The sequence below is a fragment of the Triticum urartu genome, chromosome 4A (genome assembly GCF_056163025.1).
Source record: "Triticum urartu cultivar PI428250 chromosome 4A, HENAU_Tu73, whole genome shotgun sequence".
NCBI lineage: Eukaryota > Viridiplantae > Streptophyta > Magnoliopsida > Poales > Poaceae > Triticum > Triticum urartu.
Genome location: NC_141876.1, coordinates 8,674,633 through 8,818,451, shown reverse-complemented (window position 1 = coordinate 8,818,451; position 143,819 = coordinate 8,674,633). Strand labels below are relative to the sequence as shown.

Sequence of the window (143,819 nt, the reverse complement as noted above, 5' to 3'; positions counted from 1 at the left end):
ACATCACAACATACAACAGAATAAAGTCACAAGCAATCAACCAACTAGGTATAGGGTTTACACATGGCCTGCAGGTAGGCGGCACTCCATCCATGACACACAAGTTTATGGACTTGACAAACATACATCGACATCACAACAAGTTCCATTCACAGGGTTTCACACGCAGCCTCTTGTGCTAGACAACCTTTGAACACTGCCGCGTCTTCGGAGACACATACACCCCATAATGCAAGGGATCGCATGGGGCCATGATCTTTCCCCTTTACTTGCTGCTACTTAGGAGGCTGCGATCTGCTCCTTTAGCTGGATCCGAAGATGAATAATAGGTCAATGATTAAAACAAGTACCTTCCAAAAATTATTACGGCAATTCTATTGCACACAATGGTGCTAAAGTCACATATTGTCACTAATCAGCCATAATACAAATCGGTCTATTTCTTATTTGGGTATTTGTCAAAGATTAATTTAAGCTTGGAAATAAACAAGTTCCATTAGTTTTTTAGAGCTACCCCATACATCTATCAAATGCGATGACAAAATTACAACATAAATATTTAACAGATATATGAGACTTTTCGATATCTCAAGCTAAGCGCTCCAAAACTAAACATCAAAACAATAAGGTTAAAGATTTAAGGTTGTTCTTTTCCCCCAATTTAAACAATATATGGACAATCTATGGATTATGAAACTAGTGAGAAATTGGTATCAATATCCAACATTAGACGCATAAGGTGCTACCAGTATCACGATCTCCAACTCATTACGCACAATACTGAACCAAGTCCTAACAACAGTCAATGACACAAGGCACCTGAAATAATACAAACATACTACATTGCCAAATTCTGAAGAGTTTAACATAATGAGTTGAAGTGGTTCGAAAATTGTAACCCACTATTTTAAAAATGAAAAAAACTCTAGCCATATCAGATTTTACTTGTGTTATAAGCCTAAGTCTAGAGCCAACAAATTACAAGAGAATCATCAAAGATTAGCATATTCAGATACTCAACCAAGTAATATCAAAAACGCAAAGCAGGTTACTTCTTAATATTGTTAGATTGGTATGAGAAGAAAATAAGGACATAAAAGACAATATGAGCTGGCAGGTTTACATTGAGACATTGAAAAACAGTGTTGCGAATGATTATCAGTGTAACATTTGTAATAAGGTATTGAGTTTTGAGTCTAGGGTTTTGGTTACCGCTCAAAATTTCGAGATTTACCATGGTTACCGCATATTTCAGTCCCCCTTAGTAAATGGGCATTTCCAGCATAAAAATTTGCTTTTTTGAATTTTTTGAATTCTAACGCTCATTGTATAGTAAAGTGTAGCAGCACCTCACAGCATGCGTGTAGACAATGTTCCACTGAGCTAGTAGCTCTTTTATGATAAATATAAGTTCAAGTGCTATCTATATCTATTTTGAAAGAATTTGAATTCAAAATTCAATTATAAATTTCATTCGAAATTCGGTCGAAATTTTCTCGAAATTACATGGTAACCACATTTACTGATCCCCCTCGGTAAAAATGCCCCATTCGGCAACCAAAACCTTGGTTCTAACCCATGTTCGCATTTTCTGGCATTGAAATGGTGGAAGTGCCTGCAGGCGAGGTTCACTTGCTGTGCACCGACACTGACACATGCAACAAAATTAAATGCGGTTCAAGAGATTAGAAACTTATCAAACTTATCATAAACTAACAAGTGAACTCAATAATATTCTCAAGGAGCAATTTCCAATCACGATTGTTAACTCAATAAATTGTGTGATGAACCAGAAAAAACACCATTGTCGTTACATGCAATAACAGATCAGTACGAGTACCATAAATATTTATAAAATGACAAAAAAATTATTGTTGGACAATAACACTGTCATGAATACCGACAATTCCATTACACGAAACACAACCAAATTTCAGTCTTATAATTTTGGCTATACGATAGCCGAATGACGTACACACCACGCGCCAGACACATCTGAATAGAAACATCATTCCAGTGGAGAAACCAAAAAATAGCCATTGGCATTACGTAGAATGGCAGATGATTAATAACCCATTCTTGTGAAACGACAAATTTTTAATTGTCAACCTATAGAATAATGACATTGCCTGAACAGCAGATGCAATAGCACAAGAAACGTTCTCAAAACGACAAAAGTTGCCCTCGCCAAGCTATACTATTACCATTGGCAGGAGTACCAAAAATTCAGCAACATAAGATATAGAACTAACCTCATGTCTTCTATCTATGGCTATATGATGGGCGCCACGAACGAGACGAACCTCGTGCGGTCGTGCCCCATGAGTTACACACCCTATGACGACACACCCGAATAAAAACAATATCGATGTCGTGGACAAATTAGAAAAACCACCGTTAGTGATACGCATATAGTAGCATATCATTAATACCAGGGATGTTTGCAAAAACGACAACTTTATATACTCAATAATGCCATTGACATTAACTGGGATGCTGGTAACTCCGTTACACCAAACAGGACTAAACTAGAACTAGATTCTTTGAAAGTGCAACTGACATTTTTTTAACAGAATCCTTTGTGCAGTACAAACTGATCTGAACCGAAGCTGCGAGCAAACAAACATACATTTAAAAATAAATAGGTGGAAAATAAAAGATTTATCATCGTCAATTCATCAGCTGAAGGTGCACTCCATGAGCTGCTGCACCAGGGCTTCCACCTCATCGAAGTGCACTGCGGGCTGCTCGCTGTGATTTCCAGAAAAGATAAGATGAGTCAGTAGTACTTGAGATCGAGAGCAGAGGGAGGGCATGGGCGAGGAACTGACATCAGGGCGCGGATGTCGTCGAGGATCTGGTAGGCATTGTTGATGAAGAAGCGGGCGACCTCAGCGGCAGCCAAAATCCATAACCATACGACTAGAGGGGAGGGGAAGGGCCTCACATCGGTGTACATGCCGGCGATATGGGCGTTGAGCTGCGCCCTCAGTGCTGCGGCTGCCATGGCAAGGCGAGGAGAGGTCCTGCGGTCCGGGGGACTGAGCGGTGGAGACGGGGGAAATCGGCTGCGGATGCGGAGTGAATGAGGACGGGAGGAGGAGCGGAGATTGTATAGCTGGGCTCACGAGGGTTTCTCACGTAGGAGTTTGGCAGCGAGTGGTGGATTAGCTGTACTGCATCGTCGGCCGGGAGCCATTAGTTAGCTTGCTTGGAGACGGCGTGTGCATGCAAAGCATGGATGGAGCCACCGGTTGTGTGTCAACGTGAACACCGAAGCGAGCGTTCGTTTCTGGTCGACTCGAGAGTCGAGACGGCCGTCCAACAAGATTGCGGTATGGGCTCTGCCATGTCCTGGGCTGCCTTCTCTCTTCAAATGCACATCCCATGAGACCTCTCCCAATGCAATGGTGCTTAGATGAGGTGCTAAGTGCATTAAATACCTTAGCAACTCAACTTCCCAATGCATAGGTGCTTAACTTGTTGTTGCTAAGCACACTTTATTTAATGAGTTAACACCTAAAGTCTTTCATGCATTGGTCAAATTGTTTCATTTAAGCGGTTTGCCTAGGTTCTCGCGCTTGTCATTGGTTCTTTCTGGGGTCACCAAAGTGCTCTCTCCCCTCTTTAAATGATGTGCCATGTCATTTTTCCGCTTATGTGGCATGCTTAGCACCTGTCAACGGTGGAGCACTGGGAAGGGCCTGACATCTCTTCAACAACGACGCCGCTCCCAAAACGGGCCGTTCTGTCATTGCACAACGAACAATTCAGCCTCCTAGCTTTTTTCACTCTGTAAACCTTCCTTTATATTTATACTACCTCCATTTCACAATGTAGTGCGCCCTTATTTTTTGACCATAAATTTAACTAACGAGACCAAGTGCGGCGGGAGCAAAAATTATACCACTAAATTGGTATCGAAATACGAATTCAGTGTAATAATTTTTGTTTCCGCCGCAATCGTTCTCGTTGGTTAAGTTTACGGTCAAATTTAGATCTCGAGATGCGTAAGCGCACTACATTATGGAACGGAGGGAGTACCAATGTTAGAGCATCTACGGCCGGACTAGGCAAATCCAAATTCAACCCCTCGGCAGACATGCCCGGGCAAGTCCGCGGATAGTGACCGGTCAGGCCCCAAATATTGGATTCTACAACCAGACACCTTAAAATAGAAACCTCAAATCCATCTAAGCGGAGCTCACCCGTGCCCATCTCCGGCGGCCGGTGGTACTCCCCAGGGTGTTGGTCCGGTCACCGGCAAGGTAGAGTATGTCATATGAAACTAGCCGGCTCACGGGACTCAAGGCGTCGCCGTCTCCCATGCCCTACTCTTCCTTGTCGCAGCCCGGAGCCCGAACAGTGCCGGTGGACGTCAGATCGATTATTGATCTGTCCTGGGATGAGCCGGTGACATTCACCACAACGCGGTTGCGGCGCCTGGACTGCTGCATCATATGGGGCACCGGAGAATGCGACTCTGTTTTGCCGACGTCCACCGCCGAAAGGGTTGCCGCCGCCTTCCTCGCCCGTTGCCTTGCACGCCGGGCATGCCACGCCATGTTTGCGTCAGGCAATGCCCATGGTGTGTCGATGGCATCGGCGCACCAATGAAGGGGTTAAGCATCCACCACCGCGTTCCGATGAAAGACGGACCACACCGCCTTCGGTGAGGCAACGAGGGCACACCTAGCGCCAGATCCATCCACCATTTTGGTGGACGGAATGGATTCCCGACAGAAGGAGTCCAAGAGCTGCCTCACACGGGTGGCCACCTCCCAGGAGCTGCGCAGCGCAAGCCGGACGGCCATCTCCTCCTCGAGGGTGTGTGCAATGAGCTCGCGGTCGACGGATCTGGAGATGAAGGATTTGGATCCGCTGCCCGCCATGTCGGAGAAGGCCAGAGATCATCGGATGAGAGATTGGATGGCGGAAGGGAGTATAGGGAAGTAGCTAGGGTTTTGTCCGGCATGCGGATGGCGAAAAATATATGTGGGTTCCTTGTTGCTAGCGTGGGTTGGGTCCGACCTGACGGATACGTCCGGGCATGCCCATATCCGCCTCATATTTGGGTTGTATATGAGGGGTGCCGGTCAGTCAGAGCGTTTGAGGCCCATTTGAGATGCCCGTCTGGGTCGAATTTTATTGTTTGGGCCATCCGCCTGGATGTTTGACGTGGGTTTGAGGCGTCCGGCTATGAATGCTCTTACATCATTTGTTCTCAAGAAGATAAATACATGAAAGTACCATCGTTACACAAACATTGTTGATATGCCAAGGACTTCTTGAGTGCCTTATTTACTGGTGGTCTACCATTTGCACGTGTGGTGGCAGAATTTTTTCCTTAGTATTCATTTTCGCAACCTTTAGATGGAGGGGGAGGAAGGATGGAGGAGGAGGATGGGGGAGGAGTGGCGGATGGAGATGGGGCGGCGGCTGGAGGAGGATAGAGGAGGGTAGCGACTAGAGGGGCGGAGGTTGGAGGGAGGTGGGGCGGTGGCTGGAGGAGGAGGAGGGAGGAGGACGGGGCGATGATAGAGGCACAATGCAACGACGGCGGTGACGAGGGAGGAGGAGGAGGAGGATGGTCGGGCGCGGGCGAAGAGTGGCACAAAGGAGAGTGACGAACGGGCGCACGGAAAATGTTTAACTTAGCAGTAGTGCGGGTCATGGACCAATGCTAGTGCTAACCACATTAGCTGTAGCGTGGGTCCTGGCCAAGCACCACTGCTAAGTGGGGACGGGTAGCTCGGCTCGGCTGGCCATAGCAGCAGCGCGGGCCAGGAGAACACGCTATTGCTAAGGAGTTTAGCAGGAGCGTGAGCCCCTGACCCGTGCTCCTACTATGGCAAGCCCGTGGGGCACAGCAACTCCTCCCTCTGGGACCACTTAGCAGTAGTGTGGGTCATCGACCAACGCTACTGCTAACTTGCTACCTGCAGTGCCGGTATGTGACACGCTACTACTAATTACCAGTAGCGCCACCCCACATACCAACGCTACTGCTAAAGTTTTATCTGTAAGTTTTTCCCTAGTAGTGTTAGCAAGTGTTGCTGATGAACGAGTTGCGGAATTACAAAATGGTTTGGTGGAAATGTAGATTCTGTGTTCCTCTTTCAAACCCCAAATAATCATGGAGATTGAATAGAGGGATTGGGAGGAATCAATATTTCATATAGGTATGGTGGAGCACCTCAAATTTAATGGAATGGGGGTACTTATACCCCCTGCTCCCTAGGCAGACCAGACCATTGCCTCACAACGGACTCCGGGGCCCAGGACTTAATAGACCGGGGACTCGAACTCACCTGAGGCAGACCCCCACATCTCGCAATAGGACATGGGGGAAGAGACCCCAAGGATCGGGGCTAACCAGATGGTTGCATGCCCACTCCGGGGACCCGGAGGTCCAAGACCCCAAGGACCTGATGCATGCAGAAGGTTAGCAACACAATGGGCAGGGGACTTTGGGACCCAAGCATCCCAGGGTATGGAGAACTGGAGTGTCCAATAGCAAAACATATGACTCTAGGGGGCAATCCCATGACTCCGGGACTGGGGGATCCCATCATTTGGTAAAAACTTCCTAGGGTTTTACCTCAATGTCGACTTGACACAGTGGCGAGGTTAAGTGTATATGTTTTGCATGATCCCCAACATTCTCAAACACCTCAACCCTCCTAATAGTGTTGCTTTCCTACGACTGAAATAATATAGAAAACCTTTGAATCTTCGGATAATAGACGCCTTCTCCTTTTTGAAATGAGGGGCTAACCATCTCCAAAGATAGTCACCGAGAGACAAGTGTCGCGAGATAAGCTTGATAAATGATATTAATCCTCCCTAACCTATTGGCATCAACATGAAAATAAGATTAGGGATATAATGCACTTTCGGTAGAAACATTTTGCAATAATGTAAAAGAGCCACAAACATACAACAAAACAAGTCACCAACAAACCAACCAAGTATAGAGTTTATGCATAGCCTGCGGGGCATCAACGACACACATGTGTATATAACTGACACAAACAAGACAACAAGTTCTGTCACAGGAGGTTTGGAAGCCTGCAGTTCTAGAGCAAGAATCATCATGTGATTCCAAATGCCCCCGCTGAAGGTCAGCACACGTTGAACATTGCCTATATATTGAAAGATACATATACCCCATTGTACCAGGGATAACATGGGGCTATGTTTTTTTATTCCGATCACTAGTACTTAGGGCCCAAGGCATCGACCTGTTCCTCCATCTACATAAGAAGAAGAAGAATACGTCAATGATTAATACATGTTTGTAATGCACGATAATGCTCAATACACATGGTTTCACCAAATCAGCTTTGTTGAAAGGTGGTCAATATCATATTACTATACTTGGCAATGGTGGGAAACAAAGAAACTCCATTGCTTAGAGCTATCACATACGTCTACGGCCGTGTGATGACAACATTAAGAACAGAAACATTTGACAACCAAATTGGATTTTCAGAGACGTCAAATTAAGTGCTCCAATGTGGTCCAGAAACCAAATGGTTCCTTCCATTATAATTTTCTATACAACAAGAATACAATCAATGTAATTTTTTAAATTATCAATAAACTACATCCAGTATATTTATTGTGATACAAGTGAGAAGTTTAGTGTAAAAAAAGAAAACATAGGGACACAAGGGACTACCTGCAGTATGGTGAGGAACATGTTGCGCACATCACAGAACTCATTCATAATAGGAGCCAATGCAATGAGGTACCTAGGATAATGCAAATATACAACACTATTAAATTCTAAGCGAACTGAACTAAAATTGTTCAGAAATTGTAAACCTCTATTTGAAGAAAAAAAATCTAGCCATCTCAGACTTAGTCATGCTATAAACGAAAGCCTGGAGCTCACAAGATACACGAAAGTAATGAAAGAGGTATATTTAGGAAATGAACCAAGATCTACCACCAGGTTGTTGCAGATGAAATGAAGACTAGCTAGCCGGTTAGTTCTGGGAATATTAGATTGGTATGAGCTAAATATAGTGCCATAAAATAGGGCGGGTTTACATATAGAATGTGAACAATAAAGAGTGTGGATAATAATTATTGTGCAACATGTATAATAAGATACTGTCTACTAACCCTTCTTTGGTTTTTGAATGATTGAACCGACGGAAGTGCATGCATGAGACGCTCAGTTTGTTAGCACCAACACTGATATATGCAAAAAAGAGCAAGATCGGGAAATTAGAAATTGACCATACTAATTAAACGATATTGGGCATGTTGATACACATAAGCATACTTGTGTTGCTATAATAATATTCTCAAGGAGGCATTCGAACTCATGGTTGTCAACACAATAGATTGTTTGGTAAACCAAAAAAATAAATGGCACTAGCATTCCATGTGATAGCGAATAAATAGTACCAAAGATATTTCAAAAAAACAAGTTTCACTTGCCGAGACACAATATTGACACGAATATTGTTAATTCACTTGCACGAAACACAACCAAATTCGACTCTTCTAATTATGCCTACACGACAGCACGAATGATACAAGCCGCATGACCATGACGTACACACCCTGTCCTAACGTATCCAAATAGAAACAACATTGAATGCAGTGCAGAAACCAGGAATTAACATTGGCTTCACGTAGAATAACATATCATTAATACAAGAAATGTTTGCAGGAAGACAAAGTTTTCCTTGATGAGCTACAGCACTCCTATTGGCAGGAATACCGAAAGTTCGTCAAGAAAACACAACTAAACTCAGCTCTTCTACTTATGCGCATATGACAGCCCCAAACAACGCCAAGACGACTATCTGATCAGAAATATGGATAAACCGAAATAACTACCATTGGCATTAGCATTACACATAGCAGCAGATCATCAATACCAGGAACGCTAGCAAGATGACAAAGTGTTCCTCGCCGAGCCATAACATTGTTCTTTCCGTTAATGAAACACAACTATGGATACATGGCAAACAAAACGAACGGCATACACTTGAATAAAACATCCGAATCGCACGACATCAACGCAACGGATAAACAAAGATACAATTAATTAAGAATGTGTGGGGAGGGAGGGTTCGTCATCATCATTATCACCTGGAGCTACACCCCTTGAGCTGCTGCACGAGGGCGTCCACCTTGTGGAAGTCCACCACTATCATTCCTGTGTATCACAGACCAGAGAACAGATAAGACCAGTCAGTACCCGAGACCAGAGAGAGAGAGAGAGAGAGACTGTAGAGAATAGTTATTGTGCAACATAGTACATAATGAGTACTGACCCTTCTTCGGTTGTTGCCTCAGGATGGAAGTACTCCACGCATGAGAGGTTGACTCTCTTAGCACCAACACTGGTATATGCCACAAAGTGGAAGATCGGAAAATTAGAAATTTATTAAATGCTACTGGGGCATGTTGATACACATAAGCATATTTGCAATGCCATAATACTATTCTCAAGGGGCCAATTCCCTTCACAGTTGTCAACACAACAAATTGTGGATAAACCAAGAAAACAAGGACTTGCGTGCGATAGCAGATAAGTAGTACCATAGATATTTAAAAACCGACAAAGTTCCACTTGTTGAGACATAAGATTGGCATGAATATCAATATTTCTCTTACACAAAACACAACTAAATTTAGCTCTTCTAATTATGGCTGTACAGCGGCGCGAATGACACGAGCCACATGCCCCCATAACGTACACACCCTGCACAAATGTATCCGAGTATTTGAATAAAAAGAACATTGCCGTTACATAAGCATGTATCGTTAATACAAGAAATGTTTGCAGAATGACAAATGTTTTCCTTGACGAGCTATAGCATCGCCATTGGCAGGAATACTGACACAACTATCCCCAGCTCTTGTAGTTATGTGTATACCACAGCCGCAAATGACACCGCACCGACACATCTGAACAGAAACAAGGACAAAAACAGAAAACTCTACCATTAACGGAATAGCATATAATTAATAGCAGGAATGCTCGCGAGACGACAAAGTAATTCCTGTCCGAGCCATAACATTGCCCTCGGAATGAATACCAGTACTTCCGTTATGCAAAACACAACTAAACTGGGCACTACTTCAACTTACGACTACACCACAGCGCAAACACCACACAGGGCATTCTGCAACATAGATGGGTATGCCCATGTGTGCCGAATCAATGCAGGATACGCGTCCAGAACGGGGATACACACCGATATGCCGAGGATACACGTATCCTGATGTGTCCCTTTTTAAATTAAGAAAAATAAAAATAAAGAGAAAACGGCTGGGATACGAAGGGGATACAACAGGGATAGTATGGGGCTGCTACCACGATCAAGTACTTGATCCGAAGCCCATCGGGAGGCTGATGTGGGCTGCCTGATATCAGTGTCTGGTCGCTGATCGTCAAAACAAACCCTACATACGAGTCCTATCGCCGTCATCTGTCAATTGCTGCAATCTGCCGATCTCTCCGCGCTGCCGGCAACAACGACATGATGCAGCATCTCGCCGTAAGCCTCCCTGTCTCCATCCATCTACATTCATCTCCATTTTGCACTCAAGCTCGATTGCTGCTAGGCTAGCTGGCTAAGCCAAGTAGCAGTGTAAAGGAACGTGCATGTTTCATCTGGTGGTGTACACCACTGTTTCATCTGGTGTACAACTTAGCAATCTTGACATCATCTTCTGCTAGACTACTATATCTCTTGCTTGGGTGGATTGCTTGTGTCTGATCAAACTATCCGTCAAGGGTCAACATGTACTGGATTAAAGTTTTTGCTCAACTGTCCGATGTTTGCTCGGTTTGGATGTGGGACTGCTGATGACACAGAGGAGAATCACTATTCTAATCCTAAGTTTCCCCTGTGGGTTCATGTTACACGATATGGAGGGGATGAAAGATTTAATTGCCACTTTAGTGGTGGGGATTTCCCTGTAAGTTATTCAAGAGTGAGAGCACATCTTTTGAAGACTACAGGTGCTAGTGTGAAGATATGCACCAAGATTGCTTATCCTGTTCTTGAGATACTTCGCAAGGAAGATCGTGAAGCTAGTGCAGCTGTAGCCAATAGTGCACCAAAAAATAAATTAATCTCCCTACCTCCTTATGAAGGTCCGAGTTTGCCATCATCAGTGAAGAAAAGAAAGGGAAAGCAGGCCAGTATCTCGGATTCTTTTTTTGAAACGAGGCAAAAGACTTGCCATTTTCATTGATTAAGAAGAAGAGAATTGTCCGGTTAATTGACGGAAAACCGGGCTAAAACCGATACAACACAACCCACATGACATGGGCACCACCGGCCAACCTGGCCACCGACATGGAATAGAAGCCACGACGGCACATGCCAACGGATGGCCACACGCGCAAGCAACCGACAACTCTGACTTTGACGACGAGCAACACAGGGGAAATATGTAGGACTTGCGCCGATCGTGCCGAAAAGAGCACCTCGAACACGCCGGGAAGAACCGACTACCGAAGACCACGCCGCGACCCAAGATCCTCTTGACGCCATCATCGTTGCCAAACAGAAACCAACGCCCCGCCTCAGCAAACCACGCGGCGAAGATGCCGCCATCGACGGCGAAGATGCCATCATCCTCCAGTCTCTCAGTCATAGCCGGCTCCGAGACGATGCCCCCAAGGAGGAGAAATATGCGAAGACGCCTCCATCGCCCGATCCAACAGATCTGAGGTTTCCCTCCAAAGCCCAAGCCGTGGGGAGAAGGAGCAACTCCACGGCGACGCTTCCAGGAAAGATCACGACACCCGCGGGCGCCGCCGTCGCCGGCTCCGGTGAAGACCGGAGCAAGGATTTCTCCCGGAGATGTGTCGACCACCTGTCACCACCGACCGCCGCCCACTGACCACCACCCCTGCCGAGGCCGACCTCACTCTGGCCACGGGATCCCATGATCCACCGTGACCAGATTCGCGCCACCTCCTGGCCGAAGCCGCCACCACCATACCCGGGGCCGCCGCCCCGGAGCCCAAGAGCCGCCACGTCATCGTCATCACCGTCGGCAGGAGCCCGGCCAGGCCGATAACATGGAGCCCACATCACAAATCTAGAGGCAAGGGAGGGCCTGGCCAGACTGCGACCTCGCCCCAAGCCTTGCCTCGGAGGGCCGGAGGACAGCCAAAGCCGCCGTCGGAAGACTACAGTCGAGCCGCACTAGATCTGAACCGCCGGAAGCCAGAGTCGCACGAGCGAGACAGAGCGGTCGCAACTACCTAGCCTCGACCCACTGCTGGACGTCGCGAGGCCGCCGCCGTTGCCGCGCCTACTCGCCACGCCGCCCAGCCGTCACGCCACCGGAGGAGCAGCCGCCTCCATGGGACCCGCAGCCTGGACCACCACCAACCCGAGCGGGGGACAAGGCACGCCGAGGCGCGCGCTGCGCACCGTCCGCCGAGTCGCCGAGCTGCCCACGCCGCCACCACCAGGCCCAGCCTCGCCGAGCCCTCGATCTGCCAGAACACGGTCGCTCATGCTGGAACCCCCTGCCGTCCGCGCCGCATCTGGTCGCCGTGAGGCCACCGCCACGCCGCCCCTACTCCCGGACCACTGGATCCGCGTCAGCCATCACCAGAGCCGTGCCCGCTCGCCCGCCGGACCCCGCCGAGCTCACACGCCAGATCCGCCCTTGGGCCACCCTGAGAGAAGCCCCGCCGCCACCCTCCCTGGAGCATGACCGGGCTTTGCCGGCGGGCTCCTCAGGCAGCGGCGAGGTGCTGGGGCAGAGGGGGGGGGAGGAAGTAGCCGGCACCGGTGGTGTTCCCCCGTGTCGCCCGAGAGAGGCGACGCGGGGGTCGGTGGTGGGGGAGGGGGGTGGAGAACAAAACAAATATCCCCTCGAAGAGAGACACATTGTTGATCTCCAAATTGCAAGGATGTTCTATATATATAGGAGCTTTGCATCTTGTTAATCTTATACCGTGTTCTATTGTACTAGTGGTGTTCACCTTGCAAGCATGCTGATTGTGGTGTGCACTTCTATTTTATACCACTTCCCATCAATTTGGAAAGAAACCCTGCCTCTTACAGTTATGTATCAAACAAAAAATTGGGAGGCAATGTGCCTCCACCATATGATGCATTTTTTCCAGATCAGTCATATGATGCATTGAGGACCACATTTCTGCAGAAGGAGAAGTTCCATGTTGAGAGGATGCTTGAGCCGATCAAGATGGCATGCACTAGTAGAAAAAAGGGGCTTTTGTCCCGGTTGGTAAGGCTCCTTTAGTCCCGGTTTTCGAACCGTGACTAAAGGGTCGGTACTAATGCCTCTCCTCTTTAGTCCCGGTTCTTACACGAACCGGGACTAAAGGGCTCATCACTGCTCAGTTTATCCTCTAATCACCCCTCATCATTCCAAATCATCTAACTTCCCGAATGGTCACCCATCCTCCCACTTCCCCAGCATGAGCACGCTTAACTTCTGGGTTCTATTCTCTCTCGTTCCAAGTCTGCACTTGTTGTTTTCCTGACAATAGTAAGATGTCAATCCTATTAACCTTCATGAATTTTGCTTGAGCATGAAGTGACACATTTCACTGTTTGAGTTTGAAACTATTTTTTTTTAAAACAATAATTATTTAGTAACACTAATATTTCTTGAATAATTAGTTTGACCAGATTTGACCAAAATTCAAAATAACTGAAATAATTATTTAGTAACACTAATATTCTAGAATAATCAGTTTGACCATTGTTTGACGACAGTTTGACCATTGTTTGACCAGATTTGACTAGTAATTTTTTCGATTTTTTCCACTCTAGATCTTAAAAGCCCCGTAACTTTTTTTCTGTTAGGTTTTTGAGGATCTGAAAAGCCCCTGTTAAATTCGGATGTAACTCTTCGAGTAGATGATTTTTCATATAAATTTTTTTTAATCCGAGTTCGTATGCAAAAGTTATGCCCATTTTACAAATTCCAAAGAGATTTTGCAAATAAAGTCGAAATTCATATTTGTAAATTTTCCCAACAAGTAGACCACATATCACATGGGAAACTTATTTTATTTTATTTTTTTTTGACATTTCCATCATTTTCTATTGTTTTTTCTAAAACTGAAAAGGCGGTCTAGGGGGGGAGGGGGGGGGAGTTTGGAAATGGGACCTTTATTACCGGTTCGTGCCATGAACCGGTACTAATGCCTCAAAACCCATTAGTACCGGTTGGTGGCACCAACCGGGACTAAAGGTCTAACCTTTAGTCCCGGTTGGTGCCACCAACCGGGACTAATGGGCATCGCACCCTTTAGTCCCGGTTCGTGCCATCGCACCCTTTAGTCCCGGTTCGTGGCACGAACCGGGACTAAAGGGCCCAGGTGAACCGGGACTAATGCCTTAGCCGCACGAATCGGGATAAATGCTCACGTTAGTCCCGGTTCTTGACTGAACCGGGACTAATGTGGAAACTGCCCCGTGACCAAAGCCCTGTTTTCTACTAGTGATGGCTCTTCAAGGGAGTGAATATGCAAGTGATGGATGGTATGATCCTCAACGGCATCCTATTTTGAACATCATAGCTATGACATATGGTGTCCCCATGTTCCTAAAAGCAATCAATACCGAAAGAGAGGTAAAGGTTATTAGACAACAATTTTTACCTTATCTTTTGCTTGTTTGTGTTGTACAATACTCGCTGTTTGTTGCTGACAATTTCTAGTTCTTTATTTTGATAGGTAAAAACCAAGGAATACATATTTGATAGGTTGAAGGAAGTAATTGAATAGGTCATATCAAAGAATGTGGTCCAGGTTATCGCCGACAATACGTCGAATTGCAAATATATTGGCTTGAGGATTGAAACGCATTACAGAAATATTTTCTGGACTCCATGTGTTGTGCAACCCCTCAAGCTTGTAATGAAGGACATATGTGATCCGAAGAACTTTGTTGGTGAAAATACTGAATTTAAATGGATAAAACAAGCTGGAGATGATGCCTTCTATATTAAAAATTGTATCTTGAATCACAACATGAGGTTGTCCATGTTCAATGTGTTCAGCAAGCAAGAATTTCTTGCGATTGCAGAGACAACATTTGCAAGTCTCATCATATTGAAGAGGTTCATGTTAATCAAGTCATGTCTTGAGAAAATGGTTCTATCTAATGAGTGGAATAATTATAAAGAGGGTGATTTAGAGAAAGGATTATCCGTGAAAAAAATGGTTCTTAATGAGGAGTGGTGCGATAATATAAGTTAATTCTTGCCTTCACTGAACCCATTTTCCTGATGATAAGGACAACCGGCACAGATAAATCATTTCTTCATCTTATCTATGAGATATGGGACACCATGATAGAGAAGGTGAAAGTTGCTATCTGTCCGGGTGAAAGAAAGGAGCACTGGGAAGCATGTTTGTACTTGTTGTAATCTAGTTCTTCCTTTTGAATTTTTTATTCCTGTTTACTTCTTTTATTTAGCTCAAAGACTTTGTATTGTTTATTTGAAAATTAATAGAAATACGTCCTTCTGTTTCATTCAAAAAAAGAAAAAAAACAATCACCATTTCATGATGTTGTTCATAAAATTTTGACAGTTCGCTGGACCAAGAGTCACACTTCCCTTCATTGTATGGAACACTCTGTGAACCCAAAGTATTAATTACAGTTCAAAATGGATTGAGGAAGTTCCTGGTCGTGTCAGCGGCCACATTGACGCTGAAATTACAGAAAACAGGAACTAAGCAGTTTTTTTCAAATCCAGATGACACGAGGAAAGTGAAAAACAATTTGCTGACCTCTCTCATTTGTGAATACCTTTGAAGATCGAGAAGCAATAGATGATAGAGCTCATTTTGATCCAAAGAAATGGTGGGGAACTTATGGTGTGCACACTCCAGAGTTAAAAGATTTAGCCTTGAAGCTTTTTTATTTTTGAAAATGAGGATTTAGGATTGAAGCTATACTTGGGCCGCCAGCATCGTCCTCTTGTTTTGAGATGAATTGGAGCGCATATTCTTTTATTCATAACACTATGAGAAATAGTTTGGTTCCTGAACGAGCTGTGGGTTTAGTTTTTATGCACGATAACTTGCGTCTACTGTCAAGTCCAAAGATTATGTGAGTGGGACAAGCAGAATGGTTTATGTTGGTGGAGATCTGGCACTTGAAAGTGTGTAGAGATGAAGGTGCTGAACTGGCACTTGATCATGAGCCCCAGTTTTTGCAAGAGATGATAGGAGATGAAGCATCTGAAGTTTGAAGCCTTGGCCTTCAACTTGGCATTTTATAATATTTATATTGGAACTTATTATTAATTTTTTTTGTAAAGCACCATTGAACTATTTTATTCATCATCTACGCATATACTCGCCTTATCCCTGTAAGTCCATTTTTAGAAAATGCCATTTCCCGTCCCCGTATCCCCTTATTACCATGTAACATAGATACCCATGACAAACACATCCGAATGTGGACATTGATGCAGCGGAGAAACAAACTTAGAGTTAAAAAAGGGCGGGGACAAAATGGAAAGGGGTATTTGTCGTCATCATCACCTGCTGCTGCTGCACCCCTCGAGCTGATCGGCGATCCCCTCCACCTTGTCGTAGTCCAACTGGGGCTGGTTCCTGCGAACATGAGAGCAGAGAAACAGACAAGATGAGTTTATACCCGAAGAGACGAGAATGACGACACCAGAGGGAGAGGGGTGCCGACAGCAAGACGGCGATTTCGGTGAGGATCTTGTCAGCGTCTTGGAGGAAGCGTTCCATGACCTCAACGACCATGCCCTTGCGTATGTTCTTGTACCTCCACATCACGTACAGCTGCAAGAAATACTGATCCACCGTACCCTAGATCCACCACGGCAGAGCAAACGTCAGTTGGCCAGCCGGCCAAAACCGATAGAAAACGGTGATGCTCAGCGATTCCAGCCCACAACCACACGGGGTGTAGATGGGACGTTGATGGGAGAGAGGGGGGGCTCACCTCGGCGAACTTGGAGGCGATAAGGCCGTTGATCTCGGCCCTGATCTGGGCGGCCGACATGGCTAGGAGGTCCGGGAGGAGGCAGGCGGACCAGGGTCGGAAGGCTCGGCGCGCTGGGGAATTCGCTGCTGTGGCGTCGGCGGAATGGACGAGGAGTGGAGGGGTGATGGAGCCCCTTGTATTGCTCAGGCTCTTGCGGAGGCGTTTGCCATTGATGAGCTCGGAAACGGGAAACTGCCGCTGGATAAGCGATGGCGTCGGGTGAAAGCCTTGACAGCTCGTCCGGGTTCGAAGACCAGCCTGGGTGGTCCCACCTCCCAACGTGGTCTGTCTATGGGCCGAGCAGCCCATGCGCCTTGCCAAATATTCACCTAAACTTTGTCAAATGCCCGCTAGAGGCGTGTGGACTTAGCGTAAGTTACATGAAGTCGTCGGCCATCTTAATCCGTGGTAACGACTGTTGGGACTAACCCCGGACCAGCTCGCCCTCCCTCCCTCTCGCTCGCTTGGTCGCGGACAGAGGTAGAAGATGGAGAGGAGGACAATGGATATTTTCAGGCGACCAACGCCATGCCGCATGTACGGCCTTTTCTATTCCCAGCTCAAACTGCTCGGTAACACACTGTATCTCACAAACTGATTACAGCCGCGTAAGTAGCAGACACACACACGCACTGCACGCCCACCTCCTCGAATGGCTCCTTCGGATGACTCGGCCAGCATCTACTACTCAACTGACACAACTACATGCACGAACTAACCTGCTAACAGACTCACGACCACGCACGAACACACCCGGAACGCATCCAGGACAAGGTTATTCCCAACAATCTATCCATAATCTCGGAGTTGTTGCAGCTCCCGTCGTTTTTGTCACCATGGCCGCCGCTACAGCGTCCTTGAAGCGAACACCGCTGCATGCCTCATCTGCGCACGAACAAGGCCATCTTTCTTCTTCGTGTCTAGCAACACAATGCCGTCTTCCTCATCTCCGGTGACGCACACCGCTTTTCTTGTCTGTTACCAATTGTTGGACCCGAGGATTGACGAACAATCACAAGAATACGAGGAGACGATTGTACCAGGCGAACAAACGCCCACGGCGACGGTCGACTCCCCTGGCGACGAACACTGGGACATTTTCCCTCTTGTTCCGGCAACACACACCGTTGATCGCGTCACGCCCAGTCACGGTGCTAGACCTGGTTTTGGTAATGCACATTAACCAAGAGAAGAACAAAAATCAGGTTGGCTTATACCTATATATTTTGCACATACTCAGTGGTTAGTTCCTAAGATGTGTTGGAAATCACACTTTGTACTTTCTTCACGGTTTTCTTATTGTGATGCTTGCAATGTAAATTGTAACGAAGGGGTTATCATTTATGAAAGTTCTGCAGGGATCTTCAAAAGTGCCTTATTTCCCTTCCAATGCCAAGTGGTATTTGGAAGCTGATGTCTGTAGAGCCGCCTCTACTGTCATAGTCTTTCCTTCAGCTGAGTATTTCTTTTCTTAAACAATACTTTACTGTACTTATGTAGAATAAAAAATTCCAGCAGTGGAGAGCTGACTATTTGGAACAGTCCGGTATATACTTCATCTTACAAGAGTTTAAGAAAATTCAGTTTGTAGTTCTTCTGTGTTTTTTCACTTCTGATCGATATAAGTTTCACTACTGGAATCTGGTTTTGTGCCAACCCACGGATTGCCGGCTTCGTCATGCCTGCATGTCGCCCAGTAAAACTATCACCTCTACTTTGCCGCTCCTCCTGTTGCCGCCCATGGCACCATCGTACTCTTATAAGAAAGTCACACTGAAGATTACAGACCAAAAAGAGATGCTTAAAATATCCAAGTATGGAGATTTGCAGCACTCTTGGTGCACTAGCCAACAACACGACTTGCTTAGAGAGAGAAGCCAACACAACATACAACAAAAGAAAGTCACTGGCAACCAACCAACCAGGATGGGGTTTACACACAGCCCGTGGGCAGGGCAGCAGCACATCCACGACACATAAGTATATAGACTTCACGAACAAACACGGACAAAGGACAACAAGTTCCGCTTACAGGGTTATGAGACCAAAGTTCCGCCGCTAAAATCCTCGTCTGGTTTCACGCACGCCCTCTAATGCCCGACACCCTTTGAACACCGCCACATCTTTAGAGACACATACACACCATAATGTAAGGGATCACATGGGATCACGATCTTTCCCCTTCACTTGTCATTACTTAGGACCACAGGCCGCGATCTGATCCTCCAGCTGCGTCAAAAGATGAATAATAGGCCAATGATTAACATATGTACCTTCCCAAAAATGATTTTGACAAGTCTATTGCACATAATGGTGCTCAAGTTCCATCATTTCACTAATCAGCCATGTTACAAATTGGTCGGTTTCTTATTTGGTATTTGCCAAAGCTTTTAAGCGGGGAAACAAAGAAGTTCTACTACTTTTTAAGAGCTACCACATATATCTACCAAATGTGGTGACAAAATTACGACATAAACATTCAGCGGCTAGATGAAATTATAAGAGACCTCAAACAAAGTACTCCAAAACCAAACATCGACAGAATAAGATTAAGTATTTAAGGTTGTTGTTTTTTCTCAATCTTAAACTATATATGACCAATCTATGGATTATGAAACTAGTGAGAAGTTGGTATCAAAATACAACATTAGGCACATAAGGTCCTACCTGCATCATGATCTCCACGTCATTGCGCACAATACAGTACAAATTCCTAACAAGATCCAATGACACAAGGCACCTGAAATAATGGAAATAGATCACACAGTCAAATTGTAAAGAGGTTAACAGAACTGACTTGAAATGGTTCTGAAATTCTAACCCTCTATTTAAGAAAGACACTGGCCATATTGAAATTTAGTTCTGTTCTAAACAGTAGACAAGGGCCAACAAATTACAAGAGAATCATATTTTTTTTGCATATTGAGATAATGAACCGAGTAATATCAACATGATTGCTGATGAAGTGAGAAAGCAAAGCAGTTACTTATATATGATGTTAGATTGGTATGAGCTGAATACAGTGACATAAAAGACAACAACAGCGGGTAGGTTTACATTGAGAAATTGAAAAATATTGTTAAGAAATAATTATTGTGGAACATATGTAAAAATAAATCAAGTTCTGACCCTTGTTTGCATTTTATTGCATAGAAAATCTCCGAAATGCATGCAGGCGAGTTTCACTTGCTGTGCACCAACACTGAAACATGCAGAACACACGCTGATCAGAAAATTAATTAGAAACTTATTAAACAGTGAGACATGTTGATACACATAAGCATATTTGTGACATCATAATTAATAGTATTCTCAAGGAACCGTTTCCTATCACGATTGTCAACTCAATATATAAACTGTTTGATGAACCAGAAAAACACCATTGTCGTTATATATGTAGAGTAGCAGTACTGCCAGCATGTATACAAAACGACAAGTTTTTCTTGCCTGACCATGACATTGTCATGAATACCGACAATTCCATTACATGAAACACAACTAAATTCAGATCTTCTAATTTTGGATATAAGACATTCAAATGACGCCCATGTCGACGTACACACCCTGCTGTTGACACACCTGAATAGAAACAACATCGTTCCAATGACGAAACAGAAAAAATGGCCATTGGCTATACATAGAATAGCAGACCATTAATACCAGCCATGCTTATAAAACGACAATTTTTACATTGTCGACCTAGAATAATGGCACTGCGCGACAAAAGCTCCCCTCGCCAAGCTATACCATTGCGATCGGCAAGAGTACCAACAATTCTGGTACATGAGATATATACGATTAAACTCAGCTCTTCTTTCTATGGCTATATATATGACGGCCGCCACAAACGACACGAACCTCGTGCGGTCGTGCCCCATGAGGTGCACACCCTGTGCCGACATACCCAAATAAAAACAACATCGGTGTCGTGGACAAACAAGAAAAACCACCATTGGGGATGCACAAGATAGAAGATCACTGATACCAGAAATATTCACAAAACGACAACACTTTATCATCGCCCTAAAATTAAGATTTACAGGAAACTTGACTAAACTCGATTCTTCTAATTACGGCCACACGACAGTGCCAAGTACAGACAGATCTGAATCGCGGGCCAACAAGCATTGTAATGAAAAAGAGGCTGGTGGAAGAGAGAGAATGTGTTGATGATGGTCATCTATCACCTGGAGGCGCACTCCATGAGCTGTTGCGTCAGGGCTTCCACCTCGTCGATGTCCACTTCCGGCTCCTCCCTGCGAATTCAAGAGCAGATAATGAAGATGAGTCAGTACCCGAGACAGAGAGCAGAGGGAGAGATGATAGAGGGCGTGAGGGCGGACATCCGGATGTCGATGTCGTGGAGGATCTCGTAGGCTTCGTTGATGAAGAGGCGGGCGAGCTCGGTGGCGGTGCCGTCCTCCCGCAGCTGCTCGAAGGTCTCCTCCTCCACCACACCCTGGATGGACATCGACCACGCACGCCAAGGCAAAGGCAAGGGCCAAGTCAGCCGGAGGCCAGCCAAGCCAAAACCCAGAACCACACGACTGAAGAGGAGGGGAGTGGGCTCACCTGGGCATACATTGTGGAGATGTGGGCGTTGAGCCGGGCTCTCAGTGCTGCGGCTGCCATGGCAAGGCGAGGAGTGGTCCGGCGGTCCGGGGGATTGAGCGGTGGAGATGGGGGGAATTCGGCTGCGGATGCGGAGTGAACGAGGACGGGATCGAGGAGGAGCGGAGGTTGTATAGCTGGGCTCGCGAGGGTCTATCACGTAGGCGTTTGGCTGGCAGCGAGTGCTGTATTAGCTGTACTGCCTCGTCGGCAGGGAGTCATTAGTTGGCTTGGAAACGGCCCGCGTGCGTACTGCGTGCGATGCATGCATGCATGGAGCCACCGGTTGTGTGTCCACGGAAGCGAGCGTCGGTTTCTGGTCGACTCGAGACGGCCGTCCAAACAAGGTTGCGGTATGGGCTCTGCACACCAAGGCCGCTCCCAAAATGGGCCAGTCCGTACATTGCACAACGAACAACTAAGTCTGCTAGCTTTCGTTTACACTGTCAAGCTTCCTTTACTAGTAGAATGCCGAAGCGTTCCTGTGGGATAGAATGCATATAAATAAATAATTAAGGCTGTCTCTAAGGTCGAAGATTATTTCTTCCTCATACGTCCAGGCGTATTTAGATATCTAACAAGTGCCCAGCGGACTCTTCAAAATTCAACCGTGATACTCCGGCATCCCCCAAATCCAACCCATATGTGGAGAAGAGATATGATAGTCCACACTATCCGCCATGTTATCTTCGACACGCGGTCCGAACACAAAAATCCCAGCCCACAGTGCACCCATCATTTTTTCCCACAGGACCCTCCCCTTCTCGCTTAGTTTCGTGCTGTAGTGGGACATTTATCGCTAGAGCCCTCTCCTTTATAACCGAATGACACCCACCTCATCTTCGCCATGGCGCCCTCTCTCCTTCACACACTACTTTGCCGCGAATTGTTAAGGAGGAGTCGCCCGACCTGCTCTCTGCCATGACCCCCTCCACCTATGTTTGTGCCGATCCGCCACTGCCATCATGGGAACGAGGTGTGTTGGCCCCCAGACAAGAAGGTGGATCCGTTGTCTCCTGAATCATTGCCACGTTGTAACATACAGCTGAGTGTCATACATTACCATGAAACAAGAATATGATGTCCATGGTTGGCCATATGCAACTGATACGCCATTGTGTTAGTTATTAAATCTTCAAGCAATCAAGCAATGCATTTATGTGGTTTTGGACATTCAGTTATGCCAATTCTAGATCAGAACTGCAGATATTTTTCATGAACGATTAAAGTAAGTCCCTATCAAACTTTGCTATTTGCGATGAAAGATCCTCCATACGCAATTCAAATGTTTGACATCACCACATTAGTGAGTGAACTGTCTTTCTCCACTGAGGTGGCACTTGTTTATGCCTAAGAACTGGATTCATGTTATTTACAAACTACAAATAGAAGAATGGTATAAACAATTTATTCCATCTACAAAAATCAAATCGCAGAAGCATCCATGCTTATCTAAATCGCCCATAGATAATTTGTCTTCTCAACCTTGTTTTCAGATGAACGACCATCACATTTCACCAATTGTTTTATGCTTCCCTGAAATATGGTCTCCCATGACACGTTTCACCAATGAGTAGGAAGATAGAGTGAGAACTCATATATCATGAAAATCATCTCTACCTGGCCAGAATTTTATGTATAATAGTAACTGGCCCAAGTATGTCCGGAGGCCACTCAATGATGATGATACCTTTTGATTCCAAATGCTACAAGCGTTTTATATACTGCAGCTATGCCCAGGTATTGCTACTATTGCACTTGATAGAGATAATCCGATGTGACTCCAATCAAACAACCTGTCCCCAGGATCAACCAGGTCTGAATCACCACTGCCAGGAGCAGTAACAACAATCTCAATGCCCTGTTCGTGATTCAGGGTTGTCTAAATAACGTTGTGGCCTAGGAGTAGTATGCTGTTCCATAATTCATAGTTAGAGCTATAATTGGTGACTTAATTAGCCCAGACTTTTCGTACCAACGCAAACATACCTAAGCCAGAGATGCTCTTCACGCCGCCCCACGAATCGACAGCTTTGTGGTCACTGGATGTGGCCCTGCAGGCTATCCCCTCTGTTCTGCCCCTCCTCCGGCTACTGCTCGTGGTGCCGCGGTACTCTTATAAGAGGTTCATGCTAAAGATTTCAGACCAAAAAGACATGCTTGACATGTCAAAATATGGTGATTGGCTACCATCTCGGTACAGCAACCAACAATAAGACTTGCTTATAGAGAAAAATGAACACAACATACAGCAAAACATAGTCACTAGAGGACCAACCAACCAGGTACAGGTTTTACACACAGCCTGTAGGCGGGCCGGCAACACATCCACGACACACTAGAATATGGACTTGATTCCTCTCAGAAAAATGAATATGGACTAGACAAACAGACATTAACACAGGACAACAATTTTAGTTCACAGGATTACAAGCCCAAAGTTCTGACGCGAGAATATTCATTTAAGTTTTACACACACACCGCTTAGTGCCAGACAACCTTTGAAAAAGCGCTATATCCTCAGAGACACATGGACACCACAATGCAAGGGATTGAATGGGGCCACGCTCTCCCCCCTTCACTTGCCGCTACTTAGGAGTTAGGACCACATGCCGCGATCTGCTCTTCGAGCTGCATCAAAAGATGAACAATAGGTCAATTATTAAGATAAGTACCTTCCGAAAAATGATTAAGATAAGTCTATGGCACATAATGGTGCTCAAGGCACATGGTTTCACTAATCAGCCATGCTACAAGTTGGGTAGTTTCTTATTTGGGCATTTGGCGAAGCTTAATTTAAACTAGGAAATAAGAAGTTCTGCCACTTTTAGAGCTACCATGTACATCTACCAAACGTGATGAAAAAATTACAGGATAATCATTCAACGGCAAAATGAGAATTTCCAGTACCTCCAACTAAGTGCTCCAAAACCAAACGTCAAAAGAATAAGATTAACGATTTAAGATTGTTCCCTTTTCTCTATCTTAATATAAAAATCTGTGGGTTATGAAACTAGTGAGAAGTTGGTATCAAATCCAACATTAGGCACATAAGGTGCTACCTCGATCATGACCTCCAACTCATGTCGCACAATAAAGAACTCATTCCTAACAAGAGCCAAGGACACGAGGCACCTGAAATAATGCAAAAAACACCACACGGTCAAATTCTGAAGAGGTTAATAGAACTGAGATGAAATGCCGTATATTTTGAAAAAGAAAAATCTCTAGCCATATAAGAGTTTAGTTGTGCTGTAAACAGAAGTCTAGAGCCAATAAATTACAAAAGAATCATCAAAGATTAGAATATTCAGATAATGAACCGAGTAATATCAACAATGTGAATGCAGATGAACTGAAAAAGCAAAGCATGGTTACTTCTTAATAATGTTAGATTGGTATGAGCTGTAAATAACGACCAAAAAGACAACATGAGTTGGCAGGTTTAAATAGAGACATTGAAAAATAATGCTGCCAATAATTATTGTGTAACATATGTAACTAGGTGATTTCCCCGCACGTTGCTGCGGGAGCTTAAAGATTAATTTTGGACACATTCTATATGAATGAAATGACTTAAATCAAAAGCTATTACTTTTGAAAGTAATTATATGTGAACAAAGGGTATGCATGTATGTTGGACTATTGGAAATGGAACAATTGAATTGACGTATGCATGTCCTACAAAATAGTTCTAGTGGATGATGACGTGGCATATTTGATGATGTGGAGGGCTGCATGTTGAAAGAATTAGACTTAGTGGGGATCAACTATTTATGTATTATAGATAAGCTATTGAGTTCTGACCCTTCTTTATATTTTATGGCATTGAAATTGCCGAAGTGCATGCAGGCGAGGTTCACTTGCTGTGCACCAACACTGAAACATGCAAAAAAAATGCGGATCAGGAAATTAGGAACTTATTATAAACTGAGACGTCAACTCAATAATATCCTCAAGGAGCCATTTCGTATCATGATTGTCAACTCAACAAATTATTTGATGAACCAGAAAAAGCACCATTGGTGTTACGTAAAATAGCAGATAGTAGTACCAGAAATGTTTACAAAATGACAAAGTCTTTCTTGCCGGACCTTAACATCGTCATGAATACCAAAAATTCTGCTACAGAAAACATAACTAAATTCACGTCTTCTAATTTTGGGTATACGACAGCCAAATAACGCCCATGACGTACACACCCGCCGTCTGACACATGTGAATAGAAACAACAACATTCAGGTGGAGAAATCGAAAAAATGGCCATTAGCGTTATATAGAATAGCAGATCATTAATACCAGCCATACTTTGTTCATTGTCGACCTAAAATAATGACATTGCCTAAACTGAAGATTCAATAGTATAAGAAACATTCGCAAAACGACAAAAGTTGCCCTCACCAAGCTATACCATTACCATTGGCAAGAGTACCAACAATTCCATTACATGAGATATATAACTAAACTCAGCTCTTCTATGTATGGCTAATACAACGGCGGCCGCAAACAACACGAACCTTATGCGGTCATGCGCCATGAGCTACACACCCCAGGCCGACGCACCCGAATAAAAACAACATCGATGTCATGGACAAACAAGAAAAACCACCGTTAGTGATATGCATAGCAGCATATCATTGATACCCGAAATGTTCACAAAAACGACATCTTTATGTTGGAAATATGAGCAATTTACTGAATGATTTTATGAACAAAAATACTAGATAAAGCATGACTAATATAGTAGAGATAAAACAAGTCATGCGTTCGGACAGAGAGAAGGTAAAGAGTATCTGCATATATGAACTTGAACTAAACACATCTAGAAGAGACACTAGATGAAGTTGCATATATGAAGTAGAACTTAACACATGTAGGGCGGAAAGTAGAGCAAAGAACTGTGTCATGACATCTAACAGAAAGACCAAGAACACGTACGGGACAGCAGCAGTGGAAGTGCTGGACTTGGGGTCGGTGTCCTCGCCTGCCATGTCGTCGAGGAGATCGTGGACGTTGGGGAAGAAGTCGTCGTCGGGGAAGTAGTCATCGGCGACCGGATCGTCCGTGATGAAGTAGCCAGTAGTCGCGCTGAGCGCTCCCCAAAAACCTTATCACCCTTCTCCCGTACAGGACTCAAAAGGTGCGGTTTCGGAGCCTACTGTCCCGACTTGCGGTGCACGCCGCAAGCCGGGATGAGGAAGACAGCAGCAACTCAGAGATTGGAACCGATGGCGAAAGGAAGGAGAAATTTTGATGCGTCACTCTGGAAGGAGCGACCTCCCTTTTATAGGCGCAAGAGAAGGAGGCGAGAGGGCAGCGACGGGAGGCGAAACGAAGAGACGGAGGCGAAGCGAACAGCCAGTAGTCGAAGGGCTGCACCGTTCGCATTCGAACTCCACTTTCGCAAAAAATCTTTTCAGCTTCCGTGTGACCTTTTGTATACCCGTAGTGCGTGACAAAAATTTAGATATCGGCTCATTCCCGCAACCCGCAGCGCGTCATGACAAGGCGAGGCGGGCGACGAAGGAGGAGCGCGCATGGATATCCCTCTTGTTCTCATGCTCGTACAAGTGGGGAAAGAACCTCCCTTATAAGGAGGTCCAACTGCCACTAAACTAGCAATGTGGGACTAAACTTTTGTGCCACCTCTTGCCTTGCACAAATGGACTAAGTGGGCCTCTAGGATTTATTAGGAATTTCTGAAACTGCTATTGAGCTAGGCCCAAAATAGATAAAATTCCAGCACTTTATACTCATCATGCTACTGACGTTAACTGGGATATAATTCAGTTACAGGAAACACGACTAAACTCGATTCTTCAAATTATGGCTACATGACAGTGCAAGCAACATTCTTTTTTGTGACAAATAGAATCCTTTGCCCAGTATAACAAACAGATCTAAATCGCACGACATCGATTTTGTGGACAAACTAGAAAAAACACCATTAGTGATACATAGAATAGCAGATCATTAATACCAGAAGAAACATCATTAATCATACACAGAATAGCAGATCATTAATAGTACCAGGAATATTCGAGAAACTGCAACAGTTTATCCTCATCATAACATTGATATTCATCGGGATACCGGAAACTCCGTTACACTGAACACAACTAAACTCGATTCTTCTAATTACACCTATGGGTCAGTGCAACCGATATATATGAATCCTTTGCCCAGTACAGTAAACAGATCTGAATCGCATGACATCAACGCAGCAGACAAACAAACATTGAGTTAAAAATAAGCGGGTGGAAGAGAGAGAAAGGATTCATGATGGTGAATTGGTCATCACCTAGAGGTGCACCGCATGAGCTGCTGCGTCAGGGCTTTCACCTCGTCGAAGTCCACTTGGGGCTGCTCCCTGCGATTTCTAGAGCAGACAAGTTGAGTCAGTACCAGAGACCAAGAGCAGAGGGAGAGATAGAGGGCGGCCGTACGGACATTAGGGTGTGGATGTCGTCGATGATCTCGTGGGCATCATTGATGAAGAGGCGGGAGACCTCGACGGCGGTGCCCTCCTCCCGCAGCTCCTCGAACATGTCTTCATCCACCACACACTTGATCGACGTCGACCACGCCAAGGCAAAGTCAAATGCCAACTCAGGCCAAAATCCACGACCACACGACTAGAAGGGCGGGGAAGGGAAGGGCCTCACTGTTGGGATTAAACCCGACGTTCTGTCCGGATACATGTATGTGTACGTCTCCGACTAGTGTAGGAATTATATATATATATATATATATATATATATATATATATATATATATATATATATATATATAGACACACACACGTGTATCCAGCCCTTGTAAACAACACCGTGAGTTAAGCAATAAAGTAAGGAACAACATGTACGATACGTATCTGTGGCAATACGCCGGTGTCTACGCGTGCGTTCGTGTGCTTCCGGCCGGCTGGCCGTTGTGTGCGTACGATAGATTGAGATACTAGTTGGTCAAAGGAATCGATCAAGCTAGTACGTGGTGTTGCTAGCTTACAACGGTGCATCTCGATGTAAAGCACTTCGTCGAGTTCGTCAGCGAGCTTCATTTGTCATCGTCATTCGTCGTCGGTCGTCGCCGTCGCTAGAAAGTACTTGGCGTATGGTCTGGGCCAACAATTAACATCAGAGCAAGGTTGATCTTCTAGTAACGGAGGATCATGGCAAACGACAAGAAGACCAAGCAGCTGGCGGAGTACTCCGGTGCAGCTAAAGTAATTGCTGCTCCGACGAGTTCGTCGTATCCACGGTTTGATCGCGAGAACTTCGGGGTCTGAAAGGCCCTCATAGAGTGTGGTCTCCGCGCCAACGAGCTATGGGACGCGGTGGATCCCGGAGGCGACACGTTCAAGAAGGAGGGAGCCGAGCACCGGAAGGATCGGCAGACGGCGTCGGCGATTTACTCGGTGATGCTGATGGATGTCCTCCAACCCCTAATCGCCAAAGCAACGACGAAGAAGGTGTGGGATACGCTAAAACTCATGTTCGAGGGACACACCCGTGTCAAGCAAGCCAATCTCCAAACTCTCCTAAGGAACTACGAGACTTTGGTCATGGGCGACAATGAGTTCGTGGATGCGTTCGCTTCACGGGTGGCTACTCTCGTCAATCGGATCCGCGCGCTTGGAGAAAACCTCATGGAGACCTCGGTTGTCCGGCGGTTCTTGCGCGTAGCCCCTCCCCGGTACCTGCAAATTGTCACAGCGATCGAGCAGTGCGTCGATCTCGCGACACTCTCCATCGACGATCTTGTTGGACGGTACAAAGCTCACGATGAGCGGATGCGGTACAGTCTTGGGGACGGGAGGAATGATGAGCTTGTGATGCTCACAAAGGCGCAGTGGACCACCCTCGAAAAGCAAGGCGGATCCACGAGCAGCAGCAAAAAAAAGGGGAAGCAGCGTTCGGCGAGAAAGAACTTCGCCGACTCGGACGACGACTCAGACGATGAGGCTGTACCATCACCGAGGAGAAAGTTTGACATCAAGAAAGTGATGTGTTATAACTGTGGCCTCCTCGGTCACTTCAAGGCTGACTGCGAGGAAGCACCGAAGCAGAAGACGCTCATGGCCCATCAAGGAGATGATGGTGACATGATGTTGATGAGCGAACTCGTGGACGAGAAGGATCCAGGTCTTCAACCGCCGGCTAAAGAAATTGTCGCGTTCGTGGAAGAAAAAGTTCACCTTCATAATCATGGTTCGGAAACTCGTATCGATGCTACTGTTGCGGGAGGTGACTCCGAAACTTGCGTCGATGCTACAGACGTAAGTGCTAACTTTGCTGGATCGGATGCAGCGAAAGCAGCGTGTGCTCGACCATGGAGAAGCAGTTTTTGTGTTGGTCAACTGGAAGAGAGGCCCATAAACAACCTCAAAACCGACACGGAAGTTTTTACTTTAGGCGAAGGCGTGGCGCCAGAAGTCCACGACACAATGCGTCTCGGCATGGTCGTACCAGCGACGAGGCATGACACGTGGCAAACTGTGCTTGGACCTGACGAGTGTGGCATGTACGTGGTGTCTGACAGTGCAAGAGGGAGTTGCACGGACATGGAGAGTCGCTGCACATCCGACATCGTGAGTCCAGGTGGTAGTGTCGCGCACGTGGCAACGAGCGGCAAGCCGGTCAGCTCACGCGAGCAGGTGCCTGAGGCAAGGTATGGCATGTTCACGGCTCCCACGGTTTTGATTCCTAGCAGTCCAGGAGATGGGCCGGTTGCCGTCTACAGCAGGCTGGCTGCAGCAAGCTTTACACCAGGATGTCCACTACCACGTGTTGACCCAGCATGGAGAGAAGTGGGGCAAGGCCCACGTGATGGGCTAGAAAATAAGCCAGCCAACGAAGGCTCGCTTGAACCAGATAATAGCAGCTCATGCGCTGCAGGCTCTTCAAGAAGCAGCAGTTTTGAAGCGTCAGAAACGTCAATAACAGAGGTTTTGGCAACTCCAAAAGATGTGGCGACGCCTTCGAAAGTACTGGAGAAAAGGACACGTCCATCTACAACCGATCATCTACAGTCGGAGTTACACCCATATTCAAAGAAATTTCTTCGGACGATTGATCCGGTAATGGTGAACGGGAGTAGGCGACGGTGTCTAGCAAACACCAAGGAACCGGTGGAATTCGAAGACGCAAATAAGCAGGAATGTTGGCGTCATGCTATGAAAGAAGAGTTGGGGTCGGTCCATGACAATAATTCATGGGAGCTTGTGGATCTTCCCAACAATGAAAATGCTATAGAGCTCAAATGGGAATTCAAGGTCAAGAACGATGTTGAAGGGTGGATGAAGCACAAAGCGAGGTTTGTGGCCAAAGAGTATGTGCAAGAGGAAGGTGTGGACTTCGAAGAAGTGTTCGTTCCCATTGCAAAGATGGATTCGGTGAGATTACTCATCGCTCTCGCGGCTCTGGAATCATGAAAAGTACATCACATGGATGTAAACTCCGTGTTTTTGAACAGCAAGATAGAAGGAGATGTGTATGTTAATCAACCACCAGGTTTCATCGAAGAGGGAGAAGAGCACAAGGTACTGAACTTACACAAAATCTTGTATGGGCTATGGCAAGGACCTCGGGAGTGGAACATCAAACTTGATCGAACGTTGATTTCTCTTGGATTTGAGAAAGCCCCATAGAGCATGCAATGTAAAAGAGAGGTGAAGGAAGGGATCGTCTACTAGTTGGCATCTACGTCGACGACCTATTAATTACTGGAGCAGATGAAGAGGTGATTGTAAAGTTCAAGCTACAGATGAAAGAGCTTTTCAAGATGGATGATCTGGGTCTTTTGAGTTACTACCCCGGGATAGAGGTACATCAAAAGACGGAGGGGATCACACTATGCCAGGAGGCATACACAAAGAAGGTACTTGAAAGCCCTGTCATAAGAGATTGCAATCCAGTTGATGCTTCAATGAAACCTTATCTTGAGCTGAGCAAGAAGAGTAAAGCACCCGCAGTTAATTGATGGAGATACGGAATAAGTGGTGCTTAATGTTGATAGCAAGTCTGAAAGTTTTCTACATTAAGATCCAGTGCGGCATGATAGGAGCAAACACATTGGTACGGTGTATCACTACATAAAGGACTGCGTAGAAGAAGGTAAGATGAAGGTCAACTATATTCGCACCGATGATCAGCTGGTGGATATGCTAACTAAGGCTTTGGATCGAGAGAAATTCTTGGAGATGCAAAGAAGGATCGATGTTGGAGCTGTAACATGACGACGTCGTGTTTAGGGGGGTGATTGTTGGGATTAAACCCGACGTTCTGTCCGGATACATGTATGTGTACGTCTCCGACTAGTGTAGGAATTAGATACCTAGTAGGACTTGTACTAGGCAGGCTAGCAGCTAATATATATATATATATATATACACACACGTGTATCCAGCCCCTGTAAACAACACCGTGAGTTAAGCAATAAAGTAAGGAACAACAGGTACGATACGTACGTGTGGCAATACGCCGGTGTCTACGCGTGCGTTCGTGTGCTTCCGGCCGGCTGGCTGTTGTGTGCGTATGATAGATTGAGATACTAGTTGGTCAAAGGAATCGATCAAGCTAGTACGTGGTGTTGCTAGCTTACAACGGTGCATCTCGACGTAAAGCACTTCGTCGAGTTCGTCAGCGAACTTCGTTTGTCATCGTCATTCGTCGTCGGTTGTCGCCGTCGTCAGAAAGTACTTGACGTCTGGTCTGAGCCAACACTCACCTCGGTGTACATGCCGGCGATATGGGCGTTGAGCTGCGCCCTCAGTGCTGCGGCTGCCATGGCAAGGCGAGGAGAGGTCCGGCGGTCCGGGGGACTGAGCAGTGGAGAAAGCGGAATTCGGCTGCGGAGTGAACAAGGACGGGAGTAGGAGAGGAGGTTGTATAGCTGGGCTCACTAGGCGTTTGGCAGCGAGTACTGTACTAGCTGTACTCCGTCGTCGGCCGGGCGCCATTAGTTAGCTTGGAAACGGCCCGCGTGCGTACTGCGTGCGATGCATGCATGCATGGAGCCACCGGTTGTGTGTCCACGTGTTCATAGAAGTGAGCGTCTGTTTCAACTTAGTCTCTTTTCCTTTCAAAAGAAAACTTTAGTCTCTTGTTTTATGTTTTTTAGACAAACTCCGAAGCTTTTTATTGCACCCTCACAATGTTTATAGGGACGAATAGAAGACCATCCATTCTCCTCTGTCTCGAGAGCATTCCATCACTTTTTGACGAATTACAATTTTAACCCGATTCACTGTCTACGTGGTCTTTATGCCTAGTCATTCGAAAGAACACTTGCCCTCCCCCCCCCTCCCCCCCCCCCCCTCTTACGGCGGCTGCTGTCACGGAGTTAGCCAGGGTTTCTTCCTCGAGTTCTGTCATGATCGCACACTTGACGTAAAAGCTTTACAAGCCGCATTGACCTTCATGGGAATCCGGGCTGTGTCTCAGTCACAGTGTAGCTGATCATCCAAAAAGACCAGCTAAGCATAATTGGCTTGGCCAGCCTTTACCTAACAAACTAACTACTACTGTGAAGGCTCATCAAACGGCGCTTTGAGCTTTCTTCAGGATTTGGTCTGAACTGGCAGATTCCCATGCGTTATGCACCTGTTTGCCACTTTCTTCTCAGCTATTCAGATTCCAGCAAACGGATGCCATTAGGTCAAAGCCGTGGTGCACGCCCTGTAGTTTTGTAGCAAGGTGAGACAACTTTAGCTATGGGGTGACCTAATCAAACATAGCCGTCAACCCCTAGGAATAAAGCATGATTCAAGAGTTTGTAAGCTTCAACATTCGAACTTCTAAATTCATGGCTAATGATACAATTAATAAAGGTAGCCTTCCGATCTATGATCTCATGTATGATTGCTCCGTAGATAGCTGCGCTCTTCTGATGTATATTTGCAATGACTACCTTGCAATTTGAAGCCACCTGAATCTTCCTCTCATAGAGATTATCAGTAAGCGTAAGGGCCTCCCTGATTGCTAAAGATTCGAGAGATGCAAGAAACGATATATGTGGGAACACAATGGCCAACACATCCGGAAAATTGCCTGCTCGATCTCTGCATATAGCTTGCACTGCGCCTCGAGTGCCGCCTGGTCCAACTGCCGCATCCACATTGACCTTCACCATATCATCCCAAGGAGCGATACATTGATTTGGCATAATCATGGGTGTCCCAGGAACTAGACTTTGAGTGCTTTGGGTAGCTCTCAGCTCAGCGAAGTTCCTCTGCACATAACCCTGAAAAGTGAAAGGGCTTTTATATATGTCCTCATGTATAGCTTTGTGCGGATCTCCCCATATCATCCGCAAAAGTGATAGTAAAAGTGATGAAATCCTCATGCGATAACACCTCATGCATGGTGAATAGACAATGTTTGGCGTCATCATTTACATTCAGACTCAATCGCTCGACAATTTGCTCGTATGATAGTGCCCACGTGCTCCTTGAAACCAAGCAATTTAGCAGGGTGTGCCTCAACGTATCCATTTTTTTTAGAAAAGGAGGATAACCCCCGGCCTCTGGCATCTGGACGATGCATACGGTCACTTTATTAATTATTCTCACAAGACCTTACAAAGTGATACAACATTAAGATTAAAGCCACCATCTAAGCAACAGACTGTCGCTACACCTATCCAGCTGATGAAGGGGCGCAAATAGCCTGGGCCTAATACCAAACAGACATCGCAGCCAAGCCTAACATCTAAGACCTGAGACCCCAACCTAGCCACTTGCCGGGTCTGGGGCACACACTGGTCCGGCATGCTCTCAGAGGCCGCCGCCGCCAACTGCCACCGCTCCATTTTTCAGAACTGTACTGATGCATCAACCTTGCTCGGTCTAGCTATCGTCAACGCCACCACGGCGCCCAACGACACCTCCTCCCTGCGCGCAAACAGCTGAGCACGTCGCGGTCGCCACTGATACACCTCAGCGCCAAGCTGCCAAGTACCACCAGCCGACACAGCTTGAAGTCCTTGGAAGATCTGTCGTGCGTAGCACCTGCCGACCAGGCATGACAAAGCGTAGCACCTGCCGGTCAAGCATGACTTGACATCTCCACCGAAGCTCCGTGCAAGACGAAGCCGCTCCACCTCCTGCCTCTGACTTCCAGCGCTTCTCCACAAACGATGCTCCCAAGAGAGAAACGACACCGCAGTGCCGCCATTGTCCGAACTGGAAAACTAGATCATAGGGTTTCCCCCGGAGCAGCACGAGTGGGTCGACAGTAGTTACAGAACGATGCCTTCGTCAAGGTAACGGCGCCGAACACCGCCATCGTCCGCCATCGGCTCGGTTTTCACCGGCAACTATGTCTCTCCGACTCATAGCCGGGATTAGATTACAGATCACGAGATCCGATCATCCAGTCTCAGGTCGACCACCTCCGACGTAGGAGATGACCACCACCGCCATAATCCTCGTGATGCGATGCAAACCCAGAGTGCTTCGTGAGCCGTCGCCGAATCCGATGAGATGCAGCAGTTTGAGGACGTAACGGCAGCCCGGGACGCACCCCGGTTGCCGCTGCCGCCATCTCATACTACTCCCGCCGGCTGCAGCCAAACCCCCCGTCGCGCCCCGGCCGCCGCTGCCCGCCATCCTCGTCGGGAGGGAGATCCAAATCAGGCCGCCGCCGCCTCAGATCTCAGGACGCCAGAGGAGGTCTGCCGCCGCCGCGCCACGGGGCCTTCGCCTAGCTACGTTGCCGGCGGCGGCGGAGGGAGGGGGGCGGGTGCACGGGGAGTCGAGGGGAGATCGGGATGTGGCCGCCCGGTGCGGCCCGGCGGCGGCCGCACGGGGTCGAGAGCCATCCTCGTCGGGAGGGAGATCCAAATCAGGCCGCCGCCGCCTTAGATCTCAGGATGCCAGAGGAGGTCCGCCGCCGCCGCACCACGGGGCGTTCGCCCAGCGACGTTGCCGGCGGCGGCGGAGGGAGGGAGTGCACGGGGAGTCGAGGGGAGATCGAGATGTGGCCGCCTGGGGTCGGCCTCAACGTATCCATGACCCGCACAAACAACAAGCACTCGTCGTCGACATGTTTCTATGATGAAGGACACTATGAGTATTGTGCGAATCTCCACAGGAACGCCTTGATTTCGAGTGGACTTTTATATGCCATAAGTCTGCCCATCCTTGACAATCAGCCTCTGAGTTTGATCGGCCGCCCTGCTTATACAGCCATGATTCTCTGATGATCTTGGTTCACTATATCATCTTGTAAGTGGAACGCACAGTGAGCATACCCCTTCTATCCTCACTCCAAGCCCAAAAATCTTATATCTGTCTCGTGCAAGGGATCTTCAATATAGTCTCGGCATCAATGGGAATAAGTATCGGTTGAATAAGCTGCTCATCCCTTGATGACGCAGTGTGATCAATGAGTTCAACGACCCTTGTTGGCGGCGGTGGTATTAATGAGGTTATCGGCCTCTTTATATGCTCTCTAGATATCTAGTTGTCGTTCCAGATATCAGTGGATTCTCCCTTTCCTATTCTACTTATCAAACCCTGAGTCATTATGTCTTTCCCATGCAAAATAGCACATCATATCTGTGATGAATCTGGTCCAAGGTTGCATCAAAAAGAGAATTATTTGGATAGTAGACAACTTTTAAGATTAATGAACTTAGAGAACTGGGATGATCCAGCAAGCGTTAGGCTTGCCTAGCAATTAGGGCTTGATTAAAGATCTCAAGGTCACAGACACCAAGGCATCCCAAATACTTCGGTCTCATCATAACATCCCATGAGACCCAGCATGGCTTCCATCTCCCCTGTTTACTTCCCTACCAAAATTGTCTGACAAGGAGGTGACACTCATGCAACGTCCTCGCGGGACACGGAAGCAGGCCATGGAATATACTGGAATTGCCAATGCCAGAGACTTTATCAAAACCTCTTTACCCGCAGTTGACAGGAGCTTTTCCATCCATCCTCTCAGCTTTTCCCAAACTCTGTCACGTAACTATTTGAATGTCTTGTTCTTGGACTGCCCGACATCAGTTGGCACATCCAATTACCTGTCACTGAGCAACTCATTTGAGACGTTCAAAGTATTTTGGACATCTTCCCTGAGAGCTTGAGGGCATCCACTACTGAAAAATATAAAGGAATTGACATGATTTATTCTTTGTCCGGATGCCAACCAATAATTCTCCAGTAGGTTTAATACTTCAACTGCCCCATCATGACTTGAGTTAAAAACTGGCGGGTTGGTCCATACATGGGTGATGTGGTTTCTTACATGTGGGACCATATGTCAGTGTTAAAACCGGTGGATCTCAGGTAGGGGGTCTCAAGCTGTGGATCTTGGATCGATGGGTAACAGGGAACGTAGAGACAACGTTTACCCAGGTTCGAGCCCTCTCAAGGAGGTAAAAGCCTATGTCTTGCTTGATTCTATTGATGTGGGTGTGTATGACAATTACATAGTTGATCTACCACGAGATCGGATGAACTAAACCCTAGGTGGGTATGGTCGTAATTGTTCCCCTAGCCCTCGCCGCCCGCTGTGAGCCACCGCCGCCCCGGCATGCTGTGCATTTTTTTATACGATGAATTGTTTTTTGTTCATATATAACGTATATGTAGATGCTTAGTGTTTATTAATCATATGTATGTATGTATGTGTATGTATATGTAAATATTGATATGATGTCATTTTTTTGTTCATATATAAAGTAGATGTATATGTATGGATGGATGGATATCGATGGATGTACGTATATAAAAAATTCATAGAAAATTAACCGTAACTAGGATGAAAATAATTTATATATGAAAATCGATCAGAAAAATATGACGAATCTGAATATGCCCTTCGTTCGTCTATCATAAGCAGCTAGCATAGCGAACTTGGAACCGTCCCCCTCCAGTTCATCAGCCCGAAATTAATGCAGACTTCGGGAAAACATTCCCGGATGTTACCCCCCTTCACCTATATCGTGTAGTGGCACGTTAGAACACCCCTAACTCTCTCGGGAATTCATCATGTCCCGATAACTTCTACATGAGGGGGGGGGGTCCGCAAGTATCCTCGACGACCATGAGAGAGGCGGCCCGCAAAATATCCTCTCTCGAAAGATAGTATGACTCATCAGACATGAGGTGGGAGTAGTCCTCGACGTTCGTCTAATACTGACGGTTATAGAACTTGTCAACTTTGCATGATGTTTGCCACTAATCCATTGCTCATATGCATATGATTCCTTGTTGTGATATGAAGTCCATGTTTGCCACTAATCCATCTCTCATGTTTGTATATTGCCATGTTGTAATATTTGCAGAAACTTTGGGTAGAGACTTAGAACAAGAAGAGTTGTTGGGGGATATAATCCGCGATGGAGTTGATCCCTTGTCATTTCTCAATGACACAGATGGTCAAGAAGGAGAGGATGAAGGCTCCGGTGATCCAACAAGGGAGGAGGAAGGAGATCATGACGGCTCAAGTGACCGAATGGCGGAGGAAGGAGATCATGATCACGGCTCCAGTGACCGAACGGAGGAGGGAGCCTTAACCGTTGCAAAGTCCGGCGAGGTATATATATGTATTAATTAAGCATGTGCTGGCTTGATGCATTAATTGTTTTGTATGTACATATATTAACACTTCCTTCTTCTTTAAGCCCTCCGGATCGAGCCAAACTTCTGTAAGGAGACGAGTCCTAAAGAAAAGGTTGCGCTAGGATGAAAGGTTCACGATCACAGAAGTGGTGAAAGATGGCCAACCGATTGCTCCCAAGTGGACCAAGGATGCATTTGTACATCAGTGCAGAGTTGTTGTAAGGGACAGCGTCCCGATCAACATCCAACAATGGAATAAGAAGAAGGACCCTGAAGTTTCTTATGTCCAGGATAGACTGAAAGATGATCTTTGGACCTCGCTGATGAAAAATTTCATCCTACCGCCAGAGGAGGATCCGAATAACCCAGTTACAGAGCGAAAGGTCAAGGTGTTGTTCTTAAGAAGATGGCAGAACTATTCAAGAACTAGAAGAAACATTTGAAAACAAAATTTTTCGAGAAAGACCAGACTCCAGAATTCATCGGTCAATATGAGAAGATAAGAGATCGCTGGCCCGTATTTGTGGCTTACAAGAAATCGGACAAGGGTAAGCAAAGGTCACTGACAAACAAGCAAAATGCTGCAAAGAAGAAGTATCACCATACCACGGGGTCAGGTGGCTACAGCAAAGCCCGGCCATTGTGGGACAAAGCTGAGTAAGACCTGCTTGCTAAAGGGGTCCAACCAGTGGCATTGCACTGGCCAGATCGGGCAAGGACTTGGTTCTTTAGGGTTGGGGGGACTTTGGACCCAGAATCAGGGAAGTGTGTTCGGACGAACGATCGACTTACAATACCCATCAAGAATCTTGAAAAAGCAATCAAGGCAGCACAGGAAGGGACGTTCATTCCCACAGAGAGAAGGACGAGCTGACAGAGGCCCTCGGGAATCCTGAACACCCTGGACGAACATGAGGCACATCAGGATCCATTCCGTGGGTGCATGGGTTTGCCGACAACGGTGGTTATAGAAGCCGAGAGAGAAAGAAGAAAGAGGAAGCAACCGAAATGCAGAAGCTTAGTGCAAGATTAGCGAAACTAGAGGAACTTGAGAGCCAGCGATCTACCGACCAACCATCTCAGCGGCACGAAGATCCTTCCTTCGATGCTGCCCCAGAAGCTACCCCACCATCTCAGCGGAGAAGCAGTGTGCCTTTCATGGATCTCGTTCAGCCTGATTTCACTGCTCCTCGCTACCCCGTGGATAGTATCACGGAGGCTGAACATTGTGTGCTAATGGCGAGATGCCAGAACCTGACCTTGAAGGCGAAGGTCGGCTCTGTTGTACCTCCTCGAGCTAAGGGAAATTTCCATTGTCGTCGGATTCCACATGGCTATGCTATTGTGACGGTGGATGAAATAATGGAGGGATTTGAGGGGCTGGAGCTTGACTACCCTACAGGTGAAGGGGATATTCTTCTCGAAAATGCTTTAAGGAGTACCTGTCTATGGAGAAAGGAGTACATCAAGCTTCCAAACTAGACGCCTTAGCAGACTCAACCGCATGAGGCCCCTCAGCAGACTCAGCCAGATGAGGCCCCTAAGTAGAGTCCTCTTCCGCCTTAGCTGTCTCTAACGCGTCACCGGACTCCGCCTCCCCCTCCTCCGCCTCCTCCGGCGCGTCAGCGCACTCCGTCTCCTCCTCCGCCTCCTCCGGCGCATCAGTAGAATCCGTCGCCTCAGCAAAGGGGAAACTAGCATATCATTCATCTCAGTTGTGACCATGCTTGGTACATTTTTTTAGTATCGTATCCATATAACTTACACCCTCAGATGTATACAGAGATTTGTAGAATTCATGGACCATGTTTTTCAACTCCTTGGATCCTCCGCCGTTACACCAAGAGAATTCTGTAAAGCTTTGGTCATATTTTTCTTCCTCAAGATGCTAGCCTGAAGATGGACAAACTTCAAGTTTTTGTCTCCCGAGGCCAACCACTTAGGTCTTGCTCGTTGTCGCCACATCACCTCATCATGATGGTACATCTCTACTAATTTTTCATTGATTTTTAGCTCGGCGTGAGTGGGAACCGTCCTGTTTGGATCAGACCAAAGATTTTCTGATTCTCCCTTTGTTTTGATCTCCTTGCATACACTGCCAAATGTATCATTGTTCCAGCGCAAGAGAGGCCTGCCAACTTCGTACTCAACTCGTTTGTTCCCAAGGTGGTACCCGATGCAGCCATGTCGTGTTAATCATATCACCCCATTGCTCATGTCCTTCCCTCATAACCTCGTAAAGAAAGGTCTTGGCCCTTGTGTTTGTTGGGAAACGTAGTAGAAAACAAAAAAAATCCCCTACGCACACCCAAGATCAATATGAAGATGCATTACGGATTGAGGTCATGATTGTTGCCGTCACCGAGTTGCAGCAGAAGAATAACATGTCAGTTTAGATCATACTTGGAGTCCCTTGAACCGTCGAGGAACGATCGCGCAAACCGCCGACGAACAGTCCCTCGAATTGAAGACTGAAAGCACAGTCTCTCTACTTGGTTGCAAGCGTACAGCCTTCATGACCTAGCAGCGCTTCGCCGTTTACTCTTGTCTACTTACATTGAGCTAAAGCAACTCTAATGGTGTTAAATCTAGCAACAAGAGTAAGAAAGATTCTTCTTCTAGTAGTAACAATAATCATGCTAAACCCAATGTTGTTGCTTCTAGTAGTTCTCTTGAGTCCACTAATGATTCTCTTAGCCAAGTTACACTTGATCAAGAAAATAGCTTATTGAAGGGAATTATAGAGAAAGGTGTTTACAAGAGCCTTGCCGGAAGTAAGCAATTTGAGGAAATTGTACGCAAGCAAGGAAGACACCGGAAGAATCAAGCAATTGGTTTTGAACGAAGGTTTAATGCCAATGGAGTTGAGTGGGAAGAAGATCAATACCCCAAGACGAAGTTTGTTCCTCAACAAAAGAAGTATGATCCTACTTCTTTCCAAAGAACACAAGCTCAAGATGATCTTCCACCACAAGACCACAAGCAAAAAGGCAAGGACAAGCTTCAAGAGGAGATTGATGCATTTGAAGGTTCTCCCAAAGCCTTGGTCAAGTGGGTTCCCAAGACTACATCAAGTTCAACTTCATCGAGTACGACTACAACTACAGGGATTCCCATCAAGATGGTGCGGATCCCGAAGAAAAAGAACTAGAGAGTTCTTGAGGGTGACTCCGCCAACACTCCACTCATATCTTTTGGCAAGGACACGTGCAAACAACTTCCATATCTTGCACTAGTTCAAGGAGTCACAAACCCTCTTGTTGATAAGACAAGGGACAAGGTAACCTAATGCTTTCGTGGACATCATCTTATGTGAACATCACTCTATGTCTATGGATATCCTTGTTTGTTCCTTGTGGGACTAACCCGTGTAGGTATTGAAAGTGCAACTCACTCTAATTGATTGCTCCAAATGATCTACATCAACATTGAGCATCTACATCTTCAACACCTACATGAAGACATCATCAACAAAACCCAAGGTTAGTTCATCCCTCTTAGGGGGGATATCACATCTAGGGGGAGCTTTACTCTAATTGAGCTAAAGCAACTCTAATGGTGTGAACACAACAATGCTTTATGTAAAAGTGGCAACCCCACTTATGCTTAAACGATGAGTATAACCTACGATCAAATGTTCTTATTTGACTCCTCAGTCAATATACTCATATATAGATGACCTAATCATCGCCAATTGCTTGATAGATGCTAGAGTGTTTGTGCATGCTCTGCCACATATTTCATTTGCCATTTTATTGTGTGAGCATGTTGGTTGCATATTTTACTCATTCGAGGACATCCACTTGTTGTTTTGATTGGTTGGAATTTTTCTCTTTTGCCAAGTGGATGAACAAGAATGCCTAAGAACCTCCTCTAGCTATCTATGTTTTTCTCGTCTCAAACTCTATTCATGCTACATCACAAAGTTTGATCAAGTCAGATTCGAACCACTCTGTGTGAGGAGCACTCAGAGTCACCGATTCGTCATAGACTTAAACTTCCAAAACCTTTTTGTGCATTTCGGTATGACCGAGTCATCCACTTCGGTCACACCGAGTTCACTAAGTTAATCTAGGTTTTCCATCTCGGTGCAACCGATTTGAACTTTTCGGTCACACCGAGTTGCAGTAACCGCTCGAGATTCTGCATCTCGGTGCCACCGACTTGTTCCACTCGGTCACACCGACAAGGTCGGGATATATATACCGACGGGTTGAATTTTGGAAATTTCTCCAAAACCCTTCACCCTGCACGTGTCCTGCTCTGCCTCCTCGGGTCTCCGAATCGTCTCCTCGCTACCAGCGACCTCCCACCGCTGGTCTCCATCGCCGTCAACGGAATTCTGCTCCGCCGTTGTCACTGTAGTGAACTCCGGCCGAACTAGGGTATGACTTCGACTCTTTGTGCTATTTCCCAACTCCAATTCATAGCACATTACTTTGCCATGATAATGACCATGTATAGAAACAATCCATCCACTAAAAACCTCCTTTAGATTAGATTGGATTTGAAAATTTAGGGTTAGGTCTCCACCGGACTCATCTCGGACCGGCCGAATTGTAGAAATCGGTCTCACCGATTTGGCTTAGGCCATAGCACATGCATTTTCGATCTGACCGAAAATTGCAAATCGGTGTGACCGAGTTCAATTCTCTGTGAAACCCTAGCAGTCTCGGTGCCACCGAACTGTGACTCGGTATGACCGAGTTCACTAGTTTAGGTTCCAAAAGCTGCTTCGGTATCACCGAGTTTATCAAATCGGTAGCTCCCAAATGCTTTTTGGGGAGAACTAAAACTAAGTTTTTAAGTCATCTATTTTGCAAAAACTCTGCACTTTGTGATGCTCATCCACTCTACCTCATCTGTATCTATTCATAGGGTTTGCTGTCAGTGATTGCCAAGATGTCTAACCAGAGTGACAGTCAGAACAAATCTGAGGAACATATGCAATTGAGTGAGGGTTCAGATCCATCAAGCACCTCAGATGATGGCAGCAGGAGCACTCCTAGTAACTTGCCAAAGGCAGCCACCAGGACAAGGAAGCAGAAAACCTCAGACTCTGAGGATGTAGACTATGTGGCTGTTGAGGATGAGGCCACCTCAAAGGGAAAAGTGTTGAAGAAGGAGTATTGCTCAGCTTCTACAACAAAGCCAGGAATGCACAAGAAGGCACCTACCAAAAGAATGACAACATTCGAGCCTAGGAAAGCAGCCTTGGAAGAAACTATGGAGTTCACTCTTGAACCCAAAGAGGCTGGAGAAGGCAAGAAGAGAAAGGAGAGGGTCAAGAAGACCACTGCCAGAGTTCTAGGGAGATCATCCATGTTCAAGGATCCCGCGGAATAAGAGGAAGAGGAAGAGGATGCTCCAGCACCCAAAGCTCAAAAGCTTATGGGAGATGCAATTAAGTCAGGGGCTGCAACATCAAAGACCAAGTCTGCTCCCAAAGCTCAAGCTAAAAAGTCAAAGCCCAAGACAAACACTAGAAGTATTCCTGCAGAAGATAAGAACAGGGCCCTAGTGCCTCAAGCTGAAGAAGAGGATGATGAGTCTCTTGTTTTGAGGAAATTGTAACCCAAGATCCCAGACCACAATGATACTCATCAAGTGACTGAAGACATGCACATCATAAAAGATGTTGGACTGAGATTGTGGAGACAGTCTGATCCCTATGCTATGAGGAGAAGGACTGCAGTTGACTACAGGTTCCACACAAAAGAATAGCAAGACTTCTATGAAACTATTTTGCTTGACAAGAAGCCCATTGTTTGTGACATGAGATGGGTTGATTGGGAATTCATCAAGGATAATGAAGATCACTTCCCAGGAGTATATGATAGCTTCAGAGCATGTGGAGTAGATGAGTTTGTTGGACAGAAGCTCACAAAATGGAATGATGAGCTGATCATGCAGTTTTACTCCACTGCTCACTTTTACCCAGATGGGAAGATCATATGGATGTCTGAAGGTACTAGGTACCAATCCACTGTTGAAGAATGGGCCAAGCTGATCAATGCCCTAGAGGAACATGAGGATGACTTGGATGTGTATGCCAAGAAGAAGAAAGACCACAACTCCATGGCAAACATGTACAAAGAGAACCCTGATAAAGCTTTGGAGACTCACAAGCTTGGATCTGTACATTACTTGCTGTCTGGTCTGCCTACCATCAACTGGATCCTAAGGCACACATTACTACCCAAGTGAGGAGCTCACAAGATGATCAGAGGACATTCCATCAACATGCTGGAAATCTTTGATGTCCCTCAGAAGTTCAAGGTCATGAGTCTGATTGTAGAGACAATCAAGAGGACTGCTACTGACCAAAAGAGAAGTTGTGGGTATGCTCCACATATTCAAGAGCTCATCAATTCTAAGATGGGCACAGGAACATAGTTGTTGGACAAGGAGCATATACCCCTTTATCATGAATTTGAAGACAACACAGTTGTGATGAATGAGGAGGAACCATCTTTAGTACAAGCACAAGAGAAGAGAGCCAAAGCTAAGGCAGAGAAAGCTGCAAGGATGCCAAGTGCAGAAGAAGCATCTCAGGTGTTCCTCAAGTCAAAACAAGATCAATTAGGCTATGTGATTCAAGCTACACTAAGGATTGAGAAGGGCTTGGCCACCCTGACTCAGAATCGGAAGAGCCTGGAGAGGATTGTTGAGATAAAATTCTATGATCTTGACCTCAAGGTAACTGAGATACAGACTGCAGTTGAGCAGCTCCAGGAGGAAGCAGAAGAGAGGAGAGGGAAGGAAACTACTGATGCTTTTCAGCGTGTGCCACGAGGTCAGAGGTCTGCTGCATTGCCAATACCAGTCTCTAGAACTACTCTGTTAGCACCAGCAGCTACAGCCTCAGTACCACCTCCTGCAGCCACTCCACCAGCTCCAACTACATCGACAGATACCATCTTCCTTGGAGTTCTCTCTACACCACCTCCCGAAGACCGAACCTGAGAGACGCATAACACTATGCATTTTCAAACTTTTTGGTAACTTGCTGCCAAAGGGGGAGAAATATGTATAGATCATAGGCTTCGAGAGAGAGAGTTGCTTTTTATCTCTCTTGTTTTCGGTTGAACCTTTTTATGCGCTTGGTTGATACACTATGTCTTTGTCTGTGTGAGATACTTGTTTGATCATGTGTTTGATCATATGCTACCTTAATGCTTGCTTGGATGATATTATCTCTTATATTCTTATATGATCATTCACTTTGCTTGGTGATGAGTGCATGCTTTTAAGTTATATCATTTTGAGCGCTCCACCAAGATGTATGTGACATGGAAGAGTAACACATGATCCTAATCGATTGTGCATTTGCATTCAAAAGAAAATTCTAAATAATGCACAAATTTAGGGGGAGCTCTTGCTTATCACATACTTCTCAAGGCGACAATGTATTTCAATCTTATAATCATTTGTCGAAGCTTTGACCTATATGTTGTCATCAATTACCAAAAAGGGGGAGATTGAAAGTGCAACTATCCCTGGGTGGTTTTGGTAATTCCTAACAACGGATAGCTCATTGAGCTAATACTATTTCAAGATAAATATTTCAGGAAAGCTCAATGATTGGCATGGCATGGATTAGAAATGTGGACCCCTCAAAATGCTAAGGACAAAAGATTGGCTCAAGCTCTAAAGCTCAAGACTCTACACCTTACCTTTTAGTGTTCCAAGATCACATTGAGTCCATAGGAAAAGCCAATACTATTAAAAGGGGATGTGTTGTTGCTTAATGGGTTACTTGCTCAAAATGCTTAGTGATATGCTCCAAAACCCTTAACCACTTTCTCATATCCACATTTCTCCCAAACCAAAAGTCAAACTCGGCCCCACCGAAACTTTCCATCCGGCGCCACCGAGTTCAGTTGACATAGCCACTGCCACAAAAACCCTAGTCTTTTCGGTCTCAACGATAGGGATCTCGGTCTCACCGAGATGGAATTGCAAACTCTCTATTTCCCTTCGTAACGTTTTGGTCTAACTGAGATGAGCGATCGGTCCCACCGAGTTCGCAATGCAAACTTTCTGTTTCCCCATCGTAACATTTCGGTCCAACCGAGATGAGCAAATCGGTCCCACCGAATTTGCCTGACCAACTCTCTGGTTAGCTTATTACCAAAATTGGTCCCACCAAGTTTGTGTAGTCGGCCTCACCGAGATTACGTTATGCCCTAACCCTAATGAAATCGGTCCCACCGAGTTGACGTGTCGGTCCCACCGAAAATCCTCACGTTCACATTTTGAAGTGAATCGGTCTGGCCGAGTTTCATGATTCGGTCTCACCGAGTTTGGTAATTTGTGTGTAATGGTTAGATTTTGTGTGCAGGCTCTATATACCCCTCCACCCACTCTTCTGTCAGGACCCCGATTCCAAGTCACATCGATCTAGCCGGTAACACCTCATATCACTTTGCGGCCTCACGCACAGTATCCCACGGGTGTCGCCTTACCATGGCCCGGGACCGTTTGCGCCTTTTGGCTCACGTATATGATAGTGTCGCTAGCATCCATATGACAGAGAACCCGGGCCGACATGGCTAGTCGTGAACCCAAAGCGGCACAGACCTATGGAGACAGGCATACATGAATCACATCGAGCATGTCGGTCATCAGCGAGTGATTCCGGGCTGTAGCACTGGCTAACAGGACTCCAGGGAACCCGGGCTATAGCAGGCTAGGCATGACTCCGGATGTCACCGCGTGACATTTCCCCGAAGGGACAGACATAGGAACGACGTGAAACACATGCCGGCCAGTCAAGTGACCTGAGCAGTAGTGCTGGGCTAGCAGGACTTCGGTGAACCGGGTTGTAGCGGACTACTATGGCTCGAGGAACACTAGACTACATTTCCCCATAAGAAAGGCTGCCAAGGATAAACAACTAGATTGTCAGATCCCACTCATACCAAGCATTTCAATCATACATACAATATGCCCGATATGAGTACATACAACATGGCATCACAACAAAACTCTACAACTCAAGTACTTTATTTAAAGGCTCCAGAGATCCATACATAACATGTTCATACAGATAGGAGTCACATGACCCGACACTCAAGTCATACAATCATACAAGCACATGCGGAAGCAACTAGTCTGAGTACAGACACTAGAATGAAAGAAGGCTTCTCGAAGCCTGTCTATCTACATAGGGCCCTCCATGGCCAGGATCACCACCTGGGTGGCTAGTCACTTGTCGACGTCAAGGTCTACGTAGAACCCATCGGAGGGGGCGGTGTTGTCGTCTGAAAATAGTAATTAAGCAAACATGAGTACAAAGGTACTCAGCAAGTCTTACAACAGAACCTACTATACATGCTCATTCTCAAGAAGGTGGTGGGGTTATTGCAGCAAGCCAGCTTTGACTCTTGGCTAAGCTATCCTACGGAATTCCATTAGTAAAATAGTTTTCGCACACGAGTCCACTACTCACCAACACAATACTCCACCGAGGATCCTCTCTCGTCATCCTACGAGAGGGCCATCCTCGGTACTCACACTTATCTTGAGTCTTTTAGTAGTATCCATTAACTTGTCTATGAACTGTATATGCAACCAAGTAGTCCTTTACCGCAGACGCGGCTATTCGAATAGATGATCTTAACCCTGCAGGGGTATACTTCTTCATACACGCTTTCACCACTTACCGCCGTTTACACGACATGTACTCGGCAACCTTCAAGCGGAAGCCCAGCGAGGGTGTCGGCCACGGCCTACCTAAACACTTAAGTCTCTAGTCCAGGTTTATCGCCTATCCAGGTTCCATCCGCAGGGAGTCCGGCTGAGGTTTCCACATACGGCCCCGAACGATGTGAACAGGGTTCCCGAGACACCAAACAGGTGACTTGGTACACCGTGCCACGGTGTATCTACCGCAACATAGCCCACCCCTAGGGTCAGCGCTACGCACAGCCGCCAACACATAACCTACAAACACCAGAAAGTATTTGCAACTCCTGGACAGAGTACTAGGGTATTTAAGAAGCCGAGAGGGTCCATTGGTTTCGGGCCCAATGTACGGTAGTAACTGCATCTTACATCACACATACAGATCTCAGTTCTTATGGACGGTCTCAATGAAACAACCCACCATGTACTCCTACATGGCCTCTCATCGATACCTTTACCAAAACATGTTCAACACATCCCTCACATTACCGACATAAACATTTCACTCTGGCCCATCACCCAGATGAACCAGACCTAACACAACTCTAAGCATAGCAGGCATAGCAAGGTAGGAATCACATACATGACTCAATCAACTCCTACACATGCTAGTGGGTTTCATCTAGTTACTGTGGCAATGACAGGTCATGCAGAGGATAAGGGTTCAACTACCGTAGCACACAGCAGTTTGAATCGCGTTGTCTTAATGCAGTAAACAAGAGCAGAAGCGAGAACATGGGTTTGTATCAGAATGATCAATGGGTTGCTTGCCTGTTGTAGTGGTAGTAGGGTACTGCCCTTCAGACGGATACTCGGGGTTATCCTCGGAGGCAGAACCTACCACGAAAATCACACCGAACATAATCAACACATGGCAATATTTAACAATATGATGCATGCTATGGCATGGCAAGATGAAAGTGTCTTGGCCTAATGCAAGCTAAGATAGAAGGGAATGAACTCATTTGAATCAAAGATTCAAATGTTAGCTCATTAAACATGGCCTTATTAGTGCATTACCTTATTCTGCTTAAACATCAAGGTTAACTTGTTTTGTCATGCATGAAACCACTACAGATGGATAGATTGAATTTTTCTGATCATTTTTCATATATAAATCTTTGCATTTGGAGCTATGGTTGATTTTCTATGATTTTTAGAAGTTTTGGATATTTTCTGGAATTTCCTATATAAGAATAATTCTAGTAATTGAATTAATGCGTCAGCATGACATAGGTGTGACGTCAACGGTCAAGTGGGTCGGCCAGGTCAAACCTGACTGGTGGGCCCTGTCTGTCAGTGTCACAACTAATTAACAGAATTATGTTAGTGCTAATTAACTGTCAATGGGGCCTGGGCCCACATGTCAGTGTCTAAAGTAATTAAAATTAGTTAAGACTAATCCTAAACTAGTTAGCAGACCGGCCCCACCTGTCATAGACTCAGGGGGGTCTACCTGGGCCCACACGGGGGTCAAACAGGGTCAACTCATCGGCGGCTTGACGCCGGCGACGACAGACGCGGCGGAGGGGCTCGGGTTTGCGTCTCCGGCGACCAAATCGACGGTGGAGAGCAGCTACGTGACGCGAGGAGCGAGCCGCGTTATTTGGTGGAAAAAGTGGAGCTCGGGGAGGCCGGGTACGACGCCGGCGACGACTTTGGCGGTCGTCGGAGTTCGGGCGAGGATGAAACCGAAGCTAAGGGGCACGGCGAGGCGCGGGGAGTGGTGCGTTAGGCTCCTGGGAACGCGTGGAAGACGAAGGCGTGCTCGGTGGCGTCCCAACGTGGCTATGGCCATGACGGCGACGTGCGGTGGCGGCGGCGAGCTTCGGCTTCGATGGCAGAGGGGGTTAGAGGACGCGGACGAGCGCGGGGAGAGGGGGAAATGGTGGCGGAGCTCACAGCGGTTGCAGGGGAGCAAACGGCGAGCTCGGGGAAGGGCTGGAGCGAGCGGGGCGGCGAAGGGGATCTCCGGTGGCCGGAGTTGAGAACGAGCTTGGTGCAGCGTCTCCGGGGCGAGCGAGCGGACGGGGCTCGGCCTACTTGATGCAGTCGACGACGGCGGAGCTTCCTGGCATGTCGGGGCAGCAAATGGACAGCGGTGGCTGCGGTGAAGCTTGTCGGCAGCGACGGCTGCGCTCGGCAGGAAGAGGGGGAGAGAGCCATAGAGGGAGAGAGGCCACGGGGAGAGTGGGAAGAAAGAGAGGGAGACGTGGGGGTCGGCGTGGCACTCATAGACGCCTCCAGGGCGTCGGCGGAAGTAGGAGGTGACCGGCGTGTGGTCGCGGGCGCCGGCCACGCGCTCCTCGTCCTCCTGGCGAGAGGAGGAGGACGACTAGCAAGGGCCAGTCGACTGGGCCAAGCCAGGTGGGCTGGTGGACTGCGCCTGGTAAGTTTCTCTCTCTCCTTTTTTTCTGTTTTTCTTATTTATTTATTATTTCTATAACTTCAGGGCTTTATTAAAAATACCAGGGCATTACCATAAATCATAAAATTAATCATGGCCACTGCTTAGAATATATCCAACAGCAAACATTTTAGTTTATGATTATTTGAGCATTTAAAATACTTTATAGCATTTAAATGCCCATATGCAAATACCATAAGGATTAATCCAATGACCTTTGATGTCCTAGAAAAATGTGCACCATTTTTGTCAAAGGTTTTAACCCAAAACAAAAAGGGTGGGCTTTTTAGAAGGGCATTTCAGGTTCATTGGAAAAGTTTTTAGTAAACCCTAGTTGTTCCAGGGGGGTGCTGGGGGTTCTGTCATCCCCATTTCAAATTTAAAAGGAATTTAAACATGATGCACACTCTAATGCTTGAACTAACTAGGGTGTGACAAGTCACCCCCACTCAAAAGTATCTCGTCCCGAGATTTAGGATCCTCCGGAAAGAAGGTGGGGTACTCGAGTCGAAGACGATCCTCCCTTTCCCAAGTGGCTTCTTTCTTGGAATGGTGTGACCATTGAACCTTGAGAAACTTGATATTATGACGTCGAGTGGTACGCTCGGCTTGATCAAGGATACGAACAGGATATTCCCGATATGAGAGGTTATCTTGTAGATCAAGCGTTTCGTGGTCCACTTCACGGATAGGATCCGCGAAGCAACGCCTGAGTTGAGAAACGTGGAAGACATCGTGAACTCTGGAAAGATGCGAAGGTAGTTCCAATTGGTAGGCAACTTCTCCTCGTTTGGCAAGAATGTGAAAGGGTCCGATGTAACGAGGAGCCAATTTGCCTTTGATACCGAAACGATGGGTTCCCTTTAACGGAGTAACCCGAAGGTAAGCCTTCTCGCTGACTTCATAAGTCATAGGCTTATGTTTACGATCATATTGACTCTTTTGACGAGATTGGGCTGTTTTCAATTTCTCACGAATAACGCGAACCTGTTCTTCTGCTTCCTGAATCATATCCGGGCCAAAGAGTTGTCTTTCCTTGGTTTCTGACCAGTTAAGAGGCGTTCGACATTTTTGTCCATAGAGAACTTCGAAAGGAGCCTTGCCCAAGCTAGCTTGATAACTATTGTTGTAAGCAAACTCCGCGAATGGAAGGCATTTCTCCCAACCCATTCCGAACGAGATGACAGAGGCTCGGAGCATATCTTCCAGAATTTGATTGACTCGTTCTACTTGACCACTTGATTGAGGGTGGAAAGCGGTGCTAAATAGAGACGAGTTCCCATAGCATTTTGGAAACTTTCCCAAAATCGAGAGGTGAAGAGACTCCCACGGTCTGAGTTAATTTCCAATGGAACAGCATGAAGAGACACTATTCGGGAGATGTATAAATCGGCTAGCTGGCTAGCGGTGATACTCTCACGAACAGGTATAAAGTGGGCTACTTTGGAAAGACGGTCGATCACGACGAAGATGGCATTATTCCCTCTTTTGGTCCCGGGAAACCCAGTGATGAAATCCATACTGATTTTATCCCATTTCCACTCGGGAATAGCCAAAGGTTGAAGGGTGCCAGCAGGCCGTTGATGCTCTGCTTTAACACGACGACAAACGTCGCAATTAGCAATGTATTGAGCGATTTCTCTCTTCATCCTAGTCCACCAAAACCTCTGGCGTAGGTCTTGATACATTTTAGTACTGCCGAGATGAATGGTGATAGGGGATTCATGAGCTTCCTTAAGGATCAGCCGCCTTAGGTTTCATGCCTTGGGAACCACTAAGCGGTTTCCAAAGTATACGACACCTTGATCATCAATGGAGAAACAATTCGCGACTCCTTTCTTAATGTTTCTCTTAATACGGGAGATTCCCGGATCTACCTTCTGTGCCTTGATGATCTGATCCGTAAGGGTAGGTTTCGCCACCAGGGTGGATAGGAATCCTCGGGGAACAATGTGAAGATTAAGCCTACGAAATTCCTCATGCAGAAGTGGTTGACTTTGTTGTAACATCAGGTTGTTACAATAGGATTTACGACTTAGTGCATCAGCCATGACATTGGCTTTGCCCGGCGTGTAAGTTATTCCTAAGTCATAATCCGAGATCAACTCGACCCAACGTCGTTGCCTGAGATTCAAATCCGGTTGGGTGAAGATATATTTCAAACTTTGGTGATCGGTGAAGATCTCGCAACGATTACCGAGAAGGTAATGTCGCCAAGTTTTGAGTGCATGGACTACGGCTGCAAGCTCCAGATCATGTGTGGGATAGTTCTCCTCATGTGGGTGTAATTGCCGTGAAGCATAGGCAATTATCTGACGATCCTGTATGAGTATGCAACCTAGTCCTTGTCGCGAGGCATCGCAATAGATAACAAAGTCCTTGGAGAAATCTGGTGGTACCAGTACGGGAGCAGATGTCAGGCGTCTTTTCAGTTCCTGAAAGTTGAACTCGCACTGTGGGGTCCACTCGAACTTTTTATCTTTCTTGGGGAGTTCGGTTAGAGGTTTAGCAACCTTGGAGAAATTCTCGACGAAGCGGCGGCAATAGCTCGCTAAGCCAAGGAAGCTCCGAACTTGCTTGACCGTCTCAGGTGGAGTCCAATCAAGGACGGCTTGAACTCACTCGGGATTGAAAACAATACCCTTACCAGAGATTACATGGCCTAGATAGGTCACTTCTGGCAACCAAAATTCACACTTGGAGAATTTGGCATAAAGGCGATGCTCTCGAAGTTTCATCAATACCAGCCTTAGATGTTCGGCATGTTCCTCTTCATTCTTGGAGTAGATGAGTATGTCATCGAGGTATACTACGACGAATTTATCCAAATACTCCATGAAGACCGAGTTCATTAACCGAGAGAAGGTAGCGGGGGCATTGGTTAAACCGAAGGACATAACGGTGTACTCGTATTGGCCATAACGAGTAACAAAGGCCGTTTAGGGAATGTCCCCATTTCTGATTTTGATTTGATGGTAGCCCAACCTCAAATCCATCTTGGAAAAGACTGAGGATCCAGCGAGCTGATCATACAGATCGTTGATCCTGGGAAGCGGATACTTGTTCTTGATGGTGACCAAGTTGACAGGTCGGTAATCTACAACCATTCGATCCGTTCCATCCTTCTTCTTGACGAAGAGGACGGGGCAAGCCCAAGGAGAGGAACTAGGACGGATGAAACCCTTTTTCAAGGACTCATCGAGTTGATTCTTAAGCTCGGCTAGTTCTAAGGGTGCCATCTTGTAGGGTCTTCTAGAAATTGGAACGGTTCCTGGAACAAGGTCTATCACAAACTCGACATCCCTGTCAGGTGGACACCTGGCAGTTCTTTTGGAAAGACATTCGGAAAGTCTCGGACTACCGGAACATCCTCAAGGTCTGGAAGGGGGTTGGCATTTAGGGAGTAAAGCTGGCGCTTGGCCACTTGAGTTAAGACATTGACTGTCTTGCCCGATGGGTGAGTAAGTTGAACGGTTCTAGTGGCACAATCAATCTTAGCATAATGAGCTGACATCCAGTCCATACCCAAAATGATGTTTATGTCCGAGGACTTGAGAGCTACTAAGGATGCAAGGAAGACAAGTCTATCGACAATAATTTCGTTCCCATGGCTTACTCTAGAAGTTTGCCATTTGGAACCCGGAGTTTGAATTACCATGGAAGTGGGCATGTCATAGAATGTCGTGTTATGCAATCGAGCATAGTTCTCGGATATGAATGAATGAGATGCTCCAGTATCGAAAAGAACAGATGCCGGATGGCAGTTAACAAGGAGCGTACCAAGGACAATGTTAGGATCCTCATGAGCCTCCTCGGCTGAAACATAGTTGACATGGCCACGTGTAGTAGTGACCGGCTTGGCGTAGAATGTCTTTCCCGCTCGCTTACCACGGCCAACGGACTTTCCAGTTTGATTGGGGTTGTTGTTCTGGGGACACTCTCGGCTATAGTGACCCGGCTCTCCACACTTGAAGCATGTCACCACATTGGGGCGTGGAGCAGCATTAGCAGCGGGGCCACCATAGGGCTTGGGCGGTGCAAACTGCTGGTTGGGACGAGGCGCCTCAAAGGATGGCCTCGGGGTGAACCTGGGTGGCAGTGCCATGCTTGGGATCCACACCCGGCGCTTCTGAGCTCCAGAGCCGGATGAAGAGCCAAAATCACGTGAGTGCTTGCGTGAAGCGTCATAATCAGTCTGGCCTGTCTCAGCACTGATGGCTTTATTGACCAACTTCTGAAAGGAGGTGCACTCGTGCAGACGAAGATCGCGGCGAAGCTCAGGGCTGAGACCCTTGCGGAACCTTGCCTGCTTCTTAGCGTCAGTAGATACCTCTTCGGGAGCATAACGTGCCAGATTCCTAAATTCACGACTATATGCATCCACAATTAGTCTTCCTTGGGTGAAATTGCAGAACTCCTCCCTCTTGCGATCCATGAGACCTTCCGGAATGTGATGCTCACGGAAAGCTTCACTGAATTCAGCCCAAGTAGTGATTTGGCCGACCGGTGCATAGCTTCAAAGTTTTCCCACCAGAGGCTAGCAGGGCCTTCGAGGTGATAGGCAGCATAAGTAACCTTGTCGGCTTTGGCTACGTTGGCAGAACGTAGCTTGTGGGTGATGCTGCAAAGTCAGTCATCCGCGTCGAGGGGCTCGACGGAATGGTTAAACTTTGGTGGGTACAGCTTGATAAAGTCATTGATTGACACCAAGTCATTTCGCTGATGGCGTGCAGTGTTCTGCTCAATCCGCTCTAGCAGGCGGTTAGTCTCACGCTTGTTTCTTTCCGCCTCCAGCATCACTTCGGCCAGAGAGGGCGGGTGAGGCAGATTTTCACCCCTAGCTGCACTGGCTTCCCCCTGCTCCGGGGCAACAGGGTTGCTGCGGGTGTTGACCATCCTAGGAGAAAACAAGACAACAGTTTAGACAAGGATGGCTCAAACTTAGCAAGGAAGTGCAGAATGTAATGGATAACACGGAATGCAGAGATGTTCATCCGTATGTCATGGTAATATAAAACTGCCATATATATACCAATGGTCATACACATCATACATAGTTTAGTACAAGCCCAGGCTACAGTACAACTATGATGAAAGACGTTACATCTCATCGGAGGCATTCCAAGCTCCTATACATTATTTGTCTACACCTCCAGAATTGATTGCACACAAAGTCATATTCCACAAGTCACGCAGGACAGTGAAGATACAACTATTACAATACTAGTGATACTACTACTAACTCAGACAGCTCCATAGTAGTCCTCATAGAAGTCACCTCCATAGCCTGGAAGTTCAACGTGATCATCCGGGAACAGACGGTCCTGAGCAGCTTGTGGACCAAAGGGGCTAGGATGAGGTCTTGGACCAACAAACGGTGGCCTGCGGGGACCACGGGGTGGGGTGATGCCTCCCACATCACGCCAATCCACCATGTCTGGCAGAGAAGATCTCATAGGATACAGATCCCTTGTATCCATACATCCAGCTTGCACCGCAGGTGCAAACCAAGTCAATGTGGCCCAATGATCAGCACGGGTATTGAAAAGCTCCAGCCTCAAGGCCCGATTCTCTTGGTCCTTATCTTCGAGCATCTCGGCAGTGGTACGAGTTAATGAGTCCTCCTGAGTGGAGTCAGCATAGATAGCCTGAAGATACCCTTGCGCTCCCGGAAGTGAAGCTGGCATGTAACGGAAGTCGGTGTTCCGAAGCAGGCCAGTCCGGACTCGCATGATGGTCATCATGGAATAGGCAGCATCCTGCACAGCCATCTCAACAGTAACCCCGAGTCCATAGGAACAGTGAAGGGGCTCGGTAGATCTAGGATAAGAAGGAAATATCCTGACGGTGCAGAAATATTGGCTTTGATTAAAGTCTCGGAATTGCTCTTCGACGGTGTATTCGGGATACCAACGGTAACCCGTCTCGATCATTACCCGGACTAACATAGCAGTATGACCGGGCACGTCGAGGCACCGGGTCGGGCGAACCACTTGGTTTTGAACATGGTTGGCCATCTGAAAGCACAACCACAATGCAAAGACATTAGCATTTCTAAGGAAAATTGGACAGCATAACAGCTGTAAATGCTCAGAAAAAGATTTGAGACATCCACAACAGTTTGCAATACCACTCAACAACATCATATCAAGGTTCTGATTCAATTAGCAACATACTAAAAATAGTAGAAACTTAACTGGGGCTTGTAACAACAATCCTATAAGCTACTACGGATTAGTAACACGTGAACCTGATAGAAGAAGAGAGCCTAGTCCTTAACCCACGTTGAATGAGAAGAGAATGACTCAGATCAAAGGACATAAGGTAAAGGAGTAAAAGAGCCTTACGTTCCCTCCCACAATCAATTCCCCTACATATAACTAAAGCATTTCTAGACTCGACATCGACCAGTTTGGCTCAACGAACCTACAGGCAGTGCGGCTCTGATGCCAACGCTGTCAGGACCCCGATTCCAAGTCACATCGATCTAGCCGGTAACACCTCATATCACTTTGCTGCCTCACGCACGGTATCCCACGGGTGTCGCCTTACCATGGCCCGGGACCGTTTGCGCCTTTTGGCTCACGTATATGATAGTGTCGCTAGCATCCATATGACAGAGAACCCGGGCCGACATGGCTAGTCGTGAACCCAAAGCGGCACAGACCTATGGAGACAGGCATACATGAATCACATTGAGCATGTCGGTCATCAGCGAGTGATTCCGGGCTGTAGCACTGGGCTAACAGGATTCCGAGGAACCCGGGCTATAGCAGGCTAGGCAGGACTCTGGATGTCACCGTGTGACATTTCCCCGAAGGGACAGACATAGGAACGACGTGAAACACATGCCGGTCAGTCAAGTGACCTGAGCAGTAGTGCTGGGCTAGCAGGACTCCGATGAACCGGGCTGTAGCGGACTACTATGGCTCGAGGAACAGTAGACTATATTTCCCCATAAGAAAGGCTGCCAAGGATAAACAACTAGATTGTCGGATCCCACTCATACCAAGCATTTCAATCATACATACAATAAGCCCGATATGAGTACATACAACATGGCATCACAACAAAACTCTACAACTCAAGTACTTTATTTAAAGGCTCCAGAGAGCCATACATAACATGTTCATACAGATAGGGGTCACATGACCCGACACTCAAGTCATACAATCATACAAGCACATGCGGAAGCAACTAGTCTGAGTACAGACACTAGAAAGAAAGAAGGCTTCTCGAAGCCTGTCTATCTACATAGGGCCCTCCATGGCCAGGATCACCACCTGGATGGCTAGTCACTTGTCGACGTCAAGGTCTACGTAGAACCCATCGGAGGGGGCGGTGTTGTCGTCTGAAAATAGTAATTAAGCAAACATGAGTACAAAGGTACTCAGCAAGTCTTACAACAGAACCTACTATACATGCTCATTCTCAAGAAGGTGGTGGGGTTATTGCAGCAAGCCAGCTTTGACTCTTGGCTAAGCTATCCTACGGAACTCCAATAGTAAAATAGTTTTCGCACACGAGTCGACTACTCACCAACACAATACTCCATCGGGGATCCTCTCTCATCATCCTATGAGAGGTCCATCCTCGGTACTCACACTTATCTTGAGTCTTTTAGTAGTATCCATTAACTTGTCTATGAACTGTATAGGCAACCAAGTAGTCCTTTACCGCGGACGCGGCTATTCGAATAGATGATGTTAACCATGCAGGGGTATACTTCTTCATACACGCTTTCACCACTTACCGCCGTTTACACGACATGTACTCGGCAACCTTCAAGCGGAAGCCCAGCGAGGGTGTCGGCCATGGCCTACCTAAACACTTAAGTCTCTAGTCCAGGTTTATCGCCTATCCAGGTTCCATCCGCAGGGAGTCCGGCCGAGGTTTCCACATAAGGCCCCGAACGATGTGAACAGGGTTCCCGAGACACCAAACGGGTGACTCGGTACACCGTGCCACGGTGTATCTACCGCAACATAGCCCACCCCTAGGGTCAGCGCTACGCACGGCCGCCAACACATAACCTACAAACACCAGAAACTATTTGCAACTCCTGGACAGAGTACTAGGGTATTTAAGAAGCCGAGAGGGTCCATTGGTTTCGGGCCCAATGTACGGTAGTAACTGCATCTTACATCACACATACAGATCTCAGTTCTTATGGACGGTCTCAATGAAACAACCCACCATGTACTCCTACATGGCCTCTCATCGATACCTTTACCAAAACATGTTCAACACATCCCTCACATTACGGACATAAACATTTCACTCTAGCCCATCACCCAGATGAACCAGACCTGACACAACTCTAAGCATAGCAGGCATAGCAAGGTAGGAATCACATACATGGCTCAATCAACTCCTACACATGCTAGTGGGTTTCATCTAGTTACTGTGGCAATGACAGGTCATGCAGAGGATAAGGGTTCAACTACCGTAGCACACAGCAGTTTGAATCGCGTTGTCTTAATGCAGTAAACAAGAGCAGAAGCGAGAAGATGGGTTTGTATCGGAATGATCAATGGGTTGCTTGCCTGTTGTAGTGGTAGTAGGGTACTGCCCTTCAGACGGATACTCGGGGTTATCCTCGGAGGCAGAACCTACCACGAAAATCACACCGAACATAATCAACACATGGCAATATGCAACAATATGATGCATGCTATGGCATGGCAATATGAAAGTGTCTTGGCCTAATGCAAGCTAAGACAGAAGGGAATGAACTCATTTGAGTCAAAGATTCAAATGTTATCTCATTAAACATGGCCTTATTAGTGCATTACCTTATTCTGCTTAAACAGCAAGGTTAACTTGTTTTGTCATGCATGAAACCATTACAGATGGATAGATTGAATTTTTCTGATCATTTTTCATATATAAATCTTTGCATTTGGAGCTATGGTTGATTTTCTATGATTTTTAGAAGTTTTGGATATTTTCTGGAATTTCCTACATAAGAATAATTCCAGTAATTGAATTAATGCGTCAGCATGACATAGGTGTGATGTCAGCGGTCAACTGGGTCGGCTAGGTCAAACCTAACTGGTGGGCCCTGTCTGTCAGTGTCACAACTAATTAACAGAATTATGTTTGTGCTAATTGACTGTCAGTGGGGCCTGGGCCCACATGTCAGTGTCTAAACTAATTAAAATTAGTTAAGACTAATCCTAAACTAGTTAGCAGACCGGCCCCACCTGTCATAGACTCAGGGGGGGTCTACCTGGGCCCACACGGGGGTCAAACAGGGTCAACTCGCCGGCGGCTTGACGCCGGCGACGACAGACGCGACGGAGGGGCTCGGGTTTGCGTCTCCGGCGACCAAATCGACGGCGGAGAGCAGCTACGTGACGCGGGGAGCGAGCCGCGTCGTTTGGTGGAGAAAGTGGAGCTCGGGGAGGCCGAGTACGACGCCAGCGACGACCTTGGCGGTCGCCGAAGTTCGGGCGAGGATGAAACCGAAGCTATGGGGCACGGCGAGGCGCGGGGAGTGGTGCGTTAGGCTCCTGGGAACGCGTGGAAGACGAAGGCATGCTCGGTGGCGTCCCAACGTGGCTATGGCCATGACGGCGACGTGCGGTGGCGGCGGCGAGCTTCGGCTTCGATGGCAGAGGGGGTTAGAGAACGCGGACGAGCGCGGGGAGAGGGAGAAACGGTGGCGGAGCTCACAGAGGTTGCAAGGGAGCGAACGGCGAGCTCGGGGAAGGGCTGGAGCGAGCGGGGCGGCGAAGGGGATCTCCGGTGGCTGGAGTTGAGAACGAGCTCGGTGCAGCATCTCCGGGGCGAGCGGGCGCATGGGGCTCGGCCTACTTGATGCAGTCGACGACGGCGGAGCTTCCTGGCATGTCGGGGCAGCAAATGGATGGCGGTGGCTGCGGTGAAGCTTGTCGGCGGCGGTGGTTGCGCTCGGCAGGAAGAGGGGGAGAGAGCCAGAGAGGGAGAGAGGCCACGGGGAGAGTGGGAAGAAAGAGAGGGAGACGTGGGGGTCGGCGTGGCACTCATAGACGCCTCCAGGGCGTCGGCGGAAGCAGGAGGTGGCCGGCGTGTGGCCGCGGGCGCCGGCCACGCGCTCCTCGTCCTCCTGGCGAGAGGAGGAGGACGAATGGCAAGGGCCAGTCGACTGGGCCGAGCCAGGTGGGCTGGTGGGCTGCGCCTGGTAAGTTTCCCTCTCTCCTTTTTTTCTGTTTTTCTTATTTATTTATTATTTCTGTAACTTCAGGGCTTTATTAAAAATACCAGGGCATTACCATAAATCATAAAATTAATCATGGCCACTGCTTAGAATATATCCAACAGCAAACATTTTAGTTTATGATTATTTGAGCATTTAAAATATTTTATAGCATTTAAATGCCCAAATGCAAATACCATAAGGATTAATCCAATGACCTTTGATGTCCTAGAAAAATGTGCACCATTTTTGTCAAAGGTTTTAACCCAAAACAAAAAGGGTGGGCTTTTTAGAAGGGCATTTCAGGTTCATTGGAAAAGTTTTTAGTAAACCCTAGTTGTTCCAGGGGGGTGCTGGGGGTTCTGTCATCCCCATTTCAAATTTAAAAGGAATTTAAACAGGATGCACACTCTAATGCTTGAACTAACTAGGGTGTGACATCTTCATTCATGGAGAGAGCCATCAGAACATGCCTACACTTCCAACATACATTTTTTAAGAGAGAACCTCCTACACTTGTGTTGAGGTCAAAATATTCCACTCCAACCACATAAATCTTGATCTCTAGCCACCTCCAAGTTGCTTTCCACTCAAATCATCTTTCCACCAAATCCAAATCAGTGAGAGAGGGTTGAGTCTTGGGGAGACTATCATTTGAAGCACAAGAGCAATGAGTTCATCATCAACACACCATCTATTACCTTTTGGAGAGTGGTATCTCCTAGATTGGTTAGGTGTCACTTGGGAGCCTCCGTCAAGATTGTGGAGTTGAACCAAGGAGTTTGTACGGGCAAGGAGATCGCCTACTTCCTGAAGATCTAACCTAGTGAGGCAAGTCCTTCGTGGGCGATGGCCATGGTGAGATAGACAAGGTTGCTTCTTCGTGGACCCTTCGTGGGTGGAGCCCTCCGTGGACTCGCGCAACCGTTACCCTTCGTGGGTCGAAGTCTCCATCAACGTGGATGTACGATAGCACCACCTACCGGAACCACGCCAAAAATCTCCGTGTCTACATTGCGTTTGCTCCCTCCAAACTCCTCCCTTTACCTTCATGTGCAATGTTTTACATTCCGCTACTATACTCTTAGACTTGCATGTGTAGGTTGTTTACTTGACTAGTGCTAAGTTGCTGAAATCTGCCAAGACATAAAATTGGGAAAAGGCTAGTTTTTTATTTGGTCAAGTAGTCTAATCACCCCCCCCTCTAGACATACTTTCGATCCTACACACTAGGATTCTACTTATGAGGATTAGAGGATCTAGGTCTAGCTCTAATTAGATCAACTAGAGCTAGAACTAAAGGAAACATGAGGAGGCTCCAAACTTGTATATATCAATAGAGAAAAAAAACCTGGTATATATAGGTTGGAAGGGAGGGAGAGGGCAGCCAAGGAGGGAAAGTCTCTCCTTGGGCCACCTCCCCCCTCCCACCCACACAAAACACACACAAGGAAGGGCCGCCACTTCCTATTGGGCCAAGTTGGCCCGATGCTCCTTCCCCAGTTTGGCCTTTTAATGACCGTTTGTTTTAAATTTATTAGAAAAGCCTTCTAATAAATATTAGACCCTTTTATATATCATTTTACAGCCGAGAAACATTTTACACCTATATGTTATTTAACGGTAATACCCGATATTAGCCGATACTCTCCGAAACCCTTTCGGTGACCCCGAAACGCTTACGGATATTTATGAAACAATTCCACAAACATATTCTCATCATTCACGTCCTACTAACACTCAGCCAATAGTAATTGCCTTAAGCTTGTGACCCCGTAGTTTCGGTAACTCATAGACATGAACGAAACCCCTTTGCTCAATGACCGATAGGAGAAACGTGGACGTCCATATCGATCCCTATGAGCACACGAATGATATTCAAGTGAATATTTGGTTATCATGTGATGTTCCCTTTGCTTCGCAATATTTCACAAAACCTAGGATACATTGGTGTCCTCCTCAGTCATTACATGCTCACGATACTGTTATCCTCGTTACCGGTTTTGTTCTTCTTTCTCATTGTCGTGTTCCGGCATCCTCGTGACGTAGTCACATGTGTCGTGCCAGACGATGATTGATACCATCACACCGAGAGGGCCCTAAGAATATCTCTCCATCTTCATAGGAGCCAATCCCACTCTCGGGCTATCTAGTCCCTTGTCAAACTTTCTGATGAACCTGTAAGTTGTCATTATGATCACCATGTTACAGGTGAAGTTTGAGCAACCCCAAAGTCCACCGTACGGTAAGAAGTGATTACGATTCTCTCATGGTCTAAGGAGAAAAATCACATGTTAACACTCGGTGTTGTTACATTTGATTACAGATGATATAAACTCAATTCGTTACACACAAATTTTGGTCGATTCAATATGATCGTTCTTCTAAAGTCATACTCTAAATGTTGTTTTAGGAGTATCGTTACACTTAGCGATATCCTAAGATCTGGAAAACATGATCACCAACAACACTTGAGCCAGTCTTAGAGGCAAGATTAGAAACCTATTCTCTACCGTTTATCATTCCACACGTGCATATGAGTTTTCCACTGAGTCGCCTATTCCAGGATCATAGCAGTTATAGCGTGAAATATAAACTCTTAATTATGAAAATGAAATTATAATAATACAATATTATTACCTCTAGGGCATATTCCCAATAGTATTATGTTGTTGCTGCCGATGCAAAGTCCACCAATATCGCGTCATGATCTGAAGTCACGACTGTCAAGTGAGTTTAATCAACAAGTGAAACCTTCGTTGCCAATCCACAGAAACCAGCACTCGGTCTAGGTGCACCATTGTGAATGTACCACATGTAACCTTCATCTCAAAGGTCGGGCTTGAGTAACCCAAATCTAGCAGCATGCAGACATCAACCTTGTCTTGAAAAGCTTGGATCTGCACACTGCTGCGTTGCCCAACTCCTTCGTGCTCATTTGTATGTAGAACTTCATTGAAATCGCCCAGGCAAAGCCATGGGAGATTGCTGGAAGTACTGATGTTTTTAATAGTATACCATGTTTGGTGCCTCAAGTGGGTTTGAGCTTCACCATACACGATTGTAACTCTCCAAGGATCAAGGCTTGGTTCAAGACTGGAGCACTCAAAATGATACACATAGTAACCAAGAATATCTATTTTTATTTCATTATTCCAGAAAATGCTAATACCGCCACTTCTTCCCTAGCTATCAATCGCATATCCATTATCATACCCTAATGTTCCTGCTAAAGATTCTACCCTCGAGCCTCTTGTTGGGTTTCTGCTATGTAGAGGATGGTAGGGGGAAATTTCCTTCTGAAATCACAAAGCTCACTGATTGTCGTGGCTCTGCCCGCACCGCAACAATTCTAGCAGAAGACACACATTGGACATGGCGGCACTCCTCTAGGGAGCCTAACAATTTTGCCATTGTGTTTTTTGTGTTGCCACCGTTCTTATGCAACTTGTTCTTATCTGCTGCAATTACTTGTCCTTGACCTGTTTTGTTCCTGCCGAGACGAGGGGCTCGATGGGATTTGAGGGGAAGGTAGCATCGGTGTTTTGCCTTGGGCCGACATAGCTGTTATGGCTAACTCATCTGCCACTAGATCAACTGTCACTGCGAGCTCTGAAGCTCATTTTTTGTTCAGTTCGGCCTTGTGCATGTAGGCATCAGGGTCCTCATACTCTGATTCCCCGCTAGCTTCCTCCTGGGTGCGCCTTGGTCCATGACCAGTCCTGCCGCCGTGGCCACGGCCTCGCCCTCTCCCTCCTCCAGGTTCTCTCCCCGCTCCCTTGAACCAGCTAGCTCACAAATTTTTGAAAACTAGGGCTAACGGTGGATGCACTCCATCCCGACATTCCTTGTACATGTGGCGCACTTAACCACAAACCACGAATGAATCTGATAGCCGCTCATATGCGACTGTGAAGACCATATGTTCATACACATTTAACATTTTTCAAATGCTTGAGTTACATTTTTTCAAATACTTGTTCAACATTTATTTTAGATACTTGTTCATCATCTTTTGAACATATGGTCAACATTTCTTCCATACTCCCGCCGTCCGGTGAAATGTCTACATATAAAAAATTTAGGACAAATAATGGAGTGGAGTAAAAAAATGCATTGGGAAGATGCAAGCCACCATCTCTTTTTTTATTACCAAAACCCCAATGAGCTAAATGTAGAATGTTATTGGTCTTGATTACCGTGATATGACAGAGAAGCATTTTTTCTACTTTCATGTGCATTGGGAGGATAGAAATACACTCTTTTGTGGACAAAATTTAAAGCCAAACGCACACCCTTCAGCGGACGGAGGGACTACACAGTTAACATTTTCCATAAGCTTGGTTAACATTTATTAAATACATGTTCAACATTTTTTTCAAATACTTGATTAAATTTGTATACATATTTAAAAAATAATCATTTTTTTCATACATGGTCAACATTTTTCTATACACATTTAACATTTTCAAATGCATAACTATTTTTAGAAAAAACTTTATGTAGAGTATATTTTTGTCATATATATCTTTAGAGTATTTGGAGGCGTAAATGAAAGTAGAAACCGGAAAAGGAATAGCAGATCATTAATACCAGGAATATTCCGAAAACGACAACAATTTATCCTCATCATTGATATTAATCGGGATACCGGTAACTCCGTTACACTAAACGCAACTAAACTCGATTCTTCTAATTACGCCTATGGGGAAGTGCAACCGACAAATAAGAATCATTCGCCCAGTATAATAAACAGATCTGAATCGCACGACATTGACGCAGCGGGCAAACAAACATAGAGTTAAAAATAAGCAGATGGAAGAGAGAGAAAGGGTTTATGATGGTCATCACCTGGAGGTGCACCGCGTGAGCTGCTGCGTCGGGGCTTGCACCTCGTCAAAGTCCACTTCGGGCTCCTCCCTGCGATTTCAGAGCAGATAATTAAGATGAGTCAGTACCAAGACAGAGAGCAGAGGGAGAGATGATAGAGGGCGTGGGGGCGGACATCAGGATGTCGATGTCGTCGATGACCTCGGAGGCGTCGTATATGAAGAGGCGGGAGACCTTGACGGCGGTGCCCTCGTCCCACAGCTCCTCGAATGTGTCCTCGTCCACGACACCCTGGATCGACGTCAACCACGGCAAGGCAAACTCATAGGCCAAGTCAGGCCAAATTCGACAACCACACGACTAGAGGGCAGGGTTGGGGCCTCACCTCGGTGTACATGTCGGCGATATGGGTGTTGAGCTAGACCCTATGGTATGATGTTCCAGCGATCATCGTTGGAGCTGTAATTGGCGACTTAACTAGCCCAGACTTTTCGTACCAATGCAAATACACCTAAGCCCAGAGATGCTCTACACGCTATCTCGCGAACCGACAGCTTTGTGATCCCTGGATGTGACCTCGCAGACCATCCGTTCTGTTTTTTCCCTCCTCTGGCTACTGCTCGTGGTGCCGTCATACTCTTATAAGAAGGCCACTCTTATAAGAAGGCCACGCTGAAATTTCAGACCGAAAGGACATGTTTAACATGCGTAAATATGGTGATTCGCTACACTCTGGGTACAACAACCAACAACAAGACTTGCTTATAGAGAAAAACAAACCGAACATACAGCAAAACAAAGTCACTAGAGGACCAACCAACCAGGTATAGGTTTTATAAACAGCCCATAGGAAGGGCGGCAACACATCCACGACACACTAAAATATGGACTTCACACGGACATCAACACACGACAAAAGTTTTCGTTCACAGGGTTACAAGCCCAAAGTTCCGACACGAGAATATTCATCTAAGTTTTACGCGCAACATTTGAAAACCGCTACATCTTCGGAGACACATGGAACGCATAATGCAAGGGATTGCATGGGGCCACACTCTTCCCCATTCACTTGCCGCTACTTAGGAGTTAGGACCGCATGCCGCGATCTGCTCTTCAAGCTGCATCAAAAGATGAATAATAGGTCAATGATTAAGATAAGTCTATGGCACATAATGATGCTCAAGTCACGTGGTTTCACTAATCAGCCATGTTACAAGTTAGCTAGTTTCTTATTTGGGCATTTGGCGAAGCTTAATTTAAGCTGGGAAACAAAGAATTTCTACCACTTCTTTTTAGCTACCATGTGCATCTACCAAGCATGATGACAAAATTACCACATAATCATTTAACGGCTAAATGAGACTTTTCGATACCTCAAACTAAGTGATCCAAATCTAAATGTCAAAAGAATTAGATTAAGGATTAAAGATTGTTCCCTTTTCTCTATCTTAATATGACCAATCTATGAGTTATGAAACTAGTGGGAATTTGGTATCACAATCCAACATTAGGCACATAAGGTGCTACCTGCATCATGATCTCCAACTCATGTCGCACAATATAGAACTCGTTCCTAACAAGAGCCAATGACACGAGACACCTGAAATAATGCAAAAATACCACATCGTCAAATTCTGAAGAGGTTAACAGAACTGAGATGAAATGGTTCAAAAATTGTAACCCTATACTTCAAAAGAAAAAAATCTCTAGCCATATATGAATTTAGTTGTGCGATAAACAGAAGTCTAGAGCCAATAAATTACAAGAGAACCATCAAAATGTAGCATATTCAGATAATGAACCGAGTAATATCAACAACGTGATTGCAGATGAAGTGAAAAAGCAAATCACGTTACTTCTTAACAACGTTAGATTGGTATGAGCTGAAAATAACGACAGAAAAGACAACATGAGCTGGCAGGTTTACATGGAGACAGTAAAAAACAATGTTGTGAATAATTATTGTGTAACAATATTTAATAAGCTGTTGAGTTCTGACCCATGTTTGTATTGTATGGCATAGAAATTGCCGAAGTGCATGCAGGCGAGGTTCACTTGCTGTGCACCAACACTGAAACATGCAAAAAAAATTGCAGATCAGGAAATTAGGAACTTATCAGACTTATTTTAAACTGAGACGTCAACTCAATAATATTCCCAAGGAGCCATTTCCTATCATGATTGTCAACTCCATGAATCGTTTGATGAACCAGAAAAAAACACCATTGCCGTTATGTGCAATAGCAGATCAGTAGTACCAGAAATATTCGGAAAACGACAAAGTTTTTCTTGACGAACCATGAAATTGTCATGAATACTGACAATTCCGCTACACGAGACACAACTACAATCAGGTCTTCTAATTTTGGATATACGACACCCGAATCACGTCCATGACGTACACACCCTGCGCCTGACAAATCTGAATAGAAACAACACCGTTCCAATGGAGAAACGGAAAAAATGGTCATTGGTGTTATGTAGAATTGCAGATCATTAATACCAGCCATGCTTATAAAACAACAATTTTTTTCATGCTCGGACTAGAATAATGGCACTGCCCGAAGAACAGACACGATAGTAGAACAAACGTTTGCAAAACGACAAAAATTCCCCTCGCCAAGCTATACGATTTGATTGAAATTGGGAAGAATACCAAAAAAATTCGTTACACGATATATGACTAAACTCAGCTCTTCAACCTATGGCTATACGGCGCCTGTAGAATGACACGAACCTCAATTGTGCGGCCGTGTCGTGAGGTACGCACCCCGTGCCGACACATCCAAATAAAGAAAACCACCGATGCCGTGGACAAACTAGAAAAAACATAATTAGAGATACATAGAATAGCAGATCATTAATACCAGAAAAACCACCATTAGTAATACACAGAATACCAGATCATTAATACCAGGAATATTCCGAAAATGACAACAATTTATCCTCATCATTGATATTAATCGGGATACCGGAAACTCCGCTACACTAAACGCAACTAAACTTGATTCTTCTAATTACGCCTATGGGGCAGTGCAACCGACAAATAAGAATCATTCGCCCAGTATAATAAACAGATCTGAATCGCACGACATTGACGCAGCGGGCAAACAAACATATATAGAGTTAAAAATAAGCAGGTGGAAGAGAGAGAAAGGGTTTATGATGGTCATCACCTGGAGGTGCACCGCATGAGCTGCTGCGTCAGGGCTTCCACCTCATCAAAGTCCACTTCGGGCTCCTCCCTGTGATTTCCAGAGCAGATAATTAAGATGAGTCAGTACCGAGACAGAGAGCAGAGGGAGAGATGATAGAGGGCGTGGGGGCGGACATCAGGATGTCGATGTCGTCGATGATCTTGGAGGCGTCGTAGATGAAGAGGCGGGAGACCTCGACGGCGGTGCCCTCGTCCAGCAGCTCCTCTAACGTGTCCTCGTCCACGACACCCTGGATCGACGTCAACCATGGCAAGGCAAACTCATAGGCCAAGTCAGGCCAAATTCCACAACCACACGACTAGAGGGGAGGGGAGGGGCCTCACATCAGTGTACATGCCGGCGATATGAGCGTTGAGCTGCGCCCTCAGTGCTGCGGCTGCCATGGCAAGGCGAGGAGAAGTCCGGCGGTCTGGGGGACTGAGCGGTGGAGACGGGGGGAATTCGGCTGCGGATGCGGAGTGAACGACGACGGGATCGAGGAGGAGCGGAGGTTGTATAGCTGGGCTCACGAGGGTCTCTCACGTAGGCGTTTGTTAGCGAGTGCTCTACTAGCTGTACTGCGTCGTCGGCCGGGCGCCATTAGCTAGCTTGGAAACGGCCCGCGTGCGTAATGCGTGCATGCATCATGCATCCAGGCATGGAGCCACCGGTTGTGTGTCCACGTGTTCATAGAAGTGAGCGTCTGTTTCAACTTTAATCTCTTTTCCTTTCAGAAAAAACTTTAGTCCCTCACAATGTATATAGGGACGAATAGAAGACCATCCACTCTCCTTTGTCTCACTTAAATGAATTGGTTTCGAGAGCATTCCACCACTTTCTCCTTTGTCTCACTTAAGTGAATTGGTTTCGAGAGCATTCCACCACTTTTTATGACTTTCACAGTTTCACTTTCAACCCGATTCACCGCCTACATGCCCTTTACGCCCAGTCATTCCAAAGAGTACTTGCCCCCCACCCCTTGCCTTAGCGCGGCTGCTGGCACACAGTTAGCCGGGGCTTCTTCCTCTATTCTATCGTGATCGCGCACTCGACGTAAGAGCTTTACAAGGAGCATTGACCTTCTTCACTCACGCGAGATTGCTGGATTGGGCTTTCGCCCATTGTCCAAGATTCCCCTCTGCTGCCCCCCATGGGAGTCTGGGTCGTGTCTCAGTCCCAGTGTGGCTAATCGTTCAAAAAGACCAGCTAAGCATCATTGGCTTGGCCAGCCTTTACCTGACCAACTAACTAATACTACGCAGGCTCATCAAACAACGCTTTGAACTTTCTTCAGGATTCGGCCCAAACTATTCAACAGGTTCCCACGCATTACGCATCCGTTCGTCACTTTGTTCTCACCTATTCCGATTAATTCCAGCAAACGGAGGCCGTTAGGTCAAAGCCGCAGCACATGCCCTATAGTTTTGAAGCAAGGCGAGACAACTTTAGCTATGGGGTGACCTAACCAAACATGGCGGTCAACCCCTAGGGATAAATCATGCTTCACGAGTTTGTGAGCTTCAACATTCAAGCTCCTAAATTCATGGCTAATGATACAATTAGTAAAAGTAGCCTTCCGATCTATGATCCATGTATGATTGCTCTGTATATAGCTGCGCTCTTCTGATGTATATCTGCAACGCCACCTTGAAATCTGAAGCCACTTGAATCTTCCTCTCATAGAGATTATCAGCAAGCGCAAGTGCCACCCTTATTGCTGAAGATTCGACAGTAGCAAGATCTAATATATGTGGGAACACAATGGCTGACACACCCAGAAAATTACATGCTTGATCTCTGCATATAGCTCCCATTGCGCCTCGAGTGCCGCCTGGTCCAACCACCGAACCCACATTGACCTTGACCATTGCTTTGGGTAGCGCTCAGCTTAGTTAAGTAACTCTGCACAAAATCCTGAAAAGGGAAAGGACTTTTATATATCTCCTCATGTATAGCTTTGTGCCGAGCTCCCCATATCATCCCCAAAAGTGATCGTAAACATGATAAAATCCTCCTCATGCGATAACACCTCATGCATGGTTAATAGCCATTGTTTGGCGTCATCATATACATTCAGACTCAACCGCTCGACAATTTGCTCGTATGATAGTGCCCATGTGCTCCTTGAAACCAAGCAATTCAGCAGGGCATGCCTGCACGTATCGTTAGACCCACACAAACAACAAGCACTCGTCGTCGACATGTTTCTATGATGAAGAAGGACACTGTGAGTATTGTGCTAATCTCCACATGAACACCTTGATTTTCGAGGGGCTTTTATATGCCATAAGTCTGTCCATCCTGGACAATCAGCCTCTGAGTTTGATCGGTCGCCCTGCTCATACAGCCATGATTCTCTACTGATCTTGGTTCACTGTATCATCTTGTAAGTGGAATGCACAGTGAACATACCCCTTCTATCCTCACTCCAAGCACAAAATCAGATATTTGTCTCGTGCAAAGAGGGATCTTCAATATAGTCTCGGCATCAATGGGAATAAGTTACGATTAAATAAGTTCATCCCTTGACGACACAGTGTAATCAGTGTGTTCACCGACCCTTGTCGGCGGCTGCGGTATTTGTGAAGTTCTCGGCCTCTTTATATGCTCTCTAGTTATCTAGTTGTCATTCCAAATATCAGGGGATTCTCTGTCTCCTAATCTCCATATCAAACCATGAGTCATTATGTCTTTCCCATGCAAAATAGCCCGCCATATCTGTGATGGGTGTGGTCCCAAGGTTGCATCAGGAAGAAAGTTATTTGGATAGTAGACAACTTTTAAGATTAATGAACTCAGAGAACCGGGATGGTCTAGCAAGCTCCAGGCTTGCCTGGCAAGTAGGGCTAGATTAAAGATCTCAAATAATCGGTCTCATCGTAACATCCCATGAGACCCAGCATGGCTTCCTTCTCCCATGTTTACTTCCCTACCAAAATTGTCGGATTGAAAAGGTGACACTCGCGCAACATCCTCGCGGGAAACGGAAGCACAGAGTTTATCAAAACATCTTTACATGCAGTTGACAGGAGCTTTTCCATCTACCCTCTCAGCTTTTCCGAAACTCTGTCACGTAAGTATTTGAAAGTCATGTTCTTGGACTGCCCCACATCAGTTGGCATACACAATTTCCTGTCATTGAGCGACTCATTTTAGACGTTCAAAGTATGCTTGACATCTTCCTTGAGAGCCTGAGGGCATCCTCTCTATTGCAAAATATAAAGGACTTGTCATGATTTATTCTTCGTCTGGATCCCAACCAATAATTCTCTAGTAGGTTTGATACTTCAACTGCCCCATCATGACTTGACTTAAAAAGCAAGATGTTGTCATCTGCAAAGGGTAGATGGTTCACAGCCAAAGTTGTTGGTGCCACTTAAGCATGATGAAGAAGAACTGGATTTCAGGAGGCATTAAAGGCCCTCTACTGCAATTAAGAAAAGATATGGGGATATTGGATCTCCCTGCCGGATAACTCTGTTGGGTTGTAATTGATCAAGTATCTCACGATTAAAAAGAACCGAGAAAGATACCGTCTGAACCATGCCCATAACTATTTGTACCCATGTAGGAGAAAAACCCAATTTCAACATCGTGGCTTTAGAATAGTCCCACTCCAACCTATCATATGCATTCCTCATATCGAGCTTCAAAGCATAGTAGCTACTAAATTTTTCCCTCGCTGCATTTCATGAAATGTAAGAACTCATATGCACTAATAATATTATCCGTGATCATTCTTCCAAGGACAAAAGTTGATTGCTCCTCAGATATGATATCAGGTAAAATTTGCTTCAATCTATTTGCAATAACCTTGGAAGCTATCTTGTATAAAACATTGCACAACTGATAGGCCTAAATTTTGTTAAGAGAGTTGGGTTTGTTACCTTTGGAATCAAAACCAAAATTGTATCATTATGCATTCAGGACTATCTTCCCCTCTCACGATTGTCAAAACCGCCTCTATTACTTCTTTACCACAAATATCCCAATGACACTGATAAAAATGGGCAGGGAACCCATCAGAGCATGGAGTGTTCATTGGGAACATTTGAAATTGTGGCACCCTGGCTCAGAGTAACCGGTTTACCTTGCATTGCTAGCCCAGAGATCAAGTCTTCTGGCAACACATAACAACTTGGTACATACATAACCGCTTTAGTGATCTCTTGCGGATAGATAGGTTTGATGATTACATAAGAAAGCGAGGCCAAGCGGCACACACGGTGCGACTCCACTATGTACATTATCTATTAAACATCTCAAGGGCCTTGATGCTAGAGGATACAACTACTCAGTAGCGAAACAATGAGGTAGCAGAACTCCATGCCACAAGGACACTGCTAGGACACAGCCTAGATCGTGAAGTACCGATCAACCTCAACTCCTTGCATGGTTTCTCCTGCATCTGGCATGACACACCAGGTGGGTACTTTGAATGTAGTCGCAAGCTCACAGCAAAAATGACAAACAATAACATGGAATGAACAAAAAATTAAACATGATCATTAACATGATGTTACCAGCCGCAGTGTGCAAGTGGAATACCGTCATGGTCCCTTGGACCAACTTACCCATCTCAAGGGTTACCTCGTAACCACCATTGGTAGCAACCATACCATCGTGATCAACACACGATCACCTCAAGATCAACTGACTTCTTCATGTGCAAGCTCGCGGTTCATAAGTGTGCAAGTTAATTATTTATGTTGACCCATAGTGTGACCTACTACAAACTGTGTCCATAACCGAGGACATGGCTATCGATAGATTATACACTCTACAGAGGTTAGTACACTGTACCCACACTATGGAACTCATGGCCTCATGCTCCCATTCGGGTGGACTAACGACGTTCCAACAAAACCAATCTATTATATACACTCTCCCGGCCACTCCGAAAAACTCCTATCTGGGCTATGCCATGGGTCACTCCTATGTCAACTCGTGAGTCCGCCACCATTGTGGCCGCCACCGTCGTGGCCAAACAAACTTTATCGTCCCAAACGAGGACCTCGGTACCATAAAACTTGGGCTCACAAGGTTATTGACGCCTACCAGGCTAGGGTAGCACGTGCACATAACATTAGAGGCACCGGCAAGAGGCATGACAATAGAGCGAATTAGAACATCCTCATCCAGGAAATTGTGGTTGCACTAGTGAGCTCGATTCGGTGGCACTATGACTCTATTAATAGCTTTGATTATAGTCAAGTTTAACTTGAATGAAAATGATTCGAGCCATACAATGCAATAGGGTGCATGATAGTGAGCTAAATGGTGGATGAATCCTAACTTAACCATATAACATTTACTCTACTGTCTACAACATACATATGACATGGAAATGAGCATAATGTAACAAGTAGCATGCAGGTAATAGTTTAAATTCATAAGGCATATAAGTAATCTATATTCAATTGGAACCAAATCCATTGCAATGCCATCTTGCAAATGAATGTTGTGGCTTTCCTTAGTTCAGAGGAGTGCCACGATACTCCTGGTCTTCTCCCACACAATTAGTTTCTTCTAAAAATAAATTTAATAACAAAAAGAAAATGTCACATAAAGCTTTTTCTAATACCATAAATTCTAGACAGCAAGGGATAATCTCAAATTGCACCAACAGAAACTTCAGCTCATGACGAAACTATAGCAAAAAGTTCAACTCATTTTGACTTTTAGTTTAGAAATCATAGCTAGTCAAAGTTTGGGTCAAAATCTAATTTTAAATTGAATTAACAGAAATTCCAGGGAGGGCCACATCGAAGGCGTATTTTGCTAGGGCGCCTCCATAGAAAATGATCCGGGGGGAAGAGAGAAGCTTACAAGTATGGTCCCCGTGTTAGGTTTAGGAGACAGAGGGAGAGAGAGAGAGAGAGAGAGATAGATAGAGTAGAGGTGGGCGGCTATTGCCAATGATCCTCCAATGAGGAGACCATGGTGGCAGTCGGCGATAGTCGTGATGGGTTCAGAACAGCGTGGGGAGCACGCACGTGCCCCTTGCTTGGTCGGAGGTGGACGAACGGCGAGGCTGGCTTCCTCTCCAGAGAAGATGGGCAATCGAGCTCGTCGAAGTCGGTGTTCCCGATATTGTTCCGACGGATCAACTGCACCGTCATGCTCTAGAGATCAACAGGAGCTTGCCTGAAGAAGTCTTGGAAGCAGAGGAGGGCAGGAGCGAGAGAATGGTCTAGGGGGATCCGCAGGCAACTCCAATGATGATCGAAGATAGGAGGCCCTCCTAGCCTTGCCCCGCTCGTCGGTGGCCAATTTGTGGCCAGTGGAGGAGTGGTGGATGGTTTGACCAGCTAGGGAGGGGTCTATTTATAAGAGAGAGGGAGATGCCGAGCACCGGGCACCGCCGTGAGGAAGCTAGCGGAGCTCTGGCGAGGCGTGTAGCTCGGGCACGGGTGGTGAAGTGACTAGAGTGGCACGGGGAGATGTAGATGCACTAGGGCAAAGCTAGGGCGCATGATGTGGGTCAAGCGACGCACTACCGCACACTATTCCCGCACGGGCACGTCGTGTCCACGTCCGGCGAGCCTCTTGCTGATGTCGGGAAGGACTTGGAGCTGGCCAGGTGGAAGAAGGAGAGCAAGTGAGGCGGCGTGGGCAAGCTGTAGTGTCGCAAGGGCGGCGTTTGGGTGACGGCTGAGGGTCCCGGTGTCCAGAGCGCGCGCATTGCATGTCGAACAACTGCATCCCGCATGGTCACTGCATGAAGTGGCACACGCAGGACTTTAGGCCAACAGGCCAAAAACCAGCGTGTCACAGAGAAAGAATGCATTTTTGAGTTCCTCGAGTGTGTAAGGGGAAACTAGCATATCATTCATCTCAGTTGTGACCTTGCTTAGGACATTTTTTTAGTATTGTATCCATATAACTTACACCCTCAGATGTATACAGAGATTTGTAGAATTCATGGACCATGTTTTTCAACTCCTTGGATCCTCCGCCGTTACACCAAGAGAATTTTGCAAAGCTTTGGTCATATTTTTCTTCCTCGAGATGCTACCCTGAAGATGGAAAAAGCTTCAAGTTTTTGTCTCCCGAGGCCAACCACTCAGGTCTTGCTCGTTGTCGCCACATCACCTCCTCACGATGGTACATCTCTACTAATTTTTCATTGATTTTTAGGTTGGCGTGAGTGGGAACCGTCATGTTTGGATCAGACCAAAGCTTTTCTGATTCTCCCTTTGTTTTGATCTCCTTGCATACACTACCAAATGTATCATTGTTCCAGCGCAAGAGAGGCCTGCCAACTTCGTACTCAACTCATTTGTTCCCAAGGTGGTACCCGATGCAGCCATGTTGTGTTAATCACATCACCCCATTGCTCATGTCCTTCCCTCATAACCTTGTAAAAAAGGTCTTGGCCCTTGTGTTTGTTGGGAAATGTAGTAGAAAACAAAAAAAGTGCATCTACGCACACCCAAGATCAATATGAAGATTCATTACGGGTTGAGGTCATGATTGTTGCCGTCACCGCGTTGCAGCAGAAGAATAACGTGTCAGTTTAGATCATACTTGGAGTCCCTTGAACCTTCGAGGAACGATCCCGCAAACCGCTGACGAACAGTCCCTCGAATTGAAGACTGAAAGCACAATCTCTCTACTTGGTTGCAAGCGTGCAGCCTTCATGACCTGGCAGCGCTTCGCCGTTTACTCTTGTCTACTTACATTGAGCTAAAGAAACTCTAATTGTGTTAAATCTAGCAACAAGAGTAAGAAAGATTCTTCTTCTAGTAGTAACAATAATCATGCTAAACCCAATGTTGTTGCTTCTAGTAGTTCTCTTGAGTCCACTAATGATCCTCTTAGCCAGGTTACAATTGAGCAAGAAAATAGCTAATTGAAGGGAATTATAGAGAAAGGTGTTTACAAGAGCCTTGCCGGAAGTAAGGAATTTGAGGAAATTGTATGCAAGAAAGGAAGACGCCGGAAGAATCAAGGAATTGGTTTTGAACGAAGGTTTAATGCCAGTGGAGTTGAGTGGGAAGAAGATCAATACCCCAAGACGAAGTTTGTTCCTCAACAAAAGAAGTATGATCCTACTTCTTTCCAAGGAACACAAGCTCAAGATGATCTTCCACCACAAGACCACAAGCTTCAAGAGGAGATTGATGCATTTGAAGAATCTCCCAAAGCCTTGGTCAAGTGGGTTCCCAAGACTACATTAAGTTCAACTTCATCGAGTACGACTACAGCTCCAGGGATTCCCATCAAGATAATGGGAACCATCCTGTTTGGATCAGACCAAAGCTTTTCTGATTCTCGCTTTGTTTTGATCTCCTTGCATACACTGCCAAATGTATCATTGTTCCAGCGCAAGAGAGGGTTGCCAACTTCGTACTCAACTTGTTTGTTCCGAAGGTGGTACCCGATGCAGCCATGTCGTGTTAATCATATCACCCCATTGCTCATGTCCTTCCCTCATAACCTTGTAACAAAAGGTCTTGGCCCTTGTGTTTGTTGGGAAACATAGTAGAAAACAAAAAAAAATGCCCCTACGCACACCCAAGATCAATATGAAGATGCATTACGGGTTGAGATCATGATCGTTACCGTCACCGAGTTGCAACAGAAGAAGAACGTGTTAGTTTAGATCATACTTGGAGTCCCTTGAACCATCGAGGAACGATCCTGCAAACCGCCGATGAACAGTCCCTCGAATTGAAGACTGAAAGCACAGCCTCTCTACATGGTTGCCAGCGTGCAGCCTTCATGACCTGGCAGCGCTTCGTCGTCCAAAGCTAATCGTCACCAAAGAATTAGAGGAAGGAGATTAGAATCACACTGGGATTCTACTTATGAGGATTAGAGGATCTAGGTCTAGCTCTAATTAGATCAACTAGGATCAAGTAGAACTAGAACTAAAGGGAACTAGATGAGGCTCCAAACTTGTATATGTCCATAGAGCAAAAAAACTTGGTATATATAGGTTGGAGGCGAGGGAGAGGGCAGCCAAGGAGGGAAAGTCTCTCCTTGGGGCGCTAGCCTTAGGAGGCGGAGTTGGACTCCTCCCCCACTCCAATTCACCCCCCCCCCCCACACACACACACACAAGGAAGGGTCGCCACTTCCTATTGGGCCAAGTTGGCCCGATGCTCCTTCCCCAGTTTCGCCTTTGAAGGACCGTTGGTATTTAATTTATTATAAAATCCTTGTAATAAATATTAGACCCTTTTATATATTATTTAACAGCCCCGAAAACATTTACACCTATATATTATTTATCGGTAATACCCGATATTAGCCGATACTCTCCAAAACCTTTTCAGTGACTCCGAAACGCTTATGGATATTTATGAAATAATTCCACAAATATATTATCATCATTCATGTCCTGCTAACACTCAGCAGATCGTAATTGCCTTAAGCTTGGGATCCTGTAGGTTCGGTAACTCATAGACATGAACGAAACCCCTTCGCTCAATGACCGATAGCGGAAACGTGAACGTCCATATCAATCCCTATGAGCACACGAATGATATTCAAGTGAATATTTGGTTATCATGTGATGTTCCCTTTGCTTCGCAATATTTCACAAAACCCTGATACATCGATGTCCTCCTAAGTCATCAGATGCTCACGATGTCGTTATCCTCGTAACCGGTTTTGTTCTTCTTTCTCGTTGTCGTGTTCTGGCATCCCCGTGACATAGTCACATGTGTCGTGCCAGACGATGATTGATACCATTACTCCAAGAGGGCCCTAAGAATATCTCTCCATTTTCATAGGAGCCAATCCCACTCTCGGGCTATCTAGTCCCTTATCAAACTTTCTGATGAACCTGTAAGTTGTCATTATGATCACCATGTTACAGGTGATGTTTGAGCAACCCCAAAGTCCACCGTACGGTAAGAAGTGATTATGATACTCTCATGGTCTAAGGAGAAAAATCACACGTTAACACTATGTGTTGTTACAATTGATTACAGACGATATAAACTCAATTCTTTACACACAAATTTTGGTCGATTCAATATGATCATTCTTCTAACCTCATACTCTGAATGTTGTTTTCGGACTATCGTTACACTTAGCGATCTCCTAAGATCTGGAAAACATGATCACCAACAACACTTGAGCCAGTCTAAGAGGCAAGATTAGGAATCTATTCTTTACCGTTTATCATTCCACACGTGCATATGTGTTTTCCACTAAGTCGCCTATTCCAGGATCATAGCAGTTATAGCGTGAAATATAAACTCTTAATTATGAAAATGAAATTATAATAATACAATATTATTGTCTCTAGGGCATATTCCCAATAGTGTTATGTTGTTGCTGCCGATACAAAGTCCACCAATATCGCGTCATGATATGAAGTCACGACTGTCAAGTGAGTTTAATCAGCAAGTGAAACCTTTGCTGCCAGTCCACAGAAACCAGCACTCGGTCTAGGCGCACCATTGTGAAAGTACCACATGTAACCTTCATCTCAAAGGCCGGGCCTGAGTAACCCAAATCTAGTAGCATGCAGACATCAACCTTATCTTGAAAAGCTTGGATCTGCACACTGCTACGTTGTCCAACTCCTTTGTGCTCATCCAGATGTAGAACTTCATTGAAATCACCCAGGCGAAGCCATGAGAGATTGCTGGAAGTACTAATGTTTTTAATAGTATCCCATGTTTGGTGCCTCAAGTGGGTATGAGCTTCACCGTACACTATTGTAACTCTCCAAGGAACAAGGCTTGGTTCAAGAACGGAGCACTCAACATGATACACAGAGTAACCTAGAATATCTATTTTTATTTCATTATTCCAGAAAATGCCAATACCGCCACTGCTTCCCTGGCTATCAATCGCATATCCATTATCATACCCTAATGTTCCTGCTAAAGATTCTACCCTCGAGACTCTTGTTGGGTTTCTACTATGTAGAGGATGGCGGGGGGAAATTTCCTTGTGAAATCACAAAGCTCACTGACTGTCGTGGCTCTGCCCGCACCGCAACAATTCCAGCAGAAGACACACATTGGACATGGCATCACTCCTCTAGTGAGCCTAACAATTTTTCCATTGGGTTTTTTGTGTTGCCAGCGTTCTTATGCAACGCGTTCTTATCTGCTGCAATCACTTGTCCTTGACATGTTTTGTTCCTGCCAAGACGAGGGGCTCGATGGGATTTGAGGGGAAGGTAGCGCCGGTGTTTTGCCTTGGGCCGACATAGCTGTTATGGCTAACTCAGCTGCCACTGGATCAACTGTCGCTGCGAGCTCTGAAGCTTGGTTTTTGTTCAGTTCGGCCTTGTGCACATAGGCATCAGGGTGCTCATACTATGATTCCCCGCTAGCTTCCTCCTAGGTGTGCCCTGGTCCATGACCGGTCCTGCCACAATGGCCACGGCCTCGCCCTCTCCCTCCTCCAAGTCCTCTTCCCGCTCCCTTTAACCAGCTAGCTCGCAAATTTTTGAAAACTAGGGCTAACGGTGGATGCACTCCATCCCGACATTCCTTGTACATGTGGCGCAAATAACAACAAACCACGAATGACTCTAGTAGCCGCTCATATGCGACTGTGAAGACCATATGTTCATACACATTTAACATTTTTCAAATGCTTGAGTTAGATTTTTTCAAATACTTGTTCAACATTTTTTTTCAGATACTTGTTCATCATCTTTTGAACATATGGTCAACATTTCTTCCATACTCCCGCCGTCCGGTGAAAGGTCTACATATAAAAAATTTAGGACAAATAAATGAGTGGAGTAAAAAATGCATTGGGAAGAGGAAAGTCACCATCTCTTTTTTTTAATTACCAAAACCCCAATGAGCTAAGTGTAGAATGTTATTGGTCTTGATTACTGTGTGATGACAGAGAAGCATTTTTTTCTACTTTCATGTGCATTGGGAGGATAGAAGTACACTCTTTTGTGGACAAAATTTAAAGCCAAACGTACACCCTTCACCGGACGGAGGGACTACACAGTTAACATTTTCCATATGCTTGTTTAACATTTATTAAATACATGTTCAACATTTTTTCAAATACTTGATTAAAATTTGTATACATATTATAAAAATTTATCATTTTTTTCATACATGGTCAATATTTTCCTATACACATTTAACATTTTCAAATGCATAACTATTTTTAGAAAAAACTTTATGTAGAGTATATTTTTGTCATATATATCTTTAGAGTATTTTGAGGCGTAAATGAAAGTAGAAATCGAAAAAGGAACAGCAGATCATTAATACCAGGAATATTCCGAAAACGACAACAATTTATCCTCATCATTGATATTAATCGGGACACCGGTAACTCCGTTACACTAAACGCAACTAAACTCGATTCTTCTAATTACGCCTATGGGGCAGTGCAACCGACAAATAAGAATCATTCGCCCGGTATAATAAACAGATCTGAATCGCACGACATTGACGCAGCGGACAAACAAACATAGAGTTAAAAATAAGCGGGTGGAAGAAAGAGAAAGGGTTTATGATGGTCATCACCTGGAGGTGCACCGCATGAGCTGCTGCGTCAGGGCTATCACCTCGTCAAAGTCCACTTCGGGCTCCTCCATGCGATTTCCAGAGCAGATAATTAATATGAGTTAGTACCGAGACAGAGAGCAGAGGGAGAGATGATAGAGGGCGTGGGGGCGGACATCAGGATGTCGATGCCGTCGATGATCTTGGAGGCGTCGTAGATGAAGAGGCGGGAGACCTCGATGGCGGTGCCCACGTCCCACAGCTCCTCGAATGTGTCCTCGTCCGCGACACCCTGGATCGACGTCGACCACGGCAAGGCAAACTCATAGGCCAAGTCAGTCCAAATTCCACAACCACACGACTAGAGGGGAGGGGAGGGGCCTCACCTCGGTGTACATGCCCGCGATATGGGCGTTAAGCTGGGCCCTATGGTATGATGTTCCAGCGATCATCGTTGGAGCTGAAATTGGCGACTTAATTAGCCTAAACTTTTCATACCAATGCAAATACAGCTAAGCCCAGAGATGCTCTTCACGCTGTCTCGTGAACCGACAGCTTTGTGATCCCGGGATGTGACCTCGCAGACCATCCCTTCTGTTTTGCCCACCTCCGGCTACTGCTCGTGGTGCCGTCATACTCTTATAAGAAGGCCACGCTGAAATTTCAGACCGAAAAGACCTGTTTAACATGCCCAAATATGGTGATTGGCTACACTCTGGTACAACAACCAACAACAAGACTTGCTTGTAGAGAAAAACAAACAGAACATACAACAAAACAAAGTCACTAGAGGACAAACCAGCCAGGTATAGGTTTTATAAACAGCCCATAGGAAGGGCGGCAACACATCCACGACACACTAGAATATGGACTTCACACTGACATCAACACACGACAACAGTTTCCGTTCACAGGGTTACGAGCCCAAAGTTCCGACACGAGAATATTCATCTAAGTTTTACGCGCACCCTTTGAAAACCGCTACATCTTCGGAGACACATGGAACGCATAATGCAAGGGATTGCATGGGGCCACGCTCTTCCCCCTTCACTTGCCGCTACTTAGGAGTTAGGACCGCATGCCGCGATCTGCTCTTCGAGCTGCATCAAAAGATGAATAATAGGTCAATGATTAAGATAAGTCTATGGCACATAATGATGCTCAAGTCACGTGGTTTCACTAATCAGCCTTGTTACAAGTTAGCTAGTTTCTTATTTGGGCATTTGGCGAAGCTTAATTTAAGCTGGGAAACAAAGAATTTCTACCACTTTTTTTAGCTACCATGTGCATCTACCAAGCATGATGACAAAATTACCACATAATCATTTAATGCCTAAATGAGACTTTTCGGTACCTCAAACTAAGTGATCCAAATCTAAATGTCAAAAGAATTAGATTAAGGATTAAAGATTGTTCCCTTTTCTCTATCTTAATATGACCAATCTATGAGTTATGAAACTAGTGGGAATTTGGTATCACAATCCAACATTAGGCACATAAGGTGCTACCTGCATCATGATCTCCAACTCATGTCGCACAATATAGAACTCGTTCCTAACAAGAGCCAATGACACGAGACACCTGAAATAATGCAAAAATACCACATCGTCAAATTCTGAAGAGGTTAACAGAACTGAGATGAAATGGTTCAAAAATTGTAACCCTATACTTCAAAAGAAAAAAATCTCTAGCCATATATGAATTTAGTTGTGCGATAAACAGAAGTCTAGAGCCAATAAATTACAAGAGAACCATCAAAATGTAGCATATTCAGATAATGAACCGAGTAATATCAACAACGTGATTGCAGATGAAGTGAAAAAGCAAATCACGTTACTTCTTAACAACGTTAGATTGGTATGAGCTGAAAATAACGACAGAAAAGACAACATGAGCTGGCAGGTTTACATGGAGACAGTAAAAAACAATGTTGTGAATAATTATTGTGTAACAATATTTAATAAGCTGTTGAGTTCTGACCCATGTTTGTATTGTATGGCATAGAAATTGCCGAAGTGCATGCAGGCGAGGTTCACTTGCTGTGCACCAACACTGAAACATGCAAAAAAAATTGCAGATCAGGAAATTAGGAACTTATCAGACTTATTTTAAACTGAGACGTCAACTCAATAATATTCCCGAGGAGCCATTTCCTATCATGATTGTCAACTCCATGAATCGTTTGATGAACCAGAAAAAAACACCATTGCCGTTATGTGCAATAGCAGATCAGTAGTACCAGAAATATTCGGAAAACGACAAAGTTTTTCTTGACGAACCATGAAATTGTCATGAATACTGACAATTCCGCTACACGAGACACAACTACAATCAGGTCTTCTAATTTTGGATATACGACACCCGAATCACGTCCATGACGTACACACCCTGCGCCTGACAAATCTGAATAGAAACAACACCGTTCCAATGGAGAAACGGAAAAAATGGTCATTGGTGTTATGTAGAATTGCAGATCATTAATACCAGCCATGCTTATAAAACAACAATTTTTTTCATGCTCGGACTAGAATAATGGCACTGCCCGAAGAACAGACACGATAGTAGAACAAACGTTTGCAAAACGACAAAAATTCCCCTCGCCAAGCTATACGATTTGATTGAAATTGGGAAGAATACCAAAAAAATTCGTTACACGATATATGACTAAACTCAGCTCTTCAACCTATGGCTATACGGCGCCTGTAGAACGACACGAACCTCAATTGTGCGGCCGTGTCGTGAGGTACGCACCCCGTGCCGACACATCCAAATAAAGAAAACCACCGATGCCGTGGACAAACTAGAAAAAACATAATTAGAGATACATAGAATAGCAGATCATTAATACCAGAAAAACCACCATTAGTAATACACAGAATACCAGATCATTAATACCAGGAATATTCCGAAAATGACAACAATTTATCCTCATCATTGATATTAATCGGGATACCGGAAACTCCGCTACACTAAACGCAACTAAACTTGATTCTTCTAATTACGCCTATGGGGCAGTGCAACCGACAAATAAGAATCATTCGCCCAGTATAATAAACAGATCTGAATCGCACGACATTAACGCAGCGGGCAAACAAACATATATAAAGTTAAAAATAAGCAGGTGGAAGAGAGAGAAAGGGTTTATGATGGTTATCACCTGGAGGTGCACCGCATGAGCTGCTGCGTCAGGGCTTCCACCTCGTCAAAGTCCACTTCGGGCTCCTCCCTGCGATTTCCAGAGCAGATAATTAAGATGAGTCAGTACCGAGACAGAGAGCAGAGGGAGAGATGATAGATGGCGTGAGGGCGGACATCAGGATGTCGATGTCGTCAATGATCTCGGAGGCGTCGTAGATGAAGAGGCGGGAGACCTCGATGGCGGTGCCCTCGTCCCGCAGCTCCTCGAGCGTGTCCTCATCCACGACACCCTGGATTGACGTCGGCCACGGCAAGGCAAACTCATAGGCCAAGTCAGGCCAAATTCCACAACCACACGACTTGAGGGGAGGGGAGGGGGCTCACCTCGGTGTACACGCCGGCGATATGACCGTTGAGCTGCGCCCTCAGTGCTGCGGCTGCCATGGCAAGGCGAGGAGAGGTCCGGCGGTCCGGGGACTGAGCGGTGGACACGGGGGGAATTCGGCTGGGATGCGGAGTGAACGAGGACGGGATCGAGGAGGAGCGGAGGTTGTATAGCTGGGCTCACGACTCACGAGGGTCTCTCACGTAGGCGTTTGGCAGCGAGTGCTCTACTAGCTGTACTGCGTCGTCGGCCGGGAGCCATTAGTTAGCTTGGAAACGGCCCGCGTGCGTATTGCGTTATGCATGCATGCATGGAGCCACCGGTTGTGTGTCCACGTGTTCAACTTTAATCTCTTTTCCTTTCAAAAAAAAACTTTAATCCCTCACAATGTTTATAGGGATGAATAGAAGACCACCCACTCTCCTCTGTCTCACTTAAGTGAATTGGTTTCAAGAACATTCCATCACTTTTTATGACTTTCACAGTTTCACTTTCAACGTACCCGATTCACCACCTACATGCCCTTTACGCCCAATCATTCCAAAGAGTACTTGCCCCCCACCCCTTGTCTTAGCGTTGCTGCGGGCACGGAATTAGCCGGGGCTTCTTCACTCATGATTGCGCACTCAACGTAAGAGCTTTACAAGGAGCATTGACCTTCTTCACTCACGCGATATTACTGGATCAGGCTTTCGCCCATTGTCCAAGATTCCCCTCTGCTATCCCCCATGGGAGTCTGGGTCATGTCTCAGTCCCAGTGTGGCTAATCATTCAAAAAGACCAGCTAAGCATCATTAGCTTGGCTAGCCTACCTAACCAACAAACTAATACTACGCAGGCTCATCGAACAGCGCTTTGAACTTTTTTCAGGATTCGGCCCAAACTATTCGGCAGATTCCCACGCATTACGCATCCGTTCGTCACTTTGTTCTCAACTACTCCGATTAATTCCAGCAAACGGAGGCCGTTAGGTCAAAGCCGTAGCGCACGCCCTGTAGTTTTGAAGCAAGGTGACACAACTTTAGCTATGGGGTGACCTAACCAAACATGGCGGTCAGCCCCTAGAGATAAAGCATGCTTCACGAGTTTATGAGCTTCAACATTCAAGCTCCTAAATTCATGGCTAATGATACAATTAGTACAAGGAGCCTTCCGATCTATGATCTCATGTATGATTGCTCTGTAGATAGCTGCGCTCTTTTGATGTATATCTGCAACGCCACCTTGAAATCTGAAGCCACCTGAATCTTCTTCTCATAGAGATTATCAGCAAGCGCAAGTGCCACCCTGATTGCTGAAGATTCGACAGTAGCAAGATCTAATATATGTGGGAACACAATGGCTGACACACCCAGAAAATTACATGCTTGATCTCTGCATATAGCTCCCATTGCGCCTCGAGTGCCGCCTGGTCCAACCACCGAACCCACATTGACCTTCACCATATCATCCCGAGGAGCTATACATTGATTTGGCCTAATCACTGGTGCCCCTGGGACTGGACTTCGAGTGCTTTGGGTAGCTCTCTGCTCAGTTAATTAAGTAACTCTGCACAAAAGCCTGAAAAGTGAAAGGGCTTTTATATATCTCCTCATGTATAGCTTTGTGCCGAGCTCCCCATATCATCCGCAAAAGTGATCGTAAACATGATAAAATCCTTCTCATGTGATACACCTCAAGCATGGTGAACAGCCATTGTTTGGCGTCATCATTTACATTCAGACTCAACCGCTCGACAATTTGCTCGTATGATAGTGCCCACGTGCTCCTTGAAACCAAGCAATTCAGCAGGGCGTGCCTGCACGTATCCTTAGACCCGCACAAACAACAAGCACTCGTCGTCGACATGTTTCTATGATGAAGAAGGACACTGTGAGTATTGTGCTAATCTCCACATGAACACCTTGATTTTCGAGGCCATAAGTCTGTCCATCCTGGACAATCAGCCTCTGAGTTTGATCGGACGCCCTGCTCATACAGCCATGATTCTCTACTGATCTTGGTTCACTGTATCATCTTGTAAGCGGAATGCACAGTGAACATACCTGTTAGACTGTATAGTCTCTGTAGTTGTATACGTACATATACGTATGATGTAACTTGTACCCCTTCATTATATATATGAGATAGGCCACCCCTAGAGGGTTGAGCCGGTTCCCCCAATTCTATTGTCTCACATGGTATCCGACTAGGTAAACACGCTTCCGCTCAACAAAACCCTAACCTAGCCGCCGCAGTCCCTGTTCTCTGCGCTGCGCCGCCGCCGTCCTTCAGATCGGGCCGCCGCCGCCACAGTCATGTCGGGCTCCTCCGCCTCCGGCTCCACCATGGCTAGCTTCTTGCCGGCCTCCCTCGCGGCTCTGCTGTCCCGACCCCTCGATGTCGCCGCGGTCTCCACCGCCTCGATCGAGACAAGGAGCTTCGGGTCGTTTTTCTCCTCGTCGCCAGGGCTTCCGATCGTGCCGTATTCTGCTGGGGCTACAGCGGACGCTCCCTCGTCCGCCTCCCTCAGCGACGCGGCTCCCGCCTCTCTCCGCGATGCTCCGCTCAGTGGGGGCCAGCCGCCGATCGCCCCGTCCTTCGCGCCGATCGCCGCGCCTCCATCGGCCATGATGGCCGGTTTCACTGCCTCGGCCTCGGCTCCTTCATCGCCTGTTCCCGCGACTGCGACGGTGGCTGCAACCGCGGCCTCTGCCTCTACGGCGTATCCGCCTCCGGCAGTCTACTCCGCGGGCTCTTTGCCGCCGCCGCCGTTTCACTTCGGGAACCTCATCACCATCAAGTTGTCGGCAGACAACTACATCTTCTGGCGTGCGCAGGTTCTTCCGCTTCTCGGGAGTCATTATCTCCTGGGCTACGTCGATGGTTCTCTCCCCTGTCCCCCTGCGCTGGTGGATAGCGTGCACGGCCCGGTCTACAATCCGGCACACCGTGTTTGGACAGGGCAGGACCAGGCGAACCTCTCCTCCATCCAGGGGTCGCTCACTCCGGCTGTTGCCGGACTTGTTCTCTTCGCCAAGACGTCTCATGAGGCATGGACCATCCTCGAGCGCTCGTTTGCGGCGCAGTCACAGGCTCGTGTCTCCGCGCTTCGTCGCCAGCTTGGTGAGTGTCAAAAGCTGGATTCCACGGCCACCGAGTTCTACAACAAGGTCAAGGGCCTTGCCGACACGTTGGCCTCCATCGGACAGCCCCTCACCGACTCCGAGTTTAACTCGTTCATTGTCAATGGTCTCGATGAGGAGTACGACGCCTTGGTCGAGATCATGAACGAGCGGGGCAACTCGAACCCCATGATGGCGCATGAGGTCTTTTCCCGCCTCCTTCTCACGGAATAGCGGGTCAAGTCGCGCCGCTCCAGGGGCAGTGGGGGCTCCCTCTCGGCCAACGCCGCCACCAAGGGTGGCCGCCCTTCTTCATCATCGAGGCCTCCTTCGGGGCTGCCATCGCCACCTGCCTCGCCCCCCCTGCTATCGCGACATTACCGGGGGCTGGTGGTAAGCGTGTGTGCCAACTATGTGGCGTTGAGGGGCACTGGTCCTCTAAGTGCCAAAAACACTTTCAGAAGAGCTTTCTGGGTCTTGGCAATGATGGCAAGGACACGCGCAATTTTGCGCGTCAGGTGGCCATGGCGGATCGCCCAGTGTCCACCAAGCAGCAAGGGCACACTCAGTCCTACTCTGTTGATCCCCACTGGTACATGGACTCTGGGGCCACGGAGCATCTGACGAGTGAGATGGGCAAGCTCCATACTCGCGAACCCTACCACGGCTCCGACAAAATCCACACTGCAAATGGAGTAGGTATGCATATATCTCATATTGGTCAAGCATCTCTTCTCACTAGGCATGCAAATAGGAGTCTTCAACTTCGTGATGTGCTTAGAGTTCCCTCTGTGACACGTAATCTTCTTTCTGTTCCTAAACTTACACGTGATAATAATGTGCTTTGTGAATTTCATCCTTTTGATCTTTTTATTAAGGATCGGGGCACGAGGGACATTCTTCTTAGCGGGCGGTTGTGCTAGGGACTCTATCGTCTGGAGCATCCTGCAGTCGCTCGTGTGTTCAGTGGAGTTCGGGTATCTTCGTCACAGTGGCATGCTCGTCTTGGTCACCCGGCCACACCTATCGTTTGTCATGTTTTGCGTCGTCATGAGCTTCCTAGTGTGTCTAGTAATAAAGATGTAGCAGTGTGTGATGCTTGTCAGCAGGGGAAGAGTCATCAACTTCCTTTTTCGGAGTCTAGTCGTGAGGTGAAACATCCTTTAGAACTTGTGTTTTCAGATGTGTGAGGTCCTGCTCAGACTTCTGTCAGTGGTCACAATTATTATATCAGTTTCGTTGATGCTTATAGTCGCTTTACCTGGCTTTATCTTATTAAACGCAAATCTGATGTGTTTGACATTGTTGTTCAGTTTCAAAAACATGTTGAACGTCTTCTCAAGCACAAAATTGTTCATGTTCAGTCCGATTGGGGGCGTGAATATCGCAACCTCAACTCCTTCTTTCAGTCGCTTGGGATAGCTCACCGTTTAGCATGTCCACATACACATCAACAGAATGGTTCTGTCGAACGTAAGCATCGTCACATCGTTGAAACTAGTCTTACTCTTTTGGCCCATGCATCGGTTCCGTTTCAGTTCTGGAGTGATGCTTTCATCACTGCATGTTTTCTCATAAACCGTACTCCCACTCGTGTCTTGAATATGAAGACTCCCATTGAGGTTCTCCTTAATGAACAACCTGATTATACCTTTTTTAAGGTCTTTGGGTGCGCTTGCTGGCCACATCTCCGCCCGTATAACAAGCGCAAGCTTGAGTTTCGCTCCAAAAAGTGTGTCTTTCTGGGCTATAGCTCTCTTCATAAAGGATACAAATGTCTTCATGTTCCCACAAATCGTGTCTATATATCTCGGGATGTCGTGTTTGATGAGCATGTTTTTCCCTTTGCCAAGCTTCCTGTGTCCACTGTTGAACCACCCTCCTTGCATTCATCCTCTGTTGCAGCTGACCAATTTGATGATGTTGCATACTCTCCTATATTGTTGCCTAACCATGGTGCAGGCACTGGACGTGGGGCTCGTTTGGAAATTTTAGAGGCGCCGTCGTCTCCTTCGTCGGCATCACCAGTGGCTCACGACGATCATGTTGCACCTTTGCATGGCCTCGGCTCCCGTGCCCATGCACGTCCGGTCGATATCCCAGCGACGCATGCTTCTACGCCCCTGGCCTCTGGGCCGGTCTTGCTGCTTCGGCCCGCCATAACTCCCCTTCCAGTGGAGTCTGGGCCAACATTGCCCGGGCTGGATCCCTCGCCATGCAGCCCGGCGCTGCATGGCTCTGGCTCGTCGACACGCCTGGCTCCTGAGCTGGCCTCGCCGCCCCTGGCTCCTGAGCCGGCCTCGCCGCTTCGCTCGGCCACGCCGGTCTCGTCGCCTTCTCGGCCTTCCTCGCCAGTTTCGCCTGGGCCGAGCTCACCGCCTTCCGGTGTGCTCTCACCGGTCCTCTCTGAGGCCTCTCCGTCGCCAGCCGAGTCGTCCTCTCCCTCGCCGCCTTCATCACCAGAGTCCTCTCCGGCTCCTGTGCCTACTGTGGTCCCTCAACGACCACATACACGGAGTCGCAGTGGTGTTTTCCAGCCCAAACAGCGACATGATGGGACTGTTGCTTGGTTGGCTGCCTGTATGGCTGCTGCTCGTGCGGATCCTTCCTCCGAGCCTCATACGTATCAGGCTGCTCTGAGTATACCTCATTGGCGAGAGGCTATGGAGCAGGAGTATCATGCTCTTCTCCGCAACAAGACATGGACTCTTGTTCCGCCACCACCCCGTGTGAATGTCATTGATTCCAAATGGGTTTTCAAAGTGAAGTAGCATTCAGATGGTTCTATTGAGCGCTACAAGGCGCGGCTGGTTGCGAGAGGTTTTCGGCAGCGTTATGGTCTTGATTATGAAGACACCTTCATTCCAGTGGTTAAACCTACTACTATCAGGCTTCTTCTTTCTCTTGCAGTTACTCGGGGTTGGTCTCTTCGTCAGTTGGATGTGCAGAATGCTTTTCTCCATGGTGTTCTGGAAGAGGAGGTATATATGCGGTAGCCTCCAGGGTTTTCTGATCCTGATCATCCTGATTATCTGTGTCGGCTCACTAAAGCACTCTATGGTCTGAAGCAAGCTCCTCATGCTTGGCATGCTCGTCTTGCGACGGCCCTTCGTGCTCATGGATTTGCATCCTCAGCTGCTGACTCCTCGTTATTTCTTCTCCAGAAGCCTAAAGTCACCATGTATCTGCTTGTTTATGTGGATGATATTATCCTTGTCAGTTCCTCTCAGTCGGCTGCTGCTGCTCTTGTTCAGTCTCTTGGTGCTGATTTTGCGGTCAAAGATCTTGGGCAGCTTCACTACTTCCTTGGTGTCGAGGTTGCTTCTGTTTCCAGTGGTCTTGTTATGACACAAAAGAAGTACTCTTTGGATCTGTTGCAGCGGGCTGGGATGCTTAAGTGCAAACTGACTACTACTCCTATGTCTACTACTGACAGGATTACTGCTGTCGATGGTGATCTCCTGTCTTCTACTGATGCGACACAGTACAGGAGTATTGTTGGTGGGTTGCAGTACATGACGATCACACGTCCTGATATCTCTTTTGCTGTCAACAGAGTATGTCAGTATCTTCAGGCACCTCGTGACACTCATTGGTCTGCGGTGAAGCGCATCTTGCACTACATTCGTTTCACGTTGTCCTATGGTTTGCACATTCGACCGAATCCCTCTGGGGTCATCTCGGCGTATTCTGATGCGGATTGGGTTGGCAGTCCGGATGACAGGCGATCCATGGGGGGCTATGCTGTGTTCTTTGGTTCTACCTTGATCGCCTAGAGTGCTCGGAAACAGGCTACTGTTTCACGTAGCAGTACTGAAGCTGAGTATAAGGCTGTGGCTAATGCAACTGCAGAAGTTATCTGGATACAGTCTTTGCTTCAGGAGTTGGGAATATCTCAATCACAGCCTCCTATTCTTTGGTGTGATAACATCGGTGCTACATACCTATCTGCTAATCCGGTATTCCATGCCCGAACGAAACACATTGAAGTGGACTATCATTTTGTACGGGAACGGGTATCTCAGAAGCAACTACAGATCAAGTTCATCTCCTCCAAGGATCAACTTGCAGACATCTTCACCAAGCCATTATCTCTTCCACAGTTCGAGACTTGTAGGCGCAATCTTACTCTTCTAGATTCTTTAGGAAGTGGCTAAGATTGAGGGAGGGTGTTAGACTGTATAGTCTCTGTAGTTGTATACGTACATATACGTATGATGTAACTTGTACCCCTTCATTATATATATGAGATAGGCCACCCCTAGAGGGTTGAGCCGGTTCCCCCAATTCTAATGTCTCACAATACCCCATCTATCCTCACTCCAAATATAAAATCAGATATCTATCTCGTGCAAAGAGGGATCTTCAATATAGTCTCGGCATCAATGGGAATAAGTAACGATTAAATAAGTTGTTCATCCCGTGACGACATAGTGTGATCGGTGTGTTCAGCGACCCCTGTTGGCGGTTGCGGTATTTGTGAAGTTCTCGGCCTCTTTATATGTTCTCTAGTTATCTAGTTGTCGTTCCAAATATCAGGGGATTCTCTGTCTCCTAATCTCCTTATCGAACCATGAGTCATTATGTCTTTCCCATGCAAAATAGCCCGCCATATCTGTGATGAATGTGGTCCCAAGGTTGCATCGGAAATAGAGTTATTTGGATAGTAGACAACTTTTAAGATTAATGAACTCAGAGAACCGGGATGGTCTAGCAAGCGCCAGGCTTGCCTGGCAAGTAGGGTTAGATTAAACATCTCAAATAATTGGTCTCATCATAACATCCCATGAGACCCAGCATGGCTTCCTTCTGCCATGTTTACTTCCCTACCAAAATTGTTTGATTAAAGAGGTGACACTCGCACAACATCCTCGCGGGAAACAGAAGCAGGCCATGGAATATACCGGAATTGCCTATGCCACAGACTTTATGAAAACCTCTTTACCTGCAGTTGACAGGAGCTTTTCCATCGATCCTCTCAGCTTTTCCGAAACTCTGTCACGTAAGTATTTGAATGTCCTGTTCTTGGACTGCCCCACATCAGTTGGCATACACAATTTCCTGTCATTGAGCGACTCATTTTAGACGTTCAAGGTATTCTTGACTTCTTCCTTGAGATCCTGAGGGCATCCTCTCTATTGCAAAATATAAAGGACTTGTCGTGATTTATTCTTCGTCTGGATGCCAACCAATAATTCTCCAGTAGATTTCATACTTCAACTGCCCCATCATGACATGACTTAAAAAGCAACATGTTGTCATCTGCAAAAAAGTAGATGGTTCATAGCCGAAGTTGTTGGTGCCGCTTAAGCGTGATGAAGAAGAACTGGATTTCAGGAGGCATTAAAGGCCCTCTACTGCAATTAAGAAAAGATATGGGGACATTGGATCTCCCTGTCGGATACCTCTGTTGGGCTGTAATTGATCAAGTATCTCATGATTAAAAAGAACCGAGAAAGATATCGTCTGAACCATGCCCATAACTATTTGTACCCATGTAGGAGAAAATCACAATTTCAACATCGTGGCTTTAGAATAGTCCCACTCCAACCTATCATATGCCTTCCTCATATCGAGCTTCAAAGCATAGTAGCTACTAACTTTTTCCCTCGCTGCATTTCATGAAACGTAAGCACTGATATGCACTAATAATATTATCCGTGAACATTCTTCCAAGGACAAAAGTTGATTGCTCCTCAGATATGATATCAGGTAAAATTTGCTTCAATCTATTTGCAATAACACTAGTAGAAAAACCCCTATTCGTCCCAGTTGATAAGGGCCTTTTGTCCCGGTTTGTGAACCGGGACTAAAGGGTCGTTACTAATGCCCTAACCCTTTAGTCCCGGTTCTTACACGAACCGGGACAGATGGGCCTCCATGTGGCCGGTGCGCCGAGCCCAGGCAGGAGGGCCTTTGGTCCCGGTTGGTGGCACCAACCGGGACCAATAGGCATCCACGCGTCAGCATTTCAGGGGCTGGGGTTTTTGTTTTTTTTAAGGGGGGGTGGGGGTTTTGGGGGTTTAATTTAGGTGTTTCATATATTGTGTTAGCTAGCTAATTAATAGAGAGAAGTGTCATCTCTTATGTCCGTGCTTGGTCGACGCTATATATACGTATATATAGAGAGGACTAGACACGCTAGCTAGTAAGCAAATAAAGGAAACAGAAGATCGTCATGAACATATGCATACAGAGAGAAGTGATATCGACCACCTCTCCTTCTCCAAGAGATTGGTCGAACTACAAGTTCTCGTATATCTATCCGACACTATCGGCTACATATATATAATAATTATCTCTTACAATATAATCTCCTAATTATAAATGAACACAGGGTCCACATAGTATTCTCCGTCTTCAGCAATCACGTGGTCAAGGAAGAATGCCGCCAATTCCTCTTGAATTGCTCGCATACGATCTAGTGCTAGGAGTTCATCCCGCATCCGAAACATATAATTTGAACAAGGGGGTCAATACATATATATATGAATAAATGAAAATCAACACAAATGATGGTAATAAAATAAAATTGTGAATATTATTGCTTACGCACTTCATATTGTTCGTCAGAGTACCCTCGTTCACAGGTCGTGTGGCGGATGGACTCGCAAACGTAGTATCCACAGAAATCATTCTCTTGTTCCTGCCACAACCACTTTACAAGAAATAGAGGTCAATCAAACTGATAAGCAAGCATGCCAAATGGTATTGATGAAACTAGCGCTTGAATCACTAGGAGATGTGCGGAACATGTTACTATAGTACTTACTTTCGGGTGTCTAAATTGTAGCTTCTTCGGTAGTCCCAGAGCTTTTTTGGTGAATTTTCTCCAAACCCTGCCAGACAAAGAAAACAATTACTTGATATCAGGAAATGAACAAAGTTGCTGATATGGTGGATAATGATCAATTTAACTTACTTCTCGAGCATTTGAGTCATGTCCGCATAGTCCTGGGGATCTTTTCGTCTCGAGTCTAAGACGGTTACTAGTCCCTGCTCAAGCTTAATCTCTAGGAGAATGTAGTGGAACCTGCGCACGCATGCATAACTCATCAATTACATTACTATAAACTAGACTAATAAGGGAAATCGAATATGCACAAGACAGTAACACTCACTTGAAGTTGTAAGGAAAGAGTATTATATCTTTGTTTTCATTTATTACCAACGATCGTAGCAAGTTGGCCTCGGTATCTTCGGCACGATATTTAACCTCAGTTGCATCTATGAGATTTGTGTTAATGAACCCAATATCACCGATTTGTCTTTTCTTCAATTCGGCGATCTTCAGTCTACATAATATAGTGAGGATAATTATAAATACATGCAATGAAAGAGCTGACCTATATAGAGAGACTTAATGACAGAAGTAGTACTACTTACAGATAGTAGCAAGTGACCGTTACTTTATCGAGGGCCTTTTGATTGAAAAACTGGAAGAACTCCTCAAATGGAACATGCAATAGTTCAATTCCAACGAGGTCATGCTCCTCTCTAACTCTCAGCGTCAAAGTATTCCTCCTCCCAGACTCTCTGCAGGTTTTCATGTACTAATCATGGAATCTTTGCATCATCGTTGTTAGAGATCTTTCATCTTTGACGAGAGGCTTCCCGTACTCGTATTTGTGTTCCTCCACCTCCAAGAAATCATAATGTACATCGTCGGGCAGGTAATCTCCAAGAATGCTATAACCGGGCACCATCCTCGGATCATTAGTAGGCACCTTGAGCGGGGGGCACGATTGGTTCGCTTGTTCGCCGAGCTGGGCAATTTTTTCCCAGCTCATCGTTCTTTTAACCTTTGATCACTGACAGTACATCCCGACCGCTCCGCTTCGACAAATGACTTTGCAATAATGCGGTCATAGTTGCCTTTCGGCGGAGACTTTGCTGGTTTTTTCAGGGCAGCCAGAGTGCGATTCGCTTTCACCGGATCTACCTTCTCCTCCGGAGGTGGATGTTTCTTTGCTTTCACCCCTTCAAAGAAGTTCGTCACTTTGGCTCGCGCGATCTTGGCGTTATCCTCCGGGGTCCTCTCTATGGTAACTTCTCTGGAGTCTTCAGAGAAGGACCGAATCTGTATTGCCTCCCGCCTTTGGTTGTACTGCTAGATGCCGGCAGAGCAGACGGAGCGGCTGCGGTTGTCTTCTTTCCTTGCTTACGAGGCGGAGGAGAAGGACTACGACGCGCCGGAGCAGCCAGAGCGGCGGCGGGTCTCTTCAGCCCTTGCTGACGAGGCGAAGGAGGAGGAGGCTGGCTGCTCGGGCGCGCCAGCACAGGTGGAGAAGGAGGCGGAGTGCCGCCACGCGACGGAGAAGGAGGCTGAGTGCCCTGATCACTCGCCGAAGGAGGAGGCGGAGGCGTCCAGTTCAGAAGCTTGATGAGCTCCTTCCGCCATAGGCATGGAGTCAATAAACAAGAACCCAGCCGAGTCTCCCCTTCACCGGTAGGGTAGTCAAGCTGGAGGTCCTCAAATCCCTCCGTTATTTCGTCCACCATCACCCTGGCATATCCTTCTGGAATCGGACTACAGTAAAAAGTTGCGCCGGGTTTAGTAGGTCGAACAGAGCCGACAGCCACCTTGACTTTGAAGTTCTGCCATTGCGTCATAAGGTGGCAATGTTGAGACTCCGTGATAGCATCCACGGGGTAGCTAGCAGGAGCCGTCAAGACATGCTCCGGCTGAAGCAGCTCGGTGGAAGCCACGCTGCTTCTCCGCTGACATGGCGGGGTAGCTTCGGGGGTAGTTTCGTCAGGTCACTTGCTGCGAGCTACTTCTCGTTCCTCTAGCGCTTGAACCCTTTCGTGCAGCATCTGAATTTGGGCATGCTCCACTTTTTTCCTCCTCTCCTGGCATTTGTAACCGCCTGCGTCCGGAAAACCAGCATTCCACGGAACGGAGCCTGGCATGCCTCGTGTCCGTCCAGGGTGCTCAGGATTCCCGAGGGTCATTGTGAGCTCGTCGTTCTCTCTGTCTGGAACGAACGTCCCTTGCTGCGCTGCATCGATATAGTGCTTTAGCCTTTAGCTTCTTGACTGGTATGTTCATTTGCTTGTCCGTCCAAACGCATTTCCCTGATACAGGGTCCAAGGTTCCGCCAGCCCCGAAGAACCAAGTCCGGCAACGGTCTAGCCAGTTCATTGTCTCTGGTTCGATCCCTTTATCAAGAAGATCATTCTCAGCCTTGGCCCACTTAGGCCAGGCTTTGAGGTAGCCACCTGACCCCGTGCGATGGTGAGGCTTCTTCTTTGCAGCATTTTTCTTGTTTGTCGCCGACATCTTCTTACTCTTTTCCGATGTCTTGTAGGCCACAAATGCGGGCCAGTGATCTCTGATCTTCTCATATCTGCCGATGAATTCCGGTGTCTCTTCTTTGTCGACAAACGTTTTCAGCTCATTCTTCTACCTCCTGAATAGGTCTGCCATCTTCTTAAGAGCATGAGACTTGATTAATTGCTCTTTAACTGGCTTCTCCGGATCCTCCTCTGGCGGTAGGGTGAAATTTGCCTTCAGCTCAGTCCAAAGATCATCTTTCTGCATATCATTGGCATAAGACACCTCAGGGTCTTCGTTCTTAGGCTTATACCATTGCTAGATGCTAATCGGGATCTTGTCCCTAACAAGAACCCCGCACTGAGCAACAAATGCTTCCTTTGTCCGGATGGGTTCAATCAGCATGCCATCGCGCGCGATTGCTGTGATCTCAAACCTTTCATCTGAGCACAACTTTTTCTTTGGGCCTCGTCTCTTTATTGAAGTTGTGCTCGATCTAGAGGGCTATAAAAAATAAGAATTAGACGAGAGTTAATTAATATGTGTACATACCAAAACAATGAATGCATCAATTAGCTAGTCATCACAGGCTTAACTAATATATTTACTTGGCCGGACTCTGTTCGGCCACCGGAGCCGTCACCACGGGCTTCTTCTTGCACCAACATTGGGTCACCGGAGCCATCATAATCATGTCTTTCCTCCTCCATTCTTCGATCACCGTAGCCTGCTTCTTCTTCACCCTGTTCTGCTTCCAGACCATCATTGTCGTTAAGATACGACATGAGATCACCTCCGGCTAAGATTATGTCCCCCAACACCTGTTCTTGTTCCTCGTCTTGTCCGAACTCCATTGTTTCTGCAAATATTACAACATGGCAATTATTACACAAACATGACAGCAGGTGGATATATTAGTGGCAAACGTAGACCTAGCTTATTCCAGGTTTGCTGTGGCCTCGGCAACGCTTCAAGGGTAGGGGCGCGGCGGGAGGGGGTAGGAGACCGACATCGTTTTTTTCTAGGGTTTGGGTGTCCTCGAGATTTTTGGTCGAGCGAGAGGGCCGAGGGGTGCTCCCGTGGTATAAGTTATCACGGTCGAAGTTATCCGGGAGGGGGTTATATCGACAACGACGACATACATACATGGGAAAATAATGTTATCGGGGAGGGGGTAGGTCGAACCACCCCCCCCCACCCCTCGTGTTGAAGTTATAGGGACACGGGGTATATCGACAACGACATATCGATAAAAAAATAAGAAGACGAAGAAGAAATAAAAATAGGAGAAGAAGATATTAATAGAGGAGAAGATTGAAGAAAAAAGAAAAAAAGAGGAGAAGAAGAAAGGAATAGAGGAGAAGAAGAGAAAATAGAATATTCTATTTTTCTCTTCTCCTCTATTCCTTTCTTCTTCTCCTCTTCTTTTTCTTCTTTTTTCTTCTTCTTATTTATTTCTCCTCTTCTTCTCCTTTCTTCCTCTTCTTATTTTCCTTTTTCCTCTCATTCTTTTTCTTCTTCTTCCTTTCCTAGCTAGATATATAAAACTTTTCTAAAAATGTAACTTTTGCATACATACATAGGAAAATAATGTTATCGGGGAGGGGGTAGGTCGAATCCCCCCCCCCCCTCGTGTTGAAGTTATCGGGACACGGGGTATATCGACAACGACATATCCGATAAAAAATAAGAAGACGAAGAAGAAATAAAAAGAGGAGAAGAAGATATAAATAGAGGAGAAGATTGAAGAAGAGAAAAAAAAAGAAAAATAAAAAGGAAAAGAAGAAAGGAATAGAGGAGAAGTCTATTTTCTCTTCTTCTCCTCTATTCCTTTCTTCTTCTCCTTTTCTTTTTCTTCTTTTTTTCTTCTTCTTATTTATTTTTCCTCTTCTTCCTCTCCTCTTCTTCTCCTTTCTTCCTCTTCTTATTTTCCTTTTTCCTCTCATTATTTTTCTTCTTCTTCCTTCTTAATATCACTTAGCAACTTTCCGACAAAATACATGAAGTAGTATTGCTTGTTTTTTTAAAAAGTGTTCAAATAGAAAATTTAGAAGAAAAAAAGTAAAGGTTTTTCCTAATGCATTTTTCATATGAATATACAAACATTTGCATATTCTACAATAATTAATATCACCAAAAAAATCTATGAAAAAAAAACATCCTAACTTTTCTAAAAATCTATCTTTTGCATACATGAACATATATATACACTGAGAACATACATACATATATACATTTTATAAAAATGCAAAAAACAAAAAATCTAAAAAAAGGACATATACACGCTCCTTCTTTTCCTTCTTCCTTCTTGCTCTTTTCTTCTCCAACACAACACTTTTTTTCTTAAATGTTACATATGAACATATAAAGAGCATTATACAGCATATACAGAGCATTATATATACAGTGAACATACATACATACATACATCTTAACAAAAAAATGAAAAATAGGCCGCGGTGGTCGGCGACGGCGACGATGGTTGGCGGTGGCGCTTACGGATGGCATGTGGGGACGGCAATGAGAAGGAAAGGGGAGGAGGTAGGGGCTCACAGCGCGGGGAGGGGTCGAGGTCGTCGGCCAGAATCGGTGTGGCGGCGGACGAACAGCCTCGGGGATGAACGGGTCGCGGGAGCCGGCGTGGTGCTTCCCCCGAGCGACGGCGACGACGAGCGCGGGGAGGGGTCGGGGCCGGCCTGAGGCAGAGGCGGTGGCGCTTGGGGCAGGGACGGCGTCGAGGCGACGCGGGGCAGCGGTGGCGTCGAGGCGGCGAGGTCGGGGTAGCGGTGGAGCGGGGCGGTGACGGCGTCGGGGCGGCGCGGTGAGGCGGACGGCGACGGCGAAGGGTGGCGCGCGGCGATGGGGGCGGGGGCGACGACGACGGCGGCGACGGGCACGGGCGACGGGTCAGAGGACGGCGAGGGAGCGGGAGAATGAGGAACTAAATGAAAATTTCACAAGTGTATTTTTATATACTGGCCCCCTTTAGTCCTGATTGGTGGCATCAACCGGGACCAAAGGTCTCTTTTCGGCAGCCCAAAGGGCGGGAAGCGGAGGCCTTTGGTCCCGGTTGGTGCCACCAACCGGGACCAAAGGCCTTGTGCTGCCCCGCATCAAAAGTTTAGTACCACCTCGCTAGCTGACAGAGCTCGAGAGTGATTTATAAGCGCTGATGCGCCCACCCTCTCGAGCTCCTCTGAATTGTAGGCTTTCGGGCCTAACCGTACGCTGTGTGCCTGTGGGACTACTGGGCCTCCTGCGGGCCTGAATCCTGGCCCATGGTAGGGTTTCTAGTCGTATTCAGGCCGTGGGGGGCCGGTAGGTGGCACTTTTTTTGTTTTCTTTGTTGATTTATTTATTTTGTTTTCTTTCTACTTACAACAAAATACTTATTGTTGCTATTTTTATTTATTTTATTAAAGTTTATTTTTAATTACTTTTATTTTAGGTCACAAAAATTATAAACTTTTTGTTAGTGCCATTAGTTTTAAAATTTGTTTTTTTTGTTGCCTTATTTATTTTATTTTGTTTCTACTTACAACAAAATACTTATTGTTGCTATTTTTATTTATTTTATTAAAGTTTCTGTTTAATTCTTTTTGCTTTTAGGTCAGAAAAATTATAAACTTTCTGTTAGTGCCATTACTTTTCAAATTTGAATAGTTAAAATTTGAATTCTTTGAAATTTGTGTGAATCACAAGTTTGTGATTAACTTTACTATAAAAATAGTTTTTTTCATTTTTTTTGTTTTTTGCATTATTTATTTTCTTTTATTTTTTTTTTATTTTTAAAATTCTTTTTGCTTTTAGGTCAGAAAAATTATAAACTTTCTATTGGTGCCATTAGTTTTCAAATTTGAATAGTTAAAATTTGAAATCTTTGAAATTTGTGTGAATCACAAGTTTGTGATTAACTTTACTAAAAATGAGCATAGATGCGCTTATAGAGAAAATTCAACCTAAATTCATAGTAAATTTCTATGAATTTCAGATAAATTTACTCTGAATTTAGGTCAAATTTCCTGTATAAGGGCATCTATTTTCACTTTGAGAGGAGCTCAACAAGGCAGAGAGGGAAGGGCTTATAAACCGGTGTGAGCCCCCTTCAGTTGGCGAGGTGGGACTAAACTGTGACCGCAACGAGGACCAACCCTTTAGTCCCGGTTTGTGGCACAAACCGGGACTAATGGTCATGGGCTAGGGGCGAGGCGCATTGGTCCCGGTTGGTGCCACAAACCGGGACCAATGCCCCCTTTAGTCCCGGTTGGTGGTACCAACCGGCACCAAAGGCCTTGTGCTGCCCCACGTCAAAAGTTTAGTACCACCTCGCTAGCTGAGAGACCACGAGAGTGGTTTATAAGCGCTGCTGCGCCCACACACTCGAGCTCCTCTCAATTGTAGGCTTTCGGGCCTAACCATACGTTGTGTGCCTGTGGGCCTCCTGGGCCACCTGCGGGCCTGAATCCTGGCCCATGGTTGGGTTTCTAGTCGTATTCAGGCCGTGGGGGCCTAGTAGGTGGCACTTTTTTGTTTTCTTTGTTGCTTTATTTATTTTATTTTGTTTCTACTTACAACAAAATACTTATTGTTTCTATTTTTATTTATTTTATTAAAGTTTATTTTTAATTATTTTTCTTTTAGGTCATAAAAATTATAAACTTTCTGCTAGTGCAATTAGTTTTCAAATTTGAATAGTTAAAATTTGAATTCTTTGATATTTGTGTGAATCACAAGTTTGATATTCTTCACTTTTTCTTCGCTTGTGTCATTTGCTTATTGCGCCGTAACCATGGATAATCTTCATCATTTATCAGGATGCTTGGGTCAGCCTTGACTTTGAAGGGAGGAATTTCATGAAACTTTTCATAATTTTCAGACATGTCTGTCTTGCCCTCCACTCCCACGATGTCCCTTTTTCCTGATAGAACTATGTGGCGCTTTGGCTCATCGTATAAGAAGGCCACGCTGAAATTTCAGACCGAAAGGACATGTTTAACATGCGTAAATATGGTGATTCGCTACACTCTGGGTACAACAACCAACAACAAGACTTGCTTATAGAGAAAAACAAACCGAACATACAGCAAAACAAAGTCACTAGAGGACCAACCAACCAGGTATAGGTTTTATAAACAGCCCATAGGAAGGGCGGCAACACATCCACGACACACTAAAATATGGACTTCACACGGACATCAACACACGACAAAAGTTTTCGTTCACAGGGTTACAAGCCCAAAGTTCCGACACGAGAATATTCATCTAAGTTTTACGCGCAACATTTGAAAACCGCTACATCTTCGGAGACACATGGAACGCATAATGCAAGGGATTGCATGGGGCCACACTCTTCCCCATTCACTTGCCGCTACTTAGGAGTTAGGACCGCATGCCGCGATCTGCTCTTCAAGCTGCATCAAAAGATGAATAATAGGTCAATGATTAAGATAAGTCTATGGCACATAATGATGCTCAAGTCACGTGGTTTCACTAATCAGCCATGTTACAAGTTAGCTAGTTTCTTATTTGGGCATTTGGCGAAGCTTAATTTAAGCTGGGAAACAAAGAATTTCTACCACTTCTTTTTAGCTACCATGTGCATCTACCAAGCATGATGACAAAATTACCACATAATCATTTAACGGCTAAATGAGACTTTTCGATACCTCAAACTAAGTGATCCAAATCTAAATGTCAAAAGAATTAGATTAAGGATTAAAGATTGTTCCCTTTTCTCTATCTTAATATGACCAATCTATGAGTTATGAAACTAGTGGGAATTTGGTATCACAATCCAACATTAGGCACATAAGGTGCTACCTGCATCATGATCTCCAACTCATGTCGCACAATATAGAACTCGTTCCTAACAAGAGCCAATGACACGAGACACCTGAAATAATGCAAAAATACCACATCGTCAAATTCTGAAGAGGTTAACAGAACTGAGATGAAATGGTTCAAAAATTGTAACCCTATACTTCAAAAGAAAAAAATCTCTAGCCATATATGAATTTAGTTGTGCGATAAACAGAAGTCTAGAGCCAATAAATTACAAGAGAACCATCAAAATGTAGCATATTCAGATAATGAACCGAGTAATATCAACAACGTGATTGCAGATGAAGTGAAAAAGCAAATCACGTTACTTCTTAACAACGTTAGATTGGTATGAGCTGAAAATAACGACAGAAAAGACAACATGAGCTGGCAGGTTTACATGGAGACAGTAAAAAACAATGTTGTGAATAATTATTGTGTAACAATATTTAATAAGCTGTTGAGTTCTGACCCATGTTTGTATTGTATGGCATAGAAATTGCCGAAGTGCATGCAGGCGAGGTTCACTTGCTGTGCACCAACACTGAAACATGCAAAAAAAATTGCAGATCAGGAAATTAGGAACTTATCAGACTTATTTTAAACTGAGACGTCAACTCAATAATATTCCCGAGGAGCCATTTCCTATCATGATTGTCAACTCCATGAATCGTTTGATGAACCAGAAAAAAACACCATTGCCGTTATGTGCAATAGCAGATCAGTAGTACCAGAAATATTCGGAAAACGACAAAGTTTTTCTTGACGAACCATGAAATTGTCATGAATACTGACAATTCCGCTACACGAGACACAACTACAATCAGGTCTTCTAATTTTGGATATACGACACCCGAATCACGTCCATGACGTACACACCCTGCGCCTGACAAATCTGAATAGAAACAACACCGTTCCAATGGAGAAACGGAAAAAATGGTCATTGGTGTTATGTAGAATTGCAGATCATTAATACCAGCCATGCTTATAAAACAACAATTTTTTTCATGCTCGGACTAGAATAATGGCACTGCCCGAAGAACAGACACGATAGTAGAACAAACGTTTGCAAAACGACAAAAATTCCCCTCGCCAAGCTATATGATTTGATTGAAATTGGGAAGAATACCAAAAAAATTCGTTACACGATATATGACTAAACTCAGCTCTTCAACCTATGGCTATACGGCGCCTGTAGAACGACACGAACCTCAATTGTGCGGCCGTGTCGTGAGGTACGCACCCCGTGCCGACACATCCAAATAAAGAAAACCACCGATGCCGTGGACAAACTAGAAAAAACATAATTAGAGATACATAGAATAGCAGATCATTAATACCAGAAAAACCACCATTAGTAATACACAGAATACCAGATCATTAATACCAGGAATATTCCGAAAATGACAACAATTTATCCTCATCATTGATATTAATCGGGATACCGGAAACTCCGCTACACTAAACGCAACTAAACTTGATTCTTCTAATTACGCCTATGGGGCAGTGCAACCGACAAATAAGAATCATTCGCCCAGTATAATAAACAGATCTGAATCGCACGACATTGACGCAGCGGGCAAACAAACATATATAGAGTTAAAAATAAGCAGGTGGAAGAGAGAGAAAGGGTTTATGATGGTCATCACCTGGAGGTGCACCGCATGAGCTGCTGCGTCAGGGCTTCCACCTCATCAAAGTCCACTTCGGGCTCCTCCCTGTGATTTCCAGAGCAGATAATTAAGATGAGTCAGTACCGAGACAGAGAGCAGAGGGAGAGATGATAGAGGGCGTGGGGGCGGACATCAGGATGTCGATGTCGTCGATGATCTTGGAGGCGTCGTAGATGAAGAGGCGGGAGACCTCGACGGCGGTGCCCTCGTCCAGCAGCTCCTCTAACGTGTCCTCGTCCACGACACCCTGGATCGACGTCAACCATGGCAAGGCAAACTCATAGGCCAAGTCAGGCCAAATTCCACAACCACACGACTAGAGGGGAGGGGAGGGGCCTCACATCAGTGTACATGCCGGCGATATGAGCGTTGAGCTGCGCCCTCAGTGCTGCGGCTGCCATGGCAAGGCGAGGAGAAGTCCGGCGGTCTGGGGGACTGAGCGGTGGAGACGGGGGGAATTCGGCTGCGGATGCGGAGTGAACGACGACGGGATCGAGGAGGAGCGGAGGTTGTATAGCTGGGCTCACGAGGGTCTCTCACGTAGGCGTTTGTTAGCGAGTGCTCTACTAGCTGTACTGCGTCGTCGGCCGGGCGCCATTAGCTAGCTTGGAAACGGCCCGCGTGCGTAATGCGTGCATGCATCATGCATCCAGGCATGGAGCCACCGGTTGTGTGTCCACGTGTTCATAGAAGTGAGCGTCTGTTTCAACTTTAATCTCTTTTCCTTTCAGAAAAAACTTTAGTCCCTCACAATGTATATAGGGACGAATAGAAGACCATCCACTCTCCTTTGTCTCACTTAAATGAATTGGTTTCGAGAGCATTCCACCACTTTCTCCTTTGTCTCACTTAAGTGAATTGGTTTCGAGAGCATTCCACCACTTTTTATGACTTTCACAGTTTCACTTTCAACCCGATTCACCGCCTACATGCCCTTTACGCCCAGTCATTCCAAAGAGTACTTGCCCCCCACCCCTTGTCTTAGCGCGGCTGCTGGCACACAGTTAGCCGGGGCTTCTTCCTCTATTCTATCGTGATCGTGCACTCGACGTAAGAGCTTTACAAGGAGCATTGACCTTCTTCACTCACGCGAGATTGCTGGATTGGGCTTTCGCCCATTGTCCAAGATTCCCCTCTGCTGCCCCCCATGGGAGTCTGGGTCGTGTCTCAGTCCCAGTGTGGCTAATCGTTCAAAAAGACCAGCTAAGCATCATTGGCTTGGCCAGCCTTTACCTGACCAACTAACTAATACTACGCAGGCTCATCAAACAACGCTTTGAACTTTCTTCAGGATTCGGCCCAAACTATTCAACAGGTTCCCACGCATTACGCATCCGTTCGTCACTTTGTTCTCACCTATTCCGATTAATTCCAGCAAACGGAGGCCGTTAGGTCAAAGCCGCAGCACATGCCCTATAGTTTTGAAGCAAGGCGAGACAACTTTAGCTATGGGGTGACCTAACCAAACATGGCGGTCAACCCCTAGGGATAAATCATGCTTCACGAGTTTGTGAGCTTCAACATTCAAGCTCCTAAATTCATGGCTAATGATACAATTAGTAAAAGTAGCCTTCCGATCTATGATCCATGTATGATTGCTCTGTATATAGCTGCGCTCTTCTGATGTATATCTGCAACGCCACCTTGAAATCTGAAGCCACTTGAATCTTCCTCTCATAGAGATTATCAGCAAGCGCAAGTGCCACCCTTATTGCTGAAGATTCGACAGTAGCAAGATCTAATATATGTGGGAACACAATGGCTGACACACCCAGAAAATTACATGCTTGATCTCTGCATATAGCTCCCATTGCGCCTCGAGTGCCGCCTGGTCCAACCACCGAACCCACATTGACCTTGACCATTGCTTTGGGTAGCGCTCAGCTTAGTTAAGTAACTCTGCACAAAATCCTGAAAAGGGAAAGGACTTTTATATATCTCCTCATGTATAGCTTTGTGCCGAGCTCCCCATATCATCCCCAAAAGTGATCGTAAACATGATAAAATCCTCCTCATGCGATAACACCTCATGCATGGTTAATAGCCATTGTTTGGCGTCATCATATACATTCAGACTCAACCGCTCGACAATTTGCTCGTATGATAGTGCCCATGTGCTCCTTGAAACCAAGCAATTCAGCAGGGCATGCCTGCACGTATCGTTAGACCCACACAAACAACAAGCACTCGTCGTCGACATGTTTCTATGATGAAGAAGGACACTGTGAGTATTGTGCTAATCTCCACATGAACACCTTGATTTTCGAGGGGCTTTTATATGCCATAAGTCTGTCCATCCTGGACAATCAGCCTCTGAGTTTGATCGGTCGCCCTGCTCATACAGCCATGATTCTCTACTGATCTTGGTTCACTGTATCATCTTGTAAGTGGAATGCACAGTGAACATACCCCTTCTATCCTCACTCCAAGCACAAAATCAGATATTTGTCTCGTGCAAAGAGGGATCTTCAATATAGTCTCGGCATCAATGGGAATAAGTTACGATTAAATAAGTTCATCCCTTGACGACACAGTGTAATCAGTGTGTTCACCGACCCTTGTCGGCGGCTGCGGTATTTGTGAAGTTCTCGGCCTCTTTATATGCTCTCTAGTTATCTAGTTGTCATTCCAAATATCAGGGGATTCTCTGTCTCCTAATCTCCATATCAAACCATGAGTCATTATGTCTTTCCCATGCAAAATAGCCCGCCATATCTGTGATGGGTGTGGTCCCAAGGTTGCATCAGGAAGAAAGTTATTTGGATAGTAGACAACTTTTAAGATTAATGAACTCAGAGAACCGGGATGGTCTAGCAAGCTCCAGGCTTGCCTGGCAAGTAGGGCTAGATTAAAGATCTCAAATAATCGGTCTCATCGTAACATCCCATGAGACCCAGCATGGCTTCCTTCTCCCATGTTTACTTCCCTACCAAAATTGTCGGATTGAAAAGGTGACACTCGCGCAACATCCTCGCGGGAAACGGAAGCACAGAGTTTATCAAAACATCTTTACATGCAGTTGACAGGAGCTTTTCCATCTACCCTCTCAGCTTTTCCGAAACTCTGTCACGTAAGTATTTGAAAGTCATGTTCTTGGACTGCCCCACATCAGTTGGCATACACAATTTCCTGTCATTGAGCGACTCATTTTAGACGTTCAAAGTATGCTTGACATCTTCCTTGAGAGCCTGAGGGCATCCTCTCTATTGCAAAATATAAAGGACTTGTCATGATTTATTCTTCGTCTGGATCCCAACCAATAATTCTCTAGTAGGTTTGATACTTCAACTGCCCCATCATGACTTGACTTAAAAAGCAAGATGTTGTCATCTGCAAAGGGTAGATGGTTCACAGCCAAAGTTGTTGGTGCCACTTAAGCATGATGAAGAAGAACTGGATTTCAGGAGGCATTAAAGGCCCTCTACTGCAATTAAGAAAAGATATGGGGATATTGGATCTCCCTGCCGGATAACTCTGTTGGGTTGTAATTGATCAAGTATCTCACGATTAAAAAGAACCGAGAAAGATACCGTCTGAACCATGCCCATAACTATTTGTACCCATGTAGGAGAAAAACCCAATTTCAACATCGTGGCTTTAGAATAGTCCCACTCCAACCTATCATATGCATTCCTCATATCGAGCTTCAAAGCATAGTAGCTACTAAATTTTTCCCTCGCTGCATTTCATGAAATGTAAGAACTCATATGCACTAATAATATTATCCGTGATCATTCTTCCAAGGACAAAAGTTGATTGCTCCTCAGATATGATATCAGGTAAAATTTGCTTCAATCTATTTGCAATAACCTTGGAAGCTATCTTGTATAAAACATTGCACAACTGATAGGCCTAAATTTTGTTAAGAGAGTTGGGTTTGTTACCTTTGGAATCAAAACCAAAATTGTATCATTATGCATTCAGGACTATCTTCCCCTCTCACGATTGTCAAAACCGCCTCTATTACTTCTTTACCACAAATATCCCAATGACACTGATAAAAATGGGCAGGGAACCCATCAGAGCATGGAGTGTTCATTGGGAACATTTGAAATTGTGGCACCCTGGCTCAGAGTAACCGGTTTACCTTGCATTGCTAGCCCAGAGATCAAGTCTTCTGGCAACACATAACAACTTGGTACATACATAACCGCTTTAGTGATCTCTTGCGGATAGATAGGTTTGATGATTACATAAGAAAGCGAGGCCAAGCGGCACACACGGTGCGACTCCACTATGTACATTATCTATTAAACATCTCAAGGGCCTTGATGCTAGAGGATACAACTACTCAGTAGCGAAACAATGAGGTAGCAGAACTCCATGCCACAAGGACACTGCTAGGACACAGCCTAGATCGTGAAGTACCGATCAACCTCAACTCCTTGCATGGTTTCTCCTGCATCTGGCATGACACACCAGGTGGGTACTTTGAATGTAGTCGCAAGCTCACAGCAAAAATGACAAACAATAACATGGAATGAACAAAAAATTAAACATGATCATTAACATGATGTTACCAACCGCAGTGTGCAAGTGGAATACCGTCATGGTCCCTTGGACCAACTTACCCATCTCAAGGGTTACCTCGTAACCACCATTGGTAGCAACCATACCATCGTGATCAACACACGATCACCTCAAGATCAACTGACTTCTTCATGTGCAAGCTCGCGGTTCATAAGTGTGCAAGTTAATTATTTATGTTGACCCATAGTGTGACCTACTACAAACTGTGTCCATAACCGAGGACATGGCTATCGATAGATTATACACTCTACAGAGGTTAGTACACTGTACCCACACTATGGAACTCATGGCCTCATGCTCCCATTCGGGTGGACTAACGACGTTCCAACAAAACCAATCTATTATATACACTCTCCCGGCCACTCCGAAAAACTCCTATCTGGGCTATGCCATGGGTCACTCCTATGTCAACTCGTGAGTCCGCCACCATTGTGGCCGCCACCGTCGTGGCCAAACAAACTTTATCGTCCCAAACGAGGACCTCGGTACCATAAAACTTGGGCTCACAAGGTTATTGACGCCTACCAGGCTAGGGTAGCACGTGCACATAACATTAGAGGCACCGGCAAGAGGCATGACAATAGAGCGAATTAGAACATCCTCATCCAGGAAATTGTGGTTGCACTAGTGAGCTCGATTCGGTGGCACTATGACTCTATTAATAGCTTTGATTATAGTCAAGTTTAACTTGAATGAAAATGATTCGAGCCATACAATGCAATAGGGTGCATGATAGTGAGCTAAATGGTGGATGAATCCTAACTTAACCATATAACATTTACTCTACTGTCTACAACATACATATGACATGGAAATGAGCATAATGTAACAAGTAGCATGCAGGTAATAGTTTAAATTCATAAGGCATATAAGTAATCTATATTCAATTGGAACCAAATCCATTGCAATGCCATCTTGCAAATGAATGTTGTGGCTTTCCTTAGTTCAGAGGAGTGCCACGATACTCCTGGTCTTCTCCCACACAATTAGTTTCTTCTAAAAATAAATTTAATAACAAAAAGAAAATGTCACATAAAGCTTTTTCTAATACCATAAATTCTAGACAGCAAGGGATAATCTCAAATTGCACCAACAGAAACTTCAGCTCATGACGAAACTATAGCAAAAAGTTCAACTCATTTTGACTTTTAGTTTAGAAATCATAGCTAGTCAAAGTTTGGGTCAAAATCTAATTTTAAATTGAATTAACAGAAATTCCAGGGAGGGCCACATCGAAGGCGTATTTTGCTAGGGCGCCTCCATAGAAAATGATCCGGGGGGAAGAGAGAAGCTTACAAGTATGGTCCCCGTGTTAGGTTTAGGAGACAGAGGGAGAGAGAGAGAGAGAGAGAGAGATAGATAGATAGAGTAGAGGTGGGCGGCTATTGCCAATGATCCTCCAATGAGGAGACCATGGTGGCAGTCGGCGATAGTCGTGATGGGTTCAGAACAGCGTGGGGAGCACGCACGTGCCCCTTGCTTGGTCGGAGGTGGACGAACGGCGAGGCTGGCTTCCTCTCCAGAGAAGATGGGCAATCGAGCTCGTCGAAGTCGGTGTTCCCGATATTGTTCCGACGGATCAACTGCACCGTCATGCTCTAGAGATCAACAGGAGCTTGCCTGAAGAAGTCTTGGAAGCAGAGGAGGGCAGGAGCGAGAGAATGGTCTAGGGGGATCCGCAGGCAACTCCAATGATGATCGAAGATAGGAGGCCCTCCTAGCCTTGCCCCGCTCGTCGGTGGCCAATTTGTGGCCAGTGGAGGAGTGGTGGATGGTTTGACCAGCTAGGGAGGGGTCTATTTATAAGAGAGAGGGAGATGCCGAGCACCGGGCACCGCCGTGAGGAAGCTAGCGGAGCTCTGGCGAGGCGTGTAGCTCGGGCACGGGTGGTGAAGTGACTAGAGTGGCACGGGGAGATGTAGATGCACTAGGGCAAAGCTAGGGCGCATGATGTGGGTCAAGCGACGCACTACCGCACACTATTCCCGCACGGGCACGTCGTGTCCACGTCCGGCGAGCCTCTTGCTGATGTCGGGAAGGACTTGGAGCTGGCCAGGTGGAAGAAGGAGAGCAAGTGAGGCGGCGTGGGCAAGCTGTAGTGTCGCAAGGGCGGCGTTTGGGTGACGGCTGAGGGTCCCGGTGTCCAGAGCGCGCGCATTGCATGTCGAACAACTGCATCCCGCATGGTCACTGCATGAAGTGGCACACGCGGGACTTTAGGCCAACAGGCCAAAAACCAGCGTGTCACAGAGAAAGAATGCATTTTTGAGTTCCTCGAGTGTGTAAGGGGAAACTAGCATATCATTCATCTCAGTTGTGACCTTGCTTAGGACATTTTTTTAGTATTGTATCCATATAACTTACACCCTCAGATGTATACAGAGATTTGTAGAATTCATGGACCATGTTTTTCAACTCCTTGGATCCTCCGCCGTTACACCAAGAGAATTTTGCAAAGCTTTGGTCATATTTTTCTTCCTCGAGATGCTACCCTGAAGATGGAAAAAGCTTCAAGTTTTTGTCTCCCGAGGCCAACCACTCAGGTCTTGCTCGTTGTCGCCACATCACCTCCTCACGATGGTACATCTCTACTAATTTTTCATTGATTTTTAGGTTGGCGTGAGTGGGAACCGTCATGTTTGGATCAGACCAAAGCTTTTCTGATTCTCCCTTTGTTTTGATCTCCTTGCATACACTACCAAATGTATCATTGTTCCAGCGCAAGAGAGGCCTGCCAACTTCGTACTCAACTCATTTGTTCCCAAGGTGGTACCCGATGCAGCCATGTTGTGTTAATCACATCACCCCATTGCTCATGTCCTTCCCTCATAACCTTGTAAAAAAGGTCTTGGCCCTTGTGTTTGTTGGGAAATGTAGTAGAAAACAAAAAAAGTGCATCTACGCACACCCAAGATCAATATGAAGATTCATTACGGGTTGAGGTCATGATTGTTGCCGTCACCGCGTTGCAGCAGAAGAATAACGTGTCAGTTTAGATCATACTTGGAGTCCCTTGAACCTTCGAGGAACGATCCCGCAAACCGCTGACGAACAGTCCCTCGAATTGAAGACTGAAAGCACAATCTCTCTACTTGGTTGCAAGCGTGCAGCCTTCATGACCTGGCAGCGCTTCGCCGTTTACTCTTGTCTACTTACATTGAGCTAAAGAAACTCTAATTGTGTTAAATCTAGCAACAAGAGTAAGAAAGATTCTTCTTCTAGTAGTAACAATAATCATGCTAAACCCAATGTTGTTGCTTCTAGTAGTTCTCTTGAGTCCACTAATGATCCTCTTAGCCAGGTTACAATTGAACAAGAAAATAGCTAATTGAAGGGAATTATAGAGAAAGGTGTTTACAAGAGCCTTGCCGGAAGTAAGGAATTTGAGGAAATTGTATGCAAGAAAGGAAGACGCCGGAAGAATCAAGGAATTGGTTTTGAACGAAGGTTTAATGCCAATGGAGTTGAGTGGGAAGAAGATCAATACCCCAAGACGAAGTTTGTTCCTCAACAAAAGAAGTATGATCCTACTTCTTTCCAAGGAACACAAGCTCAAGATGATCTTCCACCACAAGACCACAAGCTTCAAGAGGAGATTGATGCATTTGAAGAATCTCCCAAAGCCTTGGTCAAGTGGGTTCCCAAGACTACATTAAGTTCAACTTCATCGAGTACGACTACAGCTCCAGGGATTCCCATCAAGATAATGGGAACCATCCTGTTTGGATCAGACCAAAGCTTTTCTGATTCTCGCTTTGTTTTGATCTCCTTGCATACACTGCCAAATGTATCATTGTTCCAGCGCAAGAGAGGGTTGCCAACTTCGTACTCAACTTGTTTGTTCCGAAGGTGGTACCCGATGCAGCCATGTCGTGTTAATCATATCACCCCATTGCTCATGTCCTTCCCTCATAACCTTGTAACAAAAGGTCTTGGCCCTTGTGTTTGTTGGGAAACATAGTAGAAAACAAAAAAAAATGCCCCTACGCACACCCAAGATCAATATGAAGATGCATTACGGGTTGAGATCATGATCGTTACCGTCACCGAGTTGCAACAGAAGAAGAACGTGTTAGTTTAGATCATACTTGGAGTCCCTTGAACCATCGAGGAACGATCCTGCAAACCGCCGATGAACAGTCCCTCGAATTGAAGACTGAAAGCACAGCCTCTCTACATGGTTGCCAGCGTGCAGCCTTCATGACCTGGCAGCGCTTCGTCGTCCAAAGCTAATCGTCACCAAAGAATTAGAGGAAGGAGATTAGAATCACACTGGGATTCTACTTATGAGGATTAGAGGATCTAGGTCTAGCTCTAATTAGATCAACTAGGATCAAGTAGAACTAGAACTAAAGGGAACTAGATGAGGCTCCAAACTTGTATATGTCCATAGAGCAAAAAAACTTGGTATATATAGGTTGGAGGCGAGGGAGAGGGCAGCCAAGGAGGGAAAGTCTCTCCTTGGGGCGCTAGCCTTAGGAGGCGGAGTTGGACTCCTCCCCCACTCCAATTCACCCCCCCCCCACACACACACACACACACACAAGGAAGGGTCGCCACTTCCTATTGGGCCAAGTTGGCCCGATGCTCCTTCCCCAGTTTCGCCTTTGAAGGACCGTTGGTATTTAATTTATTATAAAATCCTTGTAATAAATATTAGACCCTTTTATATATTATTTAACAGCCCCGAAAACATTTACACCTATATATTATTTATCGGTAATACCCGATATTAGCCGATACTCTCCGAAACCTTTTCAGTGACTCCGAAACGCTTATGGATATTTATGAAATAATTCCACAAATATATTCTCATCATTCATGTCCTGCTAACACTCAGCAGATCGTAATTGCCTTAAGCTTGGGATCCTGTAGGTTCGGTAACTCATAGACATGAACGAAACCCCTTCGCTCAATGACCGATAGCGGAAACGTGAACGTCCATATCAATCCCTATGAGCACACGAATGATATTCAAGTGAATATTTGGTTATCATGTGATGTTCCCTTTGCTTCGCAATATTTCACAAAACCCTGATACATCGATGTCCTCCTAAGTCATCAGATGCTCACGATGTCGTTATCCTCGTAACCGGTTTTGTTCTTCTTTCTCGTTGTCGTGTTCTGGCATCCCCGTGACATAGTCACATGTGTCGTGCCAGACGATGATTGATACCATTACTCCAAGAGGGCCCTAAGAATATCTCTCCATTTTCATAGGAGCCAATCCCACTCTCGGGCTATCTAGTCCCTTATCAAACTTTCTGATGAACCTGTAAGTTGTCATTATGATCACCATGTTACAGGTGATGTTTGAGCAACCCCAAAGTCCACCGTACGGTAAGAAGTGATTATGATACTCTCATGGTCTAAGGAGAAAAATCACACGTTAACACTATGTGTTGTTACAATTGATTACAGACGATATAAACTCAATTCTTTACACACAAATTTTGGTCGATTCAATATGATCATTCTTCTAACCTCATACTCTGAATGTTGTTTTCGGACTATCGTTACACTTAGCGATCTCCTAAGATCTGGAAAACATGATCACCAACAACACTTGAGCCAGTCTAAGAGGCAAGATTAGGAATCTATTCTTTACCGTTTATCATTCCACACGTGCATATGTGTTTTCCACTGAGTCGCCTATTCCAGGATCATAGCAGTTATAGCGTGAAATATAAACTCTTAATTATGAAAATGAAATTATAATAATACAATATTATTGTCTCTAGGGCATATTCCCAATAGTGTTATGTTGTTGCTGCCGATACAAAGTCCACCAATATCGCGTCATGATATGAAGTCACGACTGTCAAGTGAGTTTAATCAGCAAGTGAAACCTTTGCTGCCAGTCCACAGAAACCAGCACTCGGTCTAGGCGCACCATTGTGAAAGTACCACATGTAACCTTCATCTCAAAGGCCGGGCCTGAGTAACCCAAATCTAGTAGCATGCAGACATCAACCTTATCTTGAAAAGCTTGGATCTGCACACTGCTACGTTGTCCAACTCCTTTGTGCTCATCCAGATGTAGAACTTCATTGAAATCACCCAGGCGAAGCCATGAGAGATTGCTGGAAGTACTAATGTTTTTAATAGTATCCCATGTTTGGTGCCTCAAGTGGGTATGAGCTTCACCGTACACTATTGTAACTCTCCAAGGAACAAGGCTTGGTTCAAGAACGGAGCACTCAACATGATACACAGAGTAACCTAGAATATCTATTTTTATTTCATTATTCCAGAAAATGCCAATACCGCCACTGCTTCCCTGGCTATCAATCGCATATCCATTATCATACCCTAATGTTCCTGCTAAAGATTCTACCCTCGAGACTCTTGTTGGGTTTCTACTATGTAGAGGATGGCGGGGGGAAATTTCCTTGTGAAATCACAAAGCTCACTGACTGTCGTGGCTCTGCCCGCACCGCAACAATTCCAGCAGAAGACACACATTGGACATGGCATCACTCCTCTAGTGAGCCTAACAATTTTTCCATTGGGTTTTTTGTGTTGCCAGCGTTCTTATGCAACGCGTTCTTATCTGCTGCAATCACTTGTCCTTGACATGTTTTGTTCCTGCCAAGACGAGGGGCTCGATGGGATTTGAGGGGAAGGTAGCGCCGGTGTTTTGCCTTGGGCCGACATAGCTGTTATGGCTAACTCAGCTGCCACTGGATCAACTGTCGCTGCGAGCTCTGAAGCTTGGTTTTTGTTCAGTTCGGCCTTGTGCACATAGGCATCAGGGTGCTCATACTATGATTCCCCGCTAGCTTCCTCCTAGGTGTGCCCTGGTCCATGACCGGTCCTGCCACAATGGCCACGGCCTCGCCCTCTCCCTCCTCCAAGTCCTCTTCCCGCTCCCTTTAACCAGCTAGCTCGCAAATTTTTGAAAACTAGGGCTAACGGTGGATGCACTCCATCCCGACATTCCTTGTACATGTGGCGCAAATAACAACAAACCACGAATGACTCTAGTAGCCGCTCATATGCGACTGTGAAGACCATATGTTCATACACATTTAACATTTTTCAAATGCTTGAGTTAGATTTTTTCAAATACTTGTTCAACATTTTTTTTCAGATACTTGTTCATCATCTTTTGAACATATGGTCAACATTTCTTCCATACTCCCGCCGTCCGGTGAAAGGTCTACATATAAAAAATTTAGGACAAATAAATGAGTGGAGTAAAAAATGCATTGGGAAGAGGAAAGTCACCATCTCTTTTTTTTAATTACCAAAACCCCAATGAGCTAAGTGTAGAATGTTATTGGTCTTGATTACTGTGTGATGACAGAGAAGCATTTTTTTCTACTTTCATGTGCATTGGGAGGATAGAAGTACACTCTTTTGTGGACAAAATTTAAAGCCAAACGTACACCCTTCACCGGACGGAGGGACTACACAGTTAACATTTTCCATATGCTTGTTTAACATTTATTAAATACATGTTCAACATTTTTTCAAATACTTGATTAAAATTTGTATACATATTATAAAAATTTATCATTTTTTTCATACATGGTCAATATTTTCCTATACACATTTAACATTTTCAAATGCATAACTATTTTTAGAAAAAACTTTATGTAGAGTATATTTTTGTCATATATATCTTTAGAGTATTTTGAGGCGTAAATGAAAGTAGAAATCGAAAAAGGAACAGCAGATCATTAATACCAGGAATATTCCGAAAACGACAACAATTTATCCTCATCATTGATATTAATCGGGACACCGGTAACTCCGTTACACTAAACGCAACTAAACTCGATTCTTCTAATTACGCCTATGGGGCAGTGCAACCGACAAATAAGAATCATTCGCCCGGTATAATAAACAGATCTGAATCGCACGACATTGACGCAGCGGACAAACAAACATAGAGTTAAAAATAAGCGGGTGGAAGAAAGAGAAAGGGTTTATGATGGTCATCACCTGGAGGTGCACCGCATGAGCTGCTGCGTCAGGGCTATCACCTCGTCAAAGTCCACTTCGGGCTCCTCCATGCGATTTCCAGAGCAGATAATTAATATGAGTTAGTACCGAGACAGAGAGCAGAGGGAGAGATGATAGAGGGCGTGGGGGCGGACATCAGGATGTCGATGCCGTCGATGATCTTGGAGGCGTCGTAGATGAAGAGGCGGGAGACCTCGATGGCGGTGCCCACGTCCCACAGCTCCTCGAATGTGTCCTCGTCCGCGACACCCTGGATCGACGTCGACCACGGCAAGGCAAACTCATAGGCCAAGTCAGTCCAAATTCCACAACCACACGACTAGAGGGGAGGGGAGGGGCCTCACCTCGGTGTACATGCCCGCGATATGGGCGTTAAGCTGGGCCCTATGGTATGATGTTCCAGCGATCATCGTTGGAGCTGAAATTGGCGACTTAATTAGCCTAAACTTTTCATACCAATGCAAATACAGCTAAGCCCAGAGATGCTCTTCACGCTGTCTCGTGAACCGACAGCTTTGTGATCCCGGGATGTGACCTCGCAGACCATCCCTTCTGTTTTGCCCACCTCCGGCTACTGCTCGTGGTGCCGTCATACTCTTATAAGAAGGCCACGCTGAAATTTCAGACCGAAAAGACCTGTTTAACATGCCCAAATATGGTGATTGGCTACACTCTGGTACAACAACCAACAACAAGACTTGCTTGTAGAGAAAAACAAACAGAACATACAACAAAACAAAGTCACTAGAGGACAAACCAGCCAGGTATAGGTTTTATAAACAGCCCATAGGAAGGGCGGCAACACATCCACGACACACTAGAATATGGACTTCACACTGACATCAACACACGACAACAGTTTCCGTTCACAGGGTTACGAGCCCAAAGTTCCGACACGAGAATATTCATCTAAGTTTTACGCGCACCCTTTGAAAACCGCTACATCTTCGGAGATACATGGAACGCATAATGCAAGGGATTGCATGGGGCCACGCTCTTCCCCCTTCACTTGCCGCTACTTAGGAGTTAGGACCGCATGCCGCGATCTGCTCTTCGAGCTGCATCAAAAGATGAATAATAGGTCAATGATTAAGATAAGTCTATGGCACATAATGATGCTCAAGTCACGTGGTTTCACTAATCAGCCTTGTTACAAGTTAGCTAGTTTCTTATTTGGGCATTTGGCGAAGCTTAATTTAAGCTGGGAAACAAAGAATTTCTACCACTTTTTTTAGCTACCATGTGCATCTACCAAGCATGATGACAAAATTACCACATAATCATTTAATGCCTAAATGAGACTTTTCGGTACCTCAAACTAAGTGATCCAAATCTAAATGTCAAAAGAATTAGATTAAGGATTAAAGATTGTTCCCTTTTCTCTATCTTAATATGACCAATCTATGAGTTATGAAACTAGTGGGAATTTGGTATCACAATCCAACATTAGGCACATAAGGTGCTACCTGCATCATGATCTCCAACTCATGTCGCACAATATAGAACTCGTTCCTAACAAGAGCCAATGACACGAGACACCTGAAATAATGCAAAAATACCACATCGTCAAATTCTGAAGAGGTTAACAGAACTGAGATGAAATGGTTCAAAAATTGTAACCCTATACTTCAAAAGAAAAAAATCTCTAGCCATATATGAATTTAGTTGTGCGATAAACAGAAGTCTAGAGCCAATAAATTACAAGAGAACCATCAAAATGTAGCATATTCAGATAATGAACCGAGTAATATCAACAACGTGATTGCAGATGAAGTGAAAAAGCAAATCACGTTACTTCTTAACAACGTTAGATTGGTATGAGCTGAAAATAACGACAGAAAAGACAACATGAGCTGGCAGGTTTACATGGAGACAGTAAAAAACAATGTTGTGAATAATTATTGTGTAACAATATTTAATAAGCTGTTGAGTTCTGACCCATGTTTGTATTGTATGGCATAGAAATTGCCGAAGTGCATGCAGGCGAGGTTCACTTGCTGTGCACCAACACTGAAACATGCAAAAAAAATTGCAGATCAGGAAATTAGGAACTTATCAGACTTATTTTAAACTGAGACGTCAACTCAATAATATTCCCAAGGAGCCATTTCCTATCATGATTGTCAACTCCATGAATCGTTTGATGAACCAGAAAAAAACACCATTGCCGTTATGTGCAATAGCAGATCAGTAGTACCAGAAATATTCGGAAAACGACAAAGTTTTTCTTGACGAACCATGAAATTGTCATGAATACTGACAATTCCGCTACACGAGACACAACTACAATCAGGTCTTCTAATTTTGGATATACGACACCCGAATCACGTCCATGACGTACACACCCTGCGCCTGACAAATCTGAATAGAAACAACACCGTTCCAATGGAGAAACGGAAAAAATGGTCATTGGTGTTATGTAGAATTGCAGATCATTAATACCAGCCATGCTTATAAAACAACAATTTTTTTCATGCTCGGACTAGAATAATGGCACTGCCCGAAGAACAGACACGATAGTAGAACAAACGTTTGCAAAACGACAAAAATTCCCCTCGCCAAGCTATACGATTTGATTGAAATTGGGAAGAATACCAAAAAAATTCGTTACACGATATATGACTAAACTCAGCTCTTCAACCTATGGCTATACGGCGCCTGTAGAACGACACGAACCTCAATTGTGCGGCCGTGTCGTGAGGTACGCACCCCGTGCCGACACATCCAAATAAAGAAAACCACCGATGCCGTGGACAAACTAGAAAAAACATAATTAGAGATACATAGAATAGCAGATCATTAATACCAGAAAAACCACCATTAGTAATACACAGAATACCAGATCATTAATACCAGGAATATTCCGAAAATGACAACAATTTATCCTCATCATTGATATTAATCGGGATACCGGAAACTCCGCTACACTAAACGCAACTAAACTTGATTCTTCTAATTACGCCTATGGGGCAGTGCAACCGACAAATAAGAATCATTCGCCCAGTATAATAAACAGATCTGAATCGCACGACATTAACGCAGCGGGCAAACAAACATATATAAAGTTAAAAATAAGCAGGTGGAAGAGAGAGAAAGGGTTTATGATGGTTATCACCTGGAGGTGCACCGCATGAGCTGCTGCGTCAGGGCTTCCACCTCGTCAAAGTCCACTTCGGGCTCCTCCCTGCGATTTCCAGAGCAGATAATTAAGATGAGTCAGTACCGAGACAGAGAGCAGAGGGAGAGATGATAGATGGCGTGAGGGCGGACATCAGGATGTCGATGTCGTCAATGATCTCGGAGGCGTCGTAGATGAAGAGGCGGGAGACCTCGATGGCGGTGCCCTCGTCCCGCAGCTCCTCGAGCGTGTCCTCATCCACGACACCCTGGATTGACGTCGGCCACGGCAAGGCAAACTCATAGGCCAAGTCAGGCCAAATTCCACAACCACACGACTTGAGGGGAGGGGAGGGGGCTCACCTCGGTGTACATGCCGGCGATATGAGCGTTGAGCTGCGCCCTCAGTGCTGCGGCTGCCATGGCAAGGCGAGGAGAGGTCCGGCGGTCCGGGGACTGAGCGGTGGAGACGGGGGGAATTCGGCTGGGATGCGGAGTGAACGAGGACGGGATCGAGGAGGAGCGGAGGTTGTATAGCTGGGCTCACGACTCACGAGGGTCTCTCACGTAGGCGTTTGGCAGCGAGTGCTCTACTAGCTGTACTGCGTCGTCGGCCGGGAGCCATTAGTTAGCTTGGAAACGGCCCGCGTGCGTATTGCGTTATGCATGCATGCATGGAGCCACCGGTTGTGTGTCCACGTGTTCAACTTTAATCTCTTTTCCTTTCAAAAAAAAACTTTAATCCCTCACAATGTTTATAGGGATGAATAGAAGACCACCCACTCTCCTCTGTCTCACTTAAGTGAATTGGTTTCGAGAACATTCCATCACTTTTTATGACTTTCACAGTTTCACTTTCAACGTACCCGATTCACCACCTACATGCCCTTTACGCCCAATCATTCCAAAGAGTACTTGCCCCCCACCCCTTGTCTTAGCGTTGCTGCGGGCACGGAATTAGCCGGGGCTTCTTCACTCATGATTGCGCACTCAACGTAAGAGCTTTACAAGGAGCATTGACCTTCTTCACTCACGCGATATTACTGGATCAGGCTTTCGCCCATTGTCCAAGATTCCCCTCTGCTATCCCCCATGGGAGTCTGGGTCATGTCTCAGTCCCAGTGTGGCTAATCATTCAAAAAGACCAGCTAAGCATCATTAGCTTGGCTAGCCTACCTAACCAACAAACTAATACTACGCAGGCTCATCGAACAGCGCTTTGAACTTTTTTCAGGATTCGGCCCAAACTATTCGGCAGATTCCCACGCATTACGCATCCGTTCGTCACTTTGTTCTCAACTACTCTGATTAATTCCAGCAAACGGAGGCCGTTAGGTCAAAGCCGTAGCGCACGCCCTGTAGTTTTGAAGCAAGGTGACACAACTTTAGCTATGGGGTGACCTAACCAAACATGGCGGTCAGCCCCTAGAGATAAAGCATGCTTCACGAGTTTATGAGCTTCAACATTCAAGCTCCTAAATTCATGGCTAATGATACAATTAGTACAAGGAGCCTTCCGATCTATGATCTCATGTATGATTGCTCTGTAGATAGCTGCGCTCTTTTGATGTATATCTGCAACGCCACCTTGAAATCTGAAGCCACCTGAATCTTCTTCTCATAGAGATTATCAGCAAGCGCAAGTGCCACCCTGATTGCTGAAGATTCGACAGTAGCAAGATCTAATATATGTGGGAACACAATGGCTGACACACCCAGAAAATTACATGCTTGATCTCTGCATATAGCTCCCATTGCGCCTCGAGTGCCGCCTGGTCCAACCACCGAACCCACATTGACCTTCACCATATCATCCCGAGGAGCTATACATTGATTTGGCCTAATCACTGGTGCCCCTGGGACTGGACTTCGAGTGCTTTGGGTAGCTCTCTGCTCAGTTAATTAAGTAACTCTGCACAAAAGCCTGAAAAGTGAAAGGGCTTTTATATATCTCCTCATGTATAGCTTTGTGCCGAGCTCCCCATATCATCCGCAAAAGTGATCGTAAACATGATAAAATCCTTCTCATGTGATACACCTCAAGCATGGTGAACAGCCATTGTTTGGCGTCATCATTTACATTCAGACTCAACCGCTCGACAATTTGCTCGTATGATAGTGCCCACGTGCTCCTTGAAACCAAGCAATTCAGCAGGGCGTGCCTGCACGTATCCTTAGACCCGCACAAACAACAAGCACTCGTCGTCGACATGTTTCTATGATGAAGAAGGACACTGTGAGTATTGTGCTAATCTCCACATGAACACCTTGATTTTCGAGGCCATAAGTCTGTCCATCCTGGACAATCAGCCTCTGAGTTTGATCGGACGCCCTGCTCATACAGCCATGATTCTCTACTGATCTTGGTTCACTGTATCATCTTGTAAGCGGAATGCACAGTGAACATACCTGTTAGACTGTATAGTCTCTGTAGTTGTATACGTACATATACGTATGATGTAACTTGTACCCCTTCATTATATATATGAGATAGGCCACCCCTAGAGGGTTGAGCCGGTTCCCCCAATTCTATTGTCTCACATGGTATCCGACTAGGTAAACACGCTTCCGCTCAACAAAACCCTAACCTAGCCGCCGCAGTCCCTGTTCTCTGCGCTGCGCCGCCGCCGTCCTTCAGATCGGGCCGCCGCCGCCACAGTCATGTCGGGCTCCTCCGCCTCCGGCTCCACCATGGCTAGCTTCTTGCCGGCCTCCCTCGCGGCTCTGCTGTCCCGACCCCTCGATGTCGCCGCGGTCTCCACCGCCTCGATCGAGACAAGGAGCTTCGGGTCGTTTTTCTCCTCGTCGCCAGGGCTTCCGATCGTGCCGTATTCTGCTGGGGCTACAGCGGACGCTCCCTCGTCCGCCTCCCTCAGCGACGCGGCTCCCGCCTCTCTCCGCGATGCTCCGCTCAGTGGGGGCCAGCCGCCGATCGCCCCGTCCTTCGCGCCGATCGCCGCGCCTCCATCGGCCATGATGGCCGGTTTCACTGCCTCGGCCTCGGCTCCTTCATCGCCTGTTCCCGCGACTGCGACGGTGGCTGCAACCGCGGCCTCTGCCTCTACGGCGTATCCGCCTCCGGCAGTCTACTCCGCGGGCTCTTTGCCGCCGCCGCCGTTTCACTTCGGGAACCTCATCACCATCAAGTTGTCGGCAGACAACTACATCTTCTGGCGTGCGCAGGTTCTTCCGCTTCTCGGGAGTCATTATCTCCTGGGCTACGTCGATGGTTCTCTCCCCTGTCCCCCTGCGCTGGTGGATAGCGTGCACGGCCCGGTCTACAATCCGGCACACCGTGTTTGGACAGGGCAGGACCAGGCGAACCTCTCCTCCATCCAGGGGTCGCTCACTCCGGCTGTTGCCGGACTTGTTGTCTTCGCCAAGACGTCTCATGAGGCATGGACCATCCTCGAGCGCTCGTTTGCGGCGCAGTCACAGGCTCGTGTCTCCGCGCTTCGTCGCCAGCTTGGTGAGTGTCAAAAGCTGGATTCCACGGCCACCGAGTTCTACAACAAGGTCAAGGGCCTTGCCGACACGTTGGCCTCCATCGGACAGCCCCTCACCGACTCCGAGTTTAACTCGTTCATTGTCAATGGTCTCGATGAGGAGTACGACGCCTTGGTCGAGATCATGAACGAGCGGGGCAACTCGAACCCCATGATGGCGCATGAGGTCTTTTCCCGCCTCCTTCTCACGGAATAGCGGGTCAAGTCGCGCCGCTCCAGGGGCAGTGGGGGCTCCCTCTCGGCCAACGCCGCCACCAAGGGTGGCCGCCCTTCTTCATCATCGAGGCCTCCTTCGGGGCTGCCATCGCCACCTGCCTCGCCCCCCCTGCTATCGCGACATTACCGGGGGCTGGTGGTAAGCGTGTGTGCCAACTATGTGGCGTTGAGGGGCACTGGTCCTCTAAGTGCCAAAAACACTTTCAGAAGAGCTTTCTGGGTCTTGGCAATGATGGCAAGGACACGCGCAATTTTGCGCGTCAGGTGGCCATGGCGGATCGCCCAGTGTCCACCAAGCAGCAAGGGCACACTCAGTCCTACTCTGTTGATCCCCACTGGTACATGGACTCTGGGGCCACGGAGCATCTGACGAGTGAGATGGGCAAGCTCCATACTCGCGAACCCTACCACGGCTCCGACAAAATCCACACTGCAAATGGAGTAGGTATGCATATATCTCATATTGGTCAAGCATCTCTTCTCACTAGGCATGCAAATAGGAGTCTTCAACTTCGTGATGTGCTTAGAGTTCCCTCTGTGACACGTAATCTTCTTTCTGTTCCTAAACTTACACGTGATAATAATGTGCTTTGTGAATTTCATCCTTTTGATCTTTTTATTAAGGATCGGGGCACGAGGGACATTCTTCTTAGCGGGCGGTTGTGCTAGGGACTCTATCGTCTGGAGCATCCTGCAGTCGCTCGTGTGTTCAGTGGAGTTCGGGTATCTTCGTCACAGTGGCATGCTCGTCTTGGTCACCCGGCCACACCTATCGTTTGTCATGTTTTGCGTCGTCATGAGCTTCCTAGTGTGTCTAGTAATAAAGATGTAGCAGTGTGTGATGCTTGTCAGCAGGGGAAGAGTCATCAACTTCCTTTTTCGGAGTCTAGTCGTGAGGTGAAACATCCTTTAGAACTTGTGTTTTCAGATGTGTGAGGTCCTGCTCAGACTTCTGTCAGTGGTCACAATTATTATATCAGTTTCGTTGATGCTTATAGTCGCTTTACCTGGCTTTATCTTATTAAACGCAAATCTGATGTGTTTGACATTGTTGTTCAGTTTCAAAAACATGTTGAACGTCTTCTCAAGCACAAAATTGTTCATGTTCAGTCCGATTGGGGGCGTGAATATCGCAACCTCAACTCCTTCTTTCAGTCGCTTGGGATAGCTCACCGTTTAGCATGTCCACATACACATCAACAGAATGGTTCTGTCGAACGTAAGCATCGTCACATCGTTGAAACTAGTCTTACTCTTTTGGCCCATGCATCGGTTCCGTTTCAGTTCTGGAGTGATGCTTTCATCACTGCATGTTTTCTCATAAACCGTACTCCCACTCGTGTCTTGAATATGAAGACTCCCATTGAGGTTCTCCTTAATGAACAACCTGATTATACCTTTTTTAAGGTCTTTGGGTGCGCTTGCTGGCCACATCTCCGCCCGTATAACAAGCGCAAGCTTGAGTTTCGCTCCAAAAAGTGTGTCTTTCTGGGCTATAGCTCTCTTCATAAAGGATACAAATGTCTTCATGTTCCCACAAATCGTGTCTATATATCTCGGGATGTCGTGTTTGATGAGCATGTTTTTCCCTTTGCCAAGCTTCCTGTGTCCACTGTTGAACCACCCTCCTTGCATTCATCCTCTGTTGCAGCTGACCAATTTGATGATGTTGCATACTCTCCTATATTGTTGCCTAACCATGGTGCAGGCACTGGACGTGGGGCTCGTTTGGAAATTTTAGAGGCGCCGTCGTCTCCTTCGTCGGCATCACCAGTGGCTCACGACGATCATGTTGCACCTTTGCATGGCCTCGGCTCCCGTGCCCATGCACGTCCGGTCGATATCCCAGCGACGCATGCTTCTACGCCCCTGGCCTCTGGGCCGGTCTTGCTGCTTCGGCCCGCCATAACTCCCCTTCCAGTGGAGTCTGGGCCAACATTGCCCGGGCTGGATCCCTCGCCATGCAGCCCGGCGCTGCATGGCTCTGGCTCGTCGACACGCCTGGCTCCTGAGCTGGCCTCGCCGCCCCTGGCTCCTGAGCCGGCCTCGCCGCTTCGCTCGGCCACGCCGGTCTCGTCGCCTTCTCGGCCTTCCTCGCCAGTTTCGCCTGGGCCGAGCTCACCGCCTTCCGGTGTGCTCTCACCGGTCCTCTCTGAGGCCTCTCCGTCGCCAGCCGAGTCGTCCTCTCCCTCGCCGCCTTCATCACCAGAGTCCTCTCCGGCTCCTGTGCCTACTGTGGTCCCTCAACGACCACATACACGGAGTCGCAGTGGTGTTTTCCAGCCCAAACAGCGACATGATGGGACTGTTGCTTGGTTGGCTGCCTGTATGGCTGCTGCTCGTGCGGATCCTTCCTCCGAGCCTCATATGTATCAGGCTGCTCTGAGTATACCTCATTGGCGAGAGGCTATGGAGCAGGAGTATCATGCTCTTCTCCGCAACAAGACATGGACTCTTGTTCCGCCACCACCCCGTGTGAATGTCATTGATTCCAAATGGGTTTTCAAAGTGAAGTAGCATTCAGATGGTTCTATTGAGCGCTACAAGGCGCGGCTGGTTGCGAGAGGTTTTCGGCAGCGTTATGGTCTTGATTATGAAGACACCTTCATTCCAGTGGTTAAACCTACTACTATCAGGCTTCTTCTTTCTCTTGCAGTTACTCGGGGTTGGTCTCTTCGTCAGTTGGATGTGCAGAATGCTTTTCTCCATGGTGTTCTGGAAGAGGAGGTATATATGCGGTAGCCTCCAGGGTTTTCTGATCCTGATCATCCTGATTATCTGTGTCGGCTCACTAAAGCACTCTATGGTCTGAAGCAAGCTCCTCGTGCTTGGCATGCTCGTCTTGCGACGGCCCTTCGTGCTCATGGATTTGCATCCTCAGCTGCTGACTCCTCGTTATTTCTTCTCCAGAAGCCTAAAGTCACCATGTATCTGCTTGTTTATGTGGATGATATTATCCTTGTCAGTTCCTCTCAGTCGGCTGCTGCTGCTCTTGTTCAGTCTCTTGGTGCTGATTTTGCGGTCAAAGATCTTGGGCAGCTTCACTACTTCCTTGGTGTCGAGGTTGCTTCTGTTTCCAGTGGTCTTGTTATGACACAAAAGAAGTACTCTTTGGATCTGTTGCAGCGGGCTGGGATGCTTAAGTGCAAACTGACTACTACTCCTATGTCTACTACTGACAGGATTACTGCTGTCGATGGTGATCTCCTGTCTTCTACTGATGCGACACAGTACAGGAGTATTGTTGGTGGGTTGCAGTACATGACGATCACACGTCCTGATATCTCTTTTGCTGTCAACAGAGTATGTCAGTATCTTCAGGCACCTTGTGACACTCATTGGTCTGCGGTGAAGCGCATCTTGCACTACATTCGTTTCACGTTGTCCTATGGTTTGCACATTCGACCGAATCCCTCTGGGGTCATCTCGGCGTATTCTGATGCGGATTGGGTTGGCAGTCCGGATGACAGGCGATCCATGGGGGGCTATGCTGTGTTCTTTGGTTCTACCTTGATCGCCTAGAGTGCTCGGAAACAGGCTACTGTTTCACGTAGCAGTACTGAAGCTGAGTATAAGGCTGTGGCTAATGCAACTGCAGAAGTTATCTGGATACAGTCTTTGCTTCAGGAGTTGGGAATATCTCAATCACAGCCTCCTATTCTTTGGTGTGATAACATCGGTGCTACATACCTATCTGCTAATCCGGTATTCCATGCCCGAACGAAACACATTGAAGTGGACTATCATTTTGTACGGGAACGGGTATCTCAGAAGCAACTACAGATCAAGTTCATCTCCTCCAAGGATCAACTTGCAGACATCTTCACCAAGCCATTATCTCTTCCACAGTTCGAGACTTGTAGGCGCAATCTTACTCTTCTAGATTCTTTAGGAAGTGGCTAAGATTGAGGGAGGGTGTTAGACTGTATAGTCTCTGTAGTTGTATACGTACATATACGTATGATGTAACTTGTACCCCTTCATTATATATATGAGATAGGCCACCCCTAGAGGGTTGAGCCGGTTCCCCCAATTCTAATGTCTCACAATACCCCATCTATCCTCACTCCAAATATAAAATCAGATATCTATCTCGTGCAAAGAGGGATCTTCAATATAGTCTCGGCATCAATGGGAATAAGTAACGATTAAATAAGTTGTTCATCCCGTGACGACATAGTGTGATCGGTGTGTTCAGCGACCCCTGTTGGCGGTTGCGGTATTTGTGAAGTTCTCGGCCTCTTTATATGTTCTCTAGTTATCTAGTTGTCGTTCCAAATATCAGGGGATTCTCTGTCTCCTAATCTCCTTATCGAACCATGAGTCATTATGTCTTTCCCATGCAAAATAGCCCGCCATATCTGTGATGAATGTGGTCCCAAGGTTGCATCGGAAATAGAGTTATTTGGATAGTAGACAACTTTTAAGATTAATGAACTCAGAGAACCGGGATGGTCTAGCAAGCGCCAGGCTTGCCTGGCAAGTAGGGTTAGATTAAACATCTCAAATAATTGGTCTCATCATAACATCCCATGAGACCCAGCATGGCTTCCTTCTGCCATGTTTACTTCCCTACCAAAATTGTTTGATTAAAGAGGTGACACTCGCACAACATCCTCGCGGGAAACAGAAGCAGGCCATGGAATATACCGGAATTGCCTATGCCACAGACTTTATGAAAACCTCTTTACCTGCAGTTGACAGGAGCTTTTCCATCGATCCTCTCAGCTTTTCCGAAACTCTGTCACGTAAGTATTTGAATGTCCTGTTCTTGGACTGCCCCACATCAGTTGGCATACACAATTTCCTGTCATTGAGCGACTCATTTTAGACGTTCAAGGTATTCTTGACTTCTTCCTTGAGATCCTGAGGGCATCCTCTCTATTGCAAAATATAAAGGACTTGTCGTGATTTATTCTTCGTCTGGATGCCAACCAATAATTCTCCAGTAGATTTCATACTTCAACTGCCCCATCATGACATGACTTAAAAAGCAACATGTTGTCATCTGCAAAAAAGTAGATGGTTCATAGCCGAAGTTGTTGGTGCCGCTTAAGCGTGATGAAGAAGAACTGGATTTCAGGAGGCATTAAAGGCCCTCTACTGCAATTAAGAAAAGATATGGGGACATTGGATCTCCCTGTCGGATACCTCTGTTGGGCTGTAATTGATCAAGTATCTCATGATTAAAAAGAACCGAGAAAGATATCGTCTGAACCATGCCCATAACTATTTGTACCCATGTAGGAGAAAATCACAATTTCAACATCGTGGCTTTAGAATAGTCCCACTCCAACCTATCATATGCCTTCCTCATATCGAGCTTCAAAGCATAGTAGCTACTAACTTTTTCCCTCGCTGCATTTCATGAAACGTAAGCACTGATATGCACTAATAATATTATCCGTGAACATTCTTCCAAGGACAAAAGTTGATTGCTCCTCAGATATGATATCAGGTAAAATTTGCTTCAATCTATTTGCAATAACACTAGTAGAAAAACCCCTATTCGTCCCAGTTGATAAGGGCCTTTTGTCCCGGTTTGTGAACCGGGACTAAAGGGTCGTTACTAATGCCCTAACCCTTTAGTCCCGGTTCTTACACGAACCGGGACAGATGGGCCTCCATGTGGCCGGTGCGCCGAGCCCAGGCAGGAGGGCCTTTGGTCCCGGTTGGTGGCACCAACCGGGACCAATAGGCATCCACGCGTCAGCATTTCAGGGGCTGGGGTTTTTGTTTTTTTTAAGGGGGGGTGGGGGTTTTGGGGGTTTAATTTAGGTGTTTCATATATTGTGTTAGCTAGCTAATTAATAGAGAGAAGTGTCATCTCTTATGTCCGTGCTTGGTCGACGCTATATATACGTATATATAGAGAGGACTAGACACGCTAGCTAGTAAGCAAATAAAGGAAACAGAAGATCGTCATGAACATATGCATACAGAGAGAAGTGATATCGACCACCTCTCCTTCTCCAAGAGATTGGTCGAACTACAAGTTCTCGTATATCTATCCGACACTATCGGCTACATATATATAATAATTATCTCTTACAATATAATCTCCTAATTATAAATGAACACAGGGTCCACATAGTATTCTCCGTCTTCAGCAATCACGTGGTCAAGGAAGAATGCCGCCAATTCCTCTTGAATTGCTCGCATACGATCTAGTGCTAGGAGTTCATCCCGCATCCGAAACATATAATTTGAACAAGGGGGTCAATACATATATATATGAATAAATGAAAATCAACACAAATGATGGTAATAAAATAAAATTGTGAATATTATTGCTTACGCACTTCATATTGTTCGTCAGAGTACCCTCGTTCACAGGTCGTGTGGCGGATGGACTCGCAAACGTAGTATCCACAGAAATCATTCTCTTGTTCCTGCCACAACCACTTTACAAGAAATAGAGGTCAATCAAACTGATAAGCAAGCATGCCAAATGGTATTGATGAAACTAGCGCTTGAATCACTAGGAGATGTGCGGAACATGTTACTATAGTACTTACTTTCGGGTGTCTAAATTGTAGCTTCTTCGGTAGTCCCAGAGCTTTTTTGGTGAATTTTCTCCAAACCCTGCCAGACAAAGAAAACAATTACTTGATATCAGGAAATGAACAAAGTTGCTGATATGGTGGATAATGATCAATTTAACTTACTTCTCGAGCATTTGAGTCATGTCCGCATAGTCCTGGGGATCTTTTCGTCTCGAGTCTAAGACGGTTACTAGTCCCTGCTCAAGCTTAATCTCTAGGAGAATGTAGTGGAACCTGCGCACGCATGCATAACTCATCAATTACATTACTATAAACTAGACTAATAAGGGAAATCGAATATGCACAAGACAGTAACACTCACTTGAAGTTGTAAGGAAAGAGTATTATATCTTTGTTTTCATTTATTACCAACGATCGTAGCAAGTTGGCCTCGGTATCTTCGGCACGATATTTAACCTCAGTTGCATCTATGAGATTTGTGTTAATGAACCCAATATCACCGATTTGTCTTTTCTTCAATTCGGCGATCTTCAGTCTACATAATATAGTGAGGATAATTATAAATACATGCAATGAAAGAGCTGACCTATATAGAGAGACTTAATGACAGAAGTAGTACTACTTACAGATAGTAGCAAGTGACCGTTACTTTATCGAGGGCCTTTTGATTGAAAAACTGGAAGAACTCCTCAAATGGAACATGCAATAGTTCAATTCCAACGAGGTCATGCTCCTCTCTAACTCTCAGCGTCAAAGTATTCCTCCTCCCAGACTCTCTGCAGGTTTTCATGTACTAATCATGGAATCTTTGCATCATCGTTGTTAGAGATCTTTCATCTTTGACGAGAGGCTTCCCGTACTCGTATTTGTGTTCCTTCACCTCCAAGAAATCATAATGTACATCGTCGGGCAGGTAATCTCCAAGAATGCTATAACCGGGCACCATCCTCGGATCATTAGTAGGCACCTTGAGCGGGGGGCACGATTGGTTCGCTTGTTCGCCGAGCTGGGCAATTTTTTCCCAGCTCATCGTTCTTTTAACCTTTGATCACTGACAGTACATCCCGACCGCTCCGCTTCGACAAATGACTTTGCAATAATGCGGTCATAGTTGCCTTTCGGCGAAGACTTTGCTGGTTTTTTCAGGGCAGCCATAGTGCGATTCGCTTTCACCGGATCTACCTTCTCCTCCGGAGGTGGATGTTTCTTTGCTTTCACCCCTTCAAAGAAGTTCGTCACTTTGGCTCGCGCGATCTTGGCGTTATCCTCCGGGGTCCTCTCTATGGTAACTTCTCTGGAGTCTTCAGAGAAGGACCGAATCTGTATTGCCTCCCGCCTTTGGTTGTACTGCTAGATGCCGGCAGAGCAGACGGAGCGGCTGCGGTTGTCTTCTTTCCTTGCTTACGAGGCGGAGGAGAAGGACTACGACGCGCCGGAGCAGCCAGAGCGGCGGCGGGTCTCTTCAGCCCTTGCTGACGAGGCGAAGGAGGAGGAGGCTGGCTGCTCGGGCGCGCCAGCACAGGTGGAGAAGGAGGCGGAGTGCCGCCACGCGACGGAGAAGGAGGCTGAGTGCCCTGATCACTCGCCGAAGGAGGAGGCGGAGGCGTCCAGTTCAGAAGCTTGATGAGCTCCTTCCGCCATAGGCATGGAGTCAATAAACAAGAACCCAGCCGAGTCTCCCCTTCACCGGTAGGGTAGTCAAGCTGGAGGTCCTCAAATCCCTCCGTTATTTCGTCCACCATCACCCTGGCATATCCTTCTGGAATCGGACTACAGTAAAAAGTTGCGCCGGGTTTAGTAGGTCGAACAGAGCCGACAGCCACCTTGACTTTGAAGTTCTGCCATTGCGTCATAAGGTGGCAATGTTGAGACTCCGTGATAGCATCCACGGGGTAGCTAGCAGGAGCCGTCAAGACATGCTCCGGCTGAAGCAGCTCGGTGGAAGCCACGCTGCTTCTCCGCTGACATGGCGGGGTAGCTTCGGGGGTAGTTTCGTCAGGTCACTTGCTGCGAGCTACTTCTCGTTCCTCTAGCGCTTGAACCCTTTCGTGCAGCATCTGAATTTGGGCATGCTCCACTTTTTTCCTCCTCTCCTGGCATTTGTAACCGCCTGCGTCCGGAAAACCAGCATTCCACGGAACGGAGCCTGGCATGCCTCGTGTCCGTCCAGGGTGCTCAGGATTCCCGAGGGTCATTGTGAGCTCGTCGTTCTCTCTGTCTGGAACGAACGTCCCTTGCTGCGCTGCATCGATATAGTGCTTTAGCCTTTAGCTTCTTGACTGGTATGTTCATTTGCTTGTCCGTCCAAACGCATTTCCCTGATACAGGGTCCAAGGTTCCGCCAGCCCCGAAGAACCAAGTCCGGCAACGGTCTAGCCAGTTCATTGTCTCTGGTTCGATCCCTTTATCAAGAAGATCATTCTCAGCCTTGGCCCACTTAGGCCAGGCTTTGAGGTAGCCACCTGACCCCGTGCGATGGTGAGGCTTCTTCTTTGCAGCATTTTTCTTGTTTGTCGCCGACATCTTCTTACTCTTTTCCGATGTCTTGTAGGCCACAAATGCGGGCCAGTGATCTCTGATCTTCTCATATCTGCCGATGAATTCCGGTGTCTCTTCTTTGTCGACAAACGTTTTCAGCTCATTCTTCTACCTCCTGAATAGGTCTGCCATCTTCTTAAGAGCATGAGACTTGATTAATTGCTCTTTAACTGGCTTCTCCGGATCCTCCTCTGGCGGTAGGGTGAAATTTGCCTTCAGCTCAGTCCAAAGATCATCTTTCTGCATATCATTGGCATAAGACACCTCAGGGTCTTCGTTCTTAGGCTTATACCATTGCTAGATGCTAATCGGGATCTTGTCCCTAACAAGAACCCCGCACTGAGCAACAAATGCTTCCTTTGTCCGGATGGGTTCAATCAGCATGCCATCGCGCGCGATTGCTGTGATCTCAAACCTTTCATCTGAGCACAACTTTTTCTTTGGGCCTCGTCTCTTTATTGAAGTTGTGCTCGATCTAGAGGGCTATAAAAAATAAGAATTAGACGAGAGTTAATTAATATGTGTACATACCAAAACAATGAATGCATCAATTAGCTAGTCATCACAGGCTTAACTAATATATTTACTTGGCCGGACTCTGTTCGGCCACCGGAGCCGTCACCACGGGCTTCTTCTTGCACCAACATTGGGTCACCGGAGCCATCATAATCATGTCTTTCCTCCTCCATTCTTCGATCACCGTAGCCTGCTTCTTCTTCACCCTGTTCTGCTTCCAGACCATCATTGTCGTTAAGATACGACATGAGATCACCTCCGGCTAAGATTATGTCCCCCAACACCTGTTCTTGTTCCTCGTCTTGTCCGAACTCCATTGTTTCTGCAAATATTACAACATGGCAATTATTACACAAACATGACAGCAGGTGGATATATTAGTGGCAAACGTAGACCTAGCTTATTCCAGGTTTGGTGTGGCCTCGGCAACGCTTCAAGGGTAGGGGCGCGGCGGGAGGGGGTAGGAGACCGACATCGTTTTTTTCTAGGGTTTGGGTGTCCTCGAGATTTTTGGTCGAGCGAGAGGGCCGAGGGGTGCTCCCGTGGTATAAGTTATCACGGTCGAAGTTATCCGGGAGGGGGTTATATCGACAACGACGACATACATACATGGGAAAATAATGTTATCGGGGAGGGGGTAGGTCGAACCACCCCCCCACCCCTCGTGTTGAAGTTATAGGGACACGGGGTATATCGACAACGACATATCGATAAAAAAATAAGAAGACGAAGAAGAAATAAAAATAGGAGAAGAAGATATTAATAGAGGAGAAGATTGAAGAAAAAAGAAAAAAAGAGGAGAAGAAGAAAGGAATAGAGGAGAAGAAGAGAAAATAGAATATTCTATTTTTCTCTTCTCCTCTATTCCTTTCTTCTTCTCCTCTTCTTTTTCTTCTTTTTTCTTCTTCTTATTTATTTCTCCTCTTCTTCTCCTTTCTTCCTCTTCTTATTTTCCTTTTTCCTCTCATTCTTTTTCTTCTTCTTCCTTTCCTAGCTAGATATATAAAACTTTTCTAAAAATGTAACTTTTGCATACATACATAGGAAAATAATGTTATCGGGGAGGGGGTAGGTCGAATCCCCCCCCCCCTCGTGTTGAAGTTATCGGGACACGGGGTATATCGACAACGACATATCCGATAAAAAATAAGAAGACGAAGAAGAAATAAAAAGAGGAGAAGAAGATATAAATAGAGGAGAAGATTGAAGAAGAGAAAAAAAAAGAAAAAAAAAGGAAAAGAAGAAAGGAATAGAGGAGAAGTCTATTTTCTCTTCTTCTCCTCTATTCCTTTCTTCTTCTCCTTTTCTTTTTCTTCTTTTTTTCTTCTTCTTATTTATTTTTCCTCTTCTTCCTCTCCTCTTCTTCTCCTTTCTTCCTCTTCTTATTTTCCTTTTTCCTCTCATTATTTTTCTTCTTCTTCCTTCTTAATATCACTTAGCAACTTTCCGACAAAATACATGAAGTAGTATTGCTTGTTTTTTTAAAAAGTGTTCAAATAGAAAATTTAGAAGAAAAAAAGTAAAGGTTTTTCCTAATGCATTTTTCATATGAATATACAAACATTTGCATATTCTACAATAATTAATATCACCAAAAAAATCTATGAAAAAAAAACATCCTAACTTTTCTAAAAATCTATCTTTTGCATACATGAACATATATATACACTGAGAACATACATACATATATACATTTTATAAAAATGCAAAAAACAAAAAATCTAAAAAAAGGACATATACACGCTCCTTCTTTTCCTTCTTCCTTCTTGCTCTTTTCTTCTCCAACACAACACTTTTTTTTCTTAAATGTTACATATGAACATATAAAGAGCATTATACAGCATATACAGAGCATTATATATACAGTGAACATACATACATACATACATCTTAACAAAAAAATGAAAAATAGGCCGCGGTGGTCGGCGACGGCGACGATGGTTGGCGGTGGCGCTTACGGATGGCATGTGGGGACGGCAATGAGAAGGAAAGGGGAGGAGGTAGGGGCTCACAGCGCGGGGAGGGGTCGAGGTCGTCGGCCAGAATCGGTGTGGCGGCGGACGAACAGCCTCGGGGATGAACGGGTCGCGGGAGCCGGCGTGGTGCTTCCCCCGAGCGACGGCGACGACGAGCGCGGGGAGGGGTCGGGGCCGGCCTGAGGCAGAGGCGGTGGCGCTTGGGGCAGGGACGGCGTCGAGGCGACGCGGGGCAGCGGTGGCGTCGAGGCGGCGAGGTCGGGGCAGCGGTGGAGCGGGGCGGTGACGGCGTCGGGGCGGCGCGGTGAGGCGGACGGCGACGGCGAAGGGTGGCGCGCGGCGATGGGGGCGGGGGCGACGACGACGGCGGCGACGGGCACGGGCGACGGGTCAGAGGACGGCGAGGGAGCGGGAGAATGAGGAACTAAATGAAAATTTCACAAGTGTATTTTTATATACTGGCCCCCTTTAGTCCTGATTGGTGGCATCAACCGGGACCAAAGGTCTCTTTTCGGCAGCCCAAAGGGCGGGAAGCGGAGGCCTTTGGTCCCGGTTGGTGCCACCAACCGGGACCAAAGGCCTTGTGCTGCCCCGCATCAAAAGTTTAGTACCACCTCGCTAGCTGACAGAGCTCGAGAGTGATTTATAAGCGCTGATGCGCCCACCCTCTCGAGCTCCTCTGAATTGTAGGCTTTCGGGCCTAACCGTACGCTGTGTGCCTGTGGGACTACTGGGCCTCCTGCGGGCCTGAATCCTGGCCCATGGTAGGGTTTCTAGTCGTATTCAGGCCGTGGGGGGCCGGTAGGTGGCACTTTTTTTGTTTTCTTTGTTGATTTATTTATTTTGTTTTCTTTCTACTTACAACAAAATACTTATTGTTGCTATTTTTATTTATTTTATTAAAGTTTATTTTTAATTACTTTTATTTTAGGTCACAAAAATTATAAACTTTTTGTTAGTGCCATTAGTTTTAAAATTTGTTTTTTTTGTTGCCTTATTTATTTTATTTTGTTTCTACTTACAACAAAATACTTATTGTTGCTATTTTTATTTATTTTATTAAAGTTTCTGTTTAATTCTTTTTGCTTTTAGGTCAGAAAAATTATAAACTTTCTGTTAGTGCCATTACTTTTCAAATTTGAATAGTTAAAATTTGAATTCTTTGAAATTTGTGTGAATCACAAGTTTGTGATTAACTTTACTATAAAAATAGTTTTTTTCATTTTTTTTGTTTTTTGCATTATTTATTTTCTTTTATTTTTTTTCTTTATTTTTAAAATTCTTTTTGCTTTTAGGTCAGAAAAATTATAAACTTTCTATTGGTGCCATTAGTTTTCAAATTTGAATAGTTAAAATTTGAAATCTTTGAAATTTGTGTGAATCACAAGTTTGTGATTAACTTTACTAAAAATGAGCATAGATGCGCTTATAGAGAAAATTCAACCTAAATTCATAGTAAATTTCTATGAATTTCAGATAAATTTACTCTGAATTTAGGTCAAATTTCCTGTATAAGGGCATCTATTTTCACTTTGAGAGGAGCTCAACAAGGCAGAGAGGGAAGGGCTTATAAACCGGTGTGAGCCCCCTTCAGTTGGCGAGGTGGGACTAAACTGTGACCGCAACGAGGACCAACCCTTTAGTCCCGGTTTGTGGCACAAACCGGGACTAATGGTCATGGGCTAGGGGCGAGGCGCATTGGTCCCGGTTGGTGCCACAAACCGGGACCAATGCCCCCTTTAGTCCCGGTTGGTGGTACCAACCGGCACCAAAGGCCTTGTGCTGCCCCACGTCAAAAGTTTAGTACCACCTCGCTAGCTGAGAGACCACGAGAGTGGTTTATAAGCGCTGCTGCGCCCACACACTCGAGCTCCTCTCAATTGTAGGCTTTCGGGCCTAACCATACGTTGTGTGCCTGTGGGCCTCCTGGGCCACCTGCGGGCCTGAATCCTGGCCCATGGTTGGGTTTCTAGTCGTATTCAGGCCGTGGGGGCCTAGTAGGTGGCACTTTTTTGTTTTCTTTGTTGCTTTATTTATTTTATTTTGTTTCTACTTACAACAAAATACTTATTGTTTCTATTTTTATTTATTTTATTAAAGTTTATTTTTAATTATTTTTCTTTTAGGTCATAAAAATTATAAACTTTCTGCTAGTGCAATTAGTTTTCAAATTTGAATAGTTAAAATTTGAATTCTTTGATATTTGTGTGAATCACAAGTTTGATATTCTTCACTTTTTCTTCGCTTGTGTCATTTGCTTATTGCGCCGTAACCATGGATAATCTTCATCATTTATCAGGATGCTTGGGTCAGCCTTGACTTTGAAGGGAGGAATTTCATGAAACTTTTCATAATCTTCAGACATGTCTGTCTTGCCCTCCACTCCCACGATGTCCCTTTTTCCTGATAGAACTATGTGGCGCTTTGGCTCATCGTATGATGTATTCGCTTCCTTATCTTTTCTTTTTGTCGGTTTGGTAGACATGTCCTTCACATAGATAACCTGTGCCAAATCATTGGCTAGGACGAACGGTTCGTCAGTGTACCCAAGATTTTTCAGATCCACTGTTGTCATTCCGTATTCTGGGTCTACCTGTACCCTGCCTCTTGACAGATTGACCCATTTGCACTTAAACAAAGGGACCTTAAAATCATGTCCGTAGTCAAGTTCCCATATGTCCACTATGTAACCATAATATGTGTCCTTTCCCCTCTCGGTTGCTGCATCAAAGCGGACACCGCTGTTTTGGTTGGTGCTCTTTTGATCTTGGCTGATCGTGTAAAACGTATTCCCATTTATCTCGTATCCTTTATAAGTCAATACAGTCAAAGATGGTCCCCTGGACAACAAGTACAGCTCATCACAAACAGTGTTGTCACCTCTGAGACGTGTTTCCAACCAACTGCTGAAAGTCCTGATGTGTTCACATGTAATCCAGTCGTCGCACTGCTCCGGGTGTTTGGAGCGCAGACTGTTCTTGTGTTCATCGACATACGGGGTCACCAAGGTAGAGTTCTGTAGAACTGTGTAGTGTGCTTGAGACCAAGAATATCCGTCCCTGCATATTATTGAGTCCCCTCCCAGCGTGCCTTTTCCAGTCAGTCTCCCCTCATACCGCGATTTAGGGAGGCCTATCTTATTAAGGCCAGGAGTGAAGTCAACACAAAACCCAATGACATCCTCTGTTTGATGGCCCATGGAGATGCTTCCTTCTGGCCTAGCGCGGTTACGGACATATTTCTTTAGGACTCCCATGAACCTCTCAAAGGGGAACATATTGTGTAGAAATACGGGCCCTAGAATGACAATCTCGTCGACTAGATGAACTTGGACATGCGTCATGATATTGAAGAAGGATGGTGGGAACACCAGCTCGAAACTGACAAGACATTGTGCCACATCACTCCTTAGCCTTGGTACGATTTCTGGATCGATCACCTTCTGTGAGATTGCATTGAGGAATGCACATAGCTTCACAATGGCTAATCGGACGTTTTCCGGTAGAAGCCCCCTCAATGCAACCAGAAGCAGTTGCATCATAATCACGTGGCAGTCATGAGACTTTAGGTTCTGGAACTTTTTCTCTGGCATATTTATTATTCCCTTTATATTCGACGAGAAGCCAGTCGTGACCTTCATACTGAGCAGGCATTCAAAGAAGATTTCTTTCTCTTCTTTCGTAAGAGCGTAGCTGGCAGGACCTTCATACTGCTTCGGAGGCATGCCGTCTTTTTCGTGCAAACGTTGCAGGTCCTCCCGTGCCTCGGGTGTATCTTTTGTCTTCCCATACACGCCCAAGAAGCCTAGCAGGTTCACGCAAAGGTTCTTCATCAGGTGCATCACGTCGATTGAAGAGCGGACCTCTAGGTCTTTCCAGTAGGGTAGGTCCCAAAATATAGATTTCTTCTTCCACATGGGTGCGTGTCCCTTAGCGTCATTCGTAACACCTAGTCCACCGGGACCCTTTCCAAAGATTACGTGTAAATCATTGACCATAGCAAGTACGTAATCACCGGTACGCATGGTGGGCTTCTTCCGGTGATCTGCCTAGCCTTTGAAATTCTTGCCTTTCTTTCGACATTGATGGTTGGTCGGAAGAAATCGACGATGGCCCAGGTACACATTCTTCCTGAATTTGTCCAGGTATATACTTTCAGTTCCATCTAAACAGTGCGTGCATGCATGGTATCCCGTGGTTGTCTGTCCTTAAAGGTTACTGAGAGCGGGCCAATCGCTGATGGCTACAAATAGCAACGTGTGTAGGTTAAATTCCTCCTGTTTGTGCTCATCCCACGTACGTACACCGTTTCCATTCCACAGCTGTAAAATTTCTTCAACTAATGGCCTTAGGAACACATCAATGTCGTTGTCGGGTTGCTTAGGGCCTTGGATGAGAATTGGCATCATAATGAACTTCCGCTTCATGCACATCCAAGGAGGAAGGTTATACATACATAGAGTCACGGGCCAGGTGCTGTGATTGCTGCTCTGCTCCCTGAAAGGATTAATGCCATCCGCGCTTAAACCAAACCATACGTTTCTTGGGTCACTTGCAAACTCAGGCCAGTACTTTCTCTCGATTTTTCTCCACTGCGACCCGTCAGCGGGTGCTCTCAACTTCCCGTCTTTCTTACGGTCCTCACTGTGCCATCGCATCAACTTGGCATGCTCTTCGTTTCTGAACCAACGTTTCAACCGTGGTATTATAGGAGCATACCACATCACCTTCGCAAGAACCCTCTTCCTGGGGGGATCGCCGTCAACATCACCAGGGTCATCTCATCTGATCTTATACCGCAATGCACCGCATACCGGGCATGCGTTCAGATCCTTTTACGCACCGTGGTAGAGGATGCAGTCATTAGGGCATGCATGTATCTTCTGCACCTCCAATCCTAGAGGGCATACGACCTTCTTTGTTGCATATGTACTGTCGGGCAATTCGTTATCCTTTGGAAGCTTCTTCTTCAATATTTTCAGTAGCTTCTCAAATCCTTTGTCAGGCACAACATTCTCTGCCTTCCACTGCAGCAATTCCAGTACGGTACCGAGCTTTGTGTTGCCATCTTCACAATTGGGGTACAGCCCTTTTTTGTGATCCTCTAACATGCGATCGAACTTCAGCTTCTCCTTTTGACTTTCGCATTCCGTCCTTACATCGACAATGACCCTGTAGCGACCAGACCTCAAGCAGTCTGATCACTGTGCTCCGGTGTCATCCCTGGATCAGTAATGCTGACACCACACAGTACTCGGAGGATTTATAGCAGAGTAGCAATCACACACTTATTACATCGAGTGTCTCAAAAGAGAACTTATTACAATAAATATGGCTTAAGGCCATCTAATAACGATAACAGCGGAAGGCTTGGAAGATAAGTGAGTCCATCAACTCCAACGGCATCACTGAGTATAGAACCACGACCTAAAACTCCTTAATCGTCGTCTGAAAAGTCTGCAACATTAACGCTGCAGCCCGAGAACGGGTCAGCACATGGAATATGCTGGCAAGGTAACACATAGAGAGTAATGGAATGAAACAGCTATACTATATGCATATTTGGTTGGTGGAAATCTCTATGGTTACAGTTTTCGCGTAAAGCCAATTTTTCCCTACTTCAAAGGAATAACTTTAATTACTATCATGGTGGTTGTTAAACATTGAGAATGGTTGACAGCATTCTCAATCCCAATTAAGCATCATCATTAAACAAACCCAACAAACTTAACTTTAGAGTAACATGTTGAGATTCACATGATAATCCAGGTACTAGATACTCAAGATGTCCATAACCGGGGACACGGCTAACCATGATTAGTTTGTACACTCTGCAGAGGTTTACGCACTTTTCCCCACAAGACTCGATCGCCTCCGTTGGTTTTCTCGCACTACATGGTGTTTGAGAAACGGATGACCGAGACATAGTCTTTCAGAAGCGCTAGCACCTTACGTTGGATAGACCGGTACACCTACTTTCCCCTACATCTGCTAGTCTACCCTGTAAGAGTTCGCACGACTTAATCAACTATGCCAGAGCCCATAATGACTTGTGGCTGCACACGGAAGTTTCTAGTATGAATAATCTTATGATCCCTTTGAGCCTGGGTGGCGGTCCAAAAGAAAAACAGGCAAGTCCTGATAGAAACCAGGTGCCTCAATCCATCCAGATGTGTATTTAAGTTGCCACCTTAAGTAAACCATTAAAATTAACAAACTCATCTGTCATGGATATCACTCACCCAATCCACGTCTACTAGCATAGCATGGCATAATAAACAAACGTAGAAGTAACTCCCAAAGGTTTCATAATTAAACAGGTAATAGGTACTACCTCATCTACTTCCCATCCCACAATTTAATTAGATCCTAATCATGCAATGTGTGAGGATTGATCTAATGCAATAAAACTGGGTAGTAGAAGAGATATGATCAAAGTGTTACTTGCCTTGCTGATGATCCGCAAAACCTAGAGATTCGAAGTAACACGCGGCGCACTCCGGGTATTCTATCGCAGACAAACAAACAAGCATACAATAAGTACTCATCTAATGCACAGGTAAAACTCAAATAGAAGATCTAACCAGAAAGTTCAACTTAAAAACCCTGGTTTGCAAAAAGAATCAAATCGAACGAAGCAAAAGAAATCAAACGGCGAAAGAAATCAACTTCGTTCTAGTAATCTGGATCTAAGTCAAATTTTACAGTAGCAAAAACTTGTTTAAGTTGATTATTCGGAAAGAGGGTTTCGAGAAGAAACTCCAGGCGCTTGAATCGCCTGATTCCGATAAACGAGCGAAAAGTTATACTAAAACGAAAATCGGATCAGAAATCGCGATCAGAAAATAACCGCAGAAAATCCGACGAAAAAGACAACCGACGAACAGAAAAGAAAAAAATAATAATATTTTTCCCTTTTTCTTAAAAAAACGGCACGGAAATCGAGGCGGCGGCGGCGAACCTCGGGCGGCGCGCACTCCGGCGAGTCGGCGGCGGCGGCGGGGCTGGGCTAGGGTTAGGGTTTGGGGCGAGGCTGGCTGGGCTCTCGGCTCGGGCGCTATATAAAGGCCCCGGTCGGCGGTGTCCTGGCCGAGTACGGCCCATAGTCGGTTCCGGTTTTTTTAAAATAATTACGCTCGGAAAAAAAATACTAAACGGACTCCAAAAATCACGAAATAAATTTTACCGGGTTTCTAAAATCAAGCCCGATTAAGTGAACATTTATTTGGGCCCTAAATGCAAATTTTGAAAAACGCGCATTTTCCCTAAATTCAAATAAAATACCGAAAAACTCCGAAATAAATCTTATTTGATTTTTTTATTAAATCCTCAATATTTCTATATTTTGGGAAAGTCATTTTATTCCCTCTCTCATATTTTTGTAATAGAAATAATTGATGATAAAATAAATAAAATCAAATGATCCTATTTACACAAGTTGAGAAAACTCAAATATGTAAATAACGAAATCCCCAACTCTCTCCGTGGGTCCTTGAGTTGCTTAGGATTTTCTAGGATCAAAACCAAAAGCAAAATAAAATATGATATGCATGATGACTAATGTATAACATTCCAAATTGAAAATTTGGGATGTTACAAACCTACCCCCCTTAAGATGAATCTCGCCCTCGAGATTCGGGTTGGCTAGAAAATAGGTGAGGGTGGTCCTTGAGCAAATCTTCCTCTCGCTTCCAGGTGGCTTCATCCTCCGTGTGGTGGCTCCACTGAACTTTGCAAAACTTGATAACCTTGCTGCGAGTGACTCGGCTGGCAAACTCGAGAATCTTGACTGGTTTCTCCTCGTAGGTCAAATCGTTATCCAACTGAATAGTTTCCAAAGGCACTGTATCTCTTAATGGTACGTCAGCCATCTCCGCGTGGCACTTCTTTAACTGAGAAACGTTGAACACATCATGAACTCCTGACAATCCTTCGGGCAATTCCAACTTGTAGGCCACTTCTCCCATACGCTCCAAAACTCAATATGGCCCTACAAATCGTGGCGCTAACTTTCCCTTAACTCCAAAGCGCTTAATCCCTCAAAGTGGGGATACTCGAAGATAAGCTCTGTCTCCGACTTCGTAAACTTTCTCCTTGCGTTTAGAATCTGCGTAGCTCTTCTGCCTGGACTGGGCTACCTTGAGCCTATCGCGAATCAACTTCACCTTCTGTTCAGACTCTTTAATCAGATCTGGTCCAAACAACTGGCGGTCTCCAACTTCGTCCCACGACAACAGTGTCCTGCACCTCCTTCCGTACAAAGCTTCGAAAGGGGCCATCTTCAAACTGGTCTGATAGCTATTATTGTAAGAGAACTCTGCATATGGAAAACTGTCGTCCCAACTAGATCCATAATCTAGCGCACAAGCTCTCAGCATATCCTCCAAAATCTGATTGACTCTCTCGGTCTGTCCATCTGTCTGCGGATGAAAAGTTGTACTAAATTCTAGCCTAGTACCCAAAGTCTCATGTAACTGCTTCCAGAACTTTGAGGTAAACTGGGTTCCTCTATATGATACGATACTCCTCGGAACTCCATGCAAACATACGATCCTGGTCATATATATCTTTGCCAGCTTAGCACTGGTGTAAGTGGTCTTT

At 45.9% G+C, this 143,819-nt stretch overlaps 8 protein-coding genes and 1 pseudogene across 10 annotated transcripts in view; all 9 read right to left on the bottom strand.

Moving 5' to 3' along the window:
- Positions 1-3,053, bottom strand: part of LOC125554483 (histidine-containing phosphotransfer protein 2-like) — a 3,847-nt gene extending 794 nt beyond the window's left edge. The window contains exons 1-4 of the mRNA XM_087520020.1: positions 2,832-3,053; positions 2,689-2,751; positions 1,577-1,654; positions 747-819 (exon numbers count right to left, since the gene is read on the bottom strand). Coding sequence (XP_087376146.1) covers positions 747-819; positions 1,577-1,654; positions 2,689-2,751; positions 2,832-3,007 — 390 coding nt within the window. The 5' untranslated portion in view covers positions 3,008-3,053. The remainder of the gene's footprint in view (positions 1-746; positions 820-1,576; positions 1,655-2,688; positions 2,752-2,831) is intronic.
- Positions 3,054-7,015: 3,962 nt separating this feature from the next.
- On the bottom strand, positions 7,016-17,315 carry LOC147974352 (uncharacterized). The gene is made up of 8 exons (XM_087519454.1): positions 16,965-17,315; positions 16,647-16,828; positions 16,532-16,603; positions 9,297-9,368; positions 9,115-9,180; positions 8,134-8,205; positions 7,685-7,757; positions 7,016-7,256 (listed from the first exon to the last, which is right to left on the bottom strand). Exons 1-8 carry the CDS (start codon positions 17,313-17,315, stop codon positions 7,218-7,220), a joined length of 927 nt encoding a protein of 308 aa, XP_087375580.1. The 3' UTR covers positions 7,016-7,217.
- Positions 17,316-18,831: 1,516 nt separating this feature from the next.
- LOC125553363 (histidine-containing phosphotransfer protein 2-like) lies at positions 18,832-21,784 on the bottom strand (annotated as a pseudogene). The gene is made up of 6 exons (XR_015601941.1): positions 21,579-21,784; positions 21,350-21,465; positions 21,194-21,262; positions 20,136-20,208; positions 19,674-19,746; positions 18,832-19,235 (listed from the first exon to the last, which is right to left on the bottom strand). The product of XR_015601941.1 is annotated as a histidine-containing phosphotransfer protein 2-like (transcript).
- Positions 21,785-24,161: 2,377 nt separating this feature from the next.
- On the bottom strand, positions 24,162-32,429 carry LOC125553362 (histidine-containing phosphotransfer protein 2-like). Of its 2 annotated transcripts, XM_087519452.1 has the most exons (6): positions 32,346-32,429; positions 28,068-28,183; positions 27,919-27,987; positions 25,425-25,496; positions 24,680-24,752; positions 24,162-24,248 (listed from the first exon to the last, which is right to left on the bottom strand). In XM_087519452.1, exons 1-6 carry the CDS (start codon positions 32,403-32,405, stop codon positions 24,210-24,212), a joined length of 429 nt encoding a protein of 142 aa, XP_087375578.1. In that variant the 5' UTR covers positions 32,406-32,429; the 3' UTR covers positions 24,162-24,209. The 2 variants fall into 2 exon arrangements, with proteins under 2 accessions (XP_087375578.1, XP_087375579.1); XM_087519453.1 differs by lacking the exon at positions 25,425-25,496.
- A 7,301-nt stretch (positions 32,430-39,730) lies between these two features.
- On the bottom strand, positions 39,731-65,885 carry LOC147974351 (uncharacterized). The gene is made up of 5 exons (XM_087520019.1): positions 65,874-65,885; positions 65,683-65,715; positions 65,473-65,588; positions 65,319-65,387; positions 39,731-39,884 (listed from the first exon to the last, which is right to left on the bottom strand). The coding sequence occupies exons 1-5, from the start codon at positions 65,883-65,885 to the stop codon at positions 39,731-39,733; spliced, it is 384 nt and encodes a 127-aa protein (XP_087376145.1).
- Positions 65,886-66,083: 198 nt separating this feature from the next.
- On the bottom strand, positions 66,084-69,079 carry LOC125528249 (histidine-containing phosphotransfer protein 2-like). The gene is made up of 6 exons (XM_048692745.2): positions 68,839-69,079; positions 68,629-68,744; positions 68,474-68,542; positions 67,297-67,368; positions 66,825-66,897; positions 66,084-66,415 (listed from the first exon to the last, which is right to left on the bottom strand). Exons 1-6 carry the CDS (start codon positions 68,896-68,898, stop codon positions 66,377-66,379), a joined length of 429 nt encoding a protein of 142 aa, XP_048548702.1. The 5' UTR covers positions 68,899-69,079; the 3' UTR covers positions 66,084-66,376.
- A 12,635-nt stretch (positions 69,080-81,714) lies between these two features.
- Positions 81,715-84,623, bottom strand: LOC147974350 (histidine-containing phosphotransfer protein 2-like). Its single transcript, XM_087519451.1, has 6 exons — positions 84,469-84,623; positions 84,259-84,374; positions 84,104-84,172; positions 82,927-82,998; positions 82,455-82,527; positions 81,715-82,046 (listed from the first exon to the last, which is right to left on the bottom strand). Exons 1-6 carry the CDS (start codon positions 84,526-84,528, stop codon positions 82,008-82,010), a joined length of 429 nt encoding a protein of 142 aa, XP_087375577.1. The 5' UTR covers positions 84,529-84,623; the 3' UTR covers positions 81,715-82,007.
- A 17,306-nt stretch (positions 84,624-101,929) lies between these two features.
- LOC147974349 (histidine-containing phosphotransfer protein 2-like) lies at positions 101,930-104,926 on the bottom strand. The gene is made up of 6 exons (XM_087519450.1): positions 104,685-104,926; positions 104,475-104,590; positions 104,320-104,388; positions 103,143-103,214; positions 102,671-102,743; positions 101,930-102,261 (listed from the first exon to the last, which is right to left on the bottom strand). Exons 1-6 carry the CDS (start codon positions 104,742-104,744, stop codon positions 102,223-102,225), a joined length of 429 nt encoding a protein of 142 aa, XP_087375576.1. The 5' UTR covers positions 104,745-104,926; the 3' UTR covers positions 101,930-102,222.
- A 12,644-nt stretch (positions 104,927-117,570) lies between these two features.
- Positions 117,571-120,548, bottom strand: LOC125553367 (histidine-containing phosphotransfer protein 2-like). Its single transcript, XM_048717161.2, has 6 exons — positions 120,325-120,548; positions 120,115-120,230; positions 119,960-120,028; positions 118,783-118,854; positions 118,311-118,383; positions 117,571-117,902 (listed from the first exon to the last, which is right to left on the bottom strand). The coding sequence occupies exons 1-6, from the start codon at positions 120,382-120,384 to the stop codon at positions 117,864-117,866; spliced, it is 429 nt and encodes a 142-aa protein (XP_048573118.1). The 5' UTR covers positions 120,385-120,548; the 3' UTR covers positions 117,571-117,863.
- Positions 120,549-143,819: the final 23,271 nt, after the last annotated feature.

Bases quoted from the DNA above. Each gene is read 5' to 3' on its own strand.
- LOC147974349 (XM_087519450.1), bottom strand. From the start codon at position 104,744: ATGGCAGCCGCAGCACTGAGGGCGCAGCTCAACGCTCATATCGCCGGC. The intron at 103,215-104,319 runs GTGATGACCATC...TGCATGTTTCAG, and splicing joins CTCATGCGGTGCACCTCCAG to TGTTGGTGCACAGCAAGTGA. The intron at 102,262-102,670 runs GTAGCACCTTAT...CTTTTGATGCAG, and splicing joins AGTTGGAGATCATGATGCAG to CTTGAAGAGCAGATCGCGGC.
- LOC147974350 (XM_087519451.1), bottom strand. From the start codon at position 84,528: ATGGCAGCCGCAGCACTGAGGGCGCAGCTCAACGGTCATATCGCCGGC. The intron at 84,375-84,468 runs GTGAGCCCCCTC...ACGTCAATCCAG, and splicing joins TCGCCGGCGTGTACACCGAG to GGTGTCGTGGATGAGGACAC. The intron at 84,173-84,258 runs GTCCGCCCTCAC...TGGAAATCGCAG, and splicing joins GACGACATCGACATCCTGAT to GGAGGAGCCCGAAGTGGACT.
- LOC125553367 (XM_048717161.2), bottom strand. From the start codon at position 120,384: ATGGCAGCCGCAGCACTGAGGGCGCAGCTCAACGCTCATATCGCCGGC. The intron at 120,029-120,114 runs GTCCGCCCTCAC...TGGAAATCGCAG, and splicing joins GACGACATCGACATCCTGAT to GGAGGAGCCCGAAGTGGACT. The intron at 118,855-119,959 runs GTGATAACCATC...TGCATGTTTCAG, and splicing joins CTCATGCGGTGCACCTCCAG to TGTTGGTGCACAGCAAGTGA.
- LOC125553362 (XM_087519452.1), bottom strand. From the start codon at position 32,405: ATGGCAGCCGCAGCACTGAGGGCGCAGCTCAACGCCCATATCGCCGGC. The intron at 28,184-32,345 runs GTGAGTGTTGGC...ACGTCGATCAAG, and splicing joins TCGCCGGCATGTACACCGAG to TGTGTGGTGGATGAAGACAT. The intron at 24,249-24,679 runs GTAGCACCTTAT...CTTTTGATGCAG, and splicing joins AGTTGGAGGTCATGATCGAG to CTCGAAGAGCAGATCGCGGC.
- LOC125528249 (XM_048692745.2), bottom strand. From the start codon at position 68,898: ATGGCAGCCGCAGCACTGAGGGCGCAGCTCAACGCTCATATCGCCGGC. The intron at 68,745-68,838 runs GTGAGGCCCCTC...ACGTCGATCCAG, and splicing joins TCGCCGGCATGTACACTGAT to GGTGTCGTGGACGAGGACAC. The intron at 67,369-68,473 runs GTGATGACCATC...TGCATGTTTCAG, and splicing joins CTCATGCGGTGCACCTCCAG to TGTTGGTGCACAGCAAGTGA.
- LOC147974352 (XM_087519454.1), bottom strand. From the start codon at position 17,315: ATGGGCTGCTCGGCCCATAGACAGACCACGTTGGGAGGTGGGACCACC. The intron at 9,181-9,296 runs AGTACTCATTAT...GTGATACACAGG, and splicing joins GCAACAACCGAAGAAGGGTC to AATGATAGTGGTGGACTTCC. The intron at 8,206-9,114 runs GTGATAATGATG...TGCATATATCAG, and splicing joins CTCAAGGGGTGTAGCTCCAG to TGTTGGTGCTAACAAACTGA.
- LOC147974351 (XM_087520019.1), bottom strand. The intron at 65,589-65,682 runs GTGAGGCCCCAA...ACGTCGATCCAG, and splicing joins TCGCCGACATGTACACCGAG to GGTGTCGTGGACGAGGACAC. The intron at 65,388-65,472 runs GTCCGCCCCCAC...CTGAAATCGCAG, and splicing joins GACGACATCGACATCCTGAT to GGAGGAGCCCGAAGTGGACT.